Source organism: Giraffa tippelskirchi, chromosome 3, assembly GCF_054371585.1.
Source record: "Giraffa tippelskirchi isolate mGirTip1 chromosome 3, T2T-mGirTip1v1.2.pri, whole genome shotgun sequence".
NCBI lineage: Eukaryota > Metazoa > Chordata > Mammalia > Artiodactyla > Giraffidae > Giraffa > Giraffa tippelskirchi.
The window spans coordinates 60,398,992-60,543,170 of NC_137277.1; the positions used below are offsets into that span (position 1 = coordinate 60,398,992).

The window sequence follows — 144,179 nt, forward strand, 5'->3', positions numbered from 1 at the left end:
GGTCATATTTTTTCATCCAAAGAGTAAGTACCTTTTAATTTCATTTTTCCCAGGAAAATAAAGCCTCTTACTGTTTTCATTGTTTCCCCATTTGCCAAGAAGTGATGGGACTGAATGCCATGATCTTAGTTTTCTGAATGTTGAGTTTTAAGTCAACTTTTTCACTCTCCTCTTTCACTTTCATCAAAAGGCTCTTTAGTTCCTCTTCACTTTCTCTCATAAGGGTGGCATCATCTGCCAATCTGAAATTATTCATGTTTGCCCTGGCAATCTTGATTCCAGCTTGTGCTTCATCCAGCCCGGCATTTCACAAGATATACTCTGCATATAAGTTAAATAACCAGGGTGACAATATACGGCCTTGACATACTCCTTTCCCGATTTAGAAGCAGTCATTTGTTCCATGTCTGGTTCTAACTGTTGCTTCTTGACCTGCATGCATATTTCTCAGGTGGCAGGTCAGGTGGTCTGGTGTTCCCATCTCAATGATATATCAAATAGTTAAGATATTTTAATTCTTCCCTCCCATCTTTGTTGTTGCTGTTGTTCTCAGAAAATTGACTTTTATCCTCACACTTATGACCTCAAAATCACTGCATGGCTCCAAAATCACTGCAGATGGTGATTGCAGCCTTGAAATTCAAAGACACTTACTCCTTGGTAGGAAATATATGACCATCCTAAACAGCATATTAAACAGCAGAGATATTACTTTGCCAACAAAGGTCCATCTAGTCAAGGCTATGGTTTTTCCAGTAGTCATGTATGGATGTGAGAGTTGGACTATGAAGAAAGCTGAGGGCCGAAGAATTGATGCTTTTGAACTGTGGTGATGGAGAAGACTCTTGAGAGCACCTTGGACTGCAGGGAGATCCAACCAGTCAAAACTAAAGGAGATCAGTCCTGGGTGTTCATTGGAAGGACTGATGTTGAAGCTGCAACTCCAATACTTTGGCCACCTCATGTGAAGAGTTGACTCATTGGAAAATACCCTGATGCTAGGAAGGATTAGGGGCAGTAGGAGAAGGGGACGACAGAGGATGAGATGGCTGCATGGCATCACCGAGTCAATGGACATGAGTTTGGGAAAACTCTGGGTGTTGGTGATGGACAGGGAGGCCTGGCATGCTGCAATTCATGGGGTCACAAAGAGTCGGACATGACTGAGCAACTGAACTGAACTGATATGACCTCAGGGTCACAAAAGATGTGCCCTCATTCCTGGCACCATATATGCACACATTGTTGACCAAAGTATGAAGGAGAAAAAATATTTTCTATGATGAGTTATCTTTTTTTTAGTCAAGAAAAATACTTTTCTTAGAAAACCCTTAAATATATTTTAGTTTATGTGGCATTGCTCAATATTTCATTTGCATATTCTTTACATCAGTCAGCAACTTTAGGAATTAGTCCAAATCTGTTCCCATATGTTTTTACAGATGAAGTATCATTGAATTACAGACATGCATACTCATTTACATAAAATCTGTGGCTGTTTTCCCACTAAAATAGCAGAGCTGAGTAGTAGTGACATAGCTTGTATGATCTTCAAGGCAAAAATTATTAACTCTCTGGCCATGTATAGAAAAAGTTTTCTGAACCCTGCTTACAGAAATTCCCTTGAAAAATAGGTAGTATTATCATGATAGTTATAGAAAACTCATAATTCATCTCCCTTGTTGTTTAGTTGCTAAATCATGTCCCACTCTTTTCAAATCTGTAGATTGTAGTCCACCAGTCTCCTCTGTCCTTGGGACTTCCCAGGCAAGAATACTGGAATGAATTGCCACTTCCTTCTCCAGGCGATCTTCCTGACCCAGGGATCCAACCCTCTTCCCTTGCATCTCCTTCATTGACAGACACTTTCTTTATTGCTGAGCTACAAGGGAAGTGATTCATCTCCTAGGCTGGTGTATATTGCTTACTAAATATATTTGAGTTTCTACAAAGAAAAAGATCACTATTTAAGCAACCAAAATCTTTGCCATAGCATCTAGTAAGAGGAAAAACTCTGTGCTTAAAGAAGGATGCAGAAATCAAGTACCTAACCTTTGTTCTCGAATTAGCTTATGGTTTCTAAAATTACAGTATACAAGATAATTTCTAAAAAGTGTGATAAATGGTTTCTATGACATAGGAATAGACCCAAAGCTTTTGCAGGGCTTTTTTTTTTAATCACTTAAGTTCTTTCAAATCTTATCACTTAAATTGCTATCCTATAACCTTTCTGTGTCTCTTGTCCTCTTGACAAGTTGTTGCTGTTGTTGTTCAGTCATTCAGTCATGTCCTCCTCTTTGCAACACCATGGACTGCAGCACACCAGGCTTCCCTGTTCCTCACCATCTTCTGAAGCTTGCCCAAACTCATGTCCATTGAGTCAGAGATGCTACCCAACCATCTTGTCCTCTGTCATCCCCTTCTCCTCCTGGCTTCTGTCTTTCCTAGCATCAGGGCATTTTCTGATGAGTTGTCTCTTCACATCAGGTGGCCAAAGTATTGGAGCTTCAGCTTCAGCATCAGTTCTTTCAATGAATAATCAGGACTGATTGCCTTTATGATTGACCAGGCTGATCTCTTTGCAGTCCAAAGGACTATCAGGAGTCTTCTCCAACATCATAGTTCAAAAACATCACTTCTTCAGTGCTCAACCTTCTTTATGGTCCAACTCTCACATCCATACATGACTACTGTAAAAAACATAGCTTTCACTATATGGACCTTTATCAGAAGAGTAATGTCTCTGCTTTTTAACACTCTGTCTAGGTTTGCCATAGCTTTTCTTCTGATGAGCAATCATGTTTTAATTTCATGCCTGCAGTCACCATGTACAGTGATTCTGGAGCCCAAGAAAATAGTCTTTCACTGATTCCATTGTTTCCCCATCTACATGTCATGAAGACAAGAGTTGATTTTTGTTTGTTTGTTTGTTTTTTCTGTCTTCCTCAAAGTTCTAAAACCTAAAGTTCTAATGAAGTGAACTTCATCCACTCTTTCAGGATGAACTGGCTTTAATTGCAGTTTTAAAAGCTACTTCTTTATGACTGTGTTTCATTCTAAATCTTAGCTAATTCCTAATTCCTCAGACACATGCTGCTCTTCTATCTCCTACCTCTTAAGTGTTAATATCCCTAGATAGATATCGTTTGATCATTTTTCTTCTTTGTATACATGTTCTTATTTTTCCTATCTACCTGTAATTCTACTTATTTAATCCAATGACTCAAAAATTTATTACTTATAAAGAGATTTCTAACTTCAGTTTTCAACTTGGACCCATTTCCATGCAATTATTTGTAATTCTTGGAGCATAGCATAGCTATCTGTGCTCCTGTGACTTATCAATTATTTTTTGTCTGCTTGGAAAGCTGTTCTCTACTTGGTCTGCCTGAATAACTTAATCTCTTTGGAAAAATAATTTAAAATTGCAAATTAAACTTGAGTGCTTCTGTCCTCTTTTAAAAATAGGATTTAGCGACTTCCCTGGTGATCCAGTGGTTAAGACTCCCTGATCCTAATGCTGGGAGCAAGATTCATCCCTGGTTAGGGAACTAAGATCCCAAATGCCACATGGTGTCACCAAATGTATATCATATATATGATATATATATATCAGATGACATCACCCTCATGGCAAAAAGCAAAGAGGGACTAAACAGCCTCTTGATGAAAGTGGAAAGTGGAAAGAGGAGAGTGGAAAACCTGACTTATAACTCAACATTAAGACAACGAAGATCATGGCATCAGGCCCCATCATTTCATGGCAAATGGATAGGGAAACAATGAAAACAGTGGCAGACTTTATTTTCTTCGGCTCAAAAATCACTGCTAATTGTGACCACAGACATTAAATTAAAAAGATGTTTGCTCCTTGGAAGAAAAACTGTGACCAACTTAGACAGCATATTAAAAAGCAGAGACATCACTTTGCCAACAAATGTCCATATTATCAAAGCTATGGTTTTTCCAGTAGTCATGTATGGATGTGAGAGTTGGACTATAAAGAAGGCTGAGCACAAAAGAATTGATGCTTTTGAATTGTGGTGTTGGAGAAGACTCTTGAGAGTCCCTTGTTCAATAGGGAGATCAAACCAGTCAATCCTAAAGGAAATCAATCCTGAATATTCATTGGAGGAATGAAGCTGAAGCTCCAATACTTTGGCCAGCTGATTGAAGAGCTGACTCATTAAAAAAGACCCTGATGCTGGGAAAGACTGCAGCAGAAAGAGAAGTGGATAGCAGAGAATAAGATGGTTGGATGGCATCACTGACTCAATGGACATGAGTTTGAGCAAATTCTGGAAGGTGATGAAGGACAGGGAAGCTTGGTGTGCTCCAGTCCATGGGGTTGCAAAGAGTTGTACACGACTGAGTGACTGAACAATAAACAATATTGTACTTATTCTAATCATATAAGTGTTATTTTCAAGTTGTAGACTGGGGCTTCCTAGGTAGTGCTGTGGTAAAGAATCCGCCTGTCAAGCAGGAGACACACGAAATGCAGTTCGATTCTTGAATAAGAAAGATCCCCTGGAGTAGAAAATGGCAATTAATTCCAGTATTCTTGCCTGGAAATTCCATGTGTAGAAGTGCCTGGTTTGCTACAGCCCATAGGTCTCAAAGGGTCATATATGAGTAAGCAACTGAGCACACTCATGTTACAGATTATATAAACCCCAGGCTCTTCTGTGTTCTACAAATTTGTAATGTTAAATGATTTATTAGTTGCAAGCAAGCAAAGTTAAAACCTAGGGGGGCAAAAAAAAAAAAAACCTTGGCATAAAGTTTATTTTCTGTCATTTACTTGTTTGTTAAGCTTAAAAGGTTATTTACTATTTTAAGCTTCTTTTCACAGTTGTTAATTGTGTAAATAGTGTGGGGATGTAGAGGTTAAAACTTAGGATAAATGCTAGACTATATATAGTGTGAAATGTAAAACTGTTAAACCCTTACAGTACTTTATCAGTATTTCTCTTCTAACAGTTAGTATTTTGTTATTTATAATATATTTACCTCCTCTCACTTTAACTGTAAGCAACACAATACAGCACACAAGGGGAAAAGAAAGAGTTTTAGGAGTTAACTCTGGCTACATGGTTACCAAATGTACACATTCATGAGTTATACAGTTGCCAAATAAGAAAAATTCTTCCTCACCACAATGTTGATGAGAATCAAATGAATAATCAATATATATGAAAACACAAGACATTATACCAGGTTACAATAGGCATTTTTAAAATGTATCTTCCTTTTCTCTCACCTTTGTCTCCTACAGGAAAAATATATGTATCTGATTTATCTTACAGCTGTTACTAATAGCAGCCCTGTGACTTGTAAATAACAGGCATCAGTAATATTTATAGAATGAAAAAACTGAAGAAATAAACTACTTCCTGAAATTCAAGAAAGGTTAAAGTCATTGTTATCTTCAGAATTCTCTGATTTAGAGGTGCAGTTTAAATTCATGGAATTTGAATCATTTTACAATATTATTATTTTTTTAATACTGAAAGAATTGTTTTATGAATTTTATATAAATTAGTGCATAAACCATAAGGGATTTGATTTAGGTCATACCTGAATGGTCTAGTGCTTTTCCCTACTTTCTTAAATTTAAGTCTGAATTTGGCACTAAGGAGTTCATGATCGGAGCGACAGTCCACTCCTGGTCTTGTTTTTGCTGACTGTATAGAGCTTCTCCATCTTTGGCTGCAAAGAATATAATCAATGTGATTTCGATGTTGATCATCTGGTGATGTCCATGTGTAGAGTCTTCTCCTGTGTTGTTGAAAGAGGGTGTTTGCAATAACCAGTGCATTCTCTTGGCAAAACTATATTAGCCTTTGCCCTGCTTCATTCTGTATTCCAAGGCCAAATTTGCTGTTACGCCAGGTGTTTCCTGACTTCCTACTTTTGCATTCCAGTCCCCTATAATGAAAAGGACATCTTCTTTGGGTGTTCATTCTAAAAGGTCTTGTAGGTCTTCATAGAACTGTTCAACTTCAGCTTCTTTAGCATTACTGGTTGGGGCATAGACTTGGATTACCCTGATATTGAATGGTTTGCCTTAGAAACGAACAGAGATCATTCTGTCGTTTTTGAGATTGCATCCAAGTACTGTGTTTCAGACTCTTTTGTTGACCATGATGGCTACTCCATTTCTTCTAAGGGATTCTTGCCCACAGTAGTAGATATAATGGTCATCTGAGTGAAATTCACCCATTCTAGTCCATCTTAATTCGCTGATTCCTAGAATATGTCGACGTTCACTCTTGCCATCTCCTATTTAACCACTACAAATTTGCCTTGATTCATGGACCTAACATTCCAGGTTCCTATGCAATATTGCTTTTTACAGCATTGGACTTTGCTTCTTTCGCCAGTCACATCCACAGCTGAGTATTGTTTTTGCTTTGGCTCCATCCCATCATTCTTTCTGGAGTTATTTCTCCACTGATCTCCAATAGCATATTGGGCACCTACCGACCTGGGGAGTTCATCTTTCAGTGTTCTATCTTTTTGCCTTTTCATACTGTTCATGGGGTTCTCAAGGCAATAATACTGAAGTGGTTTTCCATGCCATTCTTCAGTGGACCACATTCTGTCAGACCTCTCCACCAAGACCCATCCATCTTGGGTGGCCCCACATGGCATGGCTTAGTCATTGAGACAGACAAGGCTGTGGTCCATGTAATCAGATTGGCTAGTTTTCTGTGATTATAGTTTCTGTGTGTCTGACTTCTGATGCCCTCTCTCAACATCTACCATCTTACTTGGGTTTCTCTTACCTTGGACATAGGGTATCTCTTCACAGCTGCTCCAGCAAAATGCAGCTGCTGCTCCTTACTTTGGGTAAGGGGTATCTACTCACGATGGCCCCTCCTAACCTTGAGTGTAGAATAACTCCTCTCCGCCCTCCTGTGCCTGCGCAGCTGCCTCTTCTCGGACCTGGGGTAACACCTCTCGGCCGCTGTCCCCGGCTTCGGGCGTGGGGTAGCTCCTCTTGGCCACTGTCCCGAGCCTCGGTCATGGGGTAGCTCTTCTCGGCCTCGCTTCTGCGTAGTCGGTCCCAGCCACTGCGTTCAAAGATTTAAGGGAATAGATCTGATAGACAGAGTGCCTGATGAACTATGGACAGAGGTTCGTAACATTGTACAGGAGACAGGGACCAAGATCATCCCCATGGAAAATAAAGGCAAAAAAGCAACATGGCTGTCTGATGAGGCCTTACAAATAGCTGGGAAAAGAGGAGAAGCAAAAAGCAAAGGAGAAAAGGAAAGATATTCCCATCTGAAGGCAGAGTTCCAAAGAATAGCAAGGAGAGACAAGAAAGCCTTCCTCAGCGATCACTGCAAAGAAATAGAGGAAAACAACAGAATGCGAAAGACTAGAGATCTCTTCAAGAAAATGACAGACACCAAGGAAACATTTCATGCAAAGATGCGCTCGATAAAGGACAGAAATGGTATGGACCTAACAGAAGCAGAAGATATTAAGAAGAGCTGGCAAGAATACACAGAATAATCGTACAAAAAAGATCTTCATGACCCAGATAATCACGATGGTGTGATCACTCACCTAGAACCAGACATCCTGGAATGTGAAGTCAAGTGGGCCTTAGAAAGTATCACTATGAACAAAGCTAGTGGAGGTGATGGAATTCCAGTTGAGCTATTTCAAATCCTGAAAGATGGTGCTGTGAAAGTGCTGCACTCAATATGCCAGCAAATCTGGAAAACTCAGCAGTGGCCACAGGACTGGAAAAGGTCAGTTTTCATTCCAATCCCAAAGAAAGGCAATGCCAAAGAATGCTCAAACTACCACACAATTGCACTCATCTCACATGCTAGTAAAGTAATGCTCAAAATTCTCCAAGCCAGGCTTCAGCAGTACGTGAACTGTGAACTTCCAGATGTTCAAGCTGGTTTTAGAAAAGGCAGAGGAACCAGAGATCAAATTGCCAATATCTGATGGATCATCAAAAAAGCAAGAGAGTTCCAGAAAAACATCTATTTCTACTTTATTGACTATGCCAAAGCCTTTGACTGTGTGGATCACAATGAACTGTGGAAAATTCTGAAAGAGATGGGAATATCAGACCATCTGACCTGTCTTTTGCGAAGCCTGTATGCAGGTCAGGAAACACCAGTTAGAACTGAACACGGAACAACAGACTGGTTCCAAATAGGAAAAGGAGTACGTCAAGGCTGTATATTGTCAACCTGCTTATTTAACTTGTATTCAGTGTACATCATGAGAAACGCAGGGCTGGAAGAAACACAAGCTGGAATCAAGATTGTCAGGAGAAATATCAATAACCTCAGATATGCAGATGACATCACCCTTATGACAGAAAGTGAAGAAGAACTAAAGAGCCTCTTGATGAAAGTGAAAGAGGAGAGTGAAAAAGTTGGCTTAAAGCTCAACATTCAGAAAACTAAGATCATGGCATCTGGTCCCATCACTTCATAGCAAATAGATGGGAAAACAGTAGAAACAGTGTCAGACTTTATTTTTTTGGGCTCCAAAATCACTGCTGATGGTGATTGTAGCCATGAAATTAAAAGACGCTTACTCCTTGGAAGGAAGGTTATGGCCAACCTACATGGCATATTTAAAAGCAGAGACATTACTTTGCCAACAAAGGTCTGTCTAGCCAAGGCTATGGTTTTTCCAGTGGTCATGTATGGATGTAAGAGTTGGACAGTGAAGAAGGCTGAGCACCAAAGAATTGATGCTTTTGAACTGTGGTGTGTTGGAGAAGACTCTTGAGAGTCCCTTGGACTGCAAGAAGGTCCAACCAGTCCATCCTAAAGTAGTTCAGTCCTGGTTGTTCATTGGAAGGACTGATGTTGAAGCTGAAACTCCAATACTTTGGCCACCTCATGAGAAGAGTTGACTCATTGGAAAAGACCCTGATGGTGTGAAGGATTGGGGGCAGGAGGAGAAGAGGACGACAAAGGATGAGATGGTTGGATGGCATTACGGTCTCGATGGACATGGGTTTGGGCAAACTGCGACGTTAGTGATGGACAGGGAGGCCTGGTGTTCTGCAAAGAGTCAGACACAACTAAGCAACTGAACTGAACTGAACTATTATATAAATCTTTTTAAAAATTAAATTGTTTGCCCAGGTTTTATGGGTATTTTTAATAATCTACCTTTATTGATTTAGTGTAAAGAAAAGAAATCAGGTCAAGGTAACCCTTTTTTTATTTTCAAATCTCTTTGATTAACTTCAGAGTTTGAATAACTTGATTGACCTAACCTATCCACCAGTATATCTCGAAACAGTGGAGTTTTCTGGAAATACCTTATTTATATACACAAGGGATGTTGGTCAATTATATAGCTGAAATAATCACTCAAGTCAATTTGTAATATACACAGTTGAAATGTCATTTTACTTGGAGACATTATGCAACATGAATTATTCAGTAGATAATACATATATGTATACATACAAACACACACACATATATACATATATATATATAAAACACTTTTATAAACATTTTTGCTGGCATTTTAAATTTTAGTTATTAATATAAGAAATCTACTTAAAAAACATATTATTAAAAACATGAGTGTATGTTCTTTAGTTTGCTTGTGTACTAGAAAGACCAGTGTTACTTCTTTCAATTAATACTAACAACATATAGTAACATTGGTGATCTTATTCTTCTTTTTGCTGATGGCTCCCTTTTTAATATATTTGTGTAATGCATACTGTAGAAGATAAGACTAATTCTGATATTTAAGTTGATCTCCAAAATTATCCTTTAATTAGCTTGTCAGAAATGCCAAGTTTCTATAAGGACATTTGATTATAAAACCATGATCAAGACAAGTTTAATACTCCACAATATTTTTATTCAGAACAACAATAATGCAGTCCCCTATTCTGAATCCCATGCTAAATGCTAGGAGAATGATGATGGATATAATATAAACTCTGTTCTCTAGTATCTCTCAATACTTATATAGAATCTATATTACAACCAGTAAACTTAATTATTGATTATGAAAAAATGAAACCATAGAAAAATGTAATGTAATTTAGAACAACATGTTTTGTTTTGTTTTGTTTTTTTCAAGTTCTAAAAATTTGGAAAAGGTTGTTATGTCTCTACAAAATAAGATCATCCATGAGTTGTCATTGTTTTCAGTTGCTAAGTCAAGTTCAACTCTGTAATCCCAGGGACTTCATCATGCCAGGCTTGATGTCCTTCCTTGTCTCCCATAGTTTGCTCAAACTCATGTCCACTGAGTTTGGGATGCCATCCAACCATCTCATCCTCTGTCACCCCTTCTTCTCCTGCCTTTATTCTTTCCAAGCATCTATCAGTCTTTTCCAATGAGTTGGCTCTTCTCATCAGATTTCCAAAGTGTTGGAGCTTCGGCTACAGTATCAGTTACTCTGATGAATATTCAGGATTGATCTCCTGTACAACTGATTGGTTTGATTTCCTTGGTCTCAAATGGACTCTGAAGAGTCTTCTCCAGCATCACAATTGAAAAGCATCAATTCTTCAGTGCTCAGCTTTCTTTATGGTCCAAATCTCACATCCATACATGACTACTGGAAAAACCGTAGCTTTGACTGTATGGACCTTTGTTGGCAAAGCGATGTCTCTGCTTTTTAATATGCTGTCTAGGTTTGTCATGGTTTTTCTTCCAAGGAGCAAACATCTTTTAATTTCATGGTTGCAGTCACCAACCACAGTGTTTTTGGAGTCTAAGAAAATTAAGTCTATCACTGTCTTGATTGTTTCCCCATCTACTTACCATGAAGGAATGAGACCAGATGCCATAATCTTAGTTTTTTTGAATGTTGAATTTTAATCCAACTTTTTAACTCTCCTCTTTCACCTTCACCAAAAGCCTCTTTAGTTCCTCTTCATTTTATGCCATTAAAATGATATCATCTATATATCTGAGATTGTTGCTGTTTCTCCCGGTAATCTTGATTCCAGTTTGGGAGTCATCCAGTCAATTATTTCACATGATGTACTTTGTGTGTAAGTTAAATAAAGAGGGTGACAATATACCACCTTAATGTTCTTTCACAATTTTGAACCAGTCCATTGCTCCATGTCTAGTTCTAATTGTTGTTTCTTGACCTGCATACAGGTTCTCAGGAGACAGGTAAGGTGGTCTGGTATTCCCATCTCTTTAAGAATTTTCCACAGTTTGTTGTGATCTACAGAGTCAAAGGCTTTAGCATAGTCAATGAAGGAGAAGTAGATTTTTTTTTTTTAATACCCTTGCTTTTCTATGATCCAATGGATGCTGTCAATTTGATCTCTGGTTCCTCTGACTTTTCTAAATCCAGCTTGTACATATGGAAGTTCTTGGTCATACACTGTTGAAATATAGCTTGAAGAACTTTGAGCATGTCCTTGTTAGCATGTGAAATGAGAGCAATAGTACTGTAGTTTAAATATTCTTTGACATTTGCCTTTCTTTGGAATTGGAATGAAAACTGATCTTTTCCAGTCCTGTGGCCACTGCGGAGTTTTCCAAATTTGCTGGCATATTTAGTGCAGCATTTACACAGAACCATCTTTTAGGATTTTAAATATCTCAGCTGGAATCCCTTCACTTCCACTAGATTTGCCCATTTAACATCACACTTCAGGATATGTGACTCTAGGTGAGTGATCATACCATCATGGTTATCCAGGTCCTGAAGACCTTTTTTGTATAGTTCTTCCATAGTAATAAGTCAAAATAATTTAATAGGCATGTGAGTTGAGGGGGAAAAGTTGAGAATTTGGGGGGTTGCTCCTTCACAGCATAGTGAATTTTAGGAAAATATAGAATGTAGTGTACTAATTAGTTATGTTTCCCTGAATAAGAAGTTTGTATTGTAAAGAGTCTCCAGCTGCAAATGCTGTTTTTTTGTTTGTTTGTTTGTTTTTCAAAAATGAGAGAAAAGTTAAAATGAAGTTCCTCTTCTGATGCTTTGCTCATTCTCTTCTGAGATATCTTGAAATGCTTGGTTCATATAACTGCATGACTTTTAGAATTCTTCCTTGTGATTTAAAACTTAAAGACAGAGAAAGATATTGAAAAATATATTGTTCTCTCTTTTCTTGCCCTCCCTCATGACCATCCTGAGAGGGTAACAGGAAGGAAGGCCAGGGATCTCCAAAGGGACAAAATAGGCTGGAAGTGTCAGACATTTTTCTCTCTCTTAAGGGTAGGAAGAAACAAACAAGTGTTAGATTTTTTCCCCTTCTCTATATAAATTTAAAAGGAGGTTTCTCTTAAAATTCTGTGCTACTGTGGCTCCACCTGAACTTAACTTTTCTCAAACCTTGAGCTAACCTATGTGCTTTTTCTTATGGAAATGTTTGTCTTATGCTATGTTAATGAACTATGTATTTACCCTAGACTCAAGTCTTCAAGTTGGTTTGCCTAAGACTCAGAATAGATTTGACAAACCTGTATGTTTTACTCATACATTATTCTCCTAATCTATGTTAATAAAACTATGTATTTACTTGTAAACCTGTCCTTCTTCAAGATTCATGTCAATCGTTTTATGCCCTGAGATGACTCACCTGGTGCCAATGCTATCTCAAAATGTATGTTGTGGGTGAGGGGTCTGGTGCCACTCTGAGTTTTAAGACATCTCTTTTCTATAATTAACAACTTGTTAGTAGCTATATAACATCCCCCTAAAGACTAGCAGAGGGGCACTCTTTCTGCCCCCTTCTGATGTCTATGTCAGAAGCTTTCTCTATCTCTTTTATACCTTAATAAAACTTTATTACACAAAAGCTCTGAGTGATCAAGCCTTGTCACTGACCCCAGATTGGACTGAATTCTTCTCTTCCAGAGGCCAAGCATCCTGGCATCTTTCGTGGTTCAGTGACAACCTTTCAATCCCATTATATATTCATATGACTAACTTTTACCTGCCCTATGAAAGAAACCTCTCTCTGAGAGCACACATTCAAGGGAAGGCAAAAAAATAACTTCACTCCCTCTTTAAGATATAGGGAAATCAGAGATTGGCTACTGTGACTACAAATCATTCAAAAAGTTAATAAATAAATAAATAAATAAATAAATAAGGTTCATAGTTCACAGGTCATTGAAAATACCAGAAAATGAACCTTGACTTTGGCTGAAAGATAAACATGAAAAAATAGAAAAGACCTTTGAAAGTCAGACTCTCATTTTGCTAGACCTTCTTTTTTTCAGACATTTCAAGGATAAAAAAGAAACCCTACAAACAGAGAAATGGAGGCAAAAAGAAAGCAAAAGGATACTATCAATCAGCATTCATCTGTTACAATGAACCCTTGTTTAAGGATATGAGAATGGTAAAGGAAAGTTGCTGCCTTACGTGTTGGAGTATAAGCTGGTGTGAACATGTGGAAGTTCCTTTTTGAACACAACTTTCTACAGCGTTTTTAGAAATAATTTTCAGCAAAGATGGCATCAATAAAGAGCTAAGTACTGTGTTTGGAGTTGTTATGGCGATATTAGGGGAAAATAATCATAGAGAGTCTATTGTATGTTAAAATGAGTCAGTATTTTGTTTTGGAAAACAAGCAGCTTTTAGAAATAATTACTGTATTTTGGTAAACATTCTGCATAAATCAAGAGGCATATATTCCTGAAATTTTTCTGAACAGACACATACTCATATACGACTAAATTGTAAACCACTGGTATTTTTGGTACTTACTATGTACCAGCCACAGTTCTAATTTTTCATGAATTAAACCATTTTCAACTCAATACATCCATTTGATATAAGTTGTTATTATCTTCACCTAGTGAATAATGGAAGCAGGAATTTTATCTAGATGAACTTGCTTTAGAATATATGCTGCTACTGCTGCTGCTAAGTCACTTCAGTCGTGTCCGACTCTGTGCGACCCCATAGATGGCAGCCCACCAGGCTCCGCCATCCCTGGGATTCTCCAGGCAGGAACACTGGAGTGGGTTGCCATTTCCGTCTCCAATGCATGAAAGTGAAAAGTGAAAGTGAAGTCGCTCAGTCGTGTCCGACTCTTAGTGACCCCATGGACTTCAGCCTGTCAGCCTCCTCTATCCATGGGATTTTCCAGGCAAGAGTACTGGAGTGGGGTACCATTGCCTTCTCCATTAGAATATATATGTTACACATAAATACAGAATCTAACTAAACACACACACACACACATACACACACATTGGTGAAGACTGAATTCTCTCAAAGCAGGTAGTAATAGAGTGTAACATTCTAGATATTTATGAAGAATCAATATTTGTGAACAGAAAGGAGAGTTAGTGGGAACAAGCAGAGAAAAACTATCTGAATTATCATACAGACCCAACAAAGCCTCTGTCAATCTGGTAGAGAGCTTTGGAGTGTAATCATGATCTTTATCTGGCCAAAATGAGTGGAACATTATACCCCCCACTTTGCTCAGTCATTGAACATTGGCTGCTCCTGGAAGGACACGATTTTGGGTGGAGAGTATCTCTACAGCTGAAATAAACCCCAGACCACTGGAGGCGCTCTGCTGATTGCATTGCTCAATTGACTGGGTAACAAATTCTTCTTGAAGAAGAATCTAGGAGACACATCTATAATCCTATAGATAAGGCACATCTATAATCTACGCACCCTACCATACACATACACATATGTACATACATAACACACACTATGAATATATATGTATTCATATGCATATGTATGTGTGTGTGTATATATATATATATGCCATACTCATATATATATATATGAAAATTTATAAACATGCAAAGTATTTGGTAGTATTATATGTATTTTAAAAATCTGTCCAGCATTTTGTCCTTGGAAACCCACTTCTCCCCAAATTCATGAAGGTTTTAGGAAGCTGACAAACAGTTACATGAGACAGAAAAGCATGTTACCATAAACATTGACAGCTACTACAGTGCACAAACTTCTGAATCAAACTCATGTTAAATCCAATACAGATATCCATGGTTGGTGAGTGACCTATTGGGTTATTATTCAGGAATTAAAACTTCCTTCTGGTTTCTCAAAACTGTCTCTTGTCATATGATAGATAAAGAAAGAGAGAGAGAAGAACTGTATGTTAAGTTTATGTGAATAAGCCTTAGAAGAGAAGGACTTTGCTTCTGTCCCAAATTCCATTGACTGGAACTCAGTCAAATGTCCACACATAACTGGAAGGAGGCTTGTATATATAATTTAGGTCTGCATCTCTCACCAAAGGAAAAAAGGTGAGGGGTGCAGTGAAATAGTGATTTCTACCAAAGCAGAGTGCTTCAGACCTGGTCAATATTAGTATCCTATCTCTTAAATTGAAGTGATTGGTCCAAGAAGTGAGAATATAACCCAATAAGTCAAGCAATTGAGTGCTAGCAATCTATCAAATGTGGGGACAATTAATATTAATTTTCACTCAATTGATGAGTTGAATATATATGAAATTACACAACCAAGTAGTTACCTTCCCCAGACACATTGAGGAATCCTATCTGAAGCGAGAGAGCAAAAGGCCAACATACAGGAGAAATTTGGAGAGTTGCAAAAATAAATTGGTAAATTGATAAATGCCCTAATGACATTTATTGAACCCCTGAATCTAGCCATTTTGAAGACACCCTAGTATTTCAGTTACATGAGTGAGTAAGTTGCTTTATCTCCTGATCAAGTTTGATTTGTCTTTCTGCCATTTCTTAACATAAAGAACTTTCATTTGTGTCCTTACCAAGGCTGTGATTTCAGGGCAGTGCAAAAATATTGGTAGTACATTCATAACTTCTTACAGTCTTTGCAATGTTCTAAAACAGAAAATCTTCTGCCCAATTTGTCCCCACTACTCAGGTTCAGATAAGCCAGTGCTTTGTGAAATGAGTCTACTTTTCTTCTCTTTCTTTAAATTGGTAAAAGCAAAACAGGACAACATATGGTTAGATATAAAATTGAGACCCAGGAAAAGTGAAAAGTTTGAAAGACTGAATGAATCATGTTTTGTTTTGTTTGTTTGTTTTTTCCAGATATGAAATACACTGAACAAGAAAAATATTAATTTCACCTATCTTAAATGATATTCATTGGGAAGCAGATTCCATTGAAAATCAGGGTTTATTTGCTATTCCATTCCAGTTTATCATTTAATTTACCTGAACGCAAGACTGACAAAAATGAGTTTCAACTGAAATTTGAGCAAGCAGGCTGAACATTAAGACCTATTGCTAAAGATAGATATCCTTAATGTGGTGTTCAAAAAAAAACTAACAATGTTTTTATTGTTTGTTATGAGCTCATAGTATTCCCATTAAGCATCTGACTGATGGTTATCGGAGTTTTCAGTGGTTGCTATTGTGAGAGAAATCCCAGGACTGTTTAGCAGCCTATGACAATTATAAAACTATAAAACCATGACATTAGAAAGTAACAAAGCTACCCAAAATGTAATCCTCATATACTTTCACAAAACATGGAAGTTCCTTCTAGTGTATGGAATCTTTGATTGCCAAATTGGCCAAGGACCTTATTCTAACGGTAAGGCGGACTCTGTGATTGCTTCACTTCCCATTTTCTATTAATATATGGGAGTTTGGATTGTATTTGTCCTTATTTAGTGCACTTTGAGTATGTTAGAGAAAGCTGAATTTAGGATTTAGACATAGGTTTAATAATATAATTCACATTTGAATCTGACCAAGAGAAGTTTACCCAAGATTCAGAGGTTCTAAACATGAAACTAAAGACAAAAATATGACTTTGAATTGTTCACGTTAAGGGAAGAGGTGAACATCTTAAGATTAATTTCATAGTAAGTATAGATGATTTTAAATTATGTGAAAGGGAAGAGAATGTCTATAGTTTTATAGACAAATGGTGGAATATAGTGAAAATATATTTATTTCCTCTACAGCATTCTTTTGGGGAATTCTATACATTCTATACAGTTTTCTTAGGACTGTCAGTTCTAGTGGTCAGGCCCTGGACCCTTAAGGTACATGGTATAGACTTGGCCAATGTTAATACATCATTTCCCTGATAAAAATGATAATAACAATGACCTAAAATATAGGGAAATTAACAGGTAGGACCATTGAAGAGAGAACGAATTTAAGGCACAGGGGTAAGTGTAACCAAAAGATAAAGAGTGCAATGGTGGAAAATCTACTACTTTTAAATAATGTGCTTCTAAACACTGTGATTATTGAAGCCAATATATCACTGGATTTTCCTGTTTTATTTAGTAGTCACTTCTCTTTTTTCATATCTAATTGGAGTTGGGTTTCTTTCAATTGCAATTGAAAGAGTTCTAACAAATATATATATATATATATATGTATATATATATATATATATACATATATATATATAAAACACACACACACACATATATATATACATATACAGCATACATTCATTGCAGGCATATTCTTATAGAGTATAGTAGTTTAGAGTACTTTGCAATTAGACTATCCTGCATTCTAAGGCCAATTCTGTTCGTAACACAGAGCTTAAAATAAGGTAATACCTGCAGAAGTTGCTTGTATATTTTTGAGATTAATTGTTTGTCTGTTGCTTCGTTTGCTATTATTTTCTCCCATTCTGAAGGCTGTCTTTTCACCTTGCTTATAGTTTCCTTTGTTGTGCAAAAGCTTTTAATTTTAATTAGGTCCCATTTGTTTATTTTTGCTTTTATTTCCAATATTCTGGGAGGTGGGTCATGGAGGATCCTGCTGTGATTTATGTTGGAGAGTGTTTTGCCTATGTTTTATACTAATGCATATATATGGAATTTGAAAGATGGTAACGATAACCCTATATGCGAGACAGAATAAGAGACACAGATGCATAGAACAATTTTATGGACTCTGAGGGAGAAGGTGAGGGTGGGACATTCTGGGAGAATAGCATTGAAACATGTATATTATCGTATGTGAAACAGAACACCATTCCTTGTTCCATGCATGAGACAAGGGCTCAGGGCCGGGGCAATGGGATGACCCAGAGGGATGGGATGGGGAGGGAGGTGGGTGGGGGGCCCAGGAAGGGGAACACATGTAAACCCATGGCTGATTCATGTCAATGTATGGCAAAAACTATTACAATATTGTAAAGTAATTAGCCCCCAACTAAAATAAATAAATTTATAAAAAAAAATAAGGTAATAACACATCATTATTATTTTATTCACACAAATTCAAATATGCATATTCATATACTTTCTCATCTCTTGCTTGCATAACACTTTCTTAATTCATTTTCAAAGAATATTAAAATTACTCCTTGTCAAAATGTATTAGGTTGGCGCAAATGTCATTGCGGTTTTGGACAGTGAATTTTAAATCATTATCACTAGGCTCAAACACATTTTTATTAATCAAAATAGGAACCATTGTAATCAACACATTTTTGTCAACAAGAAATAAATATATTCCTGTAGCATAAAAATTGTGCTTCAGGATTTGACAAACAAAGTCTTAGAAAGCATTCTCTGCCTCTTGCTGGTCGTGGAAGCATTCTCCATGAAAAAAGTTGTCAAGATGCTTCAAGGACTGATAGTCAGTTGGCAAAAGAGCAGGTGGAATATGGTGGATGAGGCAAAACTTCATAGCCCAATTCATTCAACTTTTGAAGTGTTGGTTGGTGGTGACATGCAACCGAGCATTGTCATGGAGCATAATTGGGCCCTTTCTGTTGACCAATGCTGCCTGAAGATACTGAAATTTTCAGTGTATCTCATCAGTTTTCAGAGCATGCTTCTCAGATGTAAGGGTTTTTCAGGGATTCAGAAAGCTGTAGTGGATCAGACAGGCAGCAGATCACCCAACAGTGACCATGTCCTTCTTTTGGTGCAAATTTGGCATTTTGGAAGTGCTTTGGAGCTTCTTCTCAGTCCAAACACTGAGTTAGTTATCACTAGTTGTCATATAAAATCCACTTTTCATTGAATATCAAATGTGCCATGACCGATTGAGAAATGGCCTGTTGTTGCTGTGTAGAATAAGAGAAGATGACACTTTAAAATGATGATTTTTTTTTTGCAGTCAGTTTATGAGGCACCCATTTATCAAGCTTTGTTACCCTTCCAATTGTCTTCAAATGCCAAATGACCTTAGAATGGTTGACGTTGAGTTCTTTGGCAACTTCTCAGGTAGGTGTAAGATCAGCTTAGATGATCCTCTCAAATGGTTGTTGTCAACTTATGATGTCCAGTCACTACATTCCTCATCGTCAATGCTCTCATCTTCTTTGCAAAACTTCGTGAAACACTACTGCGTTGTACATTCATTAGCTGTTCCTGGCCCAAAGGCGTTGTTGATGTTTTGAATTGTCTCTGCTGCTTTATGACGCATTTTGAACTTGAATAAGAAAATTACTTGAACATAATTTCCCTAGTCTAAAATACAAAATATACAGCAAGTAATGTTATTAGTGAAAAGAAAAAAAAAAAAACATAAAGCTAGACATGTGCATTAAAATGATGTGTACCCTAATCACATTTATTTAAGAATGTATTCCAATATCAAATGGCAAACTTCAACAATGCAAAACCACAAATACTTTTGCACCAACCTCATACAACATTTAAAGTTTCTGAAAGTTGGTATCGTGGGATTCTAAGTTTTCAGCTTGTCCATCCCTTTACCATTCAAGAAGTCTAACACATTGTGACAAATGAGCTAAGGGAATCCCATTTTCCTGAGACACAAAAAAGAAGTGATTGCAAAGTAGCTTGCAGAAACAAATATCCATATTTTTGCTAAAAGTTATGGAATGTTTTACAATTGAGACGAACATAGTTTTGTCTTGTTTTAAAATTATATTTGATAATATAGAGTCTCCTGGGCTCAGATTCAAAAGGCTAGACGTCTAGCTTAGGGTGTGTTATAGTTGCTGTTGTTCAGTTGCTAAGTGATGCGTGACTCTTTGAGATACCATAGACTGCAGCACCCCAGACCTCCCTGTCCTGGTATGTTATAGAACCTCTCTTAAATGTTGTTCAATCATTTATAAAATGAGAATAATATCTGAGTTGAAGATTGTCAAAATTATCAGACATAAATGGAATGAGGGAGACTGGAGATCAAGTTGGTGGAATACATGAATATGGGCTCACCACTTTTCACAAATAATCAAAATGCATCTACATGTAGGACAATTCGCAGAGAATCAGGACACGGGTTCAATCCCTAATCCAGGAAGATACCATATGTTCTGGAGCAACTAAACCAGTGCACCACAAGTACTGAAGCTTGTGTAACTAGAGCCCATGCTCTGCAACAAGAGAAGCTACCACAATGAAAGCTTCACACCAGAGCTAGAGAGTAGCCTCCACTTGCTGCAGCTCATGCACAGCAACAAGGGCCCAGCACAGTCAATAAATAAATACATATATAAATAAAGAAGATCTCTTCAGCTATTAGGCATCAAGTTCAAAAAGGAGGCAATAAAAATACTCAAGAAAATAAGAAAGTCTATCATTAGAAATTCAGATCATTGTAACAAGGAACTTGAAACTATAAAGAGGATCCAAAAGAATTAGAAAACTCAAGTGCTGAGATGAATACTGAGTAAAAGGCAACAGATTCAAACAAAATTAAAAACAGAATGAAAAAGTGACCTGAAAGAGAGAATAAGAGAAATCACCCAATCAGAACGGCATACATGCTGACAAAACATGAAAGAAATATATGAGGTCTATGGAATAAAGTAAAATGTGCCAATTTGTGCATAATGTCAACAGAGGAGAAAAAAGGAACAACGATGCATTTGGGAAAATATAGCCAAAAACTTTCCAAAGCTAAAGAAGGAAATAGGTACTCCAGATAAAAGAAGCAGAGAGGAGCCAAAAGAGATGAACCCAAACAGACCCACACAAAGATACATTACAATTAAGATGGCAAAATTAAAAAAAGGATTATAAAGACAACGAGAGAAAAACAGAGTTAGTAACAAGGGAACTCCATAAGGCTATCAGCTGATTTCTTTATAAAAATGCTACAGGCCAGAAGAGTGTGGTAAGATACATTCAAATTCCTGAAAGGGGAAAACCCTTCAATACTCTACCCAGCAAGATTATCATTTAGAATAGAAGGAGAGATAAAGAATTTCTTGTCTTTTAAACAAGCAAAAGTTAAAAGAATACAGCAATACTAAATATGTCTTAAAAGAAATATTGAAGAGATCTTCTGTAAATAGAAAAGAAGCAAAAACTATGGGAAAGAGAAAAACACAATAGGAAAAGCAAATATATAAAAGGATTATAGATCACTTAAAGAAAATAATGCATTAATTAAAAAGATTATTGTGAAAATGATTATAGCTACAATGAAGAACAAGTGGATAAACATTAAGATACAAAATAGGATATCAAAATTATAAAATTTGGGGAAGAAGAGTGAGAAAATGTATATATTTTTAAAACACAGTCAATCTAGAGGAAATAGATACAGTAATGGGTAAACCTACTTTAAAAAGGGGTACCACAAGTCAAAGAAGTACAATAGATTTACAGAAATAAAAAGGAACATAACTTAAAAGAAATACAACACCTTTGTTATATGAAAGTAAATCAACAAACCACAAAGGAAAAAAAAACAGAAAAAAAGAAGAAATGCAAAATCCCCTGGAAAACAATTTTTAAGATGGCAATAAATATACACTTATCAGTAATTACCTTAATCGTCAATGGAATGAATACTCTAATCAAAAGACACAAAGTGACAGTTTGGATAATAAAACAAGAGTCTGTAATATGCTGCCTAGAAGAGATCTACTTTAGGGCAAAGGACACACATAGATTGAAAGTAAGGATATATAAAAAGATATTTCATTCAAACAGAAATGACAAGAAAGCAGGGATAGCAATACTGCGTATCATACAATACGGACTTTAAAGTGAAGGTCATAAAGAAATAAAAAGAAGGACACTGCTGCTGTTGCTGCTAAATTGCTTCAGTCGTGTCTGACTCTGTGCGACCACATAGACGGCAGCCCACCAGGCTCTCTCGTCCCTGGGATTCTCCAGGCAAGAACACTGGAGTGGGTTGCCATTTCCTTCTCCAATGCATGAAAGTGAAAAGGGAAGTGAAGTCACTCAGTCATTTCTGACTCTTAGCGACCCCATGGTCTGCAGCCTACCAGGTTCCTCTGTCCATGGGATTTTCCAGGCAAGAGTACTGGAGTGAGTTGCCATTGCCTTCTCCAAGAAGGACACTATATAATGATAAAAGGATAAAGAAAATGACGTTACACACATGCATGTATACGAATGTATTAAAGGGACACTTAAATGCATGAACAAATACTAACAGACACAAAGGGAGAAATTAACAAAAATATAATAATAGTTGGAGATTTTAATACCCCACTGATATGAATGGACAGACCTTCCAGACAGAAAATCAGTAAGTCAAGAGAGATTCTAAATAACAGTAGAAAAATCTGGATTAATAGATATTTTTAAGGCACTACAACCTCAAGCACACAGAATGCACATTCTTTTCAAGGGCATATGAAACATTCTCTAGGATAGATCACATACAAGGACACAAAACAAGCCTCAACAAATCTAAGAGGCTGGAATTATTTCAAGTAGCTTGTCAATGGCATGAAAATACTAATCAACCACATAAAGAAAAATGGGGGTGGGGTGCAATGAGTCAATGATGAAATCAAAGAGGAAATTTTAAAAACATCTTTAGATAAATTACAGTGAAAATGAAACCATAGAAAATCCACAGGATGCAGCAAAAATAATCCTAAGAGGAAAGTTCATAGTGATACAGAACATTCTCAAAAAACAAGAAAAATCTCAAATAACCTAACCTTCACCTAAATGAATTAAAAAGAAGAAACAAAATGTAAAGGCAGCAGAGAGAAGGAAATATTAAAGATTAGAGAAGAAACAGATATTTGAAAAAATAGGAAAAAAATCAATAAAACCAAGAGCTGATGATTTAAAAGGATAAACAGAATAGGCAAACGTCTGGCTAGGTTCATTAAGGAGAAAATATAGACCTAAGTAAGCAAAATAAGAAGCAAAAGAGGAGAAATAACAAACAATACCACAGAAATATGAAAAATCATAAGAGAGTACCATGAGTATTATATGCCAATGAACTGGGCAATCTAGAGGAAGTGGACAAGTTTCTACAAAAGTGCATTCCACCAAAACTGAATCAAGAAGAAATAGATGCTTTGAGAGGATTAATCACTAGATGTGAAATACAATCTGTAATAATAATAAAACATATAGCTTCTTGCAAACAAGAATCCCCAGGACTTGACAGCATCACTGGAAAATTCTACCAAACATACAAAGAACTTAGGCCAATTCTTCTCAAACACTTGCAAAAGACTGAAGAAGAAGAAACACTTACAAAGTCATTCTATGAAATCACCACCAAACTGATATCAAAACCAGGCAAAGACACTAGCAGAAAAAGAAAACTATAGGACAACACATTTAATGATACAGAATTAAACGTTTTCAACCAAATATTAGCAAAAAGAATCCAACCACACATAAAAAGGATCATTATCATTTAGCATATTCATGTTGGATTCATTCTAGGATCACAAAGATGGTTCAACATACACAAATCAATCACTGTAATACACCACATCAACACAAGGAAAGATGAAAAAAAAATCATCTCAATAAATACAGAAAAAACGTTTGGTAAAATTCAGTATCCATTCATGATAAAAAATTCTGACCAAAGTTAGTTTAAAAGGAACATACGTCAATATCATGAAACTATATATAGCAAATACATAGCCAAATAATACTCTAGGGTGAAAAGCTAAAAGTGTTCCTACTAAAATCTGGAACAAGGATGCCAACTCGCATATATGTATATTCAACATAACATTGGAAGTCCTAGCCAGAGCAATCAGGCAAGAATAAAAAAGAAAAAGTATCCAAATTGAAAGGGAAGAGGTAAAATTGCTATTATATACAGATGACATGTTACTATGTACAGAAAATTCTAAAGACTCTACACACACAAAAAAGTACTAGAACTGATAAGCAGTTTCAGGAAAGTAGCAGAAAACTAGATTAACATATCAGGAATCTGTTGCATTTCTTTACATTAACAATGGAATAGAAGAAAGAAAAGTTAAAAAAAAATCCTTTAAAATCACATCAGAAAAATAAAATATTTACAATAAACCTGACCAAAGAAAGAGATCTTGCATATTAACTACAAAACATTGATAAAATAAATAGAAATGACTATTTAAAATGGAAAAATATTCCATGGTCTTGAATTGGAAGAATTAAGATTATTACGATGACTATAATAGCAAAAGCAATCTAGATTTAATGTGATCCCTATCAAATTATCTATGACATTATTCAAAGAACTAGAAGGAATAATTCTAAAATTTATATGGAGCCATAAAAGACCCAGAATCGCCAAAGAAACCTTGAGGGAAAAGAACAAAGATGCAGTCATAACCCTCCCAGACTTCAGACAGTATTAAAAAGCTACAGTATTCAAAACAGCATGGCACTGGCACAAAACTAGATATATGGGTCAATGGAACAGAATAGAGAACCCAGAAATAAACCCCTACATTTATGTTCAATTAGTCTTCAACAAAGAAGACAAGAATATCCAGTGAAGAAAAGACTGTCTTTTCAATAACTGGTGCTGGGAAGAGTGGAAAGCTTCATGTTAAAGAGTAAAATTACAACGTTCTGTAACACCTTATATAATAATAAACTCAAAATGAATCAAACACCTAAATGTAACCAGATACTATAAAACTTCAAGAGGAAAACACTACATATATCAAAAAAATGTTTTGTTTTGTTTTATTTTTCTTTGGATCTGTCTGCTAGATCAGGGACCCCCAACCAGGCCAGAAAGCAGGAGGTGAAGGGCAGATGAGTGAACAAGGCTTCGTTTGCCACTCCCCATCACTCTGCATCACTTGCATTACCTCCTGAACTATCCCTTGCATTACCAAATAAACTTTCCCTCCTCCACCCTGTTTATGGAAAAATTATCTTCCATGAAACCAGTCCCTAGTGCCAGAAAGGTTAGGGACCACAGTACTAGAGCAATGTAAATAAAAACAAAAATAAACAAATGGGAGATAATTAAACATAAAAGCTTTTGCACAAAAAAAGAAATCATAATAACAAAATAAAATAAAAAGACAACTTACAAAGTAGGGGAAAATATTTACAAACAATGCAACAAAGGATGAATTTCAAAAAAAAAATATATATATATATCATATAAAACAATGAAAAAAAGGAGCAGACAACTTAAATGGACTGTATGCAAAAGAAGGGGCTTCCCAGGTGATGCTAGTGGTAAAGAACCTGCATGCCAATTCAGGAGATATAAGAAACGTAGGTTCAGTCCCTGGGTTGGAAAAATCCCCTGGAGGAGGGCATGGCAACCGTCTCCAGTATACTTGCCTGGAGAATCCCATGGACAGAGGAGCCTGACCATAGATTAGCACAGAGACTGACATGACTGAAGAGACAGCACACATTCACTGCAAAGAAGACACAGATGACTAATAGTCACATGAAAAGATGTTTAACATCACTAATTATTAGAGAAATGTAAATCAAAATTGCAATGAGATATAATCTCACTCCAGTCAGTGTGCCTATCATCAAAATTCTATAAATAATAAATGCTAGAATGAGTTTGGAGAAAAAGGAATTTTTCTACACTATTATTGGGAATGTAAATTGGTACAGCCACTATCTTGAACAGTATGAGTGTTCCTGGAAAAACTAAAAATAGAGTTTATCATGGGATCCAGCAAATCCACTCCTGGGTATATATCCAGAGAAAATTCTGATTCAAAGGGATACATGTACTCCAATGTTCATAGCAGCACTATCTACAGTACCTGAGACATGGTAACTTATATCCATTGACAGATGAATGAATAAAGAAGATACCATGCACAATGGTATATTACTCAGTCATTAAAAGTTGTGAAATAATGTCATTTGCAGCAACAAGGATGGGTCTAAAGATTATCATACTAAGTCATATGATATCACTTATATATGGAATCTTAAAAAAAAAAACAATTCAAATGAACTTGTTTTGAAAAAAAGAAATAGACTCAAAGACATAGAAAACAAACTTATAGTTACCAAAGGGGAAAAGAGAGGGGGAATAAATTACAAGCTTGGGATTAACAGATATACATGACTATATATGAAATAGATAAACAACAAAACTTTATGTAATATCACAGGGAATTATATTCAATATCCTGTAATTACCTATAATGGAAAAGAATCTGAAAATAATATGTACACATATAACTGAATCACTTTGCTGTACACAAGAAACCATCAAAACTATGCTTCAGTAAAAATTATTTAAATGGAATTGGAGTGACTTATAGACTTAAAAATGCTACATAAAGGTACCATGTTTAGGATTTTTGAAAATACTCATTGCAGTTTTAAAACTAAAAATGAAATTTCAAATCTTCCTTATGTCCTGATCACTGTTAATATGTCAGATTGACCTATTTCTTTGCATTGTACACACTTCTTTTTTTGTTGTTTTGTTTTCTTATTTCCACTGACATATCATTCTCCCTCCAAACCCTGTTAAAGACTTGCACAAGCTTCCTGGGATGCTGAAGGTCTAAATAAGGCAGGGTCATTTAAACCCCTTTGACCATACGTGCCTTTGATTATTCAAGATAAAGTAAAGATTAAAAACTAGAACATAGTCCCCTATACTCCAGTTTACCTTAAGCCAGGGATGACTGTGCAACTCAGTTCTGATTAAGGTGACATGAGAGGAAGTTTCCTTAGAAACTTCTGGAATTTATTTTCTCTTGACAGGAGCACACAAGGAAGCCGCTTTTTCTGTCCTTATTTCCTAATACTTGGAATATCACCTATTGAGGATTTGAGGTTTACACAGTCATTTAGTTATCGTGAGGAAAGACAAGTGGTTACATACAGTGTCCTGTCACTATTGAGTTGTTCAACAAAACCCCTGAAACTGTCTAGATTCTGACTTCTTGCCCTTGGGCTAATTCTTATATTATAAAAATAGATGTATTTATTGCTGATACCACTATGTGGGATATAATTTTTCTTTCAGCTAGATACATCCCAACTGATACTCAGGTTTTCCCACCAGAAGTTTCTCCAAATGAGGAAAACAGACAAAACTAGAATCTAATATGTGAAGGAGATTGTGAGGAAATTAACAAGATGGCACCAGTCAGGCTCTCTCACCTGTTGCTCTCATGTCCTTTCACCCCATGTTCTGTAAGCAATGACTTTGCACAGTTGTGTAACAGTTAAAATTGCTTACGGCACTGTGCATAGGCATCATGAGGTACTCTTTTGTTTGCAGGTTACTTTGTCCAGTACATCCATAGGGGCTTCACCATGAAAGCCCTGACTGGTTCTGCATTGAGGCTACATTGGGGCAGCATCATGGTTATGTTATGTGAAGATATGCTGTGGCTACCTTATGTCTATCATATGGTTATGTTATGGCTGTTGCTATGGGCTGTGTCACCAGGAGAGAGGCTGTGTTATGGTTGCTGTTTGAGTCAGGAGAGAATAAATGTGTCTGCCATTCCTATGGCTCCTTGCATCTTCTTAACTCGAGCCTTGCCTACCCTGGGTTCAGCAAACAGTGAAAACAGTGTGAGCAGCAAGACAATTGGCATCATGAACAGGATCAGCAGTACAACTGGTGTAGTCAACAGGATATCCAGCAGGTAGAGGAGCCTGAGGCTCCATAGAAGAAAATGCAGCAGGATACCCAGCAGGTAGAAGAGCCTGAGGCTCCACTGGATGGGGGAAGCCAGTGGCCACCATATAGGATATGGTAACATGTGGCTATGATCCTCTCAGCGTGGGCTCTGGTGGAAGACTGGGTGGCAGTGGACAGTACACTGGATAGCCCTGAAAAGGCATTGCAGGTGGTGAATTCCCATTTGCCAAACAAGGCAGCACATAGACTGCAGCTGGCACTGTAGAGTGGATTTTCCTGACTGCCCTGAAAGTGAATATGGATAGTGCTCTCCTTGATGCTGCCTCAGTGTGCAATGTGCAGAGATGCTTGGAAGAACTAGATCAATGCATATCAGCATTAGAACAAGAACCCAGTGGCCCTGAAGAAACCAACATCTCTGACAGTGAGTTGGTAAGTGATGGTGATGATGAACGTTGTGAGACTGTGGGTCTCTGTCTGTGAGGCCCATTGTGCAACAGAAAGTGAAGTACGAGCATCCTATGGCCCAGGGGGGACATCTTCAAGGGACCATCAATGTGACTGAGTTCCTGATGTACTGCCATATACTCAGGCAGAGTTGGTTGATTTGGGTAAGCAGTTTTGGCAAAAGCAAGGGGAAACATTGGCAGCATGGCTCTTGTGATTTTGGGACATAGGGGTGGACAGTATCATATGTGTTGGGGATAAAACAGAAGGATTGGCATCTATAACCACTCACCCCTTGTTGAGGCAAAGGTTGAAGAATGCTAGGCAACTCATGCAACGTGAGCCTAACCAAAGGCACACCCTCTTGAGATGGATTAAAGCTGCCATCGGCACCATGTGGGTGAATGTGGGCGAGCTTCCGGATACTGTGAGTAAATGGTATACCTATGCTGAGTTGACCCAAGTGGTAAGAGAACTGGGCATGAAGCAGTCAATATTTAACTCTAATACCCGGGGCCCAGATAATTGTTTTACTCACGAAATTCGAGACGCCATTTTGAACAATGCCCGTTCTATGTCTTGTGGTTCCCTGACTGCTATTCTTGTTCCCTATGTAGGGCGCCCCATCTATGAGGTGACCTCCATGGTGACTAGCTTTGGAGAAGAAGGGGCAGTGGCAAGCAAAAGGTGTCAGGAGTGTGAATACCCCCAAAGGGAGACCAAGCTGGTAAAGGCCCCATCCAGTTGACACGAATGCAAATATGGGCCGACTTGCTCACAGAGGGAGTTGATAGAAATAAAATTGATAAACAACCCAATGCTCTACTCCTAGAGCTATGGAGGTAACTGAAACCAGAGCAGAAGTTTACCAAGTTTGGTAAAATATCCACAGCAAGAGATAAGGGCAGTTCAGTTAGAAGATTACATGGTGCCCAATGCTGTTCCTTTATAAGCCTTTTTCTGCTTTAAATAAGGCTCAGACTAAGGTGCCCACTTGAAGAGCCCAAGAAGGGAGTGGAGGCCCCATTAGACCTTGCATTTCACTGGTCTCTAGCTAATGCACAGAGAGTAATGGCCCTGGTTGGCATTGGTGCTGAATGCAGCCATGTTTACAGTAAGCTGGAAAAGTTTCCTTGTCCTAGTGCATACATTGATGGCTATAGCAGCCAAATGGTTAAGATTTAAGCTGTCCTAGATTTGAAACAGTGTACTATAAAGGATATGTCCTGTGATATACATTTAGGCTGTATCCTATGATGTAGATTAGAACAGTGTAAAAACATTTGGAATCTTGTGGGTGGACTGTGAATGCCACAAAAATTCCCTCCTTGAAGGGGTGGGCCTGCCACATGTGGCAGGTCTTTAATAAAAACCCTACAGGGGTAGAGGTAGAGTTGCCCCTGTGGAGGCTTTCCTGCAATGTTACAAGGAAAGATGGTGGACTAGAATTGATCATGGAAGATAAAGGTACTATACATGCAGTGAGTGGCTCTTCTAGCCCCATGAGGGCAAGGACTGCACATTATTTCCAGGCGATACCTGGCATTGGATTTTGCTATGTGTTGGGAGTGTGACTGTTGTTATAGCCTCTACTGTTGTTGTGGGGTATGGGTTCAAGTGGTGGCATTGTGTGCTAGGAGGATGCCACGGAGGGCAGAACCTATATAATCTGTGGGACGAGAGACCCTGAAGGGGTGGAATGCGGGGAAATTAACAAGATGGCACCAGTCAAGCTCTCTCACCTCACAGTTTCACACCTTCTCACCCCATGTTCTGTAAATAATGACTTTGCATGGTTGTGTAACAGCTGAGATGGTTTTGGGCACTGTGCATACAACATCACGAGGTACTCACTTGGTTGTGGACCACTTTGTATGGTACACCTGTATGCGCTTCACCATAAAAGCCCTAGCTGCATTGGAGCTACATCAGGATAGCATCATGGTTATTTTATGGGAGGTTATGTTGTGGCTACATTATGGTTACTATACAGTTATGTTATGGCTGTTGCTATGGCTGCTGCATCAGCCAGGAGAGAGGCTGTGTTATGGCTGCTATTACAACCAGTAAAGAATAATCATGACTGCAGTTCCTATAGCTCCTCAAGTCTTCCAGCCTCTTAACTTGAGCCTTGCCTGCCCTGGGTTCAGTGAACAGTGTAAACAGCAAGACAATTGGCATCACAAAGAGGATCAGCAATATAGAGATCAAATATCAGAGAGACCAGTTTCAAATGCCAAAACTAGTCAAGAGTGATTAGTTAAAAGACTGTGCTCAAGCTAATAATCAGCACAAAATGAGAACTTGACTGAATGTGGATGAGAGCAAAGGAGAAAAGTTTATAATAACCACTAGGAATAGTATTGTTTATTTCTTGCATTTATAGGTCAGTGGTTATGTCATTGGTTTCAAATTATAAATTACAAGGAGATGGCTCCCAGTAATCCTCTCAGTTCTTTGTGTAAAATTAATTTAAATCAGCAAATGACTAAATTTTTACTAAAAAGTTTCTTGTATATCTTGAGTGGCACTTAAAATGTGGCTTATTCCCATTTATTCACCTACAAGAAACACTGAATTTGAATTTGCCTGCTTTTACTGGAATTCTAGAGAATGGAAACCTAACAGGGGCTTGCAAGAAAAGTTGGAGGAAAATATAAATATAGATGAGAAGATAAGAATAAATAACAAGCAACATTCTAAGACAGAGATTTTCAAACGTTAGCATCTATTAGAAGGCTTGCTAAAACATAGGTTGTTTGACTGCACACTAAGAGCTTCTGTTTTTGGCCAGAACCACCTTACCTTCCTCCTGAGAAATCTGTGTGCAGGTCAAGAAGCAACAGTTAGAACCAGACATGGAACAACTGACTGGTTCCAAATTGGGAAAGGAATACGCCAATGCCGTATATTGTCACCCTGCTTATTTATGTTATATGCAGAGTACATCATGAGAAATGCTGGGATGGATGAAGCACAAGCTGGATTCAAGATTGCCAGGAGAAATATCAATAACCACAGATATGCAAATAACACCACTCTTATGGCAGAAAGTGAAGAAGAACTAAAGAGCCTCTTGATAAAAGTGAAAGAAGAGAGTGGAAAAATTGGCTTAAAGCTCAACATTCAGAAAACTAGGACCATGGTATCTCGTCCTATCACTTCATGGCAAATAAATGGGGAAACAGTGACAGACTTTATTTTCTTGGGCTCTAAAATCACTGCAGATGGTGACTTCAGGCATGAAATTAAAAGATGATTACTCCTTGGAAGAAAAGTTATGACCAACCTGCTGCTGCTGCTAAGTCACTTCAGTCATGTCCGACTCTGTGCGACCCCATAGACAGCAGCCCACCAGGCTACCCCTTCCCTCGGATTCTCCAGGCAAGAACACTGGAGTGGGTTGCCATTTCCTTCTCCAATGCATGAAAGTGAAAGTGAAAGTGAAAGTGAAGTCACTCAGTTGTGTCCGACTCTTAAAGACCCCATGGACTGCAGCCTACCAGGCTCCTCCATCCATGGGATTTTCCCGGCAAGAGTACTGGAGTGGGTTGCCATTGCTTTTTCTGTATGACCAACCTAGACAGAATATTGAAAAGCAGAGGTGTTACTTGACCATAGCAAAGGTCCATCTAGTCAAAGCTATGGTTTTTCCAGTAGTCGTGTATGGGTATGAAAGTTGGACTATAAAGAAAGCTGAGCACTGAAGAATTGAGGCTTTTGAATTGTGGTGTTGGAGAAGACTCCTGAGAGTCCTTTGGACTTCAAGGAGATCCAACCAGTCCATCCTAAATGATATCAGTCCTGAATATTCATTGGAAGGACTGATTTTGAAGCTGAAACTCCAATACTTTGGCCACCTGATGCGGAGAGCTGACTCATTTGAAAAGACCCTGATGCTGTGAAAGATTGAAGGCTGGATGAGAAGGGGATGACAGAGGACAAGATGGTTGGATGGCATCACTGACTCAATGGACATCAGTTTGAGTAAGCTCTGGACATTGGTGATGGACAGGGAGGCCTGGCGTGCTGCAGTCCATGGGGTCGTAAACAGTGGTACACGACTGAACTGAACTGATATGCATAATCAATGCATAATAATTATATGTATTCAGTACATATGTTGTATATATGTATATAATTATATGTACTCCTGCTGCTACTGCTGAGTTGCTTCAGTCGTGTCTGACTCTCTGCGACCCCATAGATGGCAAGAGCCCACCAGGTTCCTCTGTCCCTGGGATTCTCCATGCAAGAATACTGGAGTGGGTTGCCATTTCCTCCTCCAGGGGAATTTCCCAATCCAGAGATCAAACCCATGTCTCCCTCACCTTCTGCATTGCAGGCAGATTCTATACTGCTGAGCCACCAGGAGAGCCCCTTAGAGATCCTATGTCCTAAATATTTTACACTAGTCTTACAGAACTTCAAATTTCTTTCAACACTTTATGTCCCTTTAAGGATAGCTTCTTCAGTAAATACAGGGTGTCTTGCTTGCTGTTTATCAAATAGTGTGAATACAGCAGTAAATTTTATGCATATTGTATCAACACTGACTTATGAGGAAAGTCCAGATCATCTAAATCAGCTTTTAATATCTGAGCGAATTAAGTGGGATTCTCAGTATAGCATGTGGCATTATTGCATATGTATATTGCTATTCATTCCAAGTGAAGGCAAAAAGATACTGATCATCAGGATGTACAGGAACACTAAAAGATGTACTGCAGAGATCTATCACAGAAAAGAAGTCACTCATTTTTGGAGTACAGGACAGTAAGGTAAGAGGGTTTGACACTACAGAATGTCAAGGGATGATAATAGCATTGATAAATCTCAAGTCCTGTACAAATCTCCATCCCTTGTCATTTGATTTTTTAACTGGCAAAATGGGAGTGTTACAAGGGCTTGTGCAAGGCACAATAAGCCCCTTCTCAATGTAAGCTGGCACTGAAGTTTTATTCCTTCTATTACCTCCTGCCTTAATGAATACTGATGAATACTGAGCAGGGACTTATACTTATCTATAGTAATTTTGATAGGGGATGCAGAATGTGTTTATCCAATGTTGGTAGAATTGAGTATCCATAATTCTTTAGGTACTAAGCCTAGCAATTTGTCTTGTTCAAAATCATCCTCATCATGAGTCACAAATAGTGTGTGATGAAGGAAGTCTGATTGATCCTTTAGATCTAGAAACATTTCTCCCTCAGGAGTGAAGGAAATATGGGCTTTATAAACTTCTAATAAGTCTCTACCTATCAGGTGAATAGGAGTAAATTCTATTAGGAAAAAGGAGTATCTTACTTTCAGTTCAGCTAAGTAAAATTCTAAAGGTAATGATTTAAGAGTTTTAACGGGCATTTGGAAACCCCTACCATTTGTACTGAGGTATTACTCTGAGGGAGAGAGCCTTTAATTTTGGTAGAGTTCACTTCCAGAAAATTGCAGAAGATGGTAAACTTCCAAACTCATTCTATGAGGCCACCATCACCCTAATTCAAAACTGAAAACATCGCCCCTGTGTCTATTAGGGCTTTAATTGTTTCTCCTTGCATAATCATTTCTATTTCTCCCAAGTTGTTAGAGAGGAGAAGGGGAAAGGCTCTCCAGGTTGCCTCAGAGCTGCCCTATTCTTGTTTAACTAGAAATTCCAGTCTAAAGTCCAATTCTCCTTCTAGGCCATTTCAGCTCATTTTCTGATGTCCAGCTTCTTATGCAGTAAAAGCAAAACTTTTGTTTTCCTCTCAGTTGAGAATTATATGGGGGTTGTTAACCTTCAACTGATGTTGGGTACCTAATAGGCATGGTTGAAGATTCATGATTTTTGTAGATACTCTCTTTTCTTTTCTATCATTTTGAAAAGTTGGTTAGCCAGTATAACAAGGGTGTTGATATGTAACACAAACCAATCTAGATTGTGTCTTTTGATCAAAGTGGCCAAATCCTCATCTAAGCCTTCTAAAAGGCAGAGTTGAACAATGGATCATTTTTATGATTATTCAGATATCAGACCAGAATATTGCTTAAAAGTTTTATTTCCCCCCCACACACAAATCTCTCATAATAGTCTGGAATTGATTCATCTGGTTTTTGCTTACATTGTTGAATCTCTGTCCACTCTGTGGTTTTAGGAAAAAACTCTGGGATAAGATTAAGTAATTTGTGAACTAATTCCTTACACTCAATGTGAACTTTTGCACTATGTAATTCAAAGTCCATTAAGAGATGTTTTCAGCCTGCTTTCTCTACCCAATCCCTTGATTTTCTCTCAGAAACTAATAGTTGTAATAGTTCATATATATCTGAAAGCCTGGACTCATAGGTCCAGATGGATGGTTCAAATTCCTTAGAGAATCCCAAAGAATCCTGATTTGAATCAATAAATTCTTTAACCAAGGCTCTAAGTGTTGTACGGGTCCAGGGTATATAGGTAATCACCAAGGATGGTTTGCTCTCTCTGTAACAGTTTAATCACTTCTGATTTTTTATCCTCTTTTGCTGGGGAAAGGGGAGTAGCAGGAGGATAAAAGAAGAAAGTGTCTGGATCAGGCAGTTCAGATAGTAGATAATATGAATGAGGACAGAGGGAGAGACAGAGTCAGTGCTAGTGGCCTTTTTAGTTCTGATATCATTTCAAGCAATTTCTTTTTGGTTTCCTGGAGAGAAACTACTCTATCATTTTCTCTTTTGGAAGATTCTAGATAACAATCTAGTCTATCTTCTAGATATCAAATCTTCTAGATATCAATCAGTATTCTTGCCTCGAGAAGCCTATGAACAGTATGAAAAGGCAAAGAGGGCACTGAAAGATGAACTCCCCAGGTCAGTAGGTGCCCAAAATGCTACTGGAGATCAATGGAGAAATAACTCCAGAAAGAATGAAGGGATGGAGCCAAAGCAAAACAACAGCCAGTTGTGGATGGGACTGGTGATAGAAGCAAGGTTCGATGCTGTAAAGAGCAATACTGCATAGGAATCTGGAATGTTAGGTCCATGAATCAAGGCAAATTGGAAGTGGTCAAACAGGAGATGGCAAGAGTGAACACTGACATTCTAGGAATCAGCAAACTAAGATGGACTGGAATGGGTGAATTTAAATCAGATGACCATTATATCTACTACTGTGGGCAGGAATCCCTTAGAAGAAATGGAATAGCCATCATAGTCAATAAAAGAGTCTGAAATGCAGTACGTGGATGCAATCTGAAAACGACAGAATGATCTCTGTTCGTTTCAAAGGCAAACCATTCAATATTATGATAATCCAAGACTATGTCCGATCAGTAATGCTGAAGAAGCTGAAGTTGAACGATTCTATGAAGACCTACAAGACCTTCTAGAACTAACACTCAAAAAAAGGTGTCCTTTTCATTATAAGGGACTGGAATGCAAAAGTAGGAAGTCAAGAAACACCTGAAGTAACAGGCAAATTTGCCCTTGGAGTACAGAATGAAGCAGGGCAAAGGGCAACAGCGTTCTGCCAAGAGAACGCACTGGTCATAGAAAACACCTTCTTCCAACAACACAAGAGAAGACCTACACATGGACATCACCCGATGGTCAATACCAAAATAAGATTGATATATCCTTTGCAGCCAAAGATGGAGAAGCTCTATACAGTTAGCAAAAGCAAGACCAGAAGCTTACTGCAGCTCAGATCATGAACTTATTGACAAATTCAGACTTAAATTGAAGAAAGTGGGGAAAACTACTACACTATTCAGGTGTGAACTAAATCAAATCCCTTATGACTATACAGTGGAAGTGAGAAATTGATTTAAAGGACTAGATCTGATAGACAAAGTGCCTGATGAACTATGGATGGAGGTTTGTGACATTGTACAGGTGACAGGAATCAAGACCATCCCCAAGAAAAAAAACTGCAAAAAGCAAAATGGAGGCTGTTTGAGGAGGCTTTACAAATAGCTGTGAAAAGAAGAAAGGAGAAAGGCAAAGGAGAAAAGGAAAGATATACCCATTTGAATGCAGAGTTCTAAGAATAGCAGGGAGAGATAGAAAGCCTTCCTCAGCGATCAATGAAAAGAAAGAGAGGAAAACAATAGAATGGGAAAGACTAGAGATCTCTTCAAGAAAATTAGAGATACCAAGGGGACATGTCATGCAAGATGGTCACAATAAAGGACAGAAATGGTATGGACCTAACAGAAGCAGAAGATATTAAGAAGAGGTGGCAAGAATACACAGAAGAACTGTACAAAACAGATCTTCATGACCCAGACAATCATGAAGGTGTGACCACTCACACTCACCCAGAGCTGGACATCCTGGAGTGTGAAGTCAGGTGGGCCTCAGGAAGCATCACTACGAACAAAGCCAGTGGAGGTGATGGAATTCCAGGTGAGCTATTACAAATCCTGAAAGATGATGCTGTGAAAGTGCTGCACTCAATATGTCAGCAAATTTGGAAAACTAAACAGTGGACACAGGACTGGAAAATGTCAGTTTTCATTCCAATCCCAAAGAAAGACAATGCCAAAGAATGCTCAAACTACCACACAATTGCACTCATCTCACATGCTAGAAAATCAATGCTCAAAATTCTCCAAGCCAGGCTTCAGCAATACCTGAACCATGAACTTCCAGATGTTCAAGCTGGTTTTAGAAAAGACAGAGGAACCAGAGATTAATTTGCCAAAATCCACTGGATCAACAAAAGAGCAAGAGAACTCCAAAAAAAAAACAAACAAACAAACAAAAAAAAAACCCGTCCATTTCTGCTTTATTGACTATACCAAAGCCTTTGACTGTGTGAATCACAATAAACTGTGGAAAATTCTGAAAACGGTGGGAATACCAGAAAACTTGACCTGCCTCCTGAGAAACCTGAATGCAGGTCAGGAAGCGACAGTTAGAACTGGACATGGAACAACAGACTGGTTCCAAATAAGAAAAGGAGTACGTCAAGGCTGTATATTGTCACCCTGCTTATTTAACTTATATGCAGAGTACATCATGAGAAATGCTGGGCTGGATGAAGCACAAGCTGGAATCAAGATTGCTGGGAGAAATATCAATTACCTCATATATGCAGATGACATCACCTTTATGTCAGAAAGTGAAGAACTAAAGAGCTTCTTGATGAAATTGAAAGAGGAGAGTGAAAAAGTTGGCTTAAAGCTCAACGTTCAGAAAACTAAGATCACGGCATCCAGTCCCATCACTGCATGACAAATAGATGGGGAAACAGTGGAAACAGTGACTGACTTTATTTTTCTGGGTTCCAAAATCACAGCAGATGATGACTGCAGACATGAAGTTAAGATGCTTTCTCCTTAGAAGGAAAGTTATGACCAACCTAGATAGCATATTAAAAAGTAGAGACATTACTTTGTCAACAAAGGTCCCTCTAGTCAAGGCTATAGTTTTTCCATTGGTCATGTATGGATGTGAGAGTTGGACTATAAACAGAGCTGAGTGCCAAAGAATTGATGCTTTTGAACTGTGGTGTTGAAGAAGACTCTTGAGAGTCCCTTGGACTGCAAGGAGATCCAACCAGTCCATCCTAAATGGGATCAGTCCTGGGTGTTCATTGGAGGAACTGATGTTGAAGCTGAAACTCCAATACTTTGACCCCCTCATGCGGAGAGCTGACTCATTTGAAAAGACCTTGATGCTGGGAAAGATTGAGGGAAGGAGGAGAAGGGGACGACAGAGGATAAAATGGTTGGATGGCATCACCGACACAATGGACATGGGTTTGAGTGGACCCCAAGAGTTGATGATGGGCAGGGAGGCCTAGTGTGCTGTGGTTCATGGGGTGGCAATGAGCCAGAAACGACTGAGCGACTGAACTGAACTAAACTGAATATATCTATCAAAGCAAACATTCTATTTGCTCTGTTTGATCTTACAGCTGGCCTTTTTTAATTTTGTGTGCGAAAATATAAATTTTGGAATATCAAAAGAACCTCAATTTGGCCATTTTAGTTTGAGATCTCCTTTAGTATAATGTCCCCAATTAACCAGTTATTTTCAAGTATTATCTCTGTACGTATTGTACATGAATCTGATTGGGGTGTTACAGGTTGACTTTCTGACACTTCTCATTTTTGTTTTAGAGAGAGTCTATTTTCCATTTTAAATTGAATTTGTCAGGGATAAAATTCACTTGTGAAATTGTGTGATGAGCCTGTGTGCTGTCTGTGAGCTTAACCCCTGTAGGTGACACCCCAGAGTCACTTCAGCTCATCTTATGTGCCTCGGATTTTCCCTCCAGCAGTCTACGACCACTGTGGTTGCTCAGATTGCTGGAGGGACCATTTTTATTTGTGATCCCCAGATGAGCAATGGTTTTAATTAATGAGTGGGTTTTCCTATGGGAATACTGCACAGTATGAAGATTAAGCCTCTACCACTCCCGTAAACTTCTCACTCACCTGAGAAAACTGTATGTAGCCAGAAGTGTCTAGTCCCTTTTTGGGGGAGCAAAGCTTTCATATAATAGCTTCACTTTTATCCTGAAAAAGTTATTTTAAGGCAAAACATCAGATCAGCTTCTTAATGAACCATGTGAACCAAGACCACTCAGTCTCCTACAACTGAGCAAATCCTAGTATTTTTTCAACTAGTCCCTCCCCTCAGTATCTTCCAACTGGGCAAATATTCCTTGGTTAAGTCCTACCCAGTACCTTTCCACTGGCTGGATAGTCCCCTGATATCTTTCAACCAGCCGCCTCCTCCAGTATCTTTCCACTGGAAGGGTATTCTTTGGTATCTTTCAACTGAGACCCATTGAGTGTCTAGGCAATGAGTGGTTGTTTGTGTGTGCACATTAGTCGCTCAGTTGTGTCCAACTCTTTGCGACCTCATGGACTGTAGGCCATCAGGTTCCTTTGTCCATGTGATTCTCCAGGAAAGAATACTGGAGTGGGTTGCTGTTTCCTGCTCCACAATGAGTGGTTATGCCCCAGTATATTTAAACTGCCCCCACCCAATATCTTTCAACTGGGAAGGCACAGGCAACTTGCTCCACCACCAAATAAAATTCAGGATCTTCAAACAGTATGGGAGATCTGAGAACCAGGAGAGACTTACCCAAATTCATCTGGACTTCTCCAGGAGGCAGATGGGCAAAAGGGGCCGCTGCCAGTACCAAGGCTCCAGTTCCTCAAAGAATTCAGGCAAAGGAAGGAAGTCTGCTCTGGGTCACTTTGTTGGTTGCTATAACTGTTTACTTAAAAAAAAAAAAAGTCACAAGGTGAGAGTTGTGAGTTAAGTTTTATTTAGGGCAATATGAGCAGTGAAGACCAGGAGACAGCATCTCAGATAACTCGGAGAAACTGTTCCAAAGAGGTAGTGGGAAAGGACAATATATATGTATTTTTGTCAAGGGGGGAGTACATGAAATCAAGCACATATTTTTGTAGAAAGCTCATGCTGGTCTCATGAACTTTCTGCTAGTCATAAGAAACAATCATCACCATGAAGGATTTTAGAACTTTACTAGATATGAGAAGATACAAGAATTGGGCTCATAAAATCACCTCCTGAGAATATCTAATTTATCTAAAGATCTGTCCTGCCAGTTTCCTGGAGCACAGAGTATCTTGTTTATGTTTTCCACCCTGAACTTTTAGGGGTGTTGGAGGTCAGCAGCTGATTTAATATGGTTTAATCCTTGTAGAGGTAGATGGCATGCACCCACAGCAAGTGCCAATTTGTGGTTGACAATCCAGTCAGAGCTGAGGTGGAATTCAGCCAGCATAATGCTTTGGATGAAATAAATGCTAAATAAATATGAGCAAATATCAGCAACACATTAAAAAGCCTACAAATAAATGCTAGAGAAAGTGTGAAGAAAAGGGAACACTGTTGTTGGGAATATATGTTGGTTCAGTCACTGTGGAAAGCAGAATGAAGTTTTCTCAGAAAAGTAAAAATAGAATTACCATATGATCCAACAGTCCCACTCCTGGGCATATATCTGGACAAAGCTGTAATTCAAAAAGATACATTCACCCCTATATTCATAGTAGCACTATTCACAATAACAAAGATATGGAAAGAAACTAAATGTCCATTGCTAGGTGGACAGATGGACAGGTAAAGAAGATGTGGTACATATATACAATCAAATAATACTCAACCATAAAAAAGAACAGTAACATGGATGCAGCTAGAGGTTATCATACTAAGTGAAGTAAGTCAGAAAGAGAAACACAAATACCATATGCTATCACTAATATGTGGAATTTAAAACATAAAATAAACTTATCTATGAAATAGAAACAGTATCATGAAAGTAGAGAATAGACTCATGGTTGCCACGGGGGAGAAGCTTGGGGGAGAGATAGAGTGGGAGGTTTGTATTTGCAGATGTAAATTTTTATATGTAAAATGAACAAACAACAAGGTCCTGCACAGATAACTATATTCAATATTCTGTGATAAGCCCTAATAGAAAATAATATTTTTAAAAAAATTTGTGCATACATATAACTGAATCACTTTGCTGTATAGCAGTAATTAACATAAAATTATAAATTAACTATATTTCACAAAAATACATAAGTTAGATTAAAAACCAAAAACAAAATTAAAAACATATATCAATAACATTTTATAAACACACATATTCAGAGCTCATAATAAATTAACCCTGGAAATATTGGTGCAAATTAATTGAAATAGACTACAAAAATATTTTTCATAACCTTAATTTGTGCACACTCAAAACTGCAAGTGGGTGTAAGAAAGTGGTAGTATGCAGTATTTCTCAAAATAATTGGAACATAGAACTGTTATCTCTCAGAGTATCACAAAACGACTAGCACAAGAACTTTCTTTAATATCTACTATTGCATGCTATAAGAGTTTTCCATAGACCATTTTGGTGACAGCTATTTTGATTTAGCAGTCTTGATATAGTCACTTTTAAGAAAATTATATCTTACAACTTCCAGATGGTCAAACTGGTTTTAGAAAAGGCAGAGGAACAGAGATCAAATTTCCAACATCTGCTTGATCATCAAAAAAGCAAGAGAGTTCCAGAAAAATATCTATTTCTGCTTTATTGACTATGCCAAAGCCTTTGACTGTGTGGATCACAACAAACTGGAAAAGTCTGAAAGAGATGAGAATACCAGAACACCTGACCTGCCTTTTGAAAAACCTGTGTACAGATCAGGAAGCAACAGTTAGAACTGGACATGGAACAACAAACTGGTTCCAAATAGAAAAAGGAGTACGTCAAGGCTGTATATTATCACCCTGCTCATTTAAATTATATGCAGAGTACATCATGAGAAATGCTGGGCTGCATGAAGCACAAGCTGGAATCAAGATTGCTGGGAGAAATATCAATAACCTCAAATATGCAGATGACACCACCTTTATGGCAGAAAGTGAAGAAGAACTAAAGAGCCTCTTGATGAAATTGAAAGAGGAGAGTGAAAAAGTTGGCTTAAAGCTCAACATTCAGAAAACTAAGATCATGGCATCCGCTCCCATCACTGCATGACAAACAGATGGGGAAACAGTGGAAACAGTGGCTGACTCTATTTTTCTGGGCTCCAAAAATCACTGCATATGGTGACTGCAGCCATGAAATTAAAAGACGCTTGCTCCTTAAATGGAAAGTTATGACCAACCTAGATAGCATATTAAAAGCAGAGACATTACTTTGTCAACAAAGGTCCATCTAGTCAAGACTATGGTTTTTCCAGCGGCCATGTATGGATGTGAGAGTTGGACTATAAAGAAAGCTGAGTGCCGAAGAATTGATGCTTTTGAACTGTGGTGTTGAAGAAGACTCTTGAGAGTCCCTTGGACTGCAAGGAGATCCAACCAGTCCGTCCTAAAGGAGATCAGTCCTGGGTGTTCATTGGAAGGACTGATGTTGAAGCTGAAACTCCAGTACTTTGCCCCCCTCATGCAGAAAGCTGACTCATTGGAAAATACTGGGAAAGATTGAGGGCAGGAGGAGAAGGAGACAACAGAGGATGAGATGGTTGGATGGCATTACTGACTCAATAGACATGGTTTGGGTGGACTCTAGACTTGGTGATGGACAGGGAGGCCTGGAGTGCTGTGGTTCATGGGATCGAAAAGAGTCGGACATGACTGAGTGAGTGAACTGGACTGAATGTAAAATATTGACATAATTAAATCAAAATGGTTATTTTTTAATTACCAGATAATCTGGCATATCTCTGACCCTCACCCATTACAATATCTCTTTTTTATTCTCCTCATTTCTATGTCATTTTAGAATTTTTATAAATCTGTTAAATTTACAAACCAGAAGAATATATTGCCATATTTGATTGGGTTATTTAATCTTAGATACTTATCTTAAAACCACTATTTTTAAGTTTATTTATGGCAATCTATTTTACTGAAACAGCAGAAAAAATATGTAATGTGAAGGTGTTTGTACAGTTGACAGTTAGTTTTAAGGGATATTTTATTACATTTTTCTCCTCTCCATTCTAATTCAGTACCTAATATAGATTCAATCAAGCAAAATTACTGCATTAGGAAGCTTACAAAGAAATAGTAGTTTGTCATCTAGATTTTCAAAGAGAAAATAAAGTAAAATCCATTAGTATTCTGAAATTATTATTGGAAAGAAAATAAGTGTGGCCATCATAATGCTTGTAAAGTAATTAGTGAATGTGATAGGCAAATCACTCAGGCTATCAGAAAATTGTTACAAAATGAACAAACACTATACTTAAAATTATTGAAGAGCTTTTCTAAAGTAAGCTGCTCTTGTACACATATAAACTGCTTATACATAGTCAACTTGGGCAGTGTCAAACTTCTATATCCTCCCTTATCTCAACTCTGACCAATCCTTCTCTCTGATCTCTACACACTTCCCTGAAATTTATCCTTATACTTATCTGTTACCCACACTAATCTTTGTTCCTAACCATCTGTAACCCAACCTCATCTTCAATACCACACTAGGGTTAGGAGAGAGTTTCAACAATCAGATGAGGCTAAGAGATTGGTTAAATATCAGTCTCATTTTCTGGTTTCTGTGACATCATATTTTCCTGTAGTTTTATCATATTTCTTTGATAACTACTGTTCAGATTCTTTGGCCAGCTCATCCTCCTTGATCTAATTTTCAAATTTTGTTGTTTTTCATAAAGGTAGTCCTACATGCTATGTTCATGTATACAAGTATTCACAAGGCATAAGAGAAGCAAGGAGAAATTCAGACTGCCACAGCTAGCTCTCACATTCTTTCTGATCACATTAGGACATATGTGTCATATACAAACACATAAAAATCTCTTAGAAATATAAATGATGTGCATGTATGTATTACCTACTCAAATAAGAATAACAAAACTTCTTTATTTTATACATAGCAGTGATATAGCTTATGGTACATTTTCCATGGAAACCTGCTCACAGAACCATAGATTTCAGGTTGTTTATGGTTGGATGGCATCACCGACTCAATGGACATGGGTTAGGGTAAACTCCGGGAGTTGGTGATGGATAGGGAGGCCTGATGTGCTGTGATTCATGGGGTCGCAAAGAGTCAGACACGACTGAGCGGCTGAACTGAACTGAACTGAAGTCAGCCTAGGAAGATCCTTTACCTAGGAAGGCCAGGTAAATCTCCTAAAAGCATTACATAGATAAGGGATCTCCAGTCAGCAAACACTACTAGTGTGCTTGCCAGGAAGTCTGTCATTAATTAGCATATATGCAATGAAATTAAATCTTCCCTTTCTTTCTTGAGGTGTAAAGAGAGGGTAGAGATTCCAGGTCTGCTGCTAACTCCTTTCTCCACATCTACTTACTCCTGCTGTAATGATAAGCAAGTTGCTCCAGATCTCCCTGACTCAGTTTCCTCTTCTGCAAACTAAAAGTAATAATAATAGCTTCCTCATAGTGTTGTTGTAATGATTAAATAGTTAGTACATGTAAGGTTTTAGAAGAATGCTTGGAATTTGGTGAATCCCATATAGTAGTACATATCAGTATAGCTCCAGTTTAAATCTCTCCTCTTGGTTTCAGCCCCACACATTCAATTGCCTACTTGACGATTTCACTTGAACATTTCATAGGGATTTCAAATTCATAATTTATTTCCTCAGCCCCCAATCCCACTACAGATGTGTAATAATCTCTCTGATAGACCTAGTTGTTGTTGTTGTTTTAAGGTAGCATCTGTAGTTGATTCTAATCCTAACTCCATCATTTATCAGCTGTGGAATGTGTTAAGACACGACTGAGCGACTAACACATTTTCACAGCTGATAAATGATGGAGCTAGGATTAGAATCACTAAGATGCTACCTTTAAAATCATACTAGCTCTATTAGAGAGATTATTACTCTCTAATTCATATAATAGCTCCTGAAATAACCCTAACAATCTTCTAAGATGTCTGCCTTTCTAATATATCCCAGTAAGCACTTTCTGTAGATGATTATTGCTCAAAGATACCCATTTCTCTGTTTCCTTCACCAACACCCAGTACAACCTCCCTTAGTCTCTGACCCAAAAGACTTCCAACTGGCTTCTCCAAATACATTAATACACTCTGTTTGTTTCTTCCATTGAAAGTACAAGTCATCTAACTTTCCTACTAAAGTAGTCAGTAGTTACCCAACTTTTCTAGAATAGAGATCAAAATCCTCAATGTAGATTCATACCCCTATATCATTTATCATACCCTTGCTTTCCGCATGAGATCCATTTGTCTCTGCTGTTGCCTTAATGTTTTATTTCAGTTCATTAAATAATTCATCATTCTTCCTGTTCTAGGGTCCTCATATATTCTGTCTGTATTTGGAATGCTGTTGCCAATCCTTTACCTAGGTGAGTTCCTCCTAATTCTTGTGAATTCATAATGAACATTACTTTTTTCCATTAATATTTCCAAGATACTGGAGCCAAGATGGCAGTGATGGAAGACAAGGAGTCCTTGTCTCTCTAGGCCTAGAATATCTACCAGGTGCTAGTGGGGGACCTACAGCAGACAAGCAGACAGGAGGAGCCCCAGGGTCAATCAGGTACAGGGGTAGTGGGAAAGGGTTTAGGGAAGAGGACCAGTGTGGAGATGCTGCTGAGAGAGGGGGAGTGATTTGGGTGCCAGGAGTGACCTCATTGCCTTTCAGTAGTTTGGGCCTCATTGGGTGCCTGGAACAGAATACCTGTTTGTCTGGGAAGGGGAGGGACCCCTGAGGGGGACAGAGGGTCCATTGGGAAAGTCCCTTGGATTTCCCTTTAACTTGGCCTCAGGTAGCCTTCTGGAGCCCCAGGGCCAGGGCCACTGCCCTAAGGGGCCTCCTCTTCCTTCAGCACCCTCTCTATTTTCTGGCTGAGACTTCTGCCCTCCACCCTTCCTGATGCCCTCTGGTCTTCAGGGACCCCTCTCCCTGATTGGGTCATTGGGATATGAGAGGGAGTGGGGAGGTTCATGAGGGGATACAGGAACAGGGAACTGCCTTGTGATCCTCCACCCACTCAGCCCTGGGCAGGCTCTTAAGGCCCGCAGGCTGAGCCCTTCACCCTTCAGGACCATATTCACCCCCCTGGCCAGCCCACCCTCCAGAGCCACCCTCAGACCCTCCTTCACCCTCTGCCTTCCAGTTTCCTCTTCCCTCTTGGGCCTCACCCTCTGGAGAGACCCCTCATCCCTCTGGAGAACCCATCTGCACTCTGGACTGGTCCCTTTGTGCCCCGCCCCAGGGTTCCCCTCTGCTGACTGGGGCCACCCCGCCTTCCAAGGCCCTCTTCTCATTCCCAGGCTCCTTCATCCCTCCAGGCCAAGCCCTCCACCCTCCAGGGACAACCCTCCACCTCCAGGACCTAAGTCTTTTTACAGGCCTACCAAAGGTTTTTTCTACCTTTTGTTTTTTAACTATTTGCAAGTGGGAGTTCAGTTTTACCCTCCAGTGGTTGTTTTGTACATATTCTTTTTTCTAATGTTTCTGTTTTCTAAACTTATTCTATCATTTTTAATCTCATTTATTACTCTGTTCCCTCTTATTTTCATTTTTCTTACTTTTCTTCTCTCTCTTTGCTACTGGAGTTTGGTTTTACCCTTCTTGGATAATCTATTTATTCTTTGTGATTGTTTTACTTCTCTCTCTCTCTCCTTTTTTCTGCTCTCTTTATTTGTTCCCATTTAATATATATATATATATACATTTCTTTTTCCCTGCATTCCACAGCTTGTGGTAACCTGGTTCATAGCCAAGAGATCAGGTCTGAACTTCTGAGGCAGGTATGCTGAATCTGAACTCCTGGAACAACAAGGAACCTCAATCCCCAGGAAATATTAATTGGAGTGAGGTGTCCCAGAGACCTGCATCTCAAGCCAAGACCCAGCTCTACCAAAATGCCTGCAAAGTCTACTGCTGAAACTTCAGGTCAAACAACTAGTAAGACAGGAACATAGTCCTACCCATCAGAAAAAAAAAAAAATGAAATGACAAAAAAATTGTTGCAGATGAAGGAGCAAGGTAAAAAAAATGACAATATCTAGCAAATGAAGAGGAAATAGGGAACTTACATGAAAAATAATTACGAAAATGATAGTAGCTTCAAAATATCAAAAATAGAATGGAGAAAATACAAGAAACATTTAATACATTTAATAAAGACCCAGATGAAATAAAGAATAAACAAACCTTGACAAAGAACACAATAACTGAAATTTAAAATGCTCTAGAAAGAATAAATAACAGAATCACTGAGGCAGAAGAATGGGTAAGTGAGCTGGAAGATAAAAATGATAGAAATAACTGCTAAGAAGCATCAGTTCAGTTCAGTTGAGTCACTCAGTCGTGTCTGACTCTGCGACACTATGATCGCAGCACGCCAGGCCTCCCTGTCCATCTCCAACTCCCGGAGTCTACCCAAACCCATGTCCATCGAGTCGGTGATGCCATCCAGCCATCTCAGAAACATAATAAAGAGTGAAAAGAATGGAGGATAGTCTCAGAAACTTCTGGGACAGTATTAAATATATCAACATTTAAATTATAGGAGTCCCAGAAAAAGAAGAGAAAAAGAGAGCATGAGGAAATATTTGAAGAGATTACAGTTGAAAGCTTCCCTAAAATGGGAGGAGAAATAGCCACCAAAGTCCAAGAAGCACTGAGTGTCCCATACAGGATAAACTCGAAGAGAATTACACCAAGGCACATATTAATCAAACTAACAGAAATTAAACACAAGGAAAAATATTAAAAGATGCAAGAGAAAAGTAAAAACTTACAAAGGAATCTGCATAAGGCTAATAGCTGAGTTTTCAACAGAAACTCTGTAGGTCAGAAGAGAGTGACAGGATATATATAAAGTGATGAAAGAGAAGCACCCACAACCAACATTATGCTACTCAGCAAGGATTTCATTCATATTTGAAGGTGAAATCAAAATCTTTAAAACAAGCAAAAGCTAAGAGAATTCAGCATCATCAAACCAGTCTTACAACAAATGCTGAAGGAACTTCTCTAGCTAGAAACAGAAGAGAAGGAAAAGACCCATGAAACAAATTCTAAATGATTAAGAAAATGACAGTGGGAACATACACATCAATAATTACCTTCAATGTAAATGGATGAAATGCCCCAACCAAAAGACACAGAGTGGCTGAATGGATACAGAAACAAGACCCATATATATGCTGCCTACAAGAGACCCACTGCAGACACATATAAACTGGAAGTCAGGGAATGGAGAATGATATTCCATGCAAATGAGAATCAAAAGAAACTGGGAGTAACAATATTCATATCAGAAAAATAGACTTTAAAATAAAAATTATTGCAAGAGCTAAGGAAGGATACTACATAATGATCAAGGGGTCAATCCAAAAAGAAGATATAGCAATATAAATATTTATACACCCGGCATAGGAACACCTCAATATCAATACATAAGGAAATTTCTAACAACCGTAAGAGAGGAAATTTACTTTAACACAATAATAATAGGGGATTGTAACACTTCACTTACACCAATAGATATATCATCCTGACAGAGAATTAATAAGGAAGCACAATCCTTAAACCACATGTCAGTCTTGATGGACCTGATTGTTGTCTTCAGGATATTCCAATCCCAGACAGCAGAATACAGTTTTTTCTCAAGTGTACATGGAATATTCTCCAGGATAGATTACATCTTGTGTCACAAATCAAGTTTCAGTAAATTTAAGATAATTTAAATTATATCAAGAAACTTTTCTGACCACAATGCTGTGAAGTTAGATATCAACTGCAAGAAGAAAAAAAGCTATAAATAAACAAAAACACATTGTTTTTGAACAACACACTTCTATATAACCAACAAGTCACTGAGGACATCAAAAAGGAAAAAAAAAAAACACCTAGAAATGAATGGCAATGAAAATACAACCATCTAAAGCCTATGGGATGTAGTAAAAGCAGTTCTAAAAGGGAATTTTATAGCAATAAAAGCTCACCTCAAGAGTATGAAGGGGAAAATTAACAATAACACAATAATAGTGGGAGACTTTAATACCCCACTCACACCTATGGATAGATCAACTAAACAGAAAATTAACAAGGAAACACAAACTTTAAAATGATACAATAGATCAGTTAGACCTAACTGATATCTATAGGACATTTCACCCCAAAACAATGAATTTCACTTTTTTCTCAAGTGCACACGGAAACTTCTCCAGAAATAGATTACAACCTGGGCCATAAATCTAGCCTTGGTAAATTCCAAAAAAATGAAATAATTCCAATCATCTTTTCTGACCACAATGCAGTATTATTAGATGTCAATTACAAGAGAAAAACTATTAAAAATTCCAACATATGGAGGCTGAACAACACACTGCTGAATAACCAACAAATCACAGAAGAAATCAAAAAAGAAATCAAAATATGCATAGAAATGAATGAAAATGAAAACACAACCACCCAAAACATATGGGACACTTTAAAAGCAGTGCTAAGGGTAAGATTCATGGCAATACAGGCTTACCTCAAGAAACAAGAAAAAAGTCAAATAAGTAACCTAACTCTCTATACCTAAAGCAACTAGAAAAGGAAGAAATGAAAAACCACAGAGTTAGTAGAAGGAAATAAATCTTAAAAATTAGGGCAGAAATAAATGCAAAAGAAACAAAAGAGACCATAGAAAAATCAGCAAAGCCAAAAGCTGGTTCTTTGAGAAGATAAATAAAATTGACAAGCCATTAGCCAGACTTATCAAGAAACAAATGGAGAAGAATCAAATCAACAAAATTAGAAATGAAAATGGAGAGATCACAACAGACAACACAGAAATACAAAGGGTCATAAGAGACTATTGTCAGCAACTATATGCAAATAAAATGGACAGCTTGGAAGAACTGGATAAATTCTTAGAAAAGCACAACTTTCCAAAACTTAACCAGGAAGAAATAGAAAATCTTAACAGACCCATTACAAGCACAGAAATTGAAACTGTAATTAGAAATCTTCCAGCAAAAAAAAAAAAAGAGCCCAGAATCAGATGGCTTCACAGCTGAATTCTACAAAAATTTAGAGAAGAGCTAACACCTATCCTACTCAAACACTTCCAGAAAATGTCAGAGAAAGGTAAACTTCCAAACTTATTCTATGAGGCCACCATCACCCTAATACCAAAACCTGACAAAGATGCCAAACACACAAAAAAGAAAACTACATGCTAATATCACTGATGAACATAGGTGCAAAAATCCTTAACAACATCCTAGCAAACAGAATCCAACAACATATTAAAAAGATCATACATCAGGACCAAGTGGGCTTTACCCCAGGGATGCAAGGATTCTTCAATATCCATAAGTCAATCAATGCAATACACCACATTAACAAATTGAAAAATAAAAACCATATGATTATTTCAATAGATGCAGAGAAAGCCTTTGACAAAATTCAGCATCCACTTATGAGAAAAGTCATCCAGAAAGCAGGAATAGAAGGAACATACCTCAACATAATAAAAGCTATATATGACAAACTCAGAGTAAACATTATCCTAAATGGTGAAAAACTGAAAGCATTTCCCCGAAAGTCAGAAACAAGACAAGGGTGCCCACTCTCACCACTACTATTCAACATAGTTTTGGCCACAGCAATCAGAGCAGAAACATAAATAAAAGAATCCAGATTGGAAAAGCAGAAGTAAAACATCTCTGTTTGCAGATGACATTATCCTCTAAATAGAAAACCCTAAAGACTCCACCAGAAAATTACAAGAGATAATCAATGAATATAGTAAAGTTGCAGGAATAAAATCAACACACAGAAATCCCTTGCATTCCTATACATTAACAATGAGAAAACAGAAAGAGAAATTAAGGAAACAATTCCATTCACCACTGCAACGAAACAAATAAAATACTTAGGAATATATCCACCTAAAGAAACACAAGACTTATATACAGAAAACTATGAAACACTGGTGAAAGAAATCAAAGAGGCCACAAATAGATAGAGAAATATACCGTGTTCATGGATCAGAAGAATCAATAAAGTGAAAATGAGTATATTACCCAAAGCAATCTATAGATTCAATACAATCCCATTCAAGCTACAAATGGTATTTTTCACAGAACTAGAACAAATAATTTTGCAATTTGTACAAAAAACCTCGAATAGCCAAAGCTTAAGAAATAAGAATGGAACTGGAGGAACCAATCTGCCTGACTTCAGGCACTACTACAAAACCACAGTCATCAAGACAGTATGGTACTGGTACAAAGACAGAAATATAGATCAATGGGACAAAATATAAAGCCCAGAGATAAATCCACACACCTATGGACACCTTATCTTTGACAAAGGAGGCAAGAATCTACAATGGAGAAAAGACAATCTCTCTAACAAGTGGTACTGGGAAAACTGGTCAACGACTTGCAAAAGAATGAAACTAGAGCACTTTTTAACACCATACACACAAACAAAACGCAAAATGGGTTAAAGATCTAGACATAAGACCAGAAACTATAAAACTCCTAGAGGAAAACATAGGCAAAACACTCTCCAACATAAACCACACCAGGATCCTCTATGACCCACCTCCCAGAATATTGGAAATAAGAGCAAAAATAACCAAATGCGACCTAATTAAAATTAAAAGCTTTTGCACAACAAAGGAAACTATAAGCAAGGTGAAAAGACAGCCTTCAGAATGGGAGAAAATAATAGCAAATGAAGCAACGGACAAAGAATTAATCTCAAAAATATACAAGCAACTCCTGCAGCTCAATTCCAGAAAAATAAATGACCCAATCAAAAAGTGGGCCAAAGAAATAAACAGACATTTCTCCAAAGAAGACATACAGATAGCTAACAAACACATGAAAAGATGCTCAACATCACTCATTATCAGATAAATGCAAGTCAAAACCACAATGAGGTACCATTTCACACCTGTCAGGGTGGCTGCTATCCAAAAGTCTACAAACAATAAATGCTGGAGAGGGTGTGGAGAAAAGGGAACCCTCTTACACTGTTGGTGGGAATGTAAACTAGTACACCACTATGGAGAACAGTGTGGAGATTCCTTAAAAAACTGGGAATAGAACTGTCATATGACCCAGCAATCCCACTGCTGGGCATACACACTGAGGAAACCAGAATTGAAAGAGACATGTGTACACCAATGTTCATCACAGCACTGTTTATAATAGCCAGGACATGGAAGCAACCTAGATGTCCATCAGCTAATGAATGGATAAGGAAGCTGTGGTGCATATACATAATGGAATATTACTCAGCTATTAAAAAGAATACATTTGAATCGGTTCTACTGAGATGGATGAAACTGGAGCCTATTATAGAGTGAAGTAAGACAGAAAGAAAAATACCAGTACAGTATACTAATACATATATATGGAATTTAGTAAATTGGTAAAGATAACCCTGCATGCGAGACAGCAAAAGAGACACAGATGTATAGAACAGTCTTTTGGACTCTATGGGAAAGGGTGAGGGTGGGATGATATAGCAGGATGGCATTGAAGCATGTAAATTATCATATGTGAAACGAATCACCAGTCCAGGTTTGATGCATGAGACACGGTGCTCGGGGCTGCTGCACTGGAATGACCCAGAGGGATGGGATTGTGAGGGAGGTGGGAGGGGGGTTCTGGAACGGGAACACATGTACACCCATGGTTGATTCATGTCAATGTATGGCAAAACCAATACAATATTGTCAAGTAAAAAAAAATAGATTAAAAAATAAATAAATAAAAGAGTCAAATAAACAGCATAACTTTAGAACTAAATCAACTAGAAAAAACAAATTTAGTAGAAGGAAAAAATCATAAATATCAGAGAAGAAATAAATGCAAAAAAGAAAAATGAGACAATGGAGACAATAGCAAAGCTGGTTCTTTGAGAAGTTAAACAAAATTGACAAACCACTAGCCAGACTCAGGAAGAAAAAAAAAAAAAAGGAGGAGACTTAAATCGATAAAATTAGACTTGGAACAGGAAAAGTTAAACCTGAAGTCAAAGAAATATGAAGGATCATAAGAGCAACTCTACTATGAGCAATTATATACCAGTAAAATGGACGGCGGGAAGAATTGGACAAACTCTTATAAAGGTACAAAATTCTTTCCCATTTCTTCCAAAACTGAACCAGGGAAAATGAGAAAGTATGAAAAAACCAAACACAAGCACTGAATTTGAAACTGTAGTCAAAAATCTTCCAACAAATGAAAAGCCAAGGCCAGATGGCCTCACAGGCAATTTCTAACAAAAGTTTAGAGAAAAATTAACACCTATCCTGCTCAAACTCTTCTAGAAAACTGTAGAGAAAAAAATTCCCAAATGCAATCTACAAGGCCACCATCACCCTAATTCCAAAACCAGACAATGATACCACACACACACACACACACACACACACACAAATACAGGCCGATATCACTGATGAACATAGATGCAGAAATCCTCAACAAAATTCTAGCAAATGGAATCCAACAACACATTAAAAGGATCATGGATCATACACCATGATCAAGTGGATTAATGCAAAGGATCAAGGATTCTTCACAATATGCAAGTCAATCAATGTGATACAACATATCCACAAACTGAAAGATAAAAATAATATTATTATCTCAATAGATGCAGAAAAAGCTTTTGACAAAATTCAGCACTCATTTAAGATAAAAACTGTCCAGAAAGTAGGCATGGAAGGAACCTATTTCAACATAACAAAGACCAAATGGCAACCCACTCCAGTATTCTTGTCTGGAAAATCCCATGGATGGAGAACCTTGGCGGGCTACAGTCCTTGGGGTTACAGAGAGTCAGAGATGACTCAGTGACTAACACACATAACAAATGCACAGCAGACATTATTTTCAACAATGAAAAGCTGAAAACATTTCCTCTAAAATCAGGAACAAGACAAGGATGCCCCCTCTTACCACTATATACAACATAGTTTTGGATGCCCTAGCCACACTAGTCAGAGAAAAAAAAAAAGTAATAAAAGGAATCCAAATTGGAAAAGAAGATGTAAAATTCACACTAGTTGCCAGCTACATGATACTACACATAGAAAACCCTAAAGATTCCATCAGAAAATGACTAGAGCTAATCAGTGAATATAGTAAAGTCACAGGATATGAAATTAACACAGAGAAATCCCTTGCATTCCTATACATTAACAATGAAAAATCAGAAAGAGAAATTAAGGAAGCAATCTCATTCACCATGGCACCGAAAATAATAAAATACTTAGGGATAAACCTACTAAAGAGACAAAGGACCTGTATGAAGAAAACTGTAAGACATTGATGAATGAAATAAAAGATGACACAAACAGATGGAGAGATATACCATGTTCTTAGGTTGGAAGAATCAATATTGTGAAAATGATTATAATACCCAAAGTAATATACAGATTCAATGTAATCCCTATCAAATAACCAATGATATTTTTCACAAAACTAGAACAAAAATTTTCACTATTTCTATGGAAACAAAAAATACTTTGAATAGCCAAAATTATAGCCTTGAAAAAGAAAAGTGAAGCTGAAGGAATCAACCTTCCTGCCTTCAGAGTATTCTACAAAGCTACAGTCATTAAAACAGTATGGGATTGGCACAAAAACAGAAATATAGAGCAATGGAACAAGATAGAAAGCCCAGAGATAAATTCACACACCTATGGGCACTTTATCTTTGATAAAGGAGGCAAGATTATGCAATGGAGAAAAGATAGTTTCTTCAAAAAGTGGTGCTGAGAAAACTGGATAGCTACATGTAAAATAATGAAGCTAGAGCACTTTATAACATCATGACACAAAAGTAAACTCAAAATGGATTAAAGATTTAAATGTAAGATCAGAAACTATAAAACTCTGAGAGTAAAACATAGGTAGAACATGTTATGATAAAGCTTTTAGAGGAAAATATAGGCAATGCCCTCTGACATATATCACAAGATCCTCTTTGATACACTTCCTAGAGTAACGGAAATAAAAGTTAAAGTAAACAAATGGGACTTAATTAAACTTAAAAGTATTTGCAGAGCAAAGAAAACAATAAACAAGATTAAATGATAACCTTCAGAATGGGAGAATTCTGAAAACAACTGGCAGAGGATTAACCTCCATAATACACAAGTAGCTCATGTAGCTCAATACCAGAAAAACAAACAACTCAATTGAAAAATGGGTAGAAGACCTAAAGAAACATTTCTCCAAAAAAGATTTACAGAAAATTACTAGAGCTAATCAATGAATATAGTAAAGTCACAGGATATAAAATTTACACAGAGAAATATAAATCCCTTGTACTCCTCATTCACAACACATTAAAAGATGCTCAACATCACTCATTATTAGAGAAATGCAAATGAAAACTACAATGAAGCATTACCTCACACTGGTCAGAATGGTTATCATTTAAAAAATTTACAAACAATAAATACTGAAGAGGATGTGGGGATGGGAACCCTTTTGCACTATTGGTGGGAAAGTAAATTGATACAATCAGTATGGAAATTGATATGGGGATTCCTAAAAAAACTAGGAATAGAACTACCATATGACCCAGCAATCCCACTGCTGGGCATATATCCTGAGGAAACCATACCTGAAAGAGATGCATGTCCCCCAATGTTCTTTGCAGCCCATCTTACACTAGCTAGGACATGGAAGCAGCCTAGGTGTCAATCAACAGATGAATAAGTATAGAAATTGTGGTACATATATACAATGAAACGTTACTCAGCTTTATGAAAGAATGCATTTAAGTCAGTCCTAATGAGGTGGATGAACATAAAGCCTATTGTACAGAGTGAAGTAAGTCATAAAGAGAAAAATAAATATTGTCATTAACATACGTGTATGGAATCTAGAAAGATGGTACTGATAAACATATTTGTAGGGCAGCAATTGAGATGCAGACATAGTGAACAGACTTGTGGACAAAGTATGGGAGGGAGAGAGTGGGAAGAATTGAAAGAGTAGTATGGTAACATATACATTATCATATGTAAAATAGACGGAATTTGCTGCGTGCCACAGGTAGCTCAACCTAGTGCTCCGTGATGACCTACAGGGCTGGGATGAGGTGGGAGATAGGAGGAAGGATCATGAGGGAGAGGACATATGTATACCTGTGGCTGATTCATGCTGATGTATAGCAGAAATCAGAAAAATATGGTAAAGCAAATATCTTGCAGTAAATAAATAAATAAACCAAAACATTTACTTGACTCCCAAGAGAGACCAGGTCTTCTTATAACTTCACACATAGCCTGCATCACAATGAAACTGAAAGTTGTTCAATTGTGTACGACTTTTTGTGACCCCATGGACTATAAATTCATGGAATTCTCCAGGCAAGAATACCAGAGTGGGTAGCCTTTCCCTTCTCCAGGGGATCTTCCCAACCCAGGGATCGAACCCAGGTCTCTCACATTTCAGGTAGATTCTTTACCAACTGAGCTGCAAGGGAAGCCTGCAACACAATGAAAGTGAATAATTAAATAATAAGTTAAGTAAAATTAATACAATGATTAATAAAATGAATAAGAAAAGTACATAATAACTGTATTCCTAGCATCTGTGTCAGTCTTTGGGCTTCCCTCATAGCTCAGTTGGTAAAGAATCCACCTGAAATGCAGGATATCCTGGTTCCATTCCTGGGTCAGAAAGATCCACTGGAGAAGGGATAGGCTACCCACTCCAGTATTTTTGGGCTTCCCTTATGTCTCAGCTAGTAAAGAATCTGCCTGCAATGAGGGAGACCTGGGTTCGATACCTGGGTTGGGAAGATCCCCTTGGAAAAAGGAAAGGCTACCCACTACAGTATTATGGCCTGGAAATTCCATGGACTGTATAGTCCATGGGGTCGCAAAGAGTCAGACAGGACTGATCAACTTTCACTTCACTTTCATGTCAATCTTTACCTCTTGCTAAAATAGTGTTTTGTTTTTTTTTTTCATCTTGTATAAATCCCAAAACGGAATGGCTTGTTCCTGGTCCTAGTAAAAATGTTTGTATTTGAAAAATCACATCAAGGTGGTTGCATCGAAAAGTTTCATACTGGAAAAATATCTCAATATCACCTGCAAAATATATAGAATTGTTTTGCAATGCAAACTCCTGGAAAACTTCTTAATCTCTTAATCTCTCTCACCTATTTCTTTCTTCCCTGAGCCCCCTCACTTCGGACAACCATCTGTTTGTCCTATTGATCTGATTCTCTTGTTTTCTTATGTTTATCTCTCTCTCTCTTTTTTTTTAGTTTCTTTTAAATTCCACATTTAAGTGAAATGTTACTGTATTATTTTTTTTTCTCCACCTGACTTATTTCACTTAGCATAATACACTCTAGGCCCATCCATGTTCTCACAGATGACAAGATTTCATTCTTTTCTATGATTTATAGATATGTCATTTTATATACATGCCACATCCATCTATTGATAGGCACTAAGGTTGCTTCCATAGCCTGGTTCTTGTAAAGAATACTGCAATGAACATAGGAGTGCATACATCTTTTCCAATTAATGTTTTCATTTTCTTAAGACAAATATCCAGAAGTAGAATTGATGAATATTTGTCTTAACTTAATTTCTTGAATAATCTGCATACTGTTGGCCAATAGTTGCTGTACCATTTTACATTCCATAGTGAACAAGAGTTCCTTTTGCTCCACATCCTCAACAGCTTTTATTTCTTGTCTTTTAGGGAGATAGCCATTTGAAAGTTGTGAAATGATATCTCTTTGTGATTTTTATTTACATTTTCATGATAATCAGTGATGTTGAATATTGTTTCATACATTTGTTGGCCATTTGTATGTCTTCTTAGAAAAAAAAAATGTCTATTCAGATCCTGTGCTTATTTTTAAAATTGAGTTCATTGTGTTTTGATGTTGAGTTGTATGAGTTCTTTGTATATTTTTTTATATTAACCCCTTATCAGATATATTGTTTTTAAATATCTTCTCACATTCAGTAGGCTGCCTTTTTGTTTTTTGATAAGGTTTCCTTCTCTGTGTGAAAACCTTTTTAGTTTGATGTAGTCCCATTACTTTACTTTTTGCTTATGTTTCCCTTACCTGGGGAGACATATCCAAATATTTATTGCTAAGAATGCTATGTCAAAGAGTGTACTGCCTATGTTTTCTTCTAGGAGTTTTATGATTTCAAGTCTTAGATTTAAATCTTTAATCTATTTTTAATTTATTTTAGTATGTGGTGTGAGAAAGTAGTTTATTTTGATTCTTTTGCAAGTGGCTGTCCAACCTTCCCAACACAACTCTTTGAAGAGAATGTCGTTTATCCATTTTATATTCTTACTTTCCCTTTATGGTAGATTAATTGATCAAATAAGTGTGCATTTCTTTCTGGGCTCTCAATTCTGATCCATTGATCCATGTATCTGTTTTAATTATTGTAACTTTGCAGTATAGATTGAAGTCAGGGAGTGTGATACCTCCAACTTTTTTCTTTTTTCTCAAGATTATTTTGGCCATTTGGGATCTTTTGCATTTCCATACAAATTTTAAAATTATTTCTTTTAGTACTGTCAAAAAAGGCCATTGGTATTTTAATAGATACTGTACTCCTGGGAAATTTTACAGGAACTGTTGATCTTATATAACTAAATTAGTTGATAAGCTATACATATATATATAGTAGAATTCAGCTTCCACCAAAGTTGTTTTGTTTTAGAGGAGTTGGTTTGAGCCATTGTTTCTTAATTATATTAGATAATATGTGACTATTTATAGTTTAAGATAGTAAAACTATAACCACTTTGGAAGATAACACAGTTTTCTGCCAATATAACAGTAGGTCTTGAATCTTAGTACATCAAGTATGATTTCATGTCACTAGAAGAGACAATTAAAAAAAAGTGAAAATGGGATAAAATAAAACCTTTAAAAACCAATGCCTTATAACCACTTCAGTATTCACAGGGTCCATCAATAACAATTCTGGTCCTTACAGTTTTAGTAAGGTTTATATTCTACATAATAATCATTATCCAATAGCTCGTTTTGAGACTATACTGCTTATTTAATCATTGTTTGCTGTCCAGAGTTAAAAGCTGAGTGAAATCTGGCAGAGACACCAATTCAAACTGGAAACAATTTTCATTTTTATCATAATGGATTTCTCCATGTGGCATTAGTAGTAGTCAGGATTCACTTATCTGCTTAGATTCTCCTTTCTTTTTAGTAATGTACTGTTAGATTACAATTTTTTTTTATAAAGGAAACCAAAGTACAATTTAGAAAGTATGTCCAGAAAACTGCTAGATCCATAATTTAAAAGAAATAAGAAAGATGTTCTTTTTTTAAAAATTGTAGCCTGTTACTTGCCTAATCAATTAAGATAATTTAATTGTCAGTGTTTAAAACTTTTAACCTAGATAGGCACTGACACATATGGGTGACAAAAAATTAAAAAAAAAAAAAAAAACTTCACTGAACTTTTTTTGTTTTTTTAAGTTGAGATTTATAATCAATCATGGTATTATTACTCACATCAAATCAAAAAGAAACTTGAGTACCAGTAGAGTTTTGGACACCTTTACTTGATTTTAAATCTGAAATTCATGTACTTACCACTTTCCACAATTCATTGGAAGTTAAGAAGCATATTTACTATTTCTTTCAAGCCGTTCTTTATAGCCCACAAATTCCAGAGATTGGGGTATTCTACACATTTATAATTTTTTCTTGTAATAATAATTAGATAGTTATTTCTGAAATTTTCCATGTGAATTTCTGATAAGAAATAGATAACAAAACAAACACTTTTTTATTTGTTAAGAAAGAGAAAATAATTGTATGTGCCATGTTCATTAAGCAGTTAATATCCTCTTGGATGGACAGTCTTTAAAATGAGGACCCTCTGCATTTTATTTCTTAAGTGGATAATGATATCTCGTGACAGGTAGAAACAGTGTGATGGCAATCAGTAATCACCATGTGCAAACCACGTACAAAAAACATGTACAAAAATGGTCTTATTGTTCAGAGACCATGAATAGCATTTTCAATGTTCTTGAACCAAAAATATATCTGTTTTCCAAAGCCTTCAATATCATGCCAGATTCATTTTTTTTTTTTTTTGCTTCTCTTAGGAGTTTTTTCTTCTCCTTCTAAAGTGAGTTCCCTAGCTGACAACTTACAAAGGAGAATTTTACCTGCCATTGTGAATTAAATTCAAGAATTATGAAATACAATTGTTTATCAGACTAGTAAAGCCACAAAATCAGCTAACTCAGTTCTCAGAAGACCCTACATTTTTAATTAATATCAGTGCTTGTGGGATAAGGCACCAGAATGATTGGTTAAATTCTTAATTCACTTTGTATATATGTAGACATTCTCAAGATCTTAGGTTCTTGGGATATAATTTCTTTTCCTAATTAACAAAATCGTGTACCCCCCTTACTAGTACCATTTTTTTTAATACATAGAACATTTGGAGGTGTGGATTGCTATTTTAGGGTGTTCAACGTTCTCATTTTCTGATAGTGAATACCCTCAGAAATACGCAACCATTTTTTCCATGAATTTTCTTAAAATGTCATAAGATTTGAAAATTTGTTGATGTGTAATCAATGTATGAACTGACTAATTTTGCTATTTAAAATGGTTGCTAAATATCTTTTATAAATAAGAAGTGCTTACCTTAGTTGGTTAGTATAATCTAATAGTACACTTTTTTATATTTATCTAAAACAAAGTAAGCAGACCCCTAAAATTCACAACTTACTAATCCCACATCAATGAAGGATTGAATAAATAAATAGACAAATATTTCAGACTATTTAGGGATAAAACAAAAGGACTAAGTTACTTGTAGAGCAGATACTATAAATGAGAATACTTGTCTATGGGTTTTTTAGATATGACAAAGTCTGTTAACTCATTAAAGATAAAGCAGATGACTATCATCAAGATCATTTACTTAAACTTATGTCCTCAGGGAGACAGAAATTTACTCTGAAAACGTGAGGATATGATCACTAGTATAGAGCACTACTGTGTACATTGTTATTTTTGCATTTAGACAATTAATAATGACTCCTGATGTGATTCCTGAGTCAGTAACATCAACAATACCTTGGAATTTCTTAGACATGTCAATTCTTACACCTTGTTTTAGTCTTCTGCAGATACCATAACAAAAATCCAATACATTTGTTGGCTTAAATTAGAATAATTTATTTTCTCACTGTCCTGAACCTAGAAAGTCCAAGATCAAGGGGTCAGCAAATTCAGTTTCTAGAAGGTTCTCTTCCTGGCTTCCAGATAGTCATCTTCTTGCTGTGTTTTCACACAGTCCAGAGTGTAAGCTCTGGTGACTCTTCCCATTATTTAATGGCACCAGCCTTGTTGGATTAGGGTTTTATCATCTTCTCAGAGGGCCTAATACCAAATACAGTCACACTTGGGATGAAGGAATCAATATATACATTAACTGGGTATCAGATTCTATTTCTTTCTTGTTTTTGCTTTCCATGGGACTTTGGGTAGGTTAAATGAGCTCTCTGAGACTCTTTCCTTGCTTTGGAGCTTAAATAAAGTCATGTACATCAGTTGTCTTGTAGAATACATAACATATATTTATTTCCCCTATTTTCCACTGAAGATATTCATATATACATTTAAGTAAAATTGTAGATGCTGTTTTATTTAGAGTTATTCCAGCTGATTTTTTGAAAGTACAGCTAGAAAATAGTAATATTTTAATAGCATTTCTAATCATTTTATTTAATCAGTGTTCATCTTAAGAACTGATTCTATTTCTGTTACTTTACTGACTGTTATTTCATATTTGTCTGAAGACTAGAAAGTTGCTTAAAATTGAAATAATGATTAATTCTACTTTGTTCATTTAATATTTCAGTAGTCAGAGCATCACCATTATCATCTAATATTAGTAAAGAATTATGAAAATCCTTGGTTCTCTTTCCATTTCTAGAATACTGTATTTGAATAAGCATTACAATTCAGAGTAAAACAGGGCCTCCTCTTATATTTTACCAACAACCTTTGATTTCCTCCAAAGCATTAGTACTCTGAGAAAAGTTTCACTTACCTTGATATGTAGTACAAATTGTCATGAATAATCTGTCATGAAGATCTTTTTCAGGAAAAAAAAAATAGGAAAGGTTATTTATCATTATCAGGGTAGAATGACGGGAACTGTAGATGAGAAACTGATGATATAAATGAGGGAACATATTTAGACCTACAGATGAAAATTTTTCCGTAGTAATTTTCAGGAGCTTGGTTATATCTGATTGCTGTTGCTGCTGCTGTTTAATCACTAAGTCATGTCCAACTCTTAGCGACCACATGGACTGCAGCCTGCCAAGCTCCTCTGTCCATGGGATTTCTCAAGCAAGAATTCTGAAGTGGGCTGTCATTTTCTTCTCCAGGGGATCTTCCTGACCTAGGTGTTGAACCTGGGTCTCCTGCTTGGCAAGCATCTCTTTTTGGCAGGTATCTCTTGCGTGGCAAGCAGATTCTTTACCACTGACCCACCTGGGAAGCCCTTCTGATTGTTATTTCAGCAGAAATAAAAAAACAACTGATCTTCCTTAACTCTGAGCCATATTTGAGTGAAAACCACAATGAGGTATATAATGTACTTAGAAATATATTTTCAGAACATACTAAATATCTCATTTTGATAACTATTAGTGAATTTAGGAATATTACAATGAAAAGAAACTTAGACTTGGAATGTGGAGGCTCAGTTTTATTATTGCCTCCACTCCCTACTTTGTTGCATATTTCTGAGTCTAACTGATTCATCTATAAAGTGAGGAAATTGTACTATATGACCTCAAATAGCACTTTTAAACTTTTATATTCTGATATTCAGTAAGACTCATCAAAGTTTGCTCATATCTATGATATTTAGTGTGCTTTGGAAATATTTAAATCACTGATCATTATTTTGATATCTGGAGATATGTCAAAGCTTATCTTTAAGGGTAGTAAAAGCCTGCATGCTGCTGCTGCTGCTAAGTCACTTCAGTTGTGTCTGACTCTGTGCAACCCCATAGACAGCAGCCCACCAGGCTCCGCCGTCCCTGGGATTCTCCAGGCAAGAATATTGGAGTGGGTTGCCATTTCCTTCTCCAGTGCATGAAAGGGAAAAGTGAAAGCGAGGTTGCTCAGTAGTGTCCGACTCTTAGTGACCCCATGGACTGTAGCCTACCAGGCTCCTCCATCCATGGGATTTTCCAGGCAAGAGTACTGGACTGGGGTGCCATAGAGAATTATGAAAAAGTTCTAATGATAGCAATGCTGTTCAATTTAAAATAAGCATGTATTTTTATATTACCCACAACATTGAAAGGAATAAAAGTAATGATCCAAAGACTAGAATTTATTAGGTTCTTCCTGAGGAAGGATTTCCATATATTAATATATGTTATGTGAAATAATAGGAAGAAAAATCAGCCTTCCTCTTCCCCACCCCTACTAAATGTCTCACAAAAATATCATTGTTCAGTGTTTAATATATTCTTTTAAGTAGATGGAAGAAGTGAAAATACTTAGCAATGTCAACAAAGAAGAAAACTCAGGAAGACCACTGGAGGAAATAATTTTCAGGAACAAAACTACGTAAATCCATTAAACATTAGGGATGTCATAGGACAATTCTGTTAAGACAGTAGATGCTTCAAAGTCCTTCTTGACCATTTTCCATTTTATTTAAGTTTTAAGGGAAGGAAGAAATAGTACATTTGTCTGTTGCAATGATTAAAAGGAGGGAATAAAATGTCTGTATATTACAACTATCCCATAAATAACAAAGGATTTCTACCAAGATAAAATTAAACTTATTTTTTCCAACTCTTGCAACCAACTGAATTGAAGAGAAGAAAATTAGAGAAGGAAGGCAGATTAGTCATAGAATCCCAGTGTTATCCTTATACCAATAGTGATACTTCTGAGTTAGTAACACAGATTTATGACTAGTACCCTAGGACTGAATAAAGCATATCCAGGGGCTGGAGAAAGCATGTGTAGCAGACAGAAAAAAAGAATGAGACACTGGTAGAGAGTGGGAAGGAGAAATAACTAATGTACACTAATGCAGGAACTAATTATATGTACTTGAACTAATGGAGCTACAGAAAGATAACTTCAAAAAGGTGTATAATATTACTGAAAATTTAGCTAAATATATTTATCTGAATTTGCTTGTTTGGGGGATAAGGTTGTTGATTGTAGAAGCATTAGTGCACTCAGTTCAGGGCAGCATCTGTCACTCAGACATGGCTGACTCTTTGCGACCCCATGGACTGCAGCTCGCCAGGCCTCCTTGTCCATCACCAATTCGTGGAGCTTGCTCAAACGCATGTCCATGAGTTGGTTATGCCATCTGACCATCTCATCTTGTTGTCTGCTTCTCCTACCACCTTCAATCTTTCCCAGCATCAGGGTCTTTTCAAATGAGTCAGTTATTCTCATCAGGTGGCCAAAGTACTGGAGTTTCAGCTTCAGTCCTTCCCAAGAATATTCAGGACTAATTTCTTTAGGGTGGACTGGTTTGATCTCCTTGCAGTCCAAAGGACTCTCAAGAGTCTTCTTCAACACCACAGTTCAAAAGCATCAATTCTTCAGCGTTCAGCTTTCTTTGGAGTCCAACTGTCACATCTATACGTGACTACTGGAAAAACCATAGCTTTGACTGGACAGACTTTTGTCAGCAAAGTAACATCTCTGCTTTTTACTATGCTGTCTAGGTTGGTCATAGCTTTTCTTCAAACGAGTAAGTGTCTTTTAATTTCATGGCTTCAGTCACCATATGCAGTGATTTTGGAGTTCCCCCAAAACAAAATTTGTCATTGTTTCCACCGTTTCCTCATCTTTTTGCCATGAAGTGATGAGACCGATGCCATGATCTTAGTTTTCTGAATGTTGAGCTTTAAGTCAACATTTTCACTCTCCTCTTTCACTTTCATTAAGAGGCTCTTTAGTTCTTCTTTGCTTTCTGCCATAAGGGTGGTGTCATCTGCGTATCTGAGGTTATTGATATTTCCCTGGGCAATCTTAATTCCAACTTGTGCTTCATCCAGCCTGGTATTCGGCATGGTGTACTCTCCATATAAGTTAAATGAGAAGGGTGACAACATACAGCCTTGACGTACTCCTCTCCTGATTTGAAACCAGTCTATTGCTCCATGTCCAGTTCTAACTGTTGCTTCTTGACATGCATACAGATTTTTCAGAAGGCAGGTAAGGTGGTCTGGTATTCCCATTAAAAGATAGTGTTTTAAAGCATATCAATTGGGACTTTCTATGTAATAATACCTTCAAACTTGCTCTCGATTTGCTATTCCTCTTCATATGAGGATAGCATAGAAAATAAGTCAGAAATTTTAAAACCCCATAATAACGATATTTGCATCCACAAAAATTAATGTCCAACTATGGACATTCATAATGATTGAATGCTTAATGATTTATAACTAGTGATTATTCTTTTCTTTTTTTTTGTGATTATTCTTTTAACATCTTGTGAATAAAGAAGATAAAGATTTTTTCTTTAAATAATCATATGGATATTAGAAATAGTCTTTGTATTTTGATTATTATGATTCTTATACATCTTTATTTGTCAAAATCATTGAAAATCCATAAAAAGTGGATTTTATAATTTAGGTAAAAAATTGACTAGACTTTAATAAAAGGTCAGAACTTTAAAAAAATATAGTAACCAAAATGTTTATTTGTAAGTGAGTTATGTAACAGTTTAAAAATAAATTTTTAATAGGTTATATGTGCTCATGAATCAAAATTCAAATGATGTAAAAGGTTTTATAATAAAATCTGCATCCAATTTTTTTTTCTCTAACCACTATATTTCTATCCTGAAGACAATTATCTTTCTAGTTTGTGAATATCCTTTTAAAGATAGCATTCTTTATGTAGAAAACTGTAAATATTTTTCATTCATGTCACTTGTATGTGTGTTGCATATATACCCTAGTTGGAGCACACTATACAACTTGATTTATGTACATAATACATTTTGTAGATGACTCAATATCATTTTCCAGTCCAGGGTTTCTCATGATGGACTCTGCATATAAATTAAATAAGCAGGGTGACAATATACAGACGACGTACTCCTTTTCCTATTTGGAACCAGTCTGTTGTTCCATGTCCAGTTCTAATTGCTGCTTCCTGACCTGCATACAGGTTTCTCAAGAGACAGGTCAGATGATCTGGTATTCCCATCTCTTTCAGAATTTTCCACAGTTTATTGTGATCCACACAGTCAAAGGCTTTGGCATAGTCAATAAAGCAGAAATAGATGTTTTTCTGGAACTCTCTTGCTTTTTCGATGATCCAGCGGATGTTGGCAATTTGATCTCTGGTTCCTCTGCCTTTCCTAAAACCAGCTGGAACATCTGGTAGTTCACTGTTCATGTATTGCTGAAGCCTGGCTTGGAGAATTTTGAGAATTACTTTCCTAGCATGTGAGATGGGTGCAATTGTGCGGTAGTTTGATCATTCTTTGGCATTGCCTTTCTTTGGGATTGGAATGAAAACTGACCTTTTCCAGTCCTGTGGCCATTGCTGAGTTTTCCAAATTTGCTGGCATATTGAGTGCAGCACTTTCACAGCATCATCGTTCAGGATTTGAAATAGCTCAACTGGAATTCCATCACCTCCACTAGCTTTGTTCGTAGTGATGCTTTCTAAGGCCCACTTGACTTCATATTCCAGGATGTCTGGCTCTAGGTGAGTGATCACGCCATCGTGATTATCTGGGTCGTGAAGATCTTTTTTGTACAGTTCTTCTGTGTATTCTTGCCACCTCTTCTTAATATCTTCTGCTTCTGTTAGGTCCATACCATTTCTGTCCTTTATCAAGCCTATCTTTACATGAAATGTTCCTTTGGTATCTCTAATTTTCTTGAAGAGATCTCTAGTCTTTCCCATTCTGTTGTTTTCCTCTATTTCTTTGCCTTGATCACTCGGGAAGGCTTTCTCATCTCTCCTTGCTATTCTTTGGAACTCTGCATTCAGATGGGAATATCTTTCTTTTTCTCCTTTGCTTTTCGCTTCTCTTCTCTTCCCAGCTATCTGTAAGGCCTCCTCAGATAGCCATTTTGCTTTTTTGCATTTCTTTTCCATGGGGATTTTCTTGATCCCTGTCTGCTGTACAATGTCATGAACCTCTGTCCATTGTTCATCAGGCACTCTGTCTATCAGATCTAGTCCCTTAAATCTATTTGTCACTTCTACTGTATACTCATAAGGGATTTGATCTAGGTCATACCTGAATGGACTAGCAGTTTTCCCTACTTTCTTCAATTTAAGTCTGAATTTGGCAATAAGTAGTTCATGATCTGAGCCACAGTCTGCTCCCAGTCTTGTTTTTGCTGACTGTATAGAGCTTCTCCATCTTTGGCTGCAAAGAATATAATCAATCTGGTTTCGGTGTTGACCATCCGGTGATGTCCACATGTAGAGTCTTCTCTTGTGTTGTTGGAAGAGGGTGTTTGCTATGACCAGTGCGTTCTCTTGGCAAAACTCTATTAGCCTTTGCCCTGCTTCATCCTGTACTCCAAGACCAAATTTGCCTGTTACGCCAGGTGTTCATTACATGCAGTGCTGACTCATTCTCATTATTGGCTATTCCATTTTAATAATGTACTATAAACACATCTTTATACAGTCCCTTTTAGATTATTATTCAACTTTTTGTTTCAATATTTTGTTATTAGAAACAATACAAAAATGAACATTCTCATAGGTATGTGTATATATGTAGTAAAGAAGTCCTAGAAATGAAATGCTGTATCAGTGAATAAGTGCATATTATTTTAATAGATATTTCAATGTTTCCCTTTATGGTCTATTCTATTGTACAATCTTGTCTACAATTTTGATCACCTGTTTGGCCATATTTATGCCAATAATTGAAGGTAATTAAACTTTTTTGCCAATTTGATGTGCAAAAATGCCATAGCATTATAGTCGTAATTGGAATCTCTCTCAATGTGAATAAAAACAAGCATATTTTCATGTTAAAAAAAAACCAGTTAAAGTTTCTAGGTGGTAATTAAATCCAAGCTTACTTTATAGTAATTCATTTAGTTGTAGATTGTGCTTTAATTATTTATCTATAATTGGTGTTTTCAAAACTACATTTTCTGGCTGCACTTTCATCTTGGGTTCTGGGTGAAATCCAGATTTGGCCAGGAAATTTTACTTGAACATCATTACTTGAAGACAGAAATTGGATAGAGGTTATATTTCCTCTATTTCTGCTCCTCTTTTCCTTATATCAAATAAGGTTGTGGAAACACTGGAATTTTCCACCACAGTCTTAGAAAAATTCCCAGAAACTGGTCATGTTTCATAGGCAAGAAACAGAGAGTCCTCTTCCAGATCCACTATGACTCTATGGAAAATAAATGCAGTGTTAGTGATCCCTCAATAGATTTTTTTGTTTTTTTCATTTTTATCTTACATAGTGTCCTTATAGATCCTGGGATGACATCCTTCCCAAATTTTTATTCTATGACTGAGGTGAGATACCTGTCATCAAGCTATTTTCAGGAATATTGTGTTGGGGGAAGGAATGAGATATCAAGTTCTGAGGAATTTTCCCTAGTTCTGAATGAAATTCTTTGAGGCACATGATTTTATATTATGTATGTTATTTATTTTACACTCTCCTTCTCCCCAGACAACACAAAGCAATTTTCCCCCTTCATGTTGCCTCAACTACAGACTGTTTCCTATAAATATGGCATGTCTGCATTTTCTTCATTCAGTATTTCCTTCCCTGCTATTCTTTATTGGTGGTTTAGTCACTAAGTTGTACCCGACTCTTGGTGACCCCATGGACTACGGCCTGCCAGGTTTCTCTGTCCATGGGATTTTCTAGGCGAGAATACTGGAGTGGGTTGCCTTTTATTTTATGTTACCCAGTGTTATTGAGAAAAGGTTCCATGGCCAGCTTACACTGCTGGTATCTGTTGTTCCAAAGAAAGGATTGTTAATTTTAGTTAATAGGAAAAGATGATTATATCAGAGCATTGTGCAAGGCTGGTTGGGAACTACAACTGTAGGCACTTTTTCTGGTTTCTCCAAGTTTTGTTTAAAATATTATCCAATATTTTTGAAAGGACAAGGGAACAGCACAACTTTACTCTGTAATCTTATTAACCCTAGTTTTCTTAACCTTCAAGAGTGTAAAGTATTTGCCTCGTAAGCCCATTAAGGAATAGAAGTAAATTTATGAGTAGTTGGGGTTAGAAAAAGTGTTCTAGATCTATTTACTTTTTGCTTCAGAACTGGTAGAACACGATTATCATAAAATAGGAACACATTTGGATTGCTAGGACTATTCCTCTAGCCTTGGATAATTTATTTTGTCAAATTAAGACTATATATTTTCCCATCCAAAAAATTTTACTCCAGGTCCAGTACATGCACAAATTTGTGATAATAAAATCCATTGGCTTGCCCTTCAGCCATGTGAAGATACAACTAGAAGATGAAAAGATGAAAGAGGGTCCTCACCTGGAAGACAGTCTCAGGCTATCACCCTAGTCTTGGACTTCCACCCTCCATAACTATGAGAAATAAATTTCCATTGTTTATTTTTAAAATGGCTTATCAAGATTTTTATTCCTTTGCCCCCTCCCCTTGGTTTTTAAACTCAGCACTGATTTCCAACACCACTCGAACTGCATGTTCATGTGTTCACTTGCCAAACCATGTCCAACTCTTTGAGACTCCATGGAATGCAGCATGCCAGGCATCCTTGTCCCTCACCTCTCCTGGAGTTTGTTCCCAAGTTCAACTCCATTGAATCAGTGATGCCATTAATGTGGCATCCCAGTCTAACTGCATATAAATCATTTATTAAAAATACATACACCTGACATTCCTCCCATCCCCAATGTATACAAGTGACCAAAGGCATGGCTCTAATAAAGTAATTTAAAAAAACTACTAATATGATGCTGAAACCAAGCCTATTTTTAGAACCACTGCAATTTATTATGAAATCTGAAATTATAAAAAATAATTCAAAGCCCAGCATAAGAAACCTTCAAATTACTTTCATTTTGGCACAATTAATATGGCATAGCAGCTAAACCCAACGGTAAACAGGAGCAGATTTTCTCCAAGTTCTCTGTACTTGAATCTGATTAATAAAGTTAAACTCTTAAGAGTTTAATAAATTAATAAAGTCAATCTCTTTAGAAAAACATATTACAAAAGTATTTCAGACTCGGTGAACTTAATTTTATCTTTTTTAAAAGGCATAAGCACTTGGGTTCCATCTGAAAATGACAGCATGAGCTCAGTTTGTTTCCAAGGCAACCCATTCGATATCACAGAAATCCAAGTCTATATCCCAACCATGAATGCAGAAGAAGCTGAATCTGAATGGTTCTATGAAGACCTACAAGAACTTCTATCAGTTCAGTTCAGTCGCTCAGTCATGTCTGACTCTTCGTGACTCCATGGACTGCAGTACGAAAGGCTTCCCTGTACATCACCAACTTCCGGGACTTACTCAAACTCATGTCCATTGAGTTGGTGATGCCATCCAAACATCTCATCCTCTGCAGTCCCATTCTCCTCCCGCTTTCACTCATTCCCAGCATCAGGGTCTTTTCCAATGAGTCAGTTCTTCCCCAAAGGAGGCCAAAGGATTGGAGTGTCAGCTTCAGCATCAGTCCTTCTGATGAATATTCAGGACTGTTTTTCTCTAGGATGGACTGGCGGGATCTTCATGCTGCCCAAGGAACTCTCAAGAGTCTTCTCCAACACCACAGTTCAAAAGCATCAATTATTCGGCACTCAGGTTGCTTTATAGTCTAACTCTCACATCCATACATGACTACTGGAAAAACCAAAGTTTTGGCTAAACGGAAATTTGTTGGCAAAGTAATGTCTCTGCTTTTAAATTTGCTGTCTAGGTTGGTAATAACTGTTCTTCCAAGTAGCAAGTGTCTTTTAATTTCATGGCTGAAATCACCATCTGCAGTGATTTTGGAGTCCCAAAAAATAAAGTCTGTCATTGTTTTCCCATCTATTTGCCATGAAGCGAGAGGACCAGATGCCATGATCTTAGTTTCCTGAATGTTGAGTTTTAAGCCAACTTTTTCGCTTTTGGCTTTCACTTTCATCAAGAGGCTCTTTAGTTCTTCTTTGCTTTCTGCCCTAAGTGTGGCGTCATTTGCATATCTGAGGTAAGTGATATTTCCCCTGGAACTCTCTTGGTTTGACCTTGTGTTTCATCCAATCCTGAACTTCTCATGATGTACTCCACATATAAGTTAAATAAGCAAGGTGACAATATACAGCCTTGATGTACTCCTTTCCCGATTTGGAATCAGTCTGTTGTTCCATGTACAGTTCTAACTGTTGCTTCTTGACCTGCATACAAATTTCTCAGGAGGCAGATCAGGTGGTCTGGTATTCCCATCTCTTGAAGAATTTTCCTTTTTTTTTTTTTTTTGTGATCCACACAGCCAGTCTTTGGCATAGACAATAAAGCAGAAGTACATGTTTTTATGGAACTCTCTCTCTTTTTTGATGATCCAGCAAATGTTAGCAATTTGATCTCTGGTTCCTCTGCTTTTTCTAAATCCAGCTTGAACCTCTGGAAGTTCACGGTTCATGTACTCTTGAAGCCTGGCTTGGAGAATTTTGAGCATTAATTTGCTAGTGTGTATGATGAGTGTAATTGTGTGGTAGTTTGAGTATTCTTTGGCATTGCCTTTCTTTGTGACTTGAGTGAAAACGGACCTTTTCCAGTCCTGTGGCCACTACTGAGTTTTCCAAGTTTGCTGGCATATTGAGTGCAACACTTTCACAGCATCATCTTTTAGGTTTTGGAATAACTCAACTGGAATTCTATCACCTCCACTAGCTTTGTTTGTAGTGATGTTTCCTAAGGCCCACTTGACTTCACATTCCAGGATGTCTGGCTCTAGGTGAGTGATCACACCATCGTGATTATCTGGGTAATGAAAATCTTTTTTGTATAGTTCTGTGTATTCTTTTCAACTCTTCTTAATATCTTCTGCTTCTGTTAGGTCTATACCATTTCTGTCCTTTATTGTGCCCATCTTTGCATGAAATGTTCCCTTGCTCTCTAATTTTCTTGAAGTGATCTCTAGCCTTTCACATTCTATTGTTTTCCTATATTTCTTTGCATTGGTCACTGAGGAAGTCTTTGTTATCTCTCCTTGCTATTCATTCAATCTCTTTATTCAGATAAGTATATCTTTCCTTTTCTCCTTTGCCTTTCACTACTCTTATTTGCACAGCTATTTGTACTGTCTCCTCAGACAACCGTTTTGTCTTTTTGAATTTCTTTTTCTTGGGGATGGTCTTATTCACTGCCTCCTGTATACTGTCATGAACCTCCATCCATAATTCTTCAGGCACTCTGTCCATCATTTCTAATCCCTTGAATCTGTTTGTCACTTCCATTGTATAGTTGTAAGGGAGTTGATTTAGGTCATACCTGAATGGTCTAGTGGTTTTCCCTACTTTCTTCAATATAAGTCTGAATTTGGCAAAAAGGAGATCATGATCTGAGCCACAGTCAGCTCCCAGTCTTGTTTTTTGCTGTCTCTGTAGAGCTTCTTCATTTTTGGCTGTAAAGAATATAAGCAATCTGATTTCAGTATTGACCACCTGATGATGTCCATGTGTAGAGTCTTCTCTTGTCTTGTTGGAAGAGGGTGTTTGCTATGACCAGTGCATTTTCTTGGCAAAACTCTATCAGCCTTTGCCTTGCTTCATTCTGTACTCCAAGGCCAAATTTCCTTGTTACTCCAGGTATTTCTTGACTTCCTACTTTTGCATTCCAGTCCCTTATAATGAAAAGGACACCTTTTTTGGGTGTTAGTTCTAGAAGGCCTTGTAGGTGTTCATAGAACCATTTAACTTCACCTTCTTCAGCATTTGGAGAAGGCAATGGCACCCCACTCCAGTACTCTTGCCTTAGAAACCCCATGGACGGAGGAGCCTGGTAGGCTGCAGCCCATGGGGTCGCAACAAGTCGGACAAGACTGAGCGACTTCACTTTCACTTTTCCCTTTCATGCACTGGAGAAGGAAATGGCAGCCCACTCCTAACTGGTGGGGCATAGATTTGGATTACTGTGATATTGATTGGTTTGCCTTGAAAATGAACAGAGATCATTCTGCCGTTTTTGAGATTGCATCCAAGTACTAAATTTCAGACTCTTTTTCTGACTATGATGGCTACTCCATTTCTTCTAAGGGATTCTTATCCACGATAGTAGAGATAATGGTCATCTGAATTAAATTCATCCATTCCAGTTCATTATAGTTTGCTGATTCCTAAACTATCGATGTTCACTCTTTCCATCTCCTGTTTGACCACTCCTATAAATAACTCCAAAATAAACATGGACTTTTCATGATAGGGGAAAAGGATGCTCAAATGGTCAGTCAAGAGATACCTGGAGTAACAGGCAAGTTTGGCTTTGGATTACAAAATGAAGGAGGGCAAATGCTAACAGAGTTTTGCCAAGGTAACACACTAGTCATACCAAATATCCTCTTCCAACAACACAAGAGATGGCTCTACACAGGGACATCATTTGATGGTCAATTCTGAAATCAGATTTATTATATTCTTTGCAGCCAAAGATGGAGAAGCTCTACACAGTCAGTAAAAACAAGACTGGCAGCTGACTGTGGTTCAGATCATGATGTTCTTATTGCCAAATTCAGACTTAAATTGAAGAAAGTGTGGAAAACCACGAGATCATTCAGGTGTGATCTAAATCAAATCCCTTATGATTATACAGTGGATGTGACAAATAGATTCAAGGGATTAGATTGATAGACAGAATACCTGAAGAACTATGGATTGAGGTTCATAACGTTGTACAGGAGGCAGTGATCAAGTCTATCCACAAGAAAAAGAAATTCAAAAAGGCAAACCCTATATGCGAGACAGAATAAGAGACACAGATGCATAGAACAATTTTATGGACTCTGAGGGAGAAGGTGAGGGTGGGACGTTCTGGGGGAATAGCATTGAAACATGTATATTATCAAATGTGAAACAGAACACCATTCCTTGTTCGATGCATGAGACAAGGGCTCAGGGCCGGGGCAATGGGATGACCCAGAGGGAGGGGATGGGGAGGGAGGTGGGTGGGGGGTCCAGGAAGGGGAACACATGTAAACCCATGGCTGATTCATGTCAATGTATGGCAAAAACTATTACAATATTGTAAAGTAATTAGCCCCCAACTAAAATAAATAAATTTATTAAAAAAAAAAGGCAAAGTGGTTGTCTGAGGAGGCCTTACAAATAGGTGAGAAAAGAAGAGAAGTGAAAGGCAAAGGAGCAAAGGAAAGATATACTTATCTGAATACAGAGTTTGAAAGAATAGAAAGAAAAGATAAGAAAACTTTCCTATGTGAACAATGAAAACAAACAGGAAAACAATAAAATAGGAAAGACTAGAGATCTCGTCAAGAAAATTAGTGATCCCAAGGGAATATTCCATTCAAAGATGGGCACAATAAAGGACAGAAACGGTATGGATCTAACAGAAGCAGAAGAAATTAAGAAGAAATGGCAAGAATACACAGAATAACTATATAAAAAATTCTCCTTAGTCTCCAAGGGACCCCCAGAGTCTTCTCTAGCACCATAGTTCAAAGTCATCTTTTCCTCAACACTCTGACTTCTTTATAGTCCAGCTCTCACAACCTCACGTAACCACTGGGAAAACAATATCCTCGCTGATAGGGACCTTTGTTGGTGGAGTAATGTCTCTGCACACACTGTCTGCTGCTGCTGCTGCTGCTAAGTCACTTCAGTCATGCCCGACTCTCTGCGACCCCATAAACGGCAACCCGTCAGGCTCCTCCGTCCATGGGAGTTTCCAGGCAAGAGTGCTGGAGTGTGTTGCCATTGCCTTCTCCGCACACACTGTCTAGGTTTCTCATAACTTTCCTGACAAGAAGCAAACATCATCTGATTTCATGGCTGTAGTCACCATCCGCAGTGGTTTTAGAGTCCGAAAAGAGCAAACCTGTCATTACTTCCATATGTTCCCCCTCTATTTTCCATGAAATAATGGGGCAAGATGCCATGATCTTAGTTTTTTTAACGTTTAGTTTTAAGCTGACTCTTTCACTCTCCTCCTTCATCCTCATCAAAAGGCTCTTTAGTTCCTCTTCTCTTTCTGCCATTAGAGTGGTATCATCCACATATCTGAGGTTGTTGATGTTTCTCCCAATTATCTTAATTTTAGCTTGTAACTCATTCAGCCCGACATTTTTCATTTTATTCTCAGCGTATAGATTAAACTAACAGACTGACAGCAGACACCTTTGTCGTACCTTTTTTTCCTCAATCTTGGACCAATCAGTTGTTCCATACAGGGTTCAAACTCCTGCCTCTTGACACACATACAGGCTTCTTAGGAGACAGGTAAGGTGGTCCAGTATTCCCACCTCTTTAAGAGCTATCTAGAGTTTCTTATGATCCATGCAGTCAAAGGGTTTGGTGTAGTCAATGAAACTGAGGTGGATTTTTTTTTCTGGAATTCCCTAGCTTTTGCTATGATCCAGTGATGCTGACAACTTGTGGATCTCTGGTTGCTCTTCATTTTCTAAACCCAGCTTGGACATCTGGAATTTCTTTATTTACATAACTCTGAAGCCTAGCATGAAGGATTTTAAGAATGACCTTACTAGCATGGGAGATGAGTGCAATTGTCCGATGGTTAGTACATTCTTTAGTACTATCCTTTATGGGAATTGGGATGAGAACTGACCTTTTCCAGTCCTGTGGCCAATGGTGAGTCTTCCAGATTTGCTGACATTTTGAATGCAGCACCTTGATGGTGTCATCCTTTAGGGTTTTCAGTAGTTCTACTCAAATTCCATCACATCCTCTAACTTTATTAACAGCAGTACTTCCTAAGGCAGCAAGATAATAGTAAATTCTTAATTAATTCATCAACAAGTGAAAATGAGACAGAGATATGTCAAAATGAGTTTGAGATATATTTATATATTATAAAAAATTTCTCAGTACTGTTTATTACAGTTGCATCAGTGCATCATTCTTTTTAAGTTCATTAAGACTGCAAAGGAGAAATATGGAGCTTATTTTTAGATAGAACAGAAAGCAAATCCTGAGTCTATGATCTTGATAAGCTACTTTAAATGTTTCCTCAAAGGTAATGTTAGTATTACTTTTATACCTATACTACAAACTTTTTAATAAAAGTTAAAAAAAAAAAAAGGAAAACCATAACCAACTGATAGATGCAAGAGTAAATATTAACTATTGTCCTTTTTAAAAATCACACTGGGAAGATAAAAAACTTTTAGAGGTTCATGTCCATGTCTGTTTACAATCAGAATGGCATTGATTTTTGTTTATGTTGATCATAGGCCAAAGAAATAAAACACCAATGGCAGTTAAATAGATTTCCTTTTGTCATATAAGAAGGCTAAACACTAGTCTGAGCCATTCTTCCTTTGGTAGTTTGAATCCAAGAGTCAAAAATTAAGTAAAAAATGCCAGAAATAATTCATTGTTTGCTTTTATCTTTTGTGTGCCATTTGAAGAATGGAAGCATGCATTTTATACATTATCAAAATGGCATTGATAAGTACTCACATTACTTACTTGAGAAATAAAAATTTCTGAAAGGAAAGAAATGTCAAATATGGAACAATGTTAAGTCTTGCCATAAAACAACAAATCTTTAAATAGATATCTTACAGATCATCTTCTATATCATTAGTTTATATTATACTGTATACAGCAATTTGACTCCTTAATTTAACACCAACTCCCATAGCAAGATTCTATCCAAGATGTAGTCCAAAAGCAATAGCAAATAGTATACAAAAGTGTTTATAATATTTATAAGGCTCTTTTTGAAAACATGATAGGTTCTAAGCTCATATTTACCCATAAAGATTCTACAGTGGAGTCTCTTCCTACTATATCATTTTTACTACCATGCCACAAGTGGTTTTGTTACCACTCCATTCTATAGTTACTAATATTAATATTATATGTTAATCCCCAACAACATGCTACATTAACCTTATCAGCTACCACTCTCAATAATATTTACATTTTCACAACTATCTGCACTGCCTGTCTTTATCAGTTCTTTCTTGTTTTTTTCTTCAGAATTCTTTTGCTTCTTACATGCCTTCCAGAATTAAATAGCAATAGTTGTATATATTTCTATGATATGAATATACCCACTAATTTTTTTTTAATTTCTGAAGCCTGACATACATATTAAACTTCATCTTCTCAAGCATCTTAGTGTACCTGTACCTAAGAATAGATTCAAAATAAATAAAATACATTATTTCAGATTTAAATATGATCTAGATTTTCACCCATTTTACGTTTCAGTTGATTGCATGTTTTAGCATGAGGGTGGCAGTGGAAAGAAAAATGTTTTTCTGACAATTTGGCTTTCCTGGTTAGAAATCCAGGTGTTTCTTTTTATTCTTTTATAGCTAACTGATACAATAGGGAGGACATTTAATCTATCATCATGTTCACAAAGAAATTACCCATGGCTGTAATTTCAATCAAATATATGAAAGCTTCTTTCCATCTGTAAGATGATCAAGTAGAACTGCAATAGGCATTTAGGGTTCTTCCTTCCTTAACATTATACAGATATATATTTTATATAGCAACAGGAACTCATTATATTTTCAATGATTATGTACCTAAATATAGTTTTCACTCACTGACTTTCTACTTTCAAAATCAAAAAAAAAGCTTTGTCTTATCAAGAATCTGGTTAATTCAGGAATTCTATATTAGGATTTGAACAAAAGGAAAAATTGACTAGTCTCAATCACATGGAGAAAAGAGCAGTCTATCCTCATCATATCCCACTTCTCTAATTTCTAGGAGAACGTATTTAGAAGGATGTGATGCATGGAACTTGGAAGTGCAGGATTCTTCACACTTAATCTTGAAAAAAGTTATATTATTCATTATTAAATATGTGACTTAATTTGATAATTTCATGTAGCAGAGAAAATAAATCAGCTCTGAATTCGTGTTCACTTAAAAATATACTGTGAGAAGAGAAAAATATAAATTCCTTTAGGGGAATATCTCTTTTTTGTGTGTGGTCCCTTCTCCATAAGTATGGGGAGTTAAAGGCACACTTGACAAAAATCAAGATCATTAGTCTTTATTGCCTCTTCAAATTATCCTGTGAGAAGACAGTAAAAACTGAGATGTTTAATATTTGTGAAATATCATTCTAATAAAGATTTTTAAATTATGATTTTTTTGCTTTATCAGAATCAGGTTCCTTGGTGAATAATATGATCTGGAAGATAAAATCTTTCTGTCTCTTCACTTTGATTCATTAAATTCCACCAATTTAAATATTCTAAATTAAAGTGAAAGATAGTATTATTTCAATCAGAATCCTTGGAACTAGAGCTTGTTTCTCATTCCTTAGCATTATATGTCCTCTTTTAGATGTTAACTCTTTTCTAATGTTTGATAAAATTTGCCTGTGAACCCATCTCATTAGGAACTTTGATAGATTTTTAATCACAGTGTTAATTTCAGTACTGGTGAGTGGTTTCTTCATATTTTATATTTCTATCTGGTTCAGTCTTAGAAGGCTTCATCATTCTTATAATGTGTCCATTTCTTCCATGTTGTCATTTTATTGGTGTATATTTCCTGGCTGTAGTCTCTTATGATCCTTTGTACTTCTGTGGTGTCCATTGCAACTTCTGTTTTTACATTACTAATTTTATTGAGTTGAGTCATCTCCCTTATTTTCTTGATGAGTCTGGCCAAAGGTTTATCAATTTTGCTTATATTCTGAAAGAACTGGCTTTTAAATTCATTGCTCTTTACTACAGTGGTTGTGGTTTGTATCTATTTCATTTATCTGCCTTGATATTTATGATTCTTTCCTTTGACCAACAGGCTTTTTAATCAATCAATTAATTTTGATTGGAGAATAATTACTTTACAATATTGTAATGGTTTTTGTCATACATCAGCATAAATGGCCACGTATATAAATGTATCGACCCATCCTGAACACCCCTCCCACCTTCCTCCCAACCCTATCCCTCTGGGTTGTCTGACTTTTGTTGCCCTGCTTCATGCATCAAACTTGCACTGGTCATCTGTTTTACATACAGTAATGCACATGTTTCAATGGTGTTCTCTCAAATCATTCCACCCTTGCATTCTCCCACTGAACCCAAAAGTCCGTTCAATACATCTGTGTCTCCTGTGCTGCCCTGCATGTAAGATTGTTGGTACCGTCATTATAAATTCTATATATATGCATTAACATACAGTATTTGTCTTTCTTTTTCTGACTTATTTCATTCTGTATAAAAAGCTGCATGTTCATCCACCTCATTAGAACTGATTCAAATGTGTTCCTTTCCATAGGTGAGTGATATTTCATTGTGTATATGTACCACAATTTCCTTATCTATTCACCTGCTGATGCACATCTAGGTTGCTTCTATGTCCTAGCTTTTGTAAATAGTGCTGCAATGAACATCGGGGTACATGTGTCTCTTTCAATTCTGGATTCCTTGGGGTATAGGCCCAGCAGTGGAATTGCTGGGTCATATTGCAGTTCTATTTCCAGCTTTTTAAGGAATTTCCACACTGTTCTCCATAGTGGTTGTACCAGTTTGCATTCCCACCAACAGTGTAAGAGGGTTCCCTTTTTTCCACACTCTCTCCAGCATTTATTGTTTGTAGACTTTTTGATAATGGTCATTCTCACCACTGGTGACAGATGACACCTCACTGTGGTTTTTATTTGTATTTCTCTAATAATTAGGGAAGTTGAGCATCTTTTCATGTGTTCATTAGCCATCTGTATGTTTTCCTTGGAGAAATGTCTGTTTAGGTATTTTACCCACTTTTTGATTGGTTGTTCGTTTTTTCTGGTATTGAGTGCATGAGCTGCTTGTACATTTTGGAGATTAATTATTTGTCAGTTGTTTCAATGATATTATTTTCTCCCATTCTGAGGGCAATCTTTTCACCTGCTTATAGTTTTCTTTGTTGTGCAAAAGCTTTTAGGTTCAATTGGTCACATTTGTTTATTTTTTGTTTTTATTTCCATTACTCTAGGAGGTGGGTCATAGAGGATCTTGCTGTGATTTATGTTGGAGAGTGCTCTGCCTAAGTTTTTCTCTAAGAGTTTTATAGTTTCTGGTCTTACCTTTAGGTCTTTAATCCATTTTGAGTTTATTTTTATGTATGGCTTTAGAAAGTTTTCTATTTTCATTATTTTACATGTAGTTGACCAGTTTTCCCAGCACTTGTTGAAAAGACTGTCTTTTCTCCATTGTATATTTTTGTCTCCTTTGTCAAAGATAAGGTGTTCATCAGTTTATCTCTGGACTTTCTATTTTTTTTTTTTCCCCATTGATCTGTATTTCTGTTTTTGTGCCAGTACCATACTGTCTGGATGACTGTAGCTTTGTAGTATAGTCTGAAGTTTCATTCTTCTTTCTCAAGATTGCTTTGATTACTCAGGGTCTTTTTTGTTTCCATACAAATTGTGAAATTGTTTGTTCTAGTTCTGTGAAAAAAATACCATTGGTAGTTTGATAGGGATTGTGTTGAATCTATATATTGTTTTGGGTAGTATACTCATTTTCACTATATTGATTTTTCCAACCCAAGAACATAGTATATTTCTCCATTTATTGTGTCCTTTTTGATTTCTTTCATCAGTGTTTTATAGTTTTCTGTATACAAGTCTTTTATTTCTTTAGATAAATTTAATCCTAAGTATTTTATTCTTTTTGTTGCAATGGTGAATGGAATTGTTTCCTTAATTTCTCTTTCTGATTTTTCATTGTTAGTGTATAGGAATGCAAAGGATTTTTCTGTATTAATTTTATATCCTGCAACTTTACTGTATTCATTAATTAAATCTAGAAATTTTCTTGTGGAACCTTAAGGTTTTATATGTAGAGGATCATGTCATCTGCAAACAGTGAGAGTTTACTTCTTCTTTTCCAATCTGAATTCCTTTTATTTATTTTTCTTCTCTGTTTGCTGTGGCTAGGACTTCCAAAACTATGTTGAGAAGCAGTGGTGAGAGTGGGCACCCTTGTCTTGTTCCCAATTTCAGAAAAAAATGCATCATTTTTTTTGCCATGAAGATAACATTTGCTGTGGGTTTGTCATATATGGTTTTTATTATGTTGAGGAGAAGACTCTTGAGAGTCCCTTGGACTGCAAGAAGATCCAACCAGTCCATCCTAAAGGAGATCAGTCCTGGGTGTTCATTGGAAGGACTGATGTTGAAGCTGAAACTCCAAGACTTTGGCCACCTCATGAGAAGAGTTGACTCATTGGAAAAGACCCTAATGCTGGGAAGTATTGGGGGCAGGAAGAGAAGGGGACGACAGAGGATGAGATGGTTGGATGGCATCACTGACTCGATAGACATGGGTTTGGGTAAACTCCGGGAGTTGGTGATGGACAGGGAGGCCTGGTGTGCTGCAATTCATGGGGTCACAAAGAGTCGGACAAGACTGAGCGACTGACCAGAACTGATGTTCCTTCTATGCCTACTTCCTAGAGAGCTTTTTTCATAAATGTGTGTAGAAATTTCTCCAGGTATTTCTCTGCATTTATTGAAATAATCATATTGTTTTTATCTTTCAATTTGTTAATATGATGCATCACATTGATTGATCTGCAAATATTGAAGAATCTTTGCACCTCTGGAATAAACCCCACTTGATCATGATGTATGATCTTTTTAATATGTTGTTGGGTTCTGGTTGCTGGAATTTTGTTGAGGATTTTTGCATATATGTTCATCAGTGTTATTGGCCAGTAGTTTTTTTTTTTTTTTCTTGTGTTTGGCATCTTTGTCTGATTTTGGGGTCAGCGTGATGGTGTCCTCATAGAATAAATTTGGAAGTTTTCTTTCATCTGCAATTTTTTGGAAGAGTTTGAATAGGATAGGTGTTAGCTCTTCTCTAAATTTTTGGTAGAATTCACCTCTGAAGCCATTTGGTCCTGGGCTCTTGTTTGTTAGATTTTTCACTACAGCTTCAATTTCCTTTCTTGATATTGGTGTGTTCAAATCTTCTATTTCTTCATGGTTCAGTTTTGAAAGGTTATACTTTTTTAAGAATTTGTGTTTCTTCCAAGTTGCCCATTATATTGGCATATAGTTGTTTAGTAGTCTCTTATGTTGGTTGGTATTTCTGTGTTGTCTGTTTAACTTCTCCATTTTCATTTCTAATTTTATTGACTTGAGCCTTCTCCCTTTTTTCTTGATGAGTCTGGTTAATGGTTTGTCTATTTTATCTTCTCAAAGAACGAGCTTTTAATTTTATTGATCTTTGCTATAGTCCCCTTCACTTCTTTTTCATTTATTTCTGCTCTGATTTTTATGATTTCTTTCCTTCTACTAACTTTGTTTTTGTTGTTGTTATCATTGTTCTTGCCTTATTTGCTTTAGGTGTAAGTTTAGGTTGTTTATTTGAGATATTTCTTATTTCTTGAAGTAGGATTGTATTGTTATAAACTTCCCTCTTAGAAGTGACTTTGCTGTATCTCATATGTTTTGGATCCTCTGTTTTTTGTTGTCTTTTGTCTCTAGTTATTTTTTTTTTTAATTTCCAATTTGACTTCTTCAGTGATGCATTGATTATTTAGTAACACATTGTTTAACCTCCATGTGTTTGTGCTTCTTACATTATTTCCGCCTAAACTTTATATATAATTTCAAAGTGTTGTGATCTGAAAAGACGCTTCATGTGATTTCAAATTTCTTGAAATTTTTGAGGCTTGATTTCTGACTCACAGTGTGTTCTATAATGGAGAATGTTCCATGTGCATTTGAAAAGAAAGTGTTTTCTGTTGTTTTGTTGTTGTTGTTGTTTGTTTGTTTGTTTTTTGATAATGAGGGCATGCATGCATCGCTTCAGTCATGTCCGACTCTATGATCCTATGGCTCTCCAGACTCCTCTGTCTATGGGATTCTCTAGGCAAGAACATTGGAGACGGTTGCCATGCCCTCCTCCAGGAGACCTATTCTTCTGACCCAGGGATCAAACCCACAACCCTTAGGTCTCCTGCATTTGTAGGCAAGTTCTTCACCACCGAGCCACCTGGGAGGACTCCGCACCCCCCCACACACACACACACATTTTATAGAATGTCCTATAAATATCATTTAAGTCTATCTGGATTAATGTGTCTTTTAAGGCTGTATCTGAATGATCTGTCGATTGGTGTAAGTGGAATGTTAAATCCCCCACTCTTTTTTGTGTTACTGCTGTTTTCCCCTTTTAAGGCTGTTAGCATTTTACTTATATATTAAAGTGCTCGTATGTTGGGTGTATACATATTTAGAATTGTTGTAACTTCTTGCAGTGATTCCTTGATCATTATGTAGTGTCCATCTTTTCCTCTTGTAATAGTATGTATTTTAGTCTATTTCAATAATCTTTTTAAATAGTCTATTTCATCTGATATGACTATTGAAACTCCAGGTTTCTTTTGATTTCCATTTGCATGGACTTTTTTTTTTCCATCCCCTTTCTTTCAGTCTGTATGTGCCACTTGATCTTAATACATCTTTTTAGACAGCATGTATATGTGTCTTTAAAAAAAAACAACTATTCAGCTGGTCTATGTCTTCCAGTTGGAGCATTTAATCCATTTACGTTTAAGGTAATTAACAATGTATATTTTCCTATTCCTGTTTTATTTTATTAAATTGACATATAAATATTTTACAGTACAGTATTAGTCTCAGATGTACAATGAAATGAATTAGCTATTTGTATGCATATATCCCCTCCCTCTTGTACTTCCTGCTGATACGCACAATTCAACCTATCTAGCCCATCATAGAGCACTGAGCTGAGATGCCTATTCTTTATAGAAGATTCCCACCAGCTATCTATTTTACAGCTCTTAGTGTATATGTGTCAATCGCAATCTCCCAATTTGTCCCACCCTTCCCTCACCATGTCTCTTCTCTATGTCTGCATCTCTATTCCAGTCCGTAAAATAGGTAAATCTGTACCACTTTCTAGATTCAACATAAATCTATTAATATAGGATTTTTTTTTCCTCTTTCTGACTTACTTCACTCTGAGTGATAGACGCTAGGCCCATACACATCTCTAAAATGATCCAGTTTCATTCATTTTTTATGGTTCACTAATATTCCATTGCATATATATACCATATCTTCTTTCAAAAACTAAGATCATGGCATCCAGTCACATCACTTCATGGCAAATAAATGGAGGAAAAAAGGAAAAAGTGGCGGATTTTATCTTCTTGGGCCCCAAAATCACTGTGGACAGTGACTGCTGTCATGAAATTAAAAGTCACTTGCTCCTTGAAGGATAATCTATAACAAATCTAGAGAGCATATTAAAAAGCAGAGACATCATTTTGCTGACAAAAGTCTATGTAGTCAAAGCTATGTCTTTTCCAGTATTCATATATGAATGTGAGAGTTGGACCATAAAGAAGACTGAGCGCTGAAGAATTGATGCTTTCGAACTCTGGTGCTGGAGAAGACTCTTGAGAGTTCCTTGGACAGCAAGGGGAACAAATCAGTCAATCATAAAGAGAATCAGCCTTGAATATTCATTGGAAGAACTGATACTGAAGCTGAAATTCCAATTATTTGGCCACATAGTGAGAAGACCAGGCTAACTGAAAAAGACCTTTATGCTTGGAAAGACTTGGTGCAGGAGGAGAAGGGGATGACAGAGGATGAGTTGGTGGATGGTATCACTGATTCAATGGACATGAATTTGAGCATACCCAAGGAGACAGTGAAGGACAGGGAAGCTTGGTGTGCTGTAGTCCATTGGGTTTCAGACAGCTGGATATGACCTGAAGATTGAATAACAACAACAACCATATTTTTTTGATCCATTCATCTTTCATTAAACATTTAGGTAGCTTCCATGTCCTGGATATTGTAAATAATGCTGTAATGCATATTGGGATTCGTGTGTCCTTTTGAATTATGGTTTTCTCAGGGTATATACCCAGTACTCGGATTGCTAGATCATATGGCAGCTCTATTTTTAGTTTTTAAAGAAATCTCCATATTGTCTCCATAGTGGCTGTATCAACTTATATTCCCATCAACTATTCATGAGGGTCTTCTTTTCTCCACACTCTCTTCAGCATTTATTGCTTGTAGACTTCAAATTTTTGATGATGGCCATTCTGATGAGTGTGACATGATACTTCATTGTAGTTTTGATTTGCATTTTTCTAACAATCAGTTGGCTTCCCTAGTGACTCAAATGTAAAGAATCGGTCTGCAATGTGGGAGAGCCGGGTTCGATTCCTGGGTTGGGAAGAGCCCCTGGAAAGGGAAATGACTTCCCACTTCAGTATTCTTGCCTGGAGAATTCCATGGACAGAGGAGTCTGGCAGGCTACAGTCCATGGGATCACACAGAGTCAGACATGACTGAATGACTACCGCTTTCATTTTACTTTCAACAATTAGTGATGTTGAGCATCTTTTCAGGTGCCTATTGGCCATTAGAGAGATGTTTATTTACATCTTCCATCCACTTTCTGATTGAGTTGTTTTATTTTTTAATTGAGTTTTTTGAGCTATTTGTATATTTGGGGGAGATTAATCCTCAGTTTGTTCTTTCATTTGCAAACATTTTCTCCCTTTATGTGGGTTGTCTTCCTTTGTTTACGGTTTCCTTCACAGTATAAAATCTTTTAACTTTAATTGGTCATATTTCTTTATGCTTGTTTTTATTTACATAACTCTAGGAGGTGAGGTGAAAAAGATCCCCCTGTAGTTTATGTCAAAGAATGTTTTTCCTAAGTTTTTATTTAAGGTGTTATGGTGTTTGATCTTACTTTTAGGTCTTAAATCTATTTTGAGTTTATTTTTGTGTATGGTGTTAGGTAGTGCTCTAATTTCATTCCTTTATATGTACTTGTCCAGTTTTCCCAACACCACGTGTTGAAGTCTGTCTTTTCTCCATTGTATATTCTTGCCTCCTTTGTCATAGATTAGTTGATTATATGTTTGTGGGTTTACCTCTGGGCTTTCTATCTTGTACCATTGATCTATATTTCTATTTTGGTTGCCATAACAGAAATACTCCCTTGATTACTGTAGATTTGTAGTATAGTTTGAAAACAAGGAGCCTGATTCCTTCAGCTCTTTCTTTCTCAAGAGTGTTTTGGCTATTTGAGGTCTTTAGTGTTTCCATACAAGTTGCATTTTTTTTTTATTCTAATTCTCTGAAGAATGCCACTGGTAGTTTGATAGGGATTGCATTGAATCTGGAGATTGCTTTCAGTATCCTAGTCCTTTTCACAATATTGACTCTTCAATTCCAAGAATATGGTATATTTCTCCAACTCTTTGTATCATCTTTGATCTCTTTCATCAGTGTTTTACACTTATCTGAATACAGGTGTTTTGCCTCCCTAGAGAGGTTTATTCCTAGGTATTTTATTCTATTTGTTGCAATGGTAAATGGGGTTGTTCCTTTAATTTCTTTTTCTGAACTCTCATTTTTCATGTATAGGAATCCAAGAGATTTCTGTGCATTACTTTTTATATTCTACAACTTTACTAAATTCATTGTTTGGCTCTCATAGTTTTCTGATGGTGTCTTTAGGTTTTTCTATCTGTACCATCATGGCAACTGTAAACAGTGGCAGTTTCACTTCTTTTCCAATTTATAGTAGAAATTTTCTGACTGCCTTGGCTAGAACTTCCAAAACTATAAGAGTGGGGAGAGTGGACATCCTTGCCTTTTGTACCTGATCTTAGAGAAAGTGAATTCTGTTTTGTTTTGTTTTTAACCACTGAGAAAGATGTTTGCTGTATGTTTGTTATATATGGCCTTTATTGTGTTTAGGTAAATTCCTCCTAGGACCACATTCAAGACAATTTTTATCATAAATGGGTGGCGAACTTTTTCAAAAGTTTTTTGCATCTCTTGTGATGATCATGTGGTTTTTATTCTTTAATTTGCTAATATGATGTACCACATTGATTGATTTGTATGTATTGTAAAAACTTTGCATTCCTGGGATCACTTGGTCATGGTGTCTGATCCTTTTAATGTGTTGTTGGATTATGTTTGCTAGTATTTTGCTGAGGATTTTTTGTTTATATTTATCAGTAATATTGATGTGTAACTTTCTTTTTTTGTGATACCTTTGTGTGATTTTGGTATCAAGAGTGATGGTGATCTCATTAAATGAATTAGGAAGTGTTCTTCTTCCTGCATTTTTTTTGAAGAGTTTGAGCAGACAGATATTAGCTCTTCTCTAAATATTTGATAGAATTCATATGTGAAGCCTTCTGGTCCTTTTATTTGTTAGAAGATGGTAATTACAGTTTCAATTTCATCATTTGTGATTAATCTGTTTATATTTTCTAATTATACCTGGCTCAGTCTTGTAAAGTTGTACCTACAAAGGATTTTCCCATTTCTTACAGGTTGTCCATTTTATTGATACATAGATCTTGTGGTAGACGCTTATGATTCTTTTTTTGTGTGTGGTGTCAGTTGTAATTTCTTGTGTTTCATTTTCAATTGTGTTGATGTGAGCCTTGTTTCCTCTTTTCTTCATGAGTCTGTCTAAATGTTTATCAATTTTATCTTCAAAAAGAACCAACATTTGTTTTTCTTGATCTTTGCTATTGTTTTTTTTCATTTCACTTTCATTTCATTCTGCTGTGATCTTTATGATTTATTTCCTTCTACTGATTTTAGGTTTTCTCTGTTCTTCTTTTTCCTGGTTGCCTTAGGTTTGAGGTTAGGTTGTTTACTTGACATTTTTTTCTCGTTTCTTGAAATAGGATTTTACTGCTATAAACTTCTCTCTTAGGATTGCTTTTGCTGCATCCAATTTGGACTGCCGGGTTTTCACTGGCATTTGTTTCTAGGTTTTTTTTTTTTTTTTAATTACCCTTTTGATTTCTTAAGTGATCTCTTAGTTACTTAGTGGTGTGCTGTTTATCGTCTATGTATTTGTATTTTCTTAAGGTTTTCTTTTTCTTGTAATTGGTTTCTATTCCTGTAGCATTGTGGTCAGAAAAAATGCTTGAAGCCATTTGTTTTCTTAAACGTATTGATGTTTTGTTTCTGACCCAAGATGCGATCTATCCTGGAGAGTATTCCATGAGTACTTGCAAAGAAGTTGTATTCTGCTGCTTGCATGTTGTATGTCCTATAAAAACCACTTAAGTCTGTTTGATGTATTATGTCATTTAAAGTTAGTGTTTCTTAATTTTTCATCTGAAACAAGACCAGAAGATAACTATGGTTCAGATCAACTGTTCCTTATTGAAAAATTCAGACTTAAATTGAAGAAGGTATGGAAAACCACTGGACCTAAATCAGGTATGACCTAAATCAAATCCCTTACTATTATACACTGAAAATGACAAATAGATTCAAGGGATTAGATCTGATAGACAGAAGGCCTGAAGAACTATGGATGGGGGTTCGTAACATTGTTCAGGGGGCAGAGATCAAAACCATCCTCTAGAAGAAGAAATGTAAAAAGGAAAAATGGTTGTCTGAGGAGACCTTAAAAATAGCTGACTTTAACTTTACAATATTGTATTTGTTTTGCCATACATTGACATGAATCCACCATGGGTGTACATGTATTCCCCTTCTGAAGCCCCCCTCCCACCTCCCTCCCCATCCCATCCTTCTGAGTCATCCCAGTGCACCAGCCCCGAGCACCCTGTATCATGCATAGAACCTGGACTGGTGATTCATTTCACATATGATAATTTACATGCTTCAATGCCATTCTCCCATATCATCCTGCCTTTGCCCTCTCCCAATGTATGGCAAAACAAATACAATATTGTAAAGTTAAAAAAATAGATAAATAAATTAATTAAAAAAATAACTGGGAAAAGAAGCAAAAGGCAAAGGAGAAAAAGAAAGGTATATTCATCTGAACACAGATTTCCAAAGGATACCAGGGTGAAATAAGAAAGCTTTCCTAAGTGATCAATGTAAAGAAATAGGATGTATATATATATATATATATATATAATGAGAGTGACTAGATATCTCTTCAAGAAAATGAGAGATGCCAAGGGAACATTTCAGGCAAAGATGGGCAGAATAAAGAATAGAAATTATATGGGCCTAACTGAAGCAGAAGATACTAAGATGACATGGTAAGAATAGACAGAAGAACTATATAAAAGATGTTTTAATGATCCAGATAACCATGATGGTGTGATCACTCACCTAGAGCCATACCTCCTGGAATGTAAAGTCAAGTGAGCCTTAGGAAGCATCACTACAAACAAAGCAAGTGGAGGTGATGGAATTCCAGTTGAGGTATTCCAAATTCTAAAAGATAATGCTGTGAAAGTGCTGCACTTAAAATGGCAACAAATTTGGAAAAGTCAGCAGTGGCTACAGGACTGGAAAATGTCAGCTTTCATTCTAATTCCAAAGAAACACAATGCCAAAGTAAGTTCAAACTACTGCACAATTGCAATCATCTCACATGCTAGCAAATTAATGCTGAAAATTCTCCAAGCTAGGCTTCAAAAGTACGTTTAACTGAGACCTTCCAGATGTTCAAGCTGAATTTTAAAAAGGCAGAGGAATCAGAGATTAAATTGCCAACATCCACTGGATTATAGAAAAAGCAAGAGAATTCCAGAAAAATATCTACTTCTATTTTATTGACTACACTAAATCCTTTGACTGTATGGATTACAATAAACTGTGGAAAATTCTTCAAGAGATGGTAATACCAGACCACCTGACCTGCCTCCTGAGAAATTTGTACGCAGGTCAAGAAACCACAGTTAGAACTGGACATGGAACAACAGACTAGTTGCAAATTGAGAAAGGAGTATATCAAGTCTGTATATTGTCACCCTGCTTATTTAACTTCTATGCAGAGTACATCATGCGAAATGCTGGGCTGGATGAAGCACAAGCTGGAATCAAAATTGCCAAGATAAATATCAATAACCTCAGATATGCAGATAATACCACCCTATGGCAGAAAGCAAAGAACTAAAGAGCCTCTTGATGAAAGTGAAAAAGAAGAGTGAAAAGGCTGTCTTAAAACTCAACATTCAAAAAACTAAGGTCATGGAATCTGGTCCCATCACTTCACGGCAAATAGATGGTGAAACAATAGAAACAGTGACAAATTTTATTTTGTTAGGTTCCAAAATCACTGCAGATGGTGACTGCAGCCAGGAAATTGAAAGATGCTTGCTCCTTGGAAGAAGAGCTAAAACAAACCTAGACAACATATTAAAAAGCAAATACATCACTCTACCGACAAAGTCAAAGTTACGGTTTTTCCAGTAATCATCTATGGATGTGAGAGTTGAACTATAAAGAAAGTTGAGCCCTGAATAATAGATGCTTTTGAGCTGTGGTGTTGGAGAAGACTCTTGAAAGTCCCTTGCACTGCAAGAAGATCAAATGAGTCAATCCTATAGGAGATCAGTCCTGAATATTCATTGAAAGGACTGGTGCTGAAGCTGAATCTCCAGTACTTTGGCCACCTGATGTGAAGATTCTACCCATTGGAAAACATCTTGATGCTGTGAAAGATTGAAGGCAGGAGGAGAAGTGGATGACAGAGGATGAGATGGTTGGATGGCATCAATGAACGTGAGTTTGAGTAAGCTTTGGGAGTTGGTGATGGACAGGGAAGCCTGGTGTACTGCAGTCCATGGGGTCCGAAAGAGTCGGACACGACTAAGTGATTGAACTAACTAACTCTGCTAAATAAGAAGGGTGTTAATATACAGTCTTGATGTATTCCTTTCCCAATATAAACCTTTCCATCGTCCCATGTCTGGATCTAACTGTTACTTCTTGACCTGAATACAGGTTTCTTCGCAGTCAGGTGAGGTCGTCTGGTTTTCCCGTCTCTTCAAGAATTTTCTACAGTTTGTTTTGATCCACAAAGTTGATATTCAATGAAACAGAAATATATGTTTTTTTTGAATTCCCTTGATTTTTCTCTGATCCAACAGATGTTGTCAGTTTGATGTCTGGTTCCTCTGCCTTTTCTAAATTCAGCTTGTACATCCTACAGTTATCAGGTCATATAATGTTGAAGCCTAAGTTGAAGGATTTGGGGCATAAACTTGCTAGTATGTGAGATCAGCACAATTGTATGGTAGTCTGAACATTCTTTGGGATTGGAATGAACACTGACCGTTGTTAGTCTTGTGACTTTTGCTGAGTTTTCCAAATTTATTGACATAATGAGTGTAGCTCTTTAACAGCATCATGTTTTAGGATTTGAAATAGCTCAGCTAGAATTCCATCAGTTGTACTAGATTTATTTATAGCAAAATTTCCTTATTCCCACTTGACATCACACTCCGTGATGTCGACTAGATGAATGACCACACCATCATGGTTATTCGGGTCATTAAGACCTTTTTTTGTATAACTCTTCTGTGTATTCTTGCCACCTCTTCTTAATCTCTTCTGGCTCTGTTAGATACTTACTGTTTCTGTCCATTATTTTGCCCATCTTGCCTTAAATATTCCCCTGATGTCTCGAATTTTCTTGAAGAGACTGCTAGTCTTTCCAATTCCATTGTTTTCCCCTATTTATTTGCATTGTTCACTTATCTCTCCTCGCTATTCTATGGAATTCTGCATTAATTTGGGTATACCCTTCTCTTTCTCCTTTGCCTTTCACTTCTCTTCTTTTCACAGCTATTTTTAATGCCTCTCAGGCAATCAATTTGCCTTCTTGCATTACTTTTTGGGGGGTGATGGTTTTGGACACGTCTCCTGTACAATGTTATGAACTTTCATCCTTAGTTCTTCAGGCACTCTGTCTACCAGATGGAATTCCTTGAATCTATTTGTCACTTCCACTGTATAATCATAAAGGATTTGATTTAGGTCATACTTAGATGGTCTTATGGTTTTTCCTACTTTCTTCAATTTAGACCTGAATTTTGTTATAAGGATCTCATGATTTTAGCTTTTGTCTGTCTGCAAAACTTTTGATTTTTCTGTCAAATTTTAATGTGATACTTACTGGGTAAATTCATCCTAGTTGTAGGTTTTCCCCTTTCACCACTCCAAATATATTCTGTCACTCCCTTCTGGCTTGTAAAATTTCTGCAGAAAAATTAGCTGGTAACTTTGTGGTGATTCCCTTCTATGTTATTTTGTGCTTTTCCTTTGTTGCTTTTAATATTTTCTCTTTGCATTTAAGTTTTTTGTTAATTTATGTATTTTTTTCTCCTAGGTTTTATCATGGGACACCACTTTCTGGATCTGGGTGACTATTTTCTTCCCCTTATTAGGGAAGTCTTTAACTATAATCTCTTCAAATAATTTCTCAGGCACTTTCTCTTTCTCTTTTTAATTGGGGACCACTATAATTCAAATGTTGCTGCACTTATTGCTGTCCCATAATTATCTGAGTCTGTCTTCAATTCTTTTCATTCCTTTTTTCTTTATCCTGCTTCTCAACATTTTTTTCCACCATTTTCTTTCAAGTTCACTGACCCATTCTTCTGTCTCAGTTATTCTGCTAGTGATTCTTTTTAATGCATTTTTATTTCTGTTATTGTGTTGTTCATCTCTGTTTGTTCTTTAGTTCTTCTAGGTCTCTTTTAAACCTTTCCTGTACTTTCTTGATTCATGCCTGCATTCTATTTTTGAAATTTTAGATCACCTTTGCTACCATTTCTCTGAATTCTTTTCCAGCTAGGTTGCCTATTTCCTCTTTATTTATTTTGTGTCATAGGTTTTTACCTTGCTGCTTCATCTATAACTTATTTTTTTTCTCATCTCAATTTTTCATGTGTATGACTTTGTCCCTGGTTGTTTGGCCTGAGGCTTCCAGCACTGACGTTTGCAAGCATTTTGGTAGATTCACGTCTTGGTGCTGAGATGAGGACTCTAGGAGAACTCACTCTGACTCATAATCACTAGAGTGAGGTTCTCTGTTAGTGTAGTAATTCAAACTTGCTGCTCCCACCACAGAAGTTCATGCCTGATCACAGGCCTGTGAATCAAGATCAAAAAATAAAAGGGGGGGGAGCATAAGAACAAAGAATAAAACATAAAATTAAATTAGAAAATAAGCAGATAGATTAGAAAAATAATAATAATAAAAAAATAAATGAGAGAACCAGAAAGTAAAACATAACCAAAATGATTAACAAAAACAACAACAAAAACTTGGAGGTACCCCAGAGTTCCTCCAGCCTCAGAATGGAGAGAGCCAGTCCTGCAACCTCAGCAGGTTCCTGGGGCCCAAGTGTGTGGGGGAAACCCTAACTAAACACCCCCAGTCATCCAACCCTCATGGTTCCCTCCCCATTTACTTCTATGCTTCCTTCCCCACCTCCCTCCTTCCTGAGTCCCTGGGATCCACACAGCAGAGAGATGCCTCAGAAGGTGGAGGACAAGGCCCAGGACCCCAGCAGGCTCTATGGGTGGGGGAAACACTACAACATTTCTCCCCAATCCTGGGCTCCTGAAGGGTGCCTCCTTGTCTACCTCTATGTTTCCCCCAATCCATCTCTCCCTCCTGGGCTGAAGGGGCCCAGAAAGGTGGAGGACCAGCCCAGGACCATAGAAAGCAACCTGGGCACAAATGGGTGGGGAAACAGCAGCATTCCCCTCTGATTCTCTGAATCCCCAAGGATCTCTCCCTGTCCTTGTTAATCCCCTGTTGGTAAGTAAACCTCACCAGGCATGGAAACACTTTCTCTCCCTCAACTGTCCCTCAAGGGAGCTATTCCCATCTCATCTCCATTCCTCTTCCCCCCTCACTCTGAAAGGTTGTTGCTGAATCATGAAAGACGTCAGGATTCTTGGCCTCCAGAGGAGAAAAATTCAATCCAGAGCCAGAGACGAGGTTTGATCGCTCAGAACTTTTGTGTAATAAAGTTTTATTAAAGTATAAAGGAGATAGAGATAGCTTCTGGCATAGGCATCATAAGGAGGCAGAAAGAGCGTCCCCTTCTAGATCCTAGCCAGATGTTATATAGTCACCAGCAGTCTGCTAAAGAAAGAAAGGACTGTCTCAAAACTCAGAATGGCACCAGGCCCTTCATCCATAAGATGTATTTTGGGACAATCTTGGCACCAGACGAGTCATGCTGGGCCATAAAATGATTGACTTGAATCTTGTAGAAAGGCAGATTACCATACAAATAGTTTCATTTACATAGATTAGGAGAACAATGTCTGAGTATACCATACTGGTTTGTCAAGTCCGTTCTGAGCCATTAAGTAGAACCCAGTTGAAGACAGAGTTTGGGGTAAATGCATAGTACATTAATGTAGCTTAAGACAAGCATTTCTATAAGAAAAATGCATTGGTTAACTCAAGGTTTGAGAATAGTTAACTTCAGGTGGAACCAGGTGTCATTATGGCAACACAGTATTTTAAGAGAAACCTCTTTTTAAATTTGTATAGAGAGGGTTAAAAAAATATATCACTGGTTTGTTTCCTCTTGCCACTTAAGAGATTTGAAAAAAAAAAAAAAAAGTCTGAGACTTGCAGCCTATTTCCTCCGTTTGGAGACCCCTGGCCTTCCTGTCTGTTACCCTCTCAATTCATCTTCAAGTCCTCAATGGTCATTCAGGCATGCCTCCTGTCCCCTTGAGTATCAAGGTCCCACACCATTGTCTGGTAGATGCCTTAGTTGTGAGGGTCATTAGCATTTGTTGTAAAGCTAGCTTGGAACTGTTGAATTCTCTTAGCTTTTGTTAATCTCAAGTTTTTCATTTATCCATAGAATCTGAATGAAAGCTTTGCTGGGTCAAGTATTCCTGATTGTAGGTTTTCCCCTCTCATCACTTTAAATATATCTTGCCGCTCCCTTCTGACCTGCAGAGTTTCTGCTGAAAAATCAGCTAATAACTTTATAAGAATTCCCATGTATGCTATTTCTTGTTTTTCCCTTTTTGCTTTTAATATCATTTCTTTGTATTCAAAAATGTTGTTTATTTGATTAATATTAGTCTTGCCATGCTCTTCCTTGGGTTTATCATATATAGGACTCTCCATGCTTCCAGGACTTAAGTGACTATTCGCTTTCCCATGTTAGGGAAGTTTTTGACTATAATTTCTTCAAATATTTTCTTGGGCTCTTTGCCTTTTTCTTCTTCTTCTGGCATCCTTATAATTTGTATGTTTGTTTGTTTAATGTCTTAGAGGCCTCTGAGACTGTTCTCATTTCTTTTTCACTTTTCTTTCTTTATTCTTTTCTGCAGTAAGTGAAGTGAAGTCTCTCAGTCGTGTCCGACTCTTTGCGACCCATGGACTGTAGCCCACCAGGCTCCTCCATCCATGGGATTCTCCAGGCAAGAATACTGGAGTGGATTGCCATTTCCTTCTCCAGGAGATCTTCCTGACACAGGGATTGAACCCCAGTCTCCCGCATCAGAGGCAGACGCTTTAACCTCTGAGCCACCAGGGAAGCATTCTGCAGTAAAGAGGCCCATCATTCTGTCCTCTAGGTCACCGATCTGTTCTGCCTCAGTTATTCTGTTATTGACCCTTTCTACTGTATTTTTTATTTCAGTTATTCTCTTGCTCATCTCTGTCCGTTACTTAGTTCTTCTAGGTCTTTGTTAGACGCCTCTCACATCTTCTCAATTCATGCCTCCAATCTTATTCTGAGATTTGGATCTTTACTACCATTATTCTGAATTATTTTTTCATGTAGATTGCTTATCTCCTCTTCATTTAGTTGTTCTTATAGGTTTTCATCTTGCTCCTTCATTTGTTACACATTTCTTTGTCTTTTCATTTTGTTGAGCCCTCTATGCTCGTGGTCCCCTTTCCACAGACTACAAGACTGTAGTTCCTTTTTCTTCTGATGTTGTCTGCTCCCTGGCGGGTGAGATTGGTCTAGAAGCATGTGTATTTTCCCCTTACACAAGTCCCAACTACAGGAACACTTGTTGTCCTTTCAGTTTTTTCGCAGACACTGAATTTAGGAAGTTGTCAGTGGAGGTGTAATGCCATGTTTCACTATAAGGAGAGATTTCAGCATTTCTTCCTTAATCACGAAGCCCCTGGGGCTCAGCTGTGGCTTATGCCCCACCTCTGTGTGTATCTTTCCAGCTGGAGTTTGCTCCAGTGGTTGCTGGAGCACATGAGATTGTCAGCCAGAAACAAACTAGTCAGCAGTTGGGGCAAGCAGGCCATCAGGAAAGAGGATGTTGGCATAGTGATTGTGTAAGCCCTTCAGGCAGTAATCAGGGCAACAGGGCCATCCAGGTGGGAGAGTGTTGGGGTAGGAATTGGAACCCATGAGCCCATCTTTTGGTGAACTGGGTATGCATGTCACCCAGGTTGTGGGGGGAAGGAGATAATGGCAGGAGTTCACTAGCTGGTTCTATCAGGAGTCCTCCCTAGTGCCCTTGGAGGCAGGGGCCAATGAATGGAGAGAGGCCAGAATGGTTGTCCTGCCCTTTGCCTGTAACTCAATAACTGTTCTTTCCTTCTGTGATGGAGTCTGGGCTTCCTCCATGAGCATTCCCTATTGAGGAACTCCTCACTTCTGTACCCTTGCATGCAACAGCAGTCACCCCACTGGGTTTTCTCTTGAAATCCCATGTTCCAGAATCCAGCCCTCATGTGCACTGGCAGACACCTGTCTCAGGTTGAGGTGCATAGGGCCATGATATGGAGCATCTGTGGTAGGTCTCACTCTGCCCTGCCTGCCATAGAACAGTTGCTGGGCTCTTCTGTGAGCCCCTAAAGCTCCCTTTCTATCCCAGCTAATCTCCCTGCCAATGAAGGGCCTTCCCCAGAATGTGGAACCACTGCTCATCTACAGGTCCCTCACTAGGGACATACATTCTATCCTTCTCCTTCTTCTCTTCCATTCCCTTATTTCTTTCATCCAACTGTTGGTATGGGAATCTTTCTCTTCCTTTTAGGTGTCAAAGGTCCTCTGCTAGAGTTCACTCTGTGAGAGTTGTTGCATTTGTAGATATATTCCTGATGCATTTGTTGAGAGAGAAGAACTCCACGTCCTCTTACTCCCCCACCATCCTGGAATGTCTCTTTATAATGCTTGTTTGAGAAAGCATTAGATAAAGACACATTAAAGAAAATCTTAAGGTCATTTGTCCAAGCCCTCATAGCATGGGAGGTAAGATCTGTTTATTACAGAAACCACAGATTCTCCCACATCAATAATCCCCTAGTATCCATTCTCTGTAGTGAAATATATAGTCAGAAATCACATGTGTCTGCAAAATATGAGGTTTTTCAGCTGAAACACAGAGTCCAAAAAGAACATAAAACTGCTGACTATCTTCTCCTACCAGTTGCCAAGAACTGCTTTGTCAATGACCCGAGAGTGGGAGATTATCTTGGGTAAATTAAATTTAAATCTTAAATAAGATTGCAAGCCCTAATTGTAAAGAATAGACAGTGCTGGCAAACTGAAACATAAAAATTTAATTAGATTTTTTGTAGCCATATGTCTTTGATGTGATTTAATTCAATAAATCACAACATCCATGTTTTTATTGTTGTTTTCTCATCTACTTGCACGTGGGCTAAGCTTATATAATACAGCTTCTATATATAAGCTTATATAATGTTTGGTTGATAGGAACATGGGCTGGCTGGCTAACCTGTAGTCCTATTTAGGAAATTGATATATTAATCAACCTGAGGCTCAGTTTCCTTTCTATTAAGCTGTTGTAAAACTGGATATCAGTGTACCCACTGTTTAGCAAAAAGCTCAAAGCCTTAGTTTCTTTTATATAATTGGGAAATAAGGTCTTCATTGAGAGGCATAACAGTAAAATTAATTAGGTTTCTGAAACAAGAAGAGAATGTCAGTGACAAAATATCATTTCGGGATCATCAGATTTTCTTAAAAAAAAAATCTCCTCATTTATTCATTCATTCATTTAGTTGATAAATTTTGAACATCTACTTTATATATAACACTGCTGTACCTGGAGTTATAAATCAAATTGATTGTTTCTTGTTTCATGGAGCTTATGATTCAATCAATACTTCAATACTTTGGACACATGATGTGAAGAAGTGACTCGTTGGAAAACACCCTGATGTAGGGAAAGATTGAAGGCAGAAGGAAAAGGGGAGGACAGAGCATGAGGTGATTGGATAGCATCACCAACACGATGGCCATAAGTTTGAGTAAGCTCCGGGAGTTGGTGATGAACAGGGATTCCCGGGATGCTGTAGTCCATGGGGTTGCAAAGATTTGGACACGACAGAGTGGCTGAATTGAAAGGAACTGACTGATGGTTCCATTGGAGTGATGGAAAATTAAACAATCACTGCTATGACATGAGAGTTTAGGATGCCATAGAAGCACCTAGTTAGGAGAGAAGAGGTCCACAAGAAAATGAGGAAAAAAGAAATAAGAATTTTTTTTATTTGCATGGAGTTAACCATAAGTGGGCTTCCCTGGTAGCTGAGTTGGTAAAGAATCCGCCTCCAATGCAGGACACTCTGGTTCAATTCCTGGATCGGGAGGATCCACTGGAGAAGAGATAGGCCGCCCATTCCAGTGTTCTTGGGCTTCCTTTGTGGCTCAGCTGGTAAAGAATCCACCTGCAATGTGGGATACCTGAGTTCGAACCCTGGGTTGGGAAGATCCCCTGGAGAAGGGAAACGCTACCCACTCCAGTATTCTGACCTGGAGAATTCCATAGACTGTATAGTTCATGGAATCACAAAGAGTTGGACAGGACTGAGTAAATTTCACTTTCAGCCAAAAGTACCTATTGATAACTTTCATGGAAAACTTTATTGAGATAATAACTTCTAAAATACAACTATAATAATTTAAATTCAATAGTGAATGGTTTTTATTCAATAGTGAAGAAATGAATACTGACCAACATTTAATGAGATTTAGGTCTAAATGAAAGAAAAATAGATGGTGTATTAGCTAAAGCGGAGAGTAATGAGTGTTCTGAACTTGTAATCTTTTATAAAATACTTTTCAGGATGAAGAACAAGGACATGATTAGAAGTTCTCAAGTATTATAAAAGTCAGTATTACATAAACGGGGAGTGGTTATATTAACCTATATACATTTATAAAATAAATTATTTGTAATCGTCATCTATAATCCTATCACTTAGATATAAAGACTAGTATAATTTTGGTGTCTAATGTACTTTTTAAAATATATACATAAATAAATAAACTTATACACATGTGAACATCGACATCTTGAGGATCAGTGAATTAAAAAGGATTTGAAATGGTGACTTTAATTCTACTGTGGAAAAGAATCCCTTAGGAGAAATGGAGTAGCCATCATAGCCAACAAAATGTAGTACTTGGGTGCAATCTCAAAAACAACAGAATGACCTCAGTTTATTTCCAAGGCAAACCATTCAATATCACAGTAACCCAAGTCTATGTCCCAATCGCTAATACTAAAGAAGATGAAGTTGACCAGTCTATGAAGACCTTTAAGACCTTCTAGAACTAACACGATGAAAAATATGTCCTTTTCATCATAGGGGATTGGAATGCAGAAGTAGGAAGTCAAGAGATATTTGGAGTTTCAGGTAAGTTTGTCCTTGGAGTACAAAACGAAACAGGATGAAGGCTAACAGAGTGTTGTCAAGAGAACACATTGGTCAAAGCAAACACCCTTTTCCAACAACGCAAGAGACAACTCTACACATGGACACGACCAGATGGTCAATACCAAAATCATACTGATTTTTATTTGCAGCCTAGAATGGAGAAGCTCTATACCATCAGCAAAGACAAGACCTGCAGCTGACTGTGGCTCAGATCATCAGCTTCTTATTGAAAAATTCAGAATTAAATTGAACAAAATATGGAAAACAACAGGTATGACCTAAATCAAACCCCTTATGATTCTACAGTGGAGGTGACAAATAGATGCATGGACTTAGATCTGGTAGAGAGAATGCCTGAAGAACTATAGACAGACGTTGATAACATTGTACAAAAGGCAGTGACCAAAATCATTCCAAAGAAAAAAAAGTACAAGAAGGCAAAGTGGTTCTGAGGAGCCTATTCAAATGGGTGAGGAAAAAAGAGAAGTGAAAGGCAAAGGAGAAAGGGAAAGATATACCCATGTGAATGCAGAGTTTCAGAGAATAGCAAGGAGCAAGGAAGTAGTGAACAAGGCAAGGAAGTAGAGGAAAGCAATACGATGGGAATGAGTAGAGATCTCTTCAAGATAATCAGACAGCTCAAGGGAACACTTCATGCAAAGGAAAAAAAAAAACAAAATAGAAACAGTATGGGCCTAACAGAGGCAGAAGAAGTGGCAAGAACACACAGAAGAACTATACTGAAAAAGTATTAATGATCTGGATAACTATGATGGGGTGGTCACTCACCTAGAGCCAGATATCCTGGAGTGTGTGGTCACTCACCTAGAACCAGACATTCTGGGTCATAAAGAAGCATTACTATGAACAAAGCTAGTGAGGTGATAGAATTCCATCTGAGATATTTCAAATCCTAAAAGATGATGCTATTAAAATGCTATACTCAATATGCTGCAAATTTGGAAAACGCAGTGACTACAGGACTAGAAAATGTCAGTTTTCATTCCAATTCCAAATAAGGGTAGTGCCAAGGAATGTTCAAACTACAGAAAAATTGCACTCATTTTTCATTCTAATAAAGTTATGCTCAAAATCCTTCAAGCTGGGCCTCAGCAGTACATGAACCAAAAAATTCCAGATATATAATCTGGGTTTAGAAAAAGCAAAGAAACCAGAGATCAAATTGCAGACATTAGTTGGTTCATAGAAAAAACAAGGAAATTCCAGGAAAAAAAAAATCTATTTCTGCTTCATTGACTATGCTAAAGTGTTTGTGTGGATCACAACCAACTGTGGAAAGTTCTTAAAGTGATGGGAATACCAGACCACATTACCTATCTCCTGAGAAACCTGTATGCAGGTCAAGAAGCTACAGTTACAACTTTACATGGAACAAATGACTGGTTCAAAACTAGGAAAGGTGTACGATAAGGGTGTATATTGTCACCTGTTTATTGAAATTATATGTGCAGTACATCATGCAGAATGCTGGGCTGGATTAACCACAAGCCAGAATCATGATTGCTGGGAGAAATATCAACAGTCTCAGATAGGCAGATGATACCACTCTAATGGCAGAAAATGAAGGGGGAGTAAAAAGCCTCTTGATGAGGATGAAAGAGAAGAGTGAAGAAGCATTAAAAAAAAAACAACTAAGATCATGGCATTTGGTCCCATCACTTCATGGCAAATTGAAGGGGGAAAAGTGGAAACAGTGGCAGATTTGGGGGATCCAAATTCACTAGATGTTGACTGCAGCCATGAAGTTAAAAGACACTTCTTGCTCTTTGGAAGAAAATCTATGACAAACCTAAGCATCATATTGAAAAACAGAGACATCCTGTTGCTGATAAATGTTCTCATAGTGAAAACTATGGTTTTTCCAGTAGTCATGCAAAGATAAGAGAATTAGACCATAAAGAAGGCTGAGTGCTGAAGAACTGATGCTTTCAAATTGTGGTGCTGGAGAAGACTCTTGAGAGTCCCTTGGCCTGCAAATAGATAAAAACTGTCAATCCTAAAGGAAATCAACCCTGGATATGCATTGGAAGGACTGTTTCTGAGGATGAAGCTTCTATACTTTGGCCACTTAACACGAAGATCTGACTCACTGGAAAAGATTCTGATGCTGGGAAAGATTGAGAGCAGGAAGAGAGAAGAGTGACAGGATCTTTACTACTAGTATCCCCTGGGAAACCATTTTGTCTGTTGTAAACAGACTTTATTTTAAAGCCTATTTTCTCCGACATAAGTATTTCATTTTTCTTTTGATTTCCATTTGCATAGAATATCTTTTTCCATCCCCTTATTTTCAGTTTCTTTGTGTTCCTAGATCTCACGTGGGTCTCTTGTAGACAACATATATATATGAATCTTGTTTTTGTATCCATTTAGCCAGTTTATGTCTTTTGATTGGAGTATTTAATCCATTTACATATAAGGTAAATATTGATAAGTATGTCCTTATTGCCATTTTGTCAATTGCTTTTTTTTTTTTTTTGGTTTGTTTGTTTTGGGTTTTTTTTTTTGTTTGTTTGTTTTTTAGAAGAAAATTGCTACAGGCTCCAGTATTCTTGCCTGGGAAATCCCATGGACAGAGGAGCCTGGCAGGCTATAATTCACGGGAACACAAAGAGTCAGACACAACTTGGCAACTAAACAACAAAAACAAAAACTGTTTCTATAGGTCTTTTTTTTTTTCCCCTTCCTCTTTTGCTCTCTTCCCTTTAGATTTGGTGTCTAAGTTTACTGTTGGGTTTGGATACCTTCTACTTTATGAGTTTTTCTATTGTAGTTTTTTTTGGTCACAGTTACCATGGGATTTGTATATATCGGTATATAAACAGGATTGTTTTAAGTTTCTGGTCTTTTTATTTCAAATGCATTTTCAATATTCTGCATTTTCTTGCTCTTCTCACCATTACTGGTTTGAATATCATATTTGTGTATGGATGATTTACTACATTTACTGTATATTTGTCTTTACCAGTTAGCTTTTCCATTCATACTTTTCTTATTTCTAGTTGTGGTCTTTTCTTTTGCACATAGACCAAATTTTGACATTTATTGCAAAGCTGATCTGGTGGTGCTGAATTCTGCTTTTGCTAGTCTGTAAAGTTTTTCATTTCTCCATCAATTCGGAATGAGAGAATTCCTGGACAGACTATTCTTGGTTGTATTTTTTTTTCATCACTTTAAATATATCATTCCATTACCTTCTTCCCTGCAGAGATTTTGAGAAATCAGCTGATAACTTTATTGGAATTCCATTGTATGTTATTTGTTGCTTTTTCCTATTGTCCTTTAGTAATTTTTCTTTGTCTTCAATTTTTGTCAACTTGATTATTATATGTCTCAGCGTGTTCCCCCTTGAATTTATTTTGCCTGTGACTCTCCATGCTTCTTGGCCTTGGGGACTGTTTCTTTTCTCTTCCTAGAGATGTTCACAGCTATCTTTCCTTGTTACTCATTCAGTAAGGCATGTCTGACTCATTATTATCCCATGGACTGCAGCACATCAGGCTCCTCTGTCCTCCACTGTCTCTCAGTTTGCTCAAATTTAGGTTCACTGAGTCCATGATTGGAGAAGGCAATGGCACCCCACTCCAGTACTCTTGCCTGGAAACTCCCATGGACGGAGGAGCCTGGTAGGCTGCAGTCCATGGGGTCACTAAGAGTCGGACACGACTGAGTGGCTTCACTTTCACTTTTCCCTTTCATGCATTGGAGAAGGAAATGGCAACCCACTCCAGTGTTCTTGCCTGGAGAATCCCAGGGACGGCAGAGCCTGGTGGGCTGCCGTCTATGGGGTCGCACAGAGTCGGACACAACTGAAGCGACTTAGCAGCAGCAGCAGCAGCAGAGTCCATGATGCTATCTAACCAATTCATTCTCTGCTCCTCACTTCTCTTTTTGCCTTCAATCTTTCCTCAGGATCATTGTCTTTTTCAATGAGTCATCACTCCACATCAGGTGGCCCAAAGTATTGGAGCTTCAGCTTCAACACCAGCCATTCCAATGAATATTTGAGATTAATTTCCTTTAGTATTGACTAGTTTGATCTCCTTGCTGTCCAAGACACTCTCAAGAGTTTTTTCCAGTACCACAATTTGAAAGTATCAATTCTTTGGCACTCAGTCTTCTTTATGGTCCAACTCTCACATTCATACACAACTACTGGAAAAACCATAGCTTTGACTACATGGAACTTGGTTGATAAAGTTCCTGAGTGATAAAGGAAATTTGTCCTGGTTGATAAAGCTGATAAAGTGATGTCTCTGTTTTTTAACATGCTGTTTAGGTTTGTCATAGATTTTCTTCCAAGGAGCAAGCATCTTTGACTTTCATGCCTGCAGTCATCATCTACAGTTATTATGGAACCCAAGAAAAGAAAATATGTCACTGCTTCCACTTTTCCGCTTCTATTTGCCATGAAGTACTGGGACAAATGCCATGATTCCAGTTTTTTTAAATGGGTTTTTCCTGACCCAGGAATTGAACTCACATCTCCTGCGTTGCAGGCAGATTCTGAGTCACCACATGATCAGGATATCAGTAAATACTTTATTAATTGGTGACTGAGAAGGAGCAATTTTCCTAAAATAAATGCAGTCTTGAAATGACTTCCTTGCCTTGATTTAACATTCATTACCTCAAATTGAATTTTTTTCAATTGGTTACTAACAATAGAAAGCTCTTACCAGACCCACTCACACAACACAGATCTTAAGATAACAGGATTAGCTAGAAGACTTTTATTAAGAAAGATGAGTTGTTTTGGTGTAATCATTAGCTCTGGACTTAAAAAAAGTTCAGTGCAGTTCACTCTCTCAGTAGCGTCTGACTCTTTGTGATCTCATGGACTGCAGCACGTCAGGGCTCCCTGTCCATCACTAACTCCCGTAGTTTACTCAAACTTATGTCCATTGAGTTGGTGATGCCATCCAACCATCTCATTCTCTGTCGTCCCCTTCTCCTACCATCGATATTTCCCAGCATCAGGATCTTTTCAAATGAGTCAGCTCTTAGCATCAGGTGACTAAAGTATTGAAGTTTCAGCTTCAACATCAGTTCTCCCAAAGACCATTCGGGACTGATTTCCCTTAGGATGGACTGCTTGGATCTCCTTGCAGTCCAAGGGACTCTCAAGAGTCTTGTCCAACATCACAGTTCAAAAGCATCAACTCTTCGGTGATCTGCTTACTTTACAGTTCAACTCTCACATCCATACTACTGGAAAAACCATAGCCTTGACTAGACAGACATTTGTTGATAAAGTAATGTCTCTGCTCTTTAATATGCTATCTAGGTTGATCATAACTTTCCTTCCAAGGAGTAAGCGTCTTTTACTTCCATGGCTGCAGTCACCATCTGCAGTGATTTTGGAGACCCAAAAAATAAAGTCTGCCACTGTTTCCCCATCTATTTGCCATGAAGTGATGGGACCGGATGCCATGATCTTGGTTTTCTGAATGTTGAGCTTTAAGTCAACTTTTTCAGTCTCCTCTTTCATCAAGAGACTCTTTAGTTCTTCACTTTCTGCCATTAGAGTGGTGTCCTCTGCATATCTGAGGTTATTGATATTTCTCCCAGCAATCTTGATTCCAGCTTGTGCTCCATAGCCCAGTGTTTCTCATGATGTACTCTGCATATAAGTTAAATAAGCATGGGGACAATATACAACCTTGATGTACACCTTTTCCTATTTGAAAACAGTCCGTTGTTCCATGTCCCATTTTAACTGTTGCTTCCTAACCTGCATACAGATTTCTCAAGAGGTAGATCAGGTGGTCTGGTATTCCAGTCTCTTTCAGAATTTTCCAAAGTTTATTATGACCAACATTCACATCTTATTCACACTCACATTCACATTCACATTTTATTCAAATCCTAAAAGGTGATCCTATGAAAGTGATGAATTCAATATGTCAGCAAATTTGGAAAACTCAGCAGTGGCCACAACTGGAAAAGGTCAGTTTTTATTCCAATCCCAAAAAAAGGAAATGCCAAAGAATGCTCAAAATACCACACAATTGCAGTCATCTCACATGCTAGCAAAGCAATGCTCTAAATTCTCCAAGACAGGCTTCAGCAATACATGAATTGTGAACTTCCAGATATTCAAGCTGGTTTTAGAAAGGCAGAGGAACCAGAGATCAAATTGCCAACGTCCGCTGGATCATAAAAAAAGCACGAGATTTCCAGAAAAACATATATTTCTGCCTTATTGACTATGTCAAAGCCTTTGACTGTGTGGATCACAATAAACTGTGTAAAATTCTGAAAGAGATGGGAATACCAGACCACCTGATCTGCCTCTTGAGAAACCTGTATGCAGATCAGGAAGCAACAGTTAGAACTGGACATGGAAAAATAGACTGATTCCAAATAGGAAAATGTGTACGTCAAGGCTCTATATTGTCCTCCTGCTTATTTAACTTCTATGCAGAGTACATCATGAGAAACGGGGGGCTGGAAGAAGCACAAGCTGGAATCAAGTTTTCCGGGAGAAATATCAATAATCTCAGATATGCAGATGACACCACTCTTATGGCAGAAATTGAACTACAGAGCCTTTTTTTGAAAGTGAAAGAGGAGAGCAAAAAAGTTGACTTAAAGCTCAACATTCAGAAAACTAAGATCATGGCATCTGGTCCCATCACTTCATGGCAAATAGATGGGGAAACAGTGGAAATAGTGGCTTACTTTATTTTGGGGGATTCCAAAATCACTGCAGATGGTGATTTCAGTGGTCTAAGGAAAATTATGACCAACTTAGACAGCATATTAAAAAGCAGAGAGTTTACTTTGCCAACAAAAGTCCCTCTAGTCAAGGCTGTGTTTTATTCAGTAGTGATATATGAATGTGAGAGTTGCACTATGAAGAAAGCTGATAGCCGAAGAATTGATGCTTTTGAACTATGTTGTTGGAGAAGACTCTTGAGAGTCCCTTGGACTGCAAGGAGATACAACCAGTCCATCCTAAAGGAGATCAGTCTTGAGTGTTCATCGGAAGGACTTCTAATACTTTGGTCACCTGATGCAAACAGCTGACTCATTAGAAACGACCCTGATGCTGGGAAAAATTGAGGGTAATAGGAGAAGGGGATGACAGAGAATGAGACGGTTGGATGGCATCACCAACTAAATGGACATGAGTTTGAGTATGCTCCAGGAGTTGGTGATAGACAGGGAGGCCTGGCATGCAGCATTTTATGGGGTCACAAAGATTCAGACACGACTGAGAGACTGAACTGAACTGATTGTGATCCACACAGTCAAAGACTTTGGCACAGTCAATGAAGCAGAAATAGATGTTTTTCTGGAACTCTCTTGCTTTTTCGATGATACAGCAGATGTTGGCAATTGATCTATGGTTCCTCTAACTTTTCTAAAGCCAGCTTGGACATTTGGAAGTTCGCAGTTCATGTATTGTTGGAGCCTGGCTTGGAAAATTTTGAGCATTACTTTGCTAGCATGTGATACGAGTGCAATTTTGCGGTATTGAGTTTGAGTATTCTTTACCCTTGCCTTTCTTTGTGATTGGAATGAAAACTGACCTTTTCCAGTCCTGTGGCCACTGCTGAGTTTTTCAAATTTGTTGACATATTAAGTGCAGCACTTTCACAGCATCATCTTTTAGGATTTGGAATAGCTTAACTGGAATTCCATCACCTCCACTAGCTTTGTTCATAGTGATGCTTCCTAAGGCCCACTTGACTTCACAGTCCAGGATATCTGGTTCTCAGGGAGTGATCACACCATCGTGATTATCTGGGTCATAAAGATCTTGTTTGTACAGTTCTTCTGTGTATTCTTGACACCTCTTTTTAATATATTCGGCTCCTGTTAGGTCCGTATCATTTCTGTCCTTTATTGTGCCCATTTCTGCATGAAGTGTTCCCTTGGTATCTCTAATTTTCTTGAAGCGATCTCTAGCCTTTCCCATTCAATTGTTTTCCTCTATTTTTTTTTTTTTTGCATTGATCATTGAGGAAGTCCTTCTTATCTCTCCTTGCTATTCTTTGGAATTTTACATTCAAATAAATATATCTTTCCTTTTCTCGTTTACATTTGGCTTCACTTCTTTTCAAAGCTATTTGTAAGGCCTCCTCAGACAGCTATTTTGCTTTTTTGCATTTCTTTTTCTCGGGGATGGTCTTGATCCTTGTCTCCTGTACAATGTCATGAACCTCCGTCCATAATTCATCAGGCACTCTGTCTATCAGATCTAGCCCCTTAAATCTATTTCTCACTTCCACTGTATAATCTTTAGGGATTTGATTTAGGTCGTACTTGAATGATCTAGTGGTTTTCCCTACTTTCTTCAATATGAGTCTGAATTTGGCAATAAGGAGTTCATGATCTGAGCCACAATCAGCTCCTAGTCTTGTTTTTGCTGACTGCATAGAGCTTCTCTTTCTTTGGCTGCAAAGAATATAATCAGTCTGATTTCAGTGTTGGCCATCTGGTGATATTCATCTGTAGAGTCTTCTGTTGTGTTGTTGGAAGAGGGTGTTTGCTATGACCAGTGTCTCCTCTTGACAAAACTCTATTAGCCTTTGCCCTGCTTCATTCTTTACTCTAAGGCTAAATTTGCCTGTTACTCCAGGTGTTTCTTGACTTCCTACTTTTGCATTCCAGTGCCCTATAATGAAAAGGACGTTTTTGGGGTGTTAATTCTAGAAAGTCTTGTAGGTCTTCATAGGACTGTTCAACTTCAGCTTCTTCAGCATTACTGGTCAGGGCATACACTTGGATTGCCATGATATTGTATGGTTTGCCTTCGAGACAAACAGAGATAATTCTGTCGTTTTTGAGACTACATCCAAGTACGACATTTTGGACTCTTTTGTTGACTATAATGGCTACTCCATTTCTTCGAAGGGATTCTTTCTCACAGTAGTATGTATAATGGTCATCTGAGTTAAATTCACCCATTCCAGACCATTTTAGTTCACTGATTCCTCAATTGTAGATGTTCACTCTTGCTATCTCCTGTTTGATCACTTCCAATTTGCTTTAATTCATGGTTAGTCTAGGTAAAATACAACGTTGCCACAACTCAGAGCTGAAGAAAAAAGTGTCTTATGTGACTAAGACAAAGAATGCAGAAAAACAAAGCAAAACAAAACATGTTTGCCCTTTTCTCCTCCTCAAGGGCCTCAGACTCCTTATCAACCTACTTAATAATTAGCTCTCTCATTCCCCTCTTTTTCAGGGACTTAGGAGAATATGGCTGCCAGGGAAAAGGGTGTTGTCTCATTCTATAGCTGCTTCCTTGCTGGCCAGGGCTTAGCCCCTAAATTGTTGAAGCAGCATATTCTCCTTACCCTCATATTGAGGGTCTCTGATCCAAGGACCTTATGTAATAGTTGGAGAAAGCTGTGGCACTTGTAAGAGCTTGAATAATAATTTGCAACTTAAAGTTTTTAGACAGTTAGAAACAAGCCCCATTATACATTTACAGATGTAATGCAAAATAGTCATTAAACCAAGTTAAAACATAATCAAAATTAAAAGCCACATTAAGTCCATAGTTAAGGTACAAAGTGTTACACCAGTCCATTTTAGGATTGTTAGGTGTTACCAGATTAAAAATTGGCAGTCACATATGATTGCTGTTGGTGAAGGTATTTGCAGAGTTGAAGAAAGTCCTTTTTCTGAAGCAGAGAAATCAACCATGTGAAGCCTTCCACTGATGAGGAGGGGAGCACTCTGCGGACCCAGCAATTAGACCAATTGTAAAATACATTGTAGGAATTAGCCCAGGACAGGAAGACATTGACTTGAGGGTCAAACAACAGATTCTGGAGTTTAGAAGTCAGCAGAAGCAAGACACATAGTTTATCAGGTCCTTCTGAAAAATAAAAGCTTGGAGACTAAAGACATAAAAATGACATCACTTAGTCTTGGTCAGGGTGCCACCTTTTAACTTGAGTGTGGTGCACATGGATCAATTCCTGGCTCTTTGAAAGCTGTGGGAGAAGAAAGAATAACCTAGTAGAAGCCTTTCATACCATGAAAACATAGAGATTGTCCCCCAGATCCCAATGTATTTTATCAGGACTTCTGCTCACACAACAGCTTGTCTGGTCAGAGGCTGGGTCAGGAGTTACCTCCCAGAGTTCTCATAATGTTTGTTGAAAGGCTGAAAGCTGAGTCACATAGTTAATTCTAAGGCTTCAGGATCTAAGACAATATCTGTGCACAAAAGTGGTCTGCCTTGAAGACATTCAAAAGGAGACAGTCCCTTCTTCTTAGGGGCAGTTTGAGCCCTCATTAAAGCTCTGGGTAAAACTTTAAACCAACTGTCTTGTGCTTCCTGAGTTAGCTTATGCAGATGCCTCTTAATACCTCTTAATAATGTCATTAGCCTTTCCAACTTTTCCTGAAGATTGGGGTCTCCAGGAACAGTGCAAAAATGGTATTCTATTCCTAGAGCTTTTGAACGCTTTGAGTCATAGCAGCTTTAAAGGTGGAGCCATTGTTACTCTGAAGGCTCCATGGTAGCCCAAACCTGGGAATAATTTCATGGATTCTACAGGTTGTTGCTGAGACCCTTGGTGTTGTGCCATGACTCCCGAGTCCATGCTTTTCCTTTGAGTAACCAACAGATTAAATTCTGACCCTGTGGGCAAGCTTCAATCAGAAGCCTCTAAAAGAGCAATTTAAAGAGAATTAAAGGCCTTATCACTCATGGTGTGTTGAGTTTCAGTTATAAGTTTATATAAAGGCCTGGCAAGTTTCTCATAACCAGGAATCCAAATGCAGCAATAACCTGTAATGCTTAAGAATCCTCTCAAACGTCTTAAAGGCATTGGTAGAGGATGATTTATTATAAGTTTAACTCTAGAAGGTATCCTTCAAATCAATGACTGAAAAATATTTGGCTCATTCAGGAATTTCAGAAAATAAAGTATAAAAATTAGGCACCACAGGGTGTAAAGGAACCACAGCCTTATTTATTATTTGTAAATCTTGAACTAGTCTCCATTTATTATTTGACTTTTTTATACCCCAAATAGGAGTATCACATGGACTGTTACAGGGAATTAACAGCCCTTGTTTCTTTAAATTTTCAATAATGGGTTTTAACTCTTCCTTAACCTCAGGCTTTAGTTGCTACTGCTTTTGATGTGGAAATAGGTGAGGATCCTTGAGCTTGATAATGACAGGAACAGCATTTTGTCCTCAACCCATAGTTTTTCCATCAGCCCACACTCTAGGATTTATATTCTGTTCAATTAATTGGAGAGAAAGAACAGGTTCCATATTCATGTATACAGAGGCCTGGACCTTGCTCAGTATATCCCTCCCCAGAAGGGGTGGGCGAGACTCTGACACAATCAGAAATTCATGTGAAAACAGCACAGAGTCCCAGTTGCAGCTTAAAGGATGACTGAAATAATAGGATTTGGCTTGTCCAAACAGTCCCATTATGGTAATGGATTGGGAGGAAAGCGGACCAGGGGCTTCACTGAGCACAGAGAAAGTTGCCCCAGTTTTCAAAAGGAAATCAACTGATTAACACCACCCCCCACAGTTATTAACACCCAGGGTTCCTCAGGTATTATTAGGATGGGAGCTTGTGTGGGAACCCCAGGGCACCTTCAGTCCTGATTGTCTTGAGAGTCTGATCGCTGGGACCTACATTTCTGAGGGCAGTCTCTTCTCCAGTGTGGTCCTTTGCAGACTGGACATGGAGCTGAGGGTGGCTTAGATGCCTGAGGGCAATCTCACTTGAGATGTCCCTACTTTCCACCATAATAGTAAGTCTGTTCTTGTTCACCTGGGTTCCTCTGGGCATTTTTCTCTTCAGGCTGTTTAAGAGTGTATCTAACAGCCGTTGCTGGGGCTTCAGTCTTTTGCCTGGTTCATTTCTGCCTCCTGTTTTCCTTCTTGTATTCTCTGCCATAATAAACTGTCTGAGCCAGTTGCAACAGGTTACCTAAAGAATAATTTTGTCCATATGCCTGTTTTAGTAACTTACGGCATGTATCTTGAGCTGACTGAGTGAGAAGTCTATCTCATAAGATCATTCCTCTCTCTGTACTTTCAGGATCAATATCAGTAAACTCTTGGAGATCCTCCCAAAGTCTATCCAGGAATTTACCAGGAGCTTCTTCCTGTTTCTGTTCTATGTCAGCCAACTTAAAACAGTTTAAACTCTTAGTGTACACTCACTTGAGTCCTTCAAGAATACATCTGGCAAAGTGGCTCTGATACAACCTTCCTTTAGCTGTGTTATAGCCCCAATCCGGCTCTGCTGTGGAGACTGACTGATTCCCAGGAGAAAAGGCAGATATTTCATCCTTCTTCTTTCCTGTTGATTTATTACCAAGCCATTCATCTTTATAGGCATTAGCTTTTTCCAAAACTGAGTTTTTGAGTCAGGAGCCAGCATCTGTCCTAAGATATGCATTACATTTCTCCAAGTTAGGCTAAGCTCTGTGGATCAAACTTATCCCAGTCTCTCAAAATGCGTTTTAAAGGGGTGGTTCTGAACTGTTAGCTCTCTTCTGAAAGAGAGAAAAAAGTGGCATCCTCATCTATGGCTTTTTTCTACCAGAGGCATCTCTCCCTTCTCTAGATTGGGGTGAAGATAGACTTTCCATTGAAGCTTCCCTTCCCTGGTCAGATTTAGCCTGTCCCCTACTGACACAGGTGCCTTCCTTGTTCCTGTCAGCCCTCCTCTTTCTACCATTGAGGTGGAGCAGAGATGCTCCAGGGGTATACCTGATGGCATCCCAAATTGATTTCCAGTTCCTCACCATTAAGAACTTGGTTTGATTTTCCCTTTTCGTCTAGTGCCACCCAGAGTGAAACAGAGTAGTTTTCTGGAATGTTTCCCAAGTTAGAACCACTAGGTTCTATATTCCATATGCCTGTTCTGACTGCAGTAGAAGTGGCGAGTCGTAAAGGGATGAACAACAACAACAAAACCTAAGATGCCCTTCTGTGCATTGCCACTCCAGTTTATTGGATGGCAAAAGAGGTGGTGGAGGGTTGACTAGTGAGGAAAAAGTGACTTTTGTCCTTGAGTTACTAGGGTTGTTACTAGAGTTACTAGAGTCACAATCTTTCCAGTTTATTACCACAGATTTCACAAAAGGAAATACTAGGGAGTTGAGACAGAAGCCACTGGAGAGATTTATCTGATCCACTATTCTTGCCTTAAGAACCCCATAAACAGTATGAAAAGTCACAAAGATAGGAAACGGAAAGATGAACTCCCCAGTTGGTAGGTGCCCAATATACTACTGGAGAACAGTGGAGAAATAATTGCAGAAATAATTAAGAGATGGAGCCAAAGCAAAAATAACACCTAGTAGTGGATGTGATTTGTGATGGAAGTAAAGTCTGATGCGGTAAAGAACAATATTACATAGGAACCTGGAATTTTAGGTCTATGAATCAAGGTAAATTGGAAGTGGTCAAACAGGAGATGGCAAGAATGAACATTGACATTTTAAGTGAACTAAAATGGACTGGAATGGGTGAAATTAACTGAGACCAACAATACAAGAGACGACTCTAGGCATGGACATCACCAAAATCAGATTGATTATATTCTTTGCAGCTGAAAATGGATAAGTTCTATACAGTCAGCAAAAATAAGACCAGGAGCTAACTGTGGCTCAGATCATGAACTCCTTATTGCCAAATTCAGACTTAAACTGAAGAAAGTAGGGAAAACCACTCGACAATTCAGATATGACCTAAATCAAATCTCTCATGGTTATACAGTGGAAGTGACAAATAGTTTCAAGGGATTAGATCTGATAGACAGAATGCCTGAGGAACTATGGAGGGAGGTTTAAAACATTGTACAGGTGGCAGTGATCAAGACCATCAACAAGAAAAATAAATGCAAAAAGGCAAAACGGTTGTCTGAGGAGGACTTACAAATAGCTGAGAAAAGAAGAGAAGTTAAAGGCAAAGGAGAAAAGTAAAGATATACCCATTTGTACACAGAGTTCCAAAGAATGGCACACAGAGATAAGAAAGCCTTTCCCAGTGATCAGTGCAAAGAAATAGAGGAAAACAATAAAATGGGAAAGACGAGAGATCTCTTCAAGAAAAGTAGAGATATCAAGGGAGTATTTCATGCAAAGATAGGCACAATAAAGAACAGAAATGGTATAGATTTAACAGAAGCAGAAGAGATTAAGAAGAGGTGGCAAGAACACAGAGAGAACTATATAGAAAAAATCTTAATAACTTAGATAACCACAATGGTGTGATTATCTACCTAGAGCCAGACATCTTGGAATATGAAATCAAATGGGCCTTATGAAGCATCACCGCAGACAAAGCTATTATAGATGATGGAATTCCAGTTGAGCTATTTCAAATCCTAAAAGATGATGCTGTGAAAGTGTTTCACTCATTATGACAGCAAATTTGGAAAACTCAGCAGTGGCCACAGGACTAGAAAAGGTCAGTTTTCATTCAAATACCAAAGAAAGGCAATGCCAAAGAATGTTCAAACTGCTTCACAATTGCACTCATCTCACACACTAGCAAAATAAAGATCAAAATTCTCCAAACCAGACTTCAACAATTCATAAACCATGAACTTCCAGATGTTCAAGATGGATTTAGAAAAGGCAGAGCAACCAGAGATCAAATTGCCGACATCCACTGGACAATTGAAAAAGCAAGACAGTTTCATAAAAACATCTACTTCTGCTTTATTGACTATGCCAAAGCCTTTGACTATGTGGATAATAACAAACTGGAAAATTCTTCAAGATATGGGAATACCAAACCACCTGACCTGCCTCCTGAGAAATCTATATGCAGGTCAAGAAGCAACATTTAGAACTGGGCATGGAACAACAGACTGGTTCCAAACTGGGAAAGGAGTTCATCAAGGCTGTATGTTGTCACCCTGCTTATTTAACTTCTATGCAGAATGCGTTATGGGAAATGCCAGGCTGGATGAATCACAAGCTGGAATCAAGATTTCCAGGAGAAATATCTGTAACTTCAGATATGCAGATGACACCGCCCTTATGGTTGCTGCTGCTGCTGCTAAGTCACTTCAGTCGTGTCCGCCTCTGTGCGACCCCATAGACGGCAGCCCTCCAGGCTCCTCTCTCCCTGGGATTCTCTAGGCAAGAATATTGGAGTGGGTTGCCATTTCCTTCTCCATCCTTGTGTCAGAAAGAGAAAAAGAACTAAGGAGCCTCTTGAAGAAAATGAAAATGGAGAGTGAAAAATTTGGCTTAAAAGTCAACATTCAAAAAACAAAGATCATGGCATCCGGTCTGATCACTTCATGGCAAATAGATGAGGAAACAATGACATATTTTTTTGGGGGGGGAGGGGCTCCAAAATTATTGTAGATGGTGACTGTGACCATGCAATTAAGACACTTACTCCTTGGAAGAAAAGCTATGACCAACCTAGACAGCTTATTAAAAATAAAAGATATTAGTTTGCTGACAAAGGTCTGTCTAGACAAAGCTATGGCTTTTCCAGTAATTATATACGGATGTGAGAGCTGGACTCTAAAGAAAGGTGAGCACTGAAGAGTTGATGCTTTTGAACTGTGGTGCTGTAGAAGACTCTTGAAATCCCTTGGACTGCAAGGAGATCAAACCAGTCTGTCCTAAAGGAATTTAGCCCTGAATATTCATTGGAAGGACTGATTATGAAGCTGAAACTCCAATACTTTGTCCACCTGATGTGAAGAACTGACTTGTTGGAAAAGACCCTGATGCTGGGAAAGATTGAAGGCAGGAGGAGAAAGCAATGACAGAGGATGAGATGTTTGGACAGCATCATCAACTCGATGGACACGAGTTTGAGTAAGCTCTGGTAGTTGTTGATGGACAGGGAAGCCTGGCATACTGCAGTCCATGGGGTTTCAAAAGTCAGACACGACTGAACGAGTGAACTGAAAAACTAGCACTACCAAAGAAAAAGCCCATTATACTTCTCCTCTGGCCAAATATTTGTATTCCCAACCTATGTTCTTGGAAACCTCATGCTTGTTAGTAGTGCTTCCATGCATATAGTTTAGAGGCACAACCATGAGAAGGACTAGGTTTTAGAGCTCTGGCCCCATATAGAAGCAGACGAGAGATATGCTCCTGGCGCTAGAGCTCCAGGGGTAGTTAGAAGGTTTTTGTTAAGGAGATATATATTCTTAAGCAAGATATATTATTGGTATATAGTCATTTGTACAGAGCTTAAGGAAAATCATGCCCTTTGAGCAAGATGAGTTGTTTTGTTGTGGAGTCATTAGCTCTGGGCTTAAAGAAAATTAGTCTTAGGTAAAATAGGTTGTTGCCATAACAACTCAGAGCTTAAGAAAAAAAGTGTCTTATGTGACTAAGACAAGGAATGTAGAAAAAAAAAATTGTCCATTTCTCCTCCTTGAGGGCCCTGGACTCCTTATCAACGTACGTAAGAATTAGCTCTCTCATTTGTATTAGGGTTTTGGCTTATATAGGTGCTAAACTTAGGGTTACTTTTAGATGGCTAGTTACTGTTTTAGGCTAGAGTTATGTCTTAGAACTTTCAGCCTAATATTAAAAACATTGAAGTTAGAATTGGGTGTATTTTATTGTGACAGCCAAAGTTGGAAAAGTCCCTCAATAACATTACAAAACCCTCCAGAGCTGACATATTTCTTCTCTTGTTGTTCACCTTAAGCATATATTTTAAAATAATAATGAAAGATCTAAAGGGACCCTTCGATGACACTAATAACTGAACTCTTAATCTAGTACAGTTTTATTTTATAAGTTATTCTATATGATACAGATTTTATGAATTATTTTAATCTTTGCTTAATATCAGGCTACTTAAGAAAGTCTTTGCAAAATATTTCAAATATCTTTTAATCACTGTTTAAAAAATTAAAAAATAATAAAGGTGATCATAAGTAGTATATAGTAACAAACGGAACTAATCAACATATACAGTGAAATAATAAGTCAACTTGAATAGTCACATCTGCATTATATTAGTTAATTTAGCAATACACGAACCCAGTTCTACCTACTTTATCCAATTCATTATTTTTGCTTCAAAATGGAAAGCAGGACATGGTTTATAGGTATTAGGAGTCATGCCAAACAAGGTAAAATTTTAAATCCCTGAAAGAAATTTCTCATTTTAAACTGTAAAAAAGAATCTTTCTCTGATTGACACAATGTCATTGAGTAAGTGCAGGATTTTTTTTTTTTCCTTGCTAACTAGCTCTCTACTTATATTTCTCCATTTTGCAAAGAATTGGAAGCAAGTTAAATAAATACAATTAATTAAGAATAATAACAAATATGAATATAAAAATGAAAAAAAAACCCAGAGAATTGAAATATGAAGGTAAAATATGTAAGTTAAGACCAGAGAAATAAATAGCAATAAAGAATGTATGTAATTAGGTTTTCTACATTTATCAAGAATTACTACAAATTGATCTCAGACTTCTGAAGTTATAAGCATAAAGAGAAAACAAACTGTTATAAACTTTGAATGTTCCATAAGACAAAATTTTACCAGTTACTAAATAAAACAAATAACTGATAAACAATCACTTAAGCTACTTTTCCTTCCCTGGTGGAACAGTAGATAAGAATCCACTTCTCAATGCAGAGACACAGATTCTATCTCTCTTCCAAGAAGATTTCACATGCCACAGAGCAAAGAAGCCCATGTGCCACAACTACTGAGCCCATGTTCTAGGGCCCATGAGCTACAACTACTGAAGCCCACATGCCTAGACACTGCTCCACAACAAGAGAAGCCACCATAAAGATAAGCCAGCACATCACAAAGAAGAGTAGCCCCTGCTCATTTTAACTAGAGAAAGCCCAAGCATGGCTACAAAGACCCAGAACAGCCAAAAAATGAATAAATTAATTAAATTAAAATTATTTATTTTCTCCTCTTGAGGCACTCTGCTTATATTTGCTTTCATATGGTAAAATATGGAAAGATAAAATGACTTTTTTTTTTTAATCTATGTATCTTTTGAGAAAACCTTCGGTCTCAAAAGCAAAGTTTCAGTGTGTCCATGTAGACTTCAAGCAAAGAACTATGACATAAATTAACCTATTTTTGTCTTGCAAGAATTCAAGAGAATTTAAAATGACATTATTTTGTAATAAGGAAGAAACTTTGTATTCTAGTATAAGTTAACCACTAAAAGGATATTGCCCATAAGCTTAAATTATACATAATGGCCTTATCTCTGGGAAGCCTGCCTCCCAGAGCTAAAAATATCTTAAGCTTAAAATACCCTTAAGCTAAAACACCCTTAAGCTAAAAATAACCTTAAGCTAAAAATACCTTTAGTTAAAAATACCCTTAAATTAAAAATACCCTTAAGCTAAAAATACCTTTAGTTAATAGGGAACATGCTGATCACACCGACCTGTGAATGACTACAGGGAGGTATGAACATATTTCCTCTGAAGGCTGACTGGAACTAGGAAATTTCTGACTTTACTCCTTCTCTATTAGTATAAAAGAAGGCTGAATTCTAGCTCAGGCAAGATTATTCTTTAGGACACTAGTCCACAATCTTCTTGATCTAATGGCTTTGAAATTTAAGTTGCACTTCCTAGCAGCAATAACTTGTCTCTCAATTTATTGGCTTGTTGTACACTGAGCAGTAAAAGCTTAGATTTGGTAACAGTTTCATGAGGGACAAAGTTTGTTATCACATAGTGTATAAAATCTAATAATACTCAGCAGGTGACAGAAGCAATGCCCTGAAAAATAAAGACTACATAAAAACATTACCAGGGCACTATAGTTGTTACTCAAAACTCTTGAAGCTCTTTTGTTTAGATTGTGCGGCCATGTATAGGAAGAAGAAAAGGAAATAACAATCCTAGATACTGTTTGTGGTAAGTGCAATTTTCTCGACATTTTTCCTTTTATTTCCCTTCAATACTTTTATATTTAGTTATTAGGCATGTAACAGTCCCATCAGAGACACTGAATTGAAAAGAACACTTACTTTCAAAGTCATAGAATCTGAACTATAGTTTTAGCTTTGTCTTTTTCTTCAATCTCTTTCAGCTCATTTCACCCACCTTTAAAAGAGAAGGCAGTGCTAAGTTCACAATCCAGATCTACCTTCCAATAATAATATGACTTAAGGTGAATGAGTTAATCTCTGCTTTTCTTTAATTATTTGTCTGTAAATAGGGTACACCCCCAAACCTTACAGAACTTTGGTGAGAATTGAGTGAGCTAACATGTCTAGAAAGCTTATCAGAGTGCTGAATATATAGTGTTTATTTGATAAATATTATTTTCTTTCTCTTCATCTTTGCATTCCTCCCTTTATACTTTCCTCAAACTCTAACATGTGTATATATTAAGAAACAACAGATGAAAGCTAATGCCTCACTTTTTCTATCCTGCATGGGATATAAAATGACATAGCATTCTTTTTAGTTTTCAAGTTAAATTGCACCGTGGGTCCATTAGATTATTTATGGTAATGTTATTTTTCCTTCCTTTGGCAGTTCTTGTCCCAAGATAAGATTTTGAACACCGGGGGCTAACTTGGTTCTAGATCCTCAAATAAGAAAAAGATAAGGAAAAGGAAACTTTATGCATCAAATTCACCAAATCGTATGTTCTTTGTTGTGGTGCTATGACAAACATGACAACTTATTAAATGGGATTTTCCAAAGTAAAAGTTCCCTTGATATAAGTTTCAGTGTGTGTATAATAGTGAAGAAGCAGTGGGAGGGAGCCCTTCATCCTCATGGTTATGTTAGATGGTGGCTACCTTCTATACTAGTCTGTGTGTAGACATAGATGTTCCCATATATTAATGTGTCTACATGTTAGACTGTGTAATCCAAAACACATATGCACATCTATTTTCCCAAGGAAAAGGAAGAGCAGGTGAGTTACAGAAAAATCTAAAAACAATAAATTGTACCTGTTTCTTTATAAGACAAAGGGTCATCTCTTTATCTCATCACTGTTTGCTTGATTGGTCTAAGTCTCAGGGACTTTCCCCTGAAGTTGGAGCTCTATGACCATTAACTATATTAACAGCAATACAGGGTGGAGTGGAGTGGGCAAAAAGGGCAGATTGAAAAATCCTTCTTTTTCTTCTTCATAATCTGTTAACCACCGGGAATCTTCCCAGACTCATCTGGTCCTTAAAGCCAGGCTTTATCAGGCCTTATATACTCTACCCTAGCATGGATAGGAATGGAAAACCCCCATGTCTTGTAACCATGCCTCTCAACAGATAATCACAAAATGATTCAGTCTGATTTGTTATGACTATTCAAAGAGGTGGGCTATGAATTTCATCAGTTTTTTCAACATATTCTAGTGGTTATGTCTGTCATGACAGCCATAAAAGCCTAGATCAAAAAGGGGCTGATTTCATATTCATTGACACAACTGAAAGGAAATTTTTTTATTGAATACTCATCCTCTCTGCGGAGAAGGCAATGGTACGCCACTCCAGTACTCTTGCCTGGAAAATCCCATGGACGGAGGAGCCTGGTAGGCTATAATCCATGGGGTCGCTAAGAGTCGGACACGACTGAGCGACTTCACTTTCACTTTTCCCTTTCATACACTGGAGAAAGAAATGGCAACCCACTCCAGTATTCTTGCCTGGAGAATCCCAGGGACGGCGGAGCCTGGTGAGCTGCCGTCTATGGGGTGGCACAGAGTCGGACACGACTGAAGCGACTTAGCGTAGCATAGCATAGCATCCTCTCTGAACTCCTGTTTTCCAGGTTCCATCCAATTCTAATTCAGTGTTCTCATTTAATAAATCCTTTGGAGAAAGGGAATTCTTTGACTCTAATGAGTGTTCAAGCCGGTTTTAGAAAAGGCAGAGGAAACAGAGATCAAATTGTTAACATCTGCTGGATCATCGAAAAAGCAAGAGAGTTCCAGAAAAACATCTATTTCTGTTTTATTGACTATGCCAAAGCCTTTGACTGTGTGGATCACAACAAACTGTGGAAAATTCTGAAAGAGATGGGAATACCAGACCATCTGACCTGTCTCTTGAGAAACCTGTATGCAGGTCAGGAAGCAACAGTTAGAACTGGACATGGAACAACAGACTGGTTCCAAATAGGAAAAGGAGTACGTCAAGGCTGTATATTGTCACCCTGCTTATTTAACTTATATGCAGAGTACATCATGAGAAACGCTAGGCTGGAAGAAACACAAGCTGGAATCAAGATTGCCAGGAGAAATATCAATAACTTCAGATATGCGGATGACACCACCCTTATGGCAGAAAGTGAAGAAGAACTAAAGAGCCTCTTGATGAAAGTGAAAGAGGAGAGTAAAAAAGTTGGTTTAAAGCTCAACATTCAGAAAACTAAGATCATGGCATCTGGTCCCATCACTTCATGGGAAATAGATGGGGAAACAGTGGAAACAGTGGCTGACTTTATGTTTTTGGGCTCCAAAATCACTGCAGATGGTGACTGCAACTATGAAATTAAAAGACACTTACTCCTTGGAAGGAAAGTTATGACCAACCTAGATAGCATATTTAAAAGCAGAGACATTACTTTGCCAACGAATGTCCGTCTAGTCAAGGCTATGGTTTTTCCAGTAGTCATGTATGGATGTGAGAGTTGGAGGGTGAAGAAAGCTGAACACTGAAGAATTGATGCTTTTGAACTGTGGTGTTGGAGAAGACTCTTGAGAGTCCCTTGGACTGTGAGAAGATCCAACCTGTCCATCCTAAAGGAGATCAGTCCTGGGTGTTCTTTGGAAGGACTGATGTTGAAGCTGAAACTCCAAGACTTTGGCCACCTCATGCGAAGAGTTGACTCATTGGAAAAGACCCTAATGCTGGGAAGGATTGAGGGCAGAAGGAGAAGGGGACGACAGAGGATGAGATGGCTGGATGGCATCACCGACTTGATGGATATGGATTTGGGTAGACTCTGGGAGTTGGTGATGGACAGGGAAGCCTGTCATGCTGTGATTCATGGGGTCGCAAAGAGTCAGACACGACTGAGCAATTGAACTGAACTGAACTGAATGAGTGTACTGATATTGGTTTTCCAAGAGAAAATAAGATAGTCAGACTTTGTATACATAGTGATAATTGTTTCCCACACTGTCTTAGCAGCAAGGAGCAGAGCTGTTGGGAGCAGCAGATACTGAAGTGTTATGCAAGAGTTCATTACTCTCCTTTGTTCCTCTGCTTGTTGGCTCCCAACACAGTGATGGGCATTTTGTAATGCACCTATGAGAGAACCTTAATGCCATTTAAGGATATGTCACAAGGCAAGTTGTGGAAAAGAGATAAAATATACTTTAGAAGTAGAGAAGCAGAAATAGAGGTAAAGCAATAAATATCATGGAACATGGATGTGGAACCATAGGAGTTGCCTCAGATGTCAAAAATTACTCCCTTATGAGAAGCCAAATTGTCAAAGTTTATTTATATTCCTAAATCATTTAATTTTGTTGTAAAATTTTCTTCTCTACCACACCTTCACTGTTGTCCTCAGCTCCTGTAAAGTGGGTTCTTTTCTTCCTTTGAAGATAGATAAAATTGAGAGTTAGGAGCAAGAAGCCTACTTTCTAAGACTGCATAAAAAATGATGGAGTAGCCACTACTCCAGCCATGTGTAAATCAAATAATTAATATGAATACAAGACTCTATGTTATGCTATTGTAGACTCATTAACAATAGTGGAAGGCAGCTTAAATGCTGGAGTAGTACAAAGTCAAAACATAAAACACTTTTCCTGGTGGAATAAGGAACCTAACTTTTGAGTTTGGATCAAACTGCCAGGAAGATTTAAGGGGACTTAAGAAGTTTAAAACTTGTCAAACAATACATTATTCTAACCTATATTATTTAAAACATAAGTGAAATTTTGACGTCAGATAAAGCATGATTGGGGGAAGAAAACAGTCACTGAACATTTAGTATTTGTTTTGCACTTTTGAACAAACTATTCATTGACCCAAGTACCAATCATTTGAAATGTAACTCTCACCATTAAATAAGATATAAGGTAATTGAGACTTCCAGATTTAAACAAACTTACCCGAAATCGTACAAACAAGAGCAAAGGCAGGATTGAAACCCTGTTCTGAATCCAGAGTCTCATGCTGTTGCCATCTCAAGAGGCCAGGATAGTGAGAAAAGTAGAACTTACTTCTGTGTATAGCTTTTGACATAGAGCACCTGTTGTTTGTGCCAATTATTTGGCATCTAGAACTTACAGTTTTTATCCTGACTTTGTTTTACAGATGTTTGTCTTGTTTCCTGTGGGTTGCTATCTCAAAACTATGTTCAGTGTCCAATTTGACCACTAAGTAACTATATGATCTTACCTTCTTTAAGGCTCATTTTAATCATGTTTAAAATAATTAATGAAAGTTAATGATAATAGTTAATGAGAGTACCTAATTCATTTGGGTGTTAATGAGTTAATATCACAAAGAACTAGAATAATACTTGACACAAATTTAACTCTCCATAAACTTAGCTAAAATTTACACATTTATTGTCTATACCCATATCACCAACTAGCATAAATTACCTCAAAGCTGCAAATAATGATAAAGCATACTATTTCAGACAAGGCTTCCCGTGTTATTTAATACTTGACCTTGAACCATCATACAATTTTTCTGTAATCTAGTATCAAATCTAAATAAATGGTGATAAGCATAATACCCACAGAGTCATGTCCAACTGTGTAACCCCATGCATTGTAGCCCACCAGGCTCCTCTGTCCATGGGGATTCTCCAGGCAAGAATACTGGAGTAGGTTGCCATGCCTTCCTCCAGAAGATCTTCCCAACCCAGGGATCGAACCCAGGTCACTCACGTTGCAGGTGAATTCTTTACCATCTGAACCACCAAGGAAACCCCAAGGATTATTGCCACAAGTTAGTATATGTGAAGAAATCAGTGCTTGGTGGGAAGTTTGTATTGATACACAGTTGTAGCTCAGAATGATTTTGCTTGTTCTTCCTTTGATCTTTAATGATATTTTACACTTTATAAAGCACTCTATTTGCTTTTCTATGTTATAGCACATCACAATGTGTCAGTTTTAACACCTGTCATACAAGGAGGTTGTTTGATTTTTGTCTACCTCATGAAAGTCGTACTTCCTTGAGGGTAAAGGCTATGACATATTTATCTTTGACTTACTGGTGTTTAGTACAGTGATGGCATATAGTAGGTGTGAGGAATTAAATAAGTATAAGATATCTGAATGTTTTTCAAGTTTAAGAAAGAAGGAATAAAATAGAGATATGAAAAAGGATGAAAGAAAATGAAGGGAAAAGGAAAAACCAGAGTGAGGAAGAGAGAAAAACAGAAGTAACATCAATAACAAAATCCTATTAACTCATAGTCTAGTAACAATTCTTTGAGGTGGAAAACTATGTCATGCCACTTAAAAGTTTCATGCATAGTAACTAATAATTAGAAGTTCAAATTATTATTTTTACAATATGGGCAGCAAACTTGTTTTTATTTATACTATCTCTTATTTGGAATTTTCTTATTCTTTAAAAATCTTTCCACAACATATATTGAAATTAGTTACCTTCCTCTTATAACTGGTAACTCAGCTGGTAAAGAACCCACCTGCAATTCAGGAGACCCCAGTTCAATTCTGGGTCAGGGACATCCTCTGGAGAAGGGATAGTTTACTGACTCCAATATTCTTGGGCTTCCCTGGTGGCTCAGCTGGTAAAGAATCCTCCTGCAATGTGGGAGACCTGGGTTCAATCTCTTGGTCAGGAAGGTCCCCTGGAGAAGGGAATGGCTACCCACTCCAATACTCTGGCCTGAATAATTCCATGGACTGTATAGTTCATGAGGTCACAAAGAGTTGGATATGACTGAATGACTTTCACTTCACTTATACCTGAAGAGTCTCTCCTTAAAAGCAAACAACATGGTTGCCTTTGCCATGGCTGTGTTCCTGACATAGCATTTATTTTGAAATACTTACCTTTGAAGTGAATAAAGAAAATGTGAATAGATTGAAAGCAAATGAAAGACCTTGATTTTTTTCAGTGAACTCAACTTATGGCACACAAAGAATGGTGAATTTAGGTAGCAGGAGAGACAAATTTGTTGAATGGTGCTTTTTTTCCCCTTTATAGGGAGATTTAAGAGATTTCATTTCACAAATATGTATGCAGTACTTACTGTGTATTTGCATACTTATACATGGATGCAAAATGTACTTTTTCTTTCTACCTTCAATGGACTCACAGCCTAAGACAGTTGTTGAAGTAAATAACTTATATCAAAGTGATGGAGACAGAGTAGGATAAGTCAATAGTTTAGAAATCCCACTAAGGAATTAAAGATAGAAAGGGAATTTTAAGGGAGTTTGTAAGACTGTTGTAAACAGTAATGACCTTTCAAGAAAAAAAAAAAAAACATGTCCAGTATCCTAGCCACATTCTACAGTATCTTGAAGGAAGACTAGGTACCTTCATGTGCCAGACACAATCATGCCACAAAGTCTTATAGTTAAAATGTCTAACAATAGATATGGGGTCTGAATCTTGTTACATGAAGTCAGAGAGTAAATAGTCTTTGAAGGGTAGAATTTCTGCATGTAGCCAAGACAGAAACTAGGTGAAAGGGGACATTTTACTGAATCCTGAGATGAATTACCACATTTTAGTAAATACTACCACCCTTTTGCTAATATATGGATAATTTAAATAACACCATGAAAGTCCCAGTTAATCCATATAGGGCAAAAGGAGAAACTGATGATGCAACCTTGACATCTGCTGAAGAATGTGGAAGAAGGTGGTCTTCTCCCCTCTCCACTCTTTTTCTGATTATTAAAAATATGGCCTTCTATTCTCAGGGTTGCTGGGCTCCCTTGCCAGCTCGGTTGTATCTCTCACAAGCGCCCTATGCTAACAAACTCACCCTTTATCTTCTGCTTTGCTTCATATTCAATTGTTTCTGTGATAAGACAAAAGAACCAGAGCTTCAGTAAGTCCTGACATCAAGTGCATCTTTTTAATAAAAAAAAAAAAAAAAGAGTGCATTTGAATCCCATGAACTGAGGTGCAGGTAGACTCAAGTCCCAGCTTGTGGGTTCAAGTCCCAATCTGACTTGCAGCTGGGTTCAAGTCCCATGAAAGGAAAGAGATATATACAAACCTAAAACTGCATGAGATTTATGTGAAGCGGATTGCCAGTCTAGGTTTGATGCATGAGACAGGGTGTTCAGGGCTGGTGCACTGGGATGATCCTGGGGGGTGGGATGGGGAGAGAGGTGAGAAGAGGGGTTCTGGATAGGGAATACATGTGCGCCTGTGGATAATTCATGTTAATGTATAGCAAAACCCACTACAATATTTTAAAGTAATTAGCCTCCAATTAAAATAAATAAATTTTTTTTTTTTAAAAAGAGTATAATTGGGAATCTATCATCAGTTTGGTATTACTGGCATGTATATCCAAAAGAACAAACTATTAAGCAGTGAGGCTGGAGAGAAACAATAACTTGAGCTTGAAGTCCTCTAAGTCATGAATAAATTAAGATGTGAAAATGTACAATTAGATACATGGTTTTATTACCAAATTAATCAAATAGACCTGCAGCAGGGTCCTAGCCTGGGCAGAGGCCCCCCTGTCTTTCCCAGAGAGATTTTTTTTGTGTGTATGTGAAATTGGATTTGCACAGCCAATAATGAAAGAAATGCTGAGACTGGAACAGCACAAACTTTATTCAAAGGCCAAAGAAAGGGGAAGTAGGAATCTAGTTTGCAAATAAACTTCTCAACCCAGTTCACTGACAATACCAGCTGTATTCTACAGATGGCTGCTGCTGAATCACTCCTATTCCCCACAACTGTGACTTTCCCCACAAAGCCTTTTTCACAAAAATATTGACTCAATATAATTCATTAAACTTGTTCACAAACTTCTCTATCATGGAACACAACAATTCAAAAGCAATTTCAAATTCACAGTAAATTAAGAACATCATTAAAAATCTCTCATACATACAGTTCTCTGAAATTGTCTCTGCCATTCCAACAAATACTTTAGTTTTTGAATTTAAATAATATTCTAAAATGTAAAACACAGAATTTTTATAAAACTGAATTTTGAACATAGCCATCCTCCACTGATTATTAAATATTATATTAATGCAGCCATTGTTGGCCCAACACTACTTAAAGGAATGTCCATTTGTTTAAAAAGTGATCTATAATGACAATAATAAGTCTCATAATAATAATAAGCATCATAATATTAAAACATTAGCTAAATAAGAACTTAACAGAATTACAAAAACCTCTAGATTATAAAATAATTGCAACAAAAGCAAGTTCTAAGACAGATACCCAAAATGGTTTCTGAGGATGTTAATACAACTTAAAGTCAAAGAATATAACCTTTGACAAATGTCTTAATTTTGCACATCATCAGGCACATTATAGGGCTTGCTATGTTTCTGTTCTTTCTCCCATTTCATTCCTAAATATGCAGAGGGTTTTTTTTTAAGATTTTATTTTATTAGTATAGTTTTTAGATTCATAGTAAAGTTGAGAGGGAAGTACAGAGATTTCCCATGTATCCTTGTGTCCCTACACATGCATAGACTCCGCCATTATCAACATCCCCCGCTAGGGAAGTATATTTGTTAAAAATAATGAACCTACCTGACACAGTCTTATCATCCAAAGTCCATAGTTTACATTAAGCTTCACTCTTGGTGTTATACATTCTCTGGGTTTGGAAAATGTACATACCATTATAACATCATGCAGACTACATGTACTTACTTAAAAAAAAAAAAAATCTTAACATGCAGGTTTAAAATTCCTCTCTGTCTTCTATGAATCCTTAAGTGTGAGTATATATAGTTTTCCACTCTCATATAAAATATTACCTCAAAACTAAGTAGTTTAAAACAATAATAAATATTTATTATGACTCACAATTTCTGTGGATCAGGTGTTCTGGAACAGCTTAGCTGGATGATTTGTTCTCCTTGCTGTCCAAGGGACTCTCTCTCAAGAGTCTTCTCCAGTATCACAGCTTGAAGGCACCAATTCTTTATGGTCCAGCTCTCACAACCATACCTGACTATTGGAAAGACCATGCTTCTGCTGCTGCTGCTAAATCGCTTCAGTCATGTCCGACTCTCTGCAACCCCATAGACGGCAGCCCACCAGGCTCCCCCGTCCCTGGGATTCTCCAGGCAAGAACAATGGAGTGGGTTGCCATTTCCTTCTCCAATGCATGAAAGTGAAAGTGAAGGCGCTCAGTTGTGTCCCGACTCTTAGAGACCCCATGGACTTCAGCCTACCAAGCTCCTCCGTCCATGGGATTTTACAGGCAAGAGTACTGGAGTGGGGTACCATTGCCTTCGCCCGGAAAGACCATAGATTTGACTATACAAATCTCTGTTAGCAAAGTGCTGTCTTTGCTTTTCAACATTCTGTCTAGGTTTGTCATAGCTTTCTTTCCAAAAAGGAAATGTCTTCCAATTTCATGACTACAGTAATCATCAGCAGTGATTTTAGAGCCCAAGAAGAGAAAATCTGTCACTGCTTTCACATTCTTCCCTTCTACTTGCCATGAAGTGATGGGACCGGATGCTATGATCTTATCTTTTTTTTTCTTTTAATATTTAGTCTTTGAAGGTAGATTTTTCACTCTCCTCCTTCACCCTCATCAAAAGGTTCTTTAGTTCCTCTTTGCTTTCTGCCATTAGAGTGGTATCATCTGTATATCTGAGGTTGTTGACATTTCTCCCAGAAATCGTGATTCCATCTTGTAACTCATTCAGCCTGGCATTTCTCATGATGTGCTCTCCATATAAGTTAAACAAATATGGTGACATTAAATAGCCTTGTCGTATTCCTTCCTCAATCCTGAACCACTCAGTTGTTCCATACAAGATTCAAACTCTTGCTTCTTGACAAGGATACAGATTTCTCAGAAGATAGGTAAGATGGTCCAAAAAAAATCTACCTCTGTTTCATTGACTACACTAAAGCCTTTGACTGTGTGGATCATAACAAACTGTGGAAAACTCCACAATATTAACTATACACAAACATACATTCACGTGCACACTACTGAAATTATATTTTCTCAAAGTAGCATGTAGGTTTGTATCTTCATATTTTCTACTTGACTTCATTTTAAATGCTTCTTTTGATCCATTAAATGGATTTCACAACCCCCTAATTTGTTATCATCCCAATCTGAAATATAATTATATGTATGGTGTTTAAAACAAATTTATCATTGATATTCTGATACCTTACACACATGGCTTTACACAGGTATTGTTGGGAAATCATGCAAAAAAAAATTCTTTTTCAGTTTAGTTTTAAAGAAAAAAAATGACTGTTCCACCATATAAGTTGTTGAGAGAAAAATCCTTTGACCATCTTATTGCTCTATATTACACCTGAGGACTGATTAGAGAAGAATCTATTTGCCAAAACAAAGAGTATGCTGACAAGATGGGACAAGGAAAAGCTTCCCTTAAGAAAGTAAGACCCAGATTGTCCTGTGGCCACTGCTGGGTTTTCCAAATTTGCTGGCATATTGAATGCAGAACTTCAACACCATCATCCTTTAGTATTTTAAATAGTTCAGGGGGGATTCCATCACTTCCACTAACTTTATTGATAGTAATGCTTCCTAAGGTCCACTTGATTTTACACTCCAGGATGTGAATGGAGAGTTATTCAGTCATAAAAATATATATATATATATATATACATTTGAGTTCATTCTGATGATGTGGATGAACCTAGATCCTATGATACAGAGTGAAGCAAGTCAGAAAGAGAAAAAAAAATTATCATATATTAATGCACATATATGGACTCTAGAAAGATAGTACCAATGAACCTATTTGCTAGGGTAAGTAACCTGCCTCCTAATGCATGAGACATAAGAGTCGTGAATTGGATCCCTGAATCAGGAAGGAAAATCCCTTGGTGGAAGAAATGGCAACCTGTTCTAGTATTATTGCCTGGAGAATCCCATGAGCAGAGGAGCCTGGCAGGCTACAGTCCATATGGTTGCACAGAGTTAGACATGACTTAGCACACATGAAGCATGCATGCAATGGAGATGCAGACACAGAGAAGAGACTTGTGTACACAGCGGGGAAAGGAGAGGGCAGGGCAAATTGAAAGAGTAACATTGAAACATATATATTACCATAAGTGAAAAAGAGAGCTAGTGGGAATTTTCTGAATGACACTGGGAGCTCCAACCCAGTGCTCAGTGACAACCTAGAGGGGTGGCATGAGGTGAGGGGTGGGAGAGACGCTCAAGAGGGAGGGGACATAGGTATACCTATGGCTGATTCATGTTCATGTATGGCAGAAAACAACACAACACTGTAAAACAATTATCCTTTAATTATTTTTTTTAATCTATAGGAAATATTTTTGCAATCAATAATCAACATGTCTCAGTGCAAATTGATATAAAAAATAGTTACTTTGTTGTACCTGCATATAAAAATGTCCCCCAAAAATATGTTTTTCTTCACCCCCTTTTCTATGTGTCTATGAAAAAGAAGTAAGCAAATACAGGACCCGAAGACAGAAAAAGAGCAGTGTTAGCATTCTTTATGTTTACCAGTCACCTCAGTTCCCTGGTGGCTCAGATGGTAAAAAATCTGCCTGCATTTTAGGAGACACAGTTTTGATCTCTAGGATGGGAAGATCCCTTGGAGGAGGAAATAAAAACCCACTCCACTATTCTTGCCTGGAGAATTCCATGGACAGAGGAGCCTGGCAGCTACAGTCCATGGGGTAGCAAACATTCTGACATGACTGAGTGATTAACACTTTCACTTTTTTCTTTCAGTTCTATAACAGATGTAAGTGGTAATATGAAATTTTCATTTTATTCTTTTTTCCCTTCTGGAGCATTCTAAATACTACACTTATAAATATTTCCAAGTTAATATGGTACTCAGTGCCCAGTCCTTCACTAATGTATATGTAATTTGTTGACATTTTGTTTTAGAGATGCATAAAAACTTGTACAAATTCAGGAAGCTTTACAACAAAGTAGAAGGTATTAATACAATGAGTAAAACAATCACAAAGGAGAAAGTAGCTGTGGATTACAGTTTAGAGTCATTTGGCCCCTCTGGGTCTATTCTGGAAAAGATTGTTTAAATGAGACAATAAAAGGAAACCAATTTACAACTTGAAATAAGCAGAACTCATGTTTTCCATATCGCTAAAAGGCAAGGTTAAATTACCACTGTAGAGTTATCATAAAGGTTTTTTTTATCAATAATCTACAGTATCTTTAATAATTCATTATTTTACCTCCTTGCAAGACCCTTTCTAAATGTCTGATTCTTTAACTTTGGAATAATTGATTTTGGAGAAGTATCTTTCTTTGAGTACATGGTGACAAATTTATAATCGAGTCATGATTAGTATAAATTAATTCTATCCCTTGTCTTTATACATCTTTCAATTACTAGTATTAACACAACATTCTCCTTTCTACCTATATCAACTTAATGGTATATTGAGGACAATATAAAATTGTATGTTTAAATCACCCTGAGAGGTTTAAACAAATAGCTGAGAAAAGAAGAGAAGCAAAAAAAAAGCTACGGCTTGTCCAGTAGTCATGTATGGATGTGAGCGTTGGACTCAAAAGAAAGCTGAGAACCAAAAAATTGATGCTTTTGAACTGTGGTGTTGGAGAAGACACTTGAGAGTCCTTTGGACTGAAATGAGATCCAACCAGTCAAACCTAAAGAAAATCAGTCCTGAATATTCATCGGAAGGACTGAAGCTGAAACTCCAATACTTTGGCCACCTGATGTGAAGAACTGACTCAGTGGAAAAGACCTTGATGCTGGGAAAGAGTGAAGGCTGGAGGAGAAGGGGACAGCAGGATGAGATGATAGGATGGCATCACCGACTCAATGGATATGAGTGTGAGCAAGCTCCGGGAATTCGTGATGGACAGGGAAGCCTGGCTTGCTGCAGTCCATGGGGTCACAAAGAGTCAGACATGACTGAGCAACTGAACTAAACTGAACTAGAGGTTTAAAGAAATTTTAATGCATATGTTGATGTTTCTTGTGAAGATCTAACATTAACAAGCATGTAATATAACTTGCTTCACTAAATAAAGGATTCCATTCTAACATCTTAAGGAATGCAATTCTATATACTGTGTGTGTGTGTGTGTGTGTATACACACACACACACATATATATGCTGTAAATACATAATCTTTCAAGAATCTGACAATCCATCATAGAAAGCATTTTATTCAAAGATTATTAACAATTATGTGTTATCACATTGATCAGGCTGAACCAGTTATCCCAACTTCATCACACAGATAAATGATCAAATGTGAGCATGATTGGCTGAAAATTCTTGGATGTAAAGATACCACTAATTTTTGGTAGATATGATTTAACTGCACAACTTTTCCCAGCTGTCATTCTGACTTTAGTGTATCTTGTTGTATCATTCTCGAAGGCAGTATCTAATGACCAGGTTTGTTGTTGTTGTTTAGTTGCTCAATCGTGTCTGACTCTTTGCCACCCCATGTCAAACCTTCCTGTCCTTCACCATCTCCCGGAATTTACTCAAACTCATGTCCATTGAGTTAGTGATGCCATCCAACCATCTCATCCTCTGTCATCCTCTTCTCCTCCTGCCTTCAATCTTTCCCTGAATCAGTGTCTTTTCCAGTGAGTCAGTTCTTCCCATCAGGTGGCCAAAGTTTTGGATCTTCAGCTTCATAATCAGTCCATCCAATGAATACTCAGGGTTGATTTCTTTTAGGATTGGCTGGTTTGTTCTCTTTGAAGCCCAAGGGACTCTCAAGAGTCTTCTCTAGCCCCACACTTAGAAAGCATCAATTATTTGGCACTCAGCCTTCTTTATGGCCCAACTCTTACATCCATACATGACTAGTGGGAAAATTACTGAGTTAGTTGATATTAAGAATGAAAATATGCTTCACAGTGTGAAGGAACAAAAACACAACAGTTTATTTCTCTTTAATTTTTGTCTAGCTCTTTTTTGATATGGACCATTTTGTAAGTCTTTATTGAGTTTGTTACAATATTCCTTCTTTTTTATGTTTTGGTGTTTTGTCCATGAGACGTGAAGGATTTTAGTTGCCTGACCGGAGGTTTAACCAGCACCCCTGCATGGAAAGCAAAGTTTGAGCCAGGGAAGTCTCCCACAGTACTTTATTAATTAAAAAATATATATACATATAAGCCTATAAGCCAGGGAACATTATTCCTTAATAAAATTTTCTAGCCTGAGTTTAACATCCCTAAATTAACTAAATGTATATATTTTTTAAATGTTGGAGTATTTCTGCATCCATATTGTGATTTGTAATTTCCACATTATGAAATTTAAAAACTTAATCAAGGGAATAAGAAAAGACAAAATAACACCACAAAAAGTTTCTGCATCTTTCTCATTTGGCAATTTCCATAATTAACAAATAAATATTTATGAAAATAAACATTTTTTCTTTCAAATTCATATTTATGAAATAAATTGGGAGTGTCATCATTTATGGTAGGAATAAAATGGTTTTAATTTTCAGTGAAAAATCATAAGCAATGATTGTGTTCAAATTTCATATAAAATCCTGAGTTCATCAATAGAGAAATATTTTTCAAAGTATCAGCCCAATTTCTCCCCTCTCCACCTCAGCTGCACAGCATGTTACACATTATTCTCTACAGCACGCTATACATGTTATAATTCAATATTTTAATGAGCTAAATACACACAAAATGTCCAGCATACCAAAGAACATTTACTCAAAGAGACTAAAGAAGTGGGGAGTCACCTCACAAATGTCCAAAGAAAACTTTGTTGTTTAAAATAAATGATATTTTGGCTTCAAGAGAAAAGCATAACTCATTTTTTGCTTCCTCCCTCCATGTCCTCCTGTCAGCCACCCTTAAGCCCCAGAGCTGATCTGTTCTGAGGAACATATGGATGGAGAGACCTTTCTATAGCAGCATTAAGAATAAAGTCCTCTTTGGGCTTTTAATAAAGTCATTTTTGGGCTTCCCTGGTGGCTCAGGTGGTAAAAGAATCTTCCTGCAATACGGGAGACCTGAGTTTGATCCCTGGGTTGGAAAGATCCCCTGGAGGAGGGCATGGCAACTCACTCCAGTATTCTTGCCTGGAGAATCCCAATGGACAGAGGAGCCTTGTGGACTACAATCCATGGGGTCGCAAAGAGTTAGACATGACTTAGTGACTAAGCACAGCACATCTCCATGTCCTCTTGTCAGCCACCCTCAAGCCCCCAGAGCTGATCTGTTCTGAGGAATATATGGATGGAGGGATCTTTCTATAGTAGCACTAAGAATAAAGTCCTGAAAACATAAATCTTTTCAGACCTATTATCCTATTCTGACTCTAATATTGCCCATAGAATCAGAAGTATCATAAATCAAGGTGCAAGGTGGGAACAAAGTACATGTTTAAATGTGTGTACATACGTGATAGAGAGCTGGAAACACAGAGGCCTGACAACTATGAGGAAAAAAACTGTTTGCAGGGCCTACATTCCTGGTACTATACTTGGTAAGCATGTGTGCATGCTAAGCCACTTCAGTCATGTCCTACTCAGTGCGATCCAATGGACTGGAGCCCACCAGGCTCTTCTGTCCATGAGATTCTCTAGACAAGAATACTGGAGAGGGTTGCCATGCCTTCCTCCAGGGAATCTTCCTGACCCAGGGATAGAACCCATGTCTCACATCTCCTGCCATTGGCAGGTGGATTCGTTACCATAAGTGTTATCTACTTAGTAGGAGGGTATCTCTTTCCTTGTACTTACATATGTATGTGTGTGTATATATATATATGTGTGTGTGTGTGTGTGTATGTTTGTGTGTGGAGAGAAAGAGAGATTATATATTATATACAATAGAGATTTGGTTTGTCAGCTAAAAGTCTCAGTTTACTCATCTGTAAAATAGTTAATATTAGAAGCTAACTTTTATGATTGCTATAAATTTTTAAAAGAGAGTAAAAGGATAAAATATCTAAGCTTATCACAGAGTTTAGCATGTAGTAGTTGGCTGATAAATCCTATCATTTAGGAATTCTCCTGTTCTGCTAGCAACTGAAGGTTCTTTGTAGCAGCTCATTCATTCATTCATGATCTTGTATTTGATTTTGGAGCATAATGTTCTATATATACCTGGGAACAGCTGTGAAAAAAATAAATGCCTTAATGCTCTTGGGTCTTATAATGTGGTTACAAATTACAACTAAGTATCTGGCACGCAATGCCTGCTCAGTTTATAATAATAAAACATACAAAAGCATACGAAAGAGAGATGCTATGAGTGTTTATAAAAAGAGGCTTGATCTCAACTGTAAAAACAGGAATATTCCCTAGGGAAAAATAGCTTCAATGAAGACCTGAAGGATAAGACAGTGATTTACATAAAGACAAAAGGAAACTGGTTCCATGGCCAAAGAAATTTGTGTGAAAGTGCTATGAAAGGGGACTCATGGCTTTTTGAAAGAGTGTATTAATCAAGAAAGTGAAAGTGTAAACCCATGGCTGATTCATGTCAATGTATGGCAAAAACTATTGCAATGTTGTGAAGTGATTGGCCCCCAACTAAAATAAATAAATTTATAAAAAAAAAAAAAAAAAGAAAGAAAGTGAAAGTGAAGTTACTCAGTTGTGTCCGACTCTTTGAGACCCCCCAAGGACTGTAGCCTACCAAGCTCCTCCATCCATGGGATTTTCCAGGCAAGAGGACTGGAGTGGGTTGTCATTTCCTTCTCCAGGGGATCTTCCCGACCTAGGGCTTGAACCCCAGTCTCCTGCATTGTAGGCAGACACTTTTACTGTCTGAGTCACCATCCCCTCTATTAAGTGAATTATGCTTAATTATAAATTGAGTATGCATTGGGTGCCAGGTACTTAGTTGTATTGATCAAGGAGACCAACAAAAGGTGAAGTCCTGTCATGTAAGGCCTCACAAGCTGCATCAGAGTTATAGGGTCTGATCTTGAGAATAAAGGGTGGTTAGGAAGGCTTTAGTAGTGAAAATGACCAGAGTTTTATATTGAATTGTTTTCCTTGGTTGCAGCATGGAAAATGGACTGAGGAGGCCAAGATTTTAACTGACAGATTCACTGTGAGCCTATTGCATTCATCAGGTGAGAGAATACAGTGGCTTAGATATGCACGTGAAGGAAATAGTAGAAAGGGAGCAAAGTGGATTATTCAAGAAAGATAGTAGAACTCCCTTAATTAACAAGTGTCAAACTAAATACAGATAGGCAAGGAACTGGATGATAAATTTGTCTAGAATGAGATACAAGTTAGCTACTAAGGGACAGTTGGAAGTCCCTGCCATCCCCTTACCTAAAGGAATGGGAGAATCAGAAAAAGATTGAAAATTATTACCAGGTGGCTGAGGTTCAGGGTTCAAGGCAAAACCTCTAGTTTCCATGAAGAGATAAAAGTCAATCTGTGAGATGTCAGTGGTATAGAGAGTAAAGAAATGGTGTGATAGACTGATGGAGGGAAGTGGTGGGATGGTTGCTACATTCTTATGCATAAAAAGAAAAAAAAACTCATTTTTTTTTCTTTTTTTAAAACTAATTTATTTATTTTAATTGGAGGCTAATGACTTTACTATATTGTGGTTGTTTTGGGGATACATTGACATGAATCAAAAACCACCACAATATTGTAAAGTAAGCTTTTATTTTTTTATAGATATTGATTATATTTTATCATGTTCCAAGTTCCAAAGCACTTCCAACTACCTTGCATTTTTGAAGACCATGAAGCTCAATTTCAGTTTTTAAAATACAATTTTAATCCATTGCAGGATTGTTTTTCAAAAATACTGTATGTCAGGGGCAAATTAACAAAAGAAGAATAATTTTAGAATAAGTTACACTATTTTTAATTAAAAGGAGAAAAGAACATGCTTCGATATGATATTCCCAGACTAGAAACAGTTTACTCTTCATTTTCCAAAAGATAATTTTCCTGCTTTAAAATACTCATAAATTTTGTGTTTGTATGTGTCTGGCTTTGCACCAATAAATTAATGATTATTATTTGAAAATGTTAATTAAAATGACAATATTTTTAACAAATTTCAGCAAGAGACATTTATATTTTCCTTGTAGCTGCAGTTTGTCTTTGGTTTAGGATTCAGAGACAATATCTGGGTGTCATTAAATTGGATCCATCAACACTTTTAACATGACAGATAGCTTTGGGAGCTGGTAATGGGCATTTGCACAATCCACCTCTGGGTCACCAGTTCAGATATGGTTCAGTCTAAGAATGAATGAGACGCATGTTTCTCCTAGTGCTTTGAAGAATACTCTCCTGGAAAAAACTGTATGTAATGTGTGGCCAATTTCTAAGATAAAAGGGGTCTAATTACAGTGCTGTATCACACTAATTAGCTCTATTTTAAAATAATGTAAGCATCTCTTTGAAAATGATGCAAAGGGAATGATGCATATCTGGTTTTGAATATCAGTTCAGTCACCCAGTTGTGTCTGACACTTTGTGATTCCATGGGCTGCAGCATGCCAGGCTTCCCTTTCCATCACTAACTCCCAGAACTTGCTCAAACTCATGTCCATCAAGTTGGTGATGCCATCCAGCCATCTCATCCTCTGTCATTCTCTTTTCCTCCTGCCTTCAATGTTTCCCAGAATCAGGGTCTTTTCCAATGAGTTAGCTCTTCGTATCAGGTGGCCAAAGTGTTAGAGCTTCATCTTCAGCATCAGTCCTTCCAATGAATATTCAGGACTGATTTCCTTTAGGATTGACTGGTTTTATCTCCTTGCTGTTCAAAGGACTCACAAGAGTCTTCTCCAGCACCACAGTTCAAAGCATCGGTTCTTCTGTTTTTGAATATAATCAAACCAAATCTAATAATGTTAATAATAATGTTAATCTAATAAGGAAAGCATTGACAGAAAATCTGAGGTAAAAAAAAAGAGAGAGAGAGAGAGCCATCGCCTTATTTCTTAGTATATTGTTATATCTCTTCAACTGCTGAAGACAATACAACAGGTTTGGAAAGGACACAGATTAAACAAGTCCAAGTAGTACTGATTATTACTCATGTGATCTGAAAAACCGTTGAGTTGGGATCATGTCGGGAAGGAAATAGTTGTGTCTTATGTAGTTACTACAAGTCTTTAATATTTGCCTCACTTTGCTCATCTATAAAATAAGGAGAACGATATGACATCAGCCCCTAAGCTTGTTATGAGAATTGAATAAAATATTGCTTGCAAAATCTTAGCATATTTCTTGGCTCAATAAATAGATGATGAAATATGACAACAATGATGATGATGATGCTTCAGCTGATGCTAATAATGAAGAGGATGAAGAAGAGGACAACGGAGTGTATTTGATGTATTTGGTCATTTTGTGCTTGTATGGGAAGAAATGACCAGACTAACTACATGGTTGAAGCATCTTGTAACCACCTACCTTTTAATCTTCTAGAGATCAATCTCTTCTGAGAAAATACTCTTTGATGTCTATATGCATACACAGGATGCTCAGTATGGCAGATCCCTTGGAGGTCTAAGGTCAGTGCATTGTAAAGAAAGGGCACTAAATTTTTGTCAGAAGAGCCAGCAATGAATTCCAACTCTGCCACTTCTTTTAAATATGATCTTAGACTAGTTGCAAACATTTGGGGGCTCAATTCTTTAATCCTTAAAATAAGATATTAATACCTCCCTGTTACTGATTGCCTACTATGAATCAGCACAGGTATGCTACATTTTTAAAATGTCTTTCTTTTAAAATATGAGAAAGCATTTTGCAAACTATAAATGCAGCAATTCATAGTTCCATATTTAACAATCAAAGTAGGTACCATGAGGGAATAAGGATAAGAAAATCAGTAAAAATGAAAATATATCTTGTCAATTAGCATTCAGGGATAGAAATCCAGAAGTGACAGTTCTTCCAGTTAATTTCTTTGGAGTCTTAGATAAAGCTCTCCCAGAAGCTGACCTTGAATCAAGGATTTGGATGCAAAAATTTTACAAAGTAAATGTGCCTAGGAGAAAGCAATGGGAAATAGGACAGATAAAAGGAAAAAGCCAAATCAGAGTTCAATTTCAGGGGAAGTCTCAGAGTCAGCCTCAGTCCTCAGAAAGCTCCAGAGGAGCTTTGTACAACAGTTATGTATTATAAGAAAGTTCTATACCTGTACTGTGTGAGCACTTGAAATGCGGCTAGTACATCAGAGAAAGTATTTTTTTTTTAATTTCCTAGGGACTCACAAGGTTATGATCAAGGGATTAGCTAGATCACGTGCTCAATTAGGAAATACTACTTCTAAACTCAGATTGCTGATAGAATTAATTTCCTTGTGACTCTATGATTAATGGCCCCAGTTTCTTACTGGCAGTCAGCTAGAGACCACAGTCAGATCCTAGATGCTGCTCAGAGTTTTATACCATGTGCCCTTTCCCACAGACATTTCACTATAGAGTAGCTTTCTTCTTCAAGGCCAATGGAAGAATGACTTTCTCTCTCTACCTTGATCAGCTAAGACCTATAACCAAATCTAATCAAGGAAGTACTAATTAATCATTTTTATATTTCATATACTATTAAACAGAAGCAAGTTACAGACTCTGGTCACATTCAGGTGAAGGGCCTATTAAGGATGTGACTCAATAGGGCCTCCTTAAATTGCTTCCACTATACTTCCCCATTGTAGCACTGTATGTTTTAAAAAACAATATCAAATACAGTAACCCACTGAATCTTGATAAAATGTACTATAAATTAACTAAGTTGGGAATTATAACCCATATTTTTAAACAAAGAGAAGAAAACTGAAGTTAAGCAAAATTAAACCACTTATCCAAAATGCATAGGTGATGATTAGCAAATTGAGCATCCATACATTTTTATTTTGAATCCTGTCTCCTCCTGCCATATCATGCTATGCTACAGTGATTCCAAAATGTCAGTCACTTGAGAACCATCGTCACAAATTTTACTTATTTTCAGGCTGACCTAATACTTTATAGGTAATTATTTTTAAAATAGCTTATTTTCTTTGTTTAAATATATCAGTTTTAATAAGAATATCAGTACAATATCAGTTGTCATAAAAAGAAAAAAAAGCAAAACATAATTATATAGATATTAAAGTTAATGTTGTTTGTGTTCTACTTAAATTCATATGGCAGGATGCTATAACATGTCACATGGGGAAAAAAATCAATAACAAGTATGTTGTAAAATACCTCAAAAGGCATCCTCCCTCCTTTTCTTAATTTAAACTTACGAGAAAGATTTGGGGTGTACAGGAATGTGTTTCTACTTTCCAAAGAAAGTATGTTCTCTGTTAGGTAGCCAGGAGCCCAGCACGTGCTCTGGATACTCCCCCTCTGGCTGCCTAAAAAAAACCATCAATAGAAGAAAGTTAGCAAATATAATGAACTCAAACACATTTAACATGTTTCCTTTCCTTACTATCTCCAAAGCTATACAAATCTCTGTGTATTTTTCCTATCAAGCAATGTAAACATTTTGTAACTTCCTCCTCATTACTGTTTCCTTCAGCTTCTTCCTCATGATTCCCTCACAAATTTGGAGGATGGCAGTGAGAAGTGTCATCCTTACTCTTTTACTTTCCATCTTTTTTCCACAAATTGGTTGTCTCAAGTTTCTACCTCTCTAGAGATGGCCTATCTCTGTTCAAATTCTCTTTAAAAAGCTTCCATAGCACTATTTCATATCATTTGCTTTTAGTGCTGCTTTTTTAATGCAGATTTCCACAACTGTATTTGCTACTGAAACTTATTCTATCCAGCTTACTACATATTCCTAGTAATATGCCTCCCTAAATCAGTGTACAAACTTAAGTTTAGATTGTGTCACAACAAATGGGACAGCTATGCTAATTCTATTCTCTTACCTTCGCTTAGCTTACTGATGGGAAGTAAGTTTTATAAAAAATAAATATAAATGCGCAGTAGAAACAGAACAAATATACTGACTATGTGTAAACAGCATGACTGAATAATTGACCAATTCTAGCTAGCTTCTGCATAATACTCTTAACCACTAACAAATAAATAAATAAAATAAAGAAAGAAACAAGGAAACATTTACATGGATGTAGGAGAAAGCAGTAACCCTATAATATCAGTACTTCCTACAACAACAAAATGGGCCATATAAATCATGAATAAAGGACAGAAATGGTAGGGACCTAACAGAAGCAGAAGATATTAAGAAGAGGTGACAAGAATACACAGAAGAACTGTACAAAAAAGATCTTCACGACCCAAATAATCACGATGGTGTGATCACTCACCTAGAGCCAGACATCCTGGAATGTGAAGACAAGTGGGCCTTAGGAAGCAACACTATGAACAAAGCTAGCAGAGGTGATGGAATTCCAGTTGAACTATTTCAAATCCTAAAAGATGATGCTGTGAAAGTGCTGCACTCAATGTGACAGCAAATTTGGAAAGCTCATCAGTGGCCACAAGACTGGAAAAGGTCAGTTTTCATCCCAGTCCCAAAGAAAGGCAATGCCAAAGCATGCTCAAGCTACCACACAATTGCACTCATCTCACACGCTAGTAAAGTAATGCTTAAAATTCTCCAAGCCAAGCTTCAGCAATATGTGAACCATGAACTTCCAGATGTTCAAGTTGATTTTAGAAAAGACAGAGGAACCAGAGATCAAATTGCCAACATCCACTGGATCATCAAAAAAGCAAGAGAATTCCAGAAAAACATCTATTTCTGCTTTATTGACTATGCCAAAGTGTGACTGTATGGATCATAATAAACTGTGGAAAATTCTTAAAGATATGGGAATACCAGACCACCTGACTTGCCTCCTGATAAATTTGTATGCAGGTCAAGAAACCACAGTTATAACTGGACGTGGAACAACAGACTGGTTCCAAATAGGAAAAGGAGTACATCAAGGCTGTATATTGTCACCCTACTTATTTAACTTATATGCCGAGTACATCATGAGAAACGTTGTGCTGGAGGAACCACAAGCTGGAATCAAGATTGCCAGGAGAAATCTCAATAACCTCAGATATGCAGATGACACCACTCTTATGGCAGAAAGTGAAGAAGAACTAAAGAGCCTCTTGATGAAAATGAAAGAGGAGAGTGAAAAAGTTGGCTTAAAGCTCAACATTCAGAAAACTAAGATCATGGCATCTGGTCCCATCACTTCATGGGAAATAGATGGGGAAACAGTGGAAACAGTGTCAGACTTTATTTTGGGGGGCTCCAAAATCACTGCAGATGGTGATAGCAGCCATGAATTTAAAAGATGCTTACTCCTTGGAAGGAAAGTTATGACCAACCTAGACAACATATTAAAACTCAGAGACATTACTTTGCCAACAGAGGTCCATCTAGTCAAGGCTATGGTTTTTACAGTGGTCATGTATGTATGTGAGAGTTGGATTATAAAGAAAGCTGAGGGCAGAAGAATTGATGCTTTTGAACTGTGGTGTTGTAGAAGACTCTTGAGAGTCCCTTGGACTGCAAGGAGATCCAACCAGTCCATCCTAAAGGAGATCAGTCCTGAGTGTTCATTGGAAGGACTGATGTTGAAGTTGAAATTCCAATACTTTGGCCATCTGATGCGAAGAGCTGACTGATTGGAAAAGACCCTGATGCTGGGAAAGATTGAGGACAGGAGAAGAGGGGGACGACAGAGGATGAGATGGTTAGATGGCATCACCAACTCAACAGACATGGGTTTGGGTGGACTCCAAGGGTTGGTAATGGACAGGGAGGCCTGGTGTGCTGCAGTTCATGGCATTGTAAAGAGTCAGACACGACTGAGAGACTGAACTGAGCTGAACTGAAATCATGAGTAGTAGCAGCAGCTGATATTTGCATTGGAAAGCTCTTCTGCATTTATGCCATGCTTATATTTGATCCTTGTTTTTCAGTTGCCAGGTGGTGTCTGACTCTTTGCAAGGCCATGGACTGCAGCACATCAGGCTTCCCTGTCTCCCATCATCTCCCAGAATGTACCCAAGTTCATGTCCATTTGATCCTTGGCATTACCTAATACGCACTTACTTGATTCATGACCCTTGATATAAATCAAATCCTTAATGGAAACTTGAGATATAGGTCAGAAATAATGACCTCTGGATGCTTTCTGCCACTACTAAGGATCTTTCTATTTGCCTACTGGATCTATTGCTTTCTACTTGTATTATCTTGGGCAGATAATTTCTTAATACCAAAACCTAATGTCTTATCTGCCCAATTCTTAATACCAAAACCTGATGTCTATATCTGCCCCGCCTCAACTGCAACTTGGCACACTTGTTTGAAGTATTCAGACTTCGACAAGAATCACATCCTGCATTAGCCTTAATTTGATGGAATTGACAGACTATACTATCATAATTACCCACTGGAAGGACCAGAGTTTGTAGCTATACATGAGCATGCTTATACTCATGATTTGAACATAGTTACTGTGGATGACCAGATTAAGTATGTTTATTGGAGTTGGTGGTTGAAGTGGATAGAGGAGAGGGGATTGATAAGTAATCCATTTTGATCTTGAAGTCATTGAAAGTGAAAAGAAATTAGTGATAGGGAGACATTGAGTCAAGTGCTAAACTTATAAGTTAATAAGTTTAGTGAAGTGAAGTGAAAATCACTCAGCCGTGTCCAACTCTTTGCAACCCCATGAACTATACAGTCCATGGAATTCTCCAGGTCAGAATACTGGAGTGGGTAGCCTTTCCCTTCTCTAGGGGATCTTCCCAACCCAGAGATCAAACCCAGGTCTTCCGCATTGCAGGCAGATTCTTTACCAGCTGAGCCACAAGGGAAGCCCAAGAATACTGGAGTGGGTAGCCTATCCCTTCCCCAACGGATCTTCCTGATCTAGGAATGGAACCGGGGTCCCCTGCATTACAGGTGGATTCTTTACCAACTCAGTTGTCAGGGAAGCTCAATAAGTTTAGTAGATAAAAGCGGGGGGTGGGGGGAACAGCGGGCCTGGAATGCTACCAAATGTACAGTTGTAATGACATGGGTTTTCCCAGAGACTGTAAGTTTTGATGGACTTTGGAAAATAAGTAGTCTGAAAATAGTAGAGAAAAGAAACTATAGGACACAAGTCATGTGGAGTATGAAACAAAAATCAGCTTTGACTTATGGGAGCTGCAAGAGATAAGATATCCATATATCTTTCAGGGGTATACTGAAAGGTGATTGAGAACTGTGGGGAGAGAGAAAATTAGCCAATATGGCGTGTGCAGGTTCTCTCATGCTACGTTTTGTAAATAATGACTATGTAACAAGCTGAGATCATTTATAGCCTTGTGCATGTGCGTCACAAGGTACTCGCTTGGTCATGGGCTACTTTGTGTTGTATGCCTGTATGAGCTCCACCTAAAAAGTGATGGCATTTCTTCTATGTCATGGCTGTGTTTGTTTGGTCAGCCATGAGAGGAGAGAATATAGCATATCTATTGGTATGGCTGCTGTGTCAACCAGGAGAGAACACTGTTATGGCTGCTGTGTCAGTCAAGAGAGAGGTTGTGTTGTATTAGGTTATGCTATGGCTGCTGCTATGTCTTCTGCATCAGCCAGGAAAGAATAAACATGTCTGCAGTTCCTACAGTTCCTGGAGTCTTCTTCCAGCCTCTTAGCTCATGTCTTGCCTACCCTGGGTTCAGCAAGCAGTGTGAATAGCAAGACAATTGGCATCACTAACAGGATCAGCAATACAAGAACAGAAGAAAGATTGCTGAGTTTAGAACAAATATTTTAGGGGAGTTTTAAGACTGAATATGAACATAGTAGTATAAGATTAA

At 37.5% G+C, this 144,179-nt stretch overlaps 1 protein-coding gene across 3 annotated transcripts; it reads right to left on the bottom strand.

Moving 5' to 3' along the window:
• Positions 1–34,204: 34,204 nt before the first annotated feature.
• On the bottom strand, positions 34,205–89,036 carry LOC145543292 (uncharacterized). Of its 3 annotated transcripts, XM_081584336.1 has the most exons (7): positions 88,975–89,036; positions 75,478–75,622; positions 61,735–61,779; positions 40,095–40,139; positions 39,241–39,379; positions 38,583–38,663; positions 34,205–37,819 (listed from the first exon to the last, which is right to left on the bottom strand). In XM_081584336.1, exons 2-6 carry the CDS (start codon positions 75,551–75,553, stop codon positions 38,612–38,614), a joined length of 357 nt encoding a protein of 118 aa, XP_081440462.1. In that variant the 5' UTR covers positions 75,554–75,622; positions 88,975–89,036; the 3' UTR covers positions 34,205–37,819; positions 38,583–38,611. The 3 variants fall into 3 exon arrangements, 1 of the variants encoding a protein (XP_081440462.1); XR_014080614.1 differs by lacking the exons at positions 34,205–37,819; positions 38,583–38,663; positions 39,241–39,379; positions 40,095–40,139; positions 61,735–61,779 and adding exons at positions 67,481–68,076; positions 87,142–87,996 and having other exon boundaries at positions 88,975–89,005; XR_014080613.1 differs by lacking the exons at positions 34,205–37,819; positions 38,583–38,663; positions 39,241–39,379; ... (1 more) ...; positions 61,735–61,779; positions 75,478–75,622 and adding an exon at positions 86,674–87,996 and having other exon boundaries at positions 88,975–89,016.
• Positions 89,037–144,179: the final 55,143 nt, after the last annotated feature.

Bases quoted from the DNA above. Each gene is read 5' to 3' on its own strand.
- LOC145543292 (XM_081584336.1), bottom strand. From the start codon at position 75,553: ATGACACCATCAAGGTGCTGCATTCAAAATGTCAGCAAATCTGGAAGA. The intron at 39,380-40,094 runs GTAATTCTATTT...TTTTTTTTTAAG, and splicing joins TGGGACTGTTGGATCATATG to TAAACAGTTATAGCAACCAA. The intron at 38,664-39,240 runs GTAAGTCTCTCC...TAACTTTTTCAG, and splicing joins AGAAGTCCAGATGAATTTGG to GATAAAAGTGAAGCTATTAT.